The sequence below is a fragment of the Myotis daubentonii genome, chromosome 1, assembly GCF_963259705.1.
Source record: "Myotis daubentonii chromosome 1, mMyoDau2.1, whole genome shotgun sequence".
Classification (NCBI taxonomy): domain Eukaryota; kingdom Metazoa; phylum Chordata; class Mammalia; order Chiroptera; family Vespertilionidae; genus Myotis; species Myotis daubentonii.
The window spans coordinates 15694675-15838853 of NC_081840.1; positions in this window are offsets into that span (position 1 = coordinate 15694675).

The following is a 144179-nucleotide window of genomic DNA, read 5'->3' on the forward strand; positions in this document are numbered from 1 at the left end:
ACTGTACTAGAAGAAACTAAAGGGGAAAGGAGGTACTATGCTAAAAATACAATTATTATTATTTTCCTAGCTTGTGGAATATAAAAAAAATACTGTGGAAATTCACGGATACCGTTAGGAGGCAAGAGCATTATTCAAAAGTATCACCTAGATTAGGAGAGCATGGTGGCATTTTTTAAAAAAATGTATTTATGTTGTCAAAATTCATTACCAGGATAATTATTTCTTCCCAGTCCACCATTAGCAGTAGTGTTCATACACAAGTAACATCGCTGGGACTCTCTATAACTATGATGTAAACATTATAGATATCTGCCTTATAGGATATATTACTATAAATGTTATTTGTTGAATATAGTATTTCTTTGTACATGTGTGTTCAGAGACAAAATATTGCCAAATGACTGGACAGAAAAGAATGCTAGATGTACTATGAATTATTATTAATAGATTCCTTCATTCTACACATGTGTACCAACTGATTGTTACATCAAGCACTCTTCTATACTATAGATGCAGAGAAATAAAAGTGTAAGGACCTCACTCTTATCTAAGGGAGGTAGATAATAAATAAAAACAGATACATGTGAAAGTTAAATTTTTATTATATGTATATCAAAACACATAAGGCATAGAAAAGTATTACAAAGTGTGTTTGAAAGTGAGGTGCTATTTTAAATGGGGTGGAGTCCATATTTGGAAGAGCCATACATGAAATGAGAAAATGAAAACAGCTGGGAGGCCTCCTAAGTTGGTAACAAGCTTGATTTGATAGAAGGCCAGCAAAGAGACCCTGATGGTTGAAGCATAGTATGCATGGTCCTGGAGGTGAGGTCTGAGAGGTAGTCAGGGCCAGTCCAGAGAGGGCGGTTTGATGTCCTACTAAATGTGCTAGAAAAATCTGATGGCATATGTAGAGTATATATCCAGAAATGTGAAAATTCCTATTAGAAAATAGGTTTATACTGTTTCCAAGCCATTATAATATGCATAGTACTAGAAATACTCTTGTATATCATCTCCTTTGATCCTTGGAACCCCCTGTTAGGTAGTCATTATCTCTATTTTATACTTGAAGAAACTAAGATTCAAAAACACTGCTCAACTCTCAAAGTCAGTGGTGAAGCCCTTCATTGCCTGAGTCTGTGTGATTCCAACATATGCCTTTTTTTTTTTTCTGTGTGTTGATTGCACACTGGCCTCCAGAGTTACATGTTCCCAGAAATGTAAGCACATGAAACTGGGTTAAACTGGGGAATCAAAGGAACTAATATTATGATGCATAGTATGATGCCAGGGTTTCTGTATTTGTCCTTAATTTAATTCTCACTACAATTCTGTACAGTGAAGATATAATTCCATATCATGGACAGGGGAAGCACAGGATCATAGATTGTATGTAATCTAATGAAGGTCCCATAGCTGGTAGAGTGTACTCGGAAGGGGAATGTCTGTTTACCTGACTTCTGTGCTAACATTGTCTTCACAGGAGCAGAACACTTGCGAAATTACAGGAAACAGGACACTCTACCTCTTAGTTATGCCTGCTGTCTGACACAAATCATTGTGACACAGGAAAAGTAAGTATCTTGCTAAATTAGGAAACTGTCAGATTTATGTTAAACTCTAAGCTTCACTGAAGTGAAAGAAAAAAAAAGTGTTTTGCGGTATCATTTACCTGGTTGCTCAGAATTCCCTCAAAGGGCACGAAGACATTTTGTCACTTTTTAACAATAAAGTTTTTATGGGCTGGAAGCAGACAGGGGGGGGTTGGGGGAAGCAAGGGTGTGTAAAAGCTCTTTTGAGAACCTTGACATCATAAATATTTGTCTGAAGTACTGGTTTGACCCTTATAGATATTAGAGATTAGAAAAGGCTCTTACTAGATGGATAGTCAGGAAAGAATGATCATATTTTTGTCCTGGGTAAATCAAAGGGGATGAAGTATTTTTATGAGATAATCTCTGGTTCTGTGTGAAAAGTTTCATTACATCTGAATAAAGCAAAAATTCTGAGTGATTTCTAATATTTCATATATTTTAGTAAGAAGTTCTCATTTTACATGTAAGCAGAGGTGGGATTTTATCGCCACTATCAGCACCACCGAAGATTACTTTCCTGCTTCAGATCTTGTTTTTGTTTACCATATACTTCATTCTGTCTCTGATATTTATCACTTGCAGTTCCCAGAAAGAACAAAGAAACACTATTATCTGACATCTTCACACTAAAAGCCCTGTGTTTTTTTCCCTTTTATTTCAAATTCTGCTGAAGCATTCTTCAGTTCTCATGTTTTCTTTCTAAAAATGCTACAGCTAAAGTGAAACAGGAGACTTCATTTCAGAAGTCATTAAAGCAGTTTCTACAGCAAACTGGAGAATCACAAAGACATAAATCCTGTTATTTTGAAAACAGGAAGGAAGTGAAAGTCACTGAGAAGCCTTAATATTTGCCTAATTTTGGAATTAGACTTAAAGGATACAATTGCAAATGTAATTCTGAAGCCTCTCACTCCCCAAGAACAAACACTGAAAAAATACTTTAATTTCTAGATGACGTTAGTTTGTAAACTGTAAAAGGTAATATTTGGAGAGATACATAGTTCCTCTGAATTTAAGTAACATTGTGGTTAAATGGAGCCAATTGGCGGGATTACATACTAGTATAAGGGGTTTAAATTCCCAAACTGTCAGACCTTATCTACTTTTTTATACCATGCCTTATTCTAAGAGTCTCATGCTCTACTGACTGAGCTAGCCGGGCACTTCCAATATACCATGCCTTATTCTAAAGCAGTGGTTCTCAACCTTCCTAATGCCGCGACCCCTTAATACAGTTCCTCATGTTGTGGTGAACCCCAACCATAAAGTTATTTTTGTTGCTACTTCATAATTGTAATTTTGCTACTGTTATGAATCGTAATGTAAATATCTGATATGCTAGATGTATTTTCCCATGGTCGTGACCCACAGGTTGAGAACCACTGTTCAAAAGTATTTTTTTTTTTTATTGATTTCAGAGAGGAAGAGAGAAGGAGAGAAAGATAGAAACATCAATGATGAGAGAGAATCATTGATCAGCTGCCTCCTGCAGGACCCCTACTGGGGATCAAGGCCGCAACTGGGTCTTGCGCCCTGACTAGGAATCAAACCGTGACCTCCTGGTTCATAGGTCTATGCTCAACCACTGATCCATGCCAGCCGGGCACCATGCCTTAGTCTAGAAAGGATCTGTGATATGAGACTGTTTATAAAATACAAATAGACAAGGTTGTCATTGCTAAAGGAAAGGAGAGGTACAGATGGTAGCTCTCCTTTGTTGCACATTTAACCTGTCCCTCAGTCCCAACTCCAGAAGGGCTTTCCTTGGCACGCCCTTCTGGATGTGATGAAGGGAAATTCACAAAGGAAAGTTTTTTCTTTGGACAAGAAGCTGGAATTCACGACCAGGTAGAGATGAAAGAAAAGCAGATATAGAAAAGTTAAAGACGGGAAGCTTGCAGAACAAAGGGTGGGAGGCAAGCAGAACGTACCAAAAATAATGTGCTGTTGACATTGAATTTCCCCCATCAGGATGGAAATAACTGAACCGCTGAAATCTTGCAAAACCTATCTGATCCCATGGGGAGAATATGTTGAGCTTGTTTTCTCTCCTTAACCAGAATGTGTTGAAGCTATGATTTTAAGCAACAATATGGTGACGCTCCTCCAACAGAGCTCCAGCGGAGCAGGCATGAATAGCGAGAGTAAAACGAAACAAGGGGACATGTGTCATGTTTATAATGTGGGTGCGTTACTTGTATTTGTCCCAGTATATTTGCCATGTGAGCATTACGATAATAGGAATTTGGTACAGACTGGATCATGAAATTACATTAGCAACATAATTGTCATGCAGAAAGTTCTTGTATTTTTCTTTTAATGGACTGAACCCTCCCATAACTTCTTTCCATTTTAAACAGGCCCTAATTTGCACAGTAAGTGAGCAAATGCTCCTGGACCACCAATCTGTCTGTTTCTGATCAATACCGCCTGCTGCAGCCAAATTGATTAGACAACAATTCTTTAGACAACCAAAATTAACAGACTACAAGGTATGTTTTTCCAACTATATGCATAAATGTCACTTAATGTGATAAATATATATGCATAACTGCCACTTAATGTGTTAAATTGATCAATAGGCCATGCCTGTGTCTTTGATTAGCAGACCAATTAAGACCCCTGTGTTCTGTGTTTTTCTCCCTTCTGCCGCTCTATCTTACTTCCCTCCCTTCCTACTTTGGTCCATCTCCTTAGTTTTTCTTTCTTTTCTCATTCTATATTTCCCCTGTGCATGTATGCATGTATAATTTAGTGAATCTAAGAATGCATTTATTGGCCTCCCACCATGCTCTGAGACAGGCAGTTGGCAAAGGAGGCATCAAAAAAACAGACAAATTATTTCTTTAATGCACACAGAGACACAGAACAGAGTTCTTTCATCCAGTCATGGGGTGGGGAGATGTGCACGTGCGCACATGTGTGTGTGTGTGTGTGTGTGTGTGTGTGTGTGTGTGTGTGTAGTGTTAAGGTAAAATGCACTCTGTGCAGTTTCTTTGGCAATATTCAAACTATTGCTGAATTTTGAGTGTTTAATTTCATTGTGCCATTTTGGCCCATATACTAGTAAGCCTAGACAATTTTGCAGTATTTCTTCTATGTAAATAAATAATGCTATATATTTAAAACAGAATCCTCTTGGTGAAGAAATTTGGCAAAATAAAAGAAAAAATTCAGTGATATAACTTTATATTAGATATTTCAAAGACTCTAAAGAAGAACTCTCCTTATAAAAGTAAAACAAAAAATTAATCAAATTTGCATCTGTCTCTCCTCATACTCATTTTGAGCCAGGCTTCAGCTGCCAACTTGACAGTGCAGGGCGACAGAGGAAGAAAACTCTGTCTAGGTTGTTGGAGTGTTGAACATGATGAGTCTACATCTTATCTCTCCAGGTAGAGTCCAGGATATTGCCAGGAGAGGACAGGGGAGAAATTTTGTTTGCTGAGACTAATCTTGCAGTTCATTAGCGCCTCAGTGGCTAGTAGTCACACTTCATTAAATGTGTTTATTTGGTAGTGTCAGCTTTCCTTTTGAAATGTTCTTAAACAATAGCCCTGGACTCTTTCAGGCTGGTGTTTCAGGAAAGTAAAGAATAGATTTGTGCTGCCAGAGGGAATCTATATATATAAAAGGCTAATATGCTAAGTGTCCCTCCTACCATCCGACCTGTCACTATGATGCGCACTGACCACCAGGGGGCAGATGCTCTACACAGGAGCTGCCGAGCTGCAGTGACTTGGCAGCTGCGGTTCTCGGGTGATGCACCCTGAAACAAGAGGATGGAGCCCTATTCCTCATGGGGGTCACACAATTCCACCTTTAACAGTGGGTTACGTTGTTGCTGGGGCACAGTTGGCCCAAATCTGGTTGACTGCACACTTGCATTTGCATGCCACACCCTGTAAGACAGCAACTTTGCAGAGTGCCCTCTTGCACCCTGGGACCCCTCAGGGGATGTCCGAGAGGTGTTTTCGGCCAGATCCCTGCAGGCAAGGCCAAGGAATCCTACCTGCCTGAGGGACCCTGCTCACTCCACAGAAGCATGTCCAGCCAGGGTGCCACCCCTGGTGCCCGCGGGTTGGCTCCAGGGAGGTTGGCTCCAGGGCAAGTCCGGCCCCTCTCGCCCAGTCCTGCCCTGCTGGCCACCTTCTAATTAATTTCCTTTCAAGTGCACAGGGTCACTAGTGGTAACATAAGGGCTGTAATTTACAATGAGAAAGCCAGGGTCATTAGGATATTTCAGATTGAGAGATAAATCACTTATCTCATGCTGTGAAATGTAACACAAAAGTTGCAGTCTAGTTTTTGAGAACTCATTCTTAGAGAATTTTTTTTTGTTTTTTTACTTGCTAAACCTAGGAAAATGTCCTTTACTTTTATTTCTTTTAAATGTAGTAATAGCCGGTGATGTCGACAGTGAGTCTAAGGTGAAAATTAACACATTAAAGGGAAATAAAAGCAATGATTGGGGGTTTCTCCCAGGCATGATATAAATATTTATGTAAGAAAAATAGATATCACTCACACACATGCAGGCACATACCCTCAGCATCTTAGAATATGTGAAATGAGGGCTCATTATTATGATTTCTGTGCCTACTAAGGCATTCTCTGTCTGATAGTGGAAATTCACTGTTTCATGATAATTATTAATTCTTTAGCTATACTCTCAGTCAAATAAAAGGTAATATTCCAATTCAAAAGTGCTTGCTTATGCGAGGAACTCAAAGTTCAAGTTCTTTGGATTTGTGTCAGAGCCTCGTAATAAACATTGCATAAAAATCTCTTTTTATTCTGTTAGTGACTAATATTTCTAGTCAATCTTTAGCCTTGATTTTAGTCACCTCCAGGGGAATCAATTTTATTGGATCTTTCCAAATAAAAGCATTTTTCAGGAGGCAATTTTCCCCTTCTGTTTTCTGTTGCAGTCATTTATTTAGGGAAAATCTATCAAGATAGTTTAATATGAATTATATGCAACTAAATGATTTGTACATTATAATACATTATCCAAGAGAGTATATTCACTGGTATTCTGATTTTACCTTCTCACCTGTATTTACTCAAACATTTTTTTAGGGATATCATCAATCAGTCTGCATAATTTCAGAAAATCTCTTAAATTAAACCTATGTTTAAACAGTTTTTTGCCTTCATTTACATTCTCTTTTTTAGAGTATCAGTAATAAGATAGTGACAGAATACCTTCTTACTAACAAAAAAACACAAAATTGTAAAGAAACTAAACTTGTAATTACCAATAAATGTTAGAACACAACAGTGGCATAAAATATAAACTAGAGTTAACACATTAAAAATAAGATGACATATTTTGATGAACTTATCTATTTTTGTGGAAATATGTTGGTTATTCATTGACTTAGAAGATGTCAATGATGAGTGTCCACTATGTTTAAAAGCCTCTTTAGAATCTGGTAATCAGAGAAAGTGTTAAAGCAGGTAAAATTGCTGATCTCATGGTGGAAAAAAAAATTACTGAGGATAATGTGTAGTGTCTAGTGACAGCAAAACTATGGTTAAGATGAAAAAATGAACTCAAAAATCAATAAAGAGGACTTTAACCCAATAATGGTAATCTTCAAAATAATCTAACATGAATTCTAGAATGGGAATAGGTTTAAATATTTTAAAATTATATTAAATCATGTCTACATATATATGTGTGTATACATATTTCTTAGATATGAGACCAAAATCATGGTACACACACACACCAAAAAATAATAAATTACAATTCATCAAAATGCAGAACTTCTGCTCTTTGAAAAATATCATTGAGGAAACTAAAACAACCCAAAGACTGTGAGAAAATATTTGCAAATCATGTGTCTATCTGGTGAAAGCAGACTCAAGAGACTATGCACTGTATGCTGTCCTTTACACGGCATCGGTGAAGTCAAAATTGTTCAGATATCAAAAGGTCAATGTTTTCCATAGGATGTATGGAGAGATTGATTCTGATGAGGCAAAGAAAAATTGTTTATATTGTATAAATGTACTATATCTTGATTGTGATGTTGTTTATGTAACTATTTGATTTGTCATAACTTGCTGAAGTATGTATAAAAAGAATGTAACCTATTATAGGTAAATTGGACCTTAATTTATAAAATCAAGCCAAATAAACCAGTTATTTTTACCATGTTTATAGAAACACTAGAGGCCTGATGCATGAAATGTGTGCAAGAGTAGGCCTTCCTTCCCCTGGCTGCCGGCACCAGCTTCCCTCTGGCACCTGGGCCCCGGGCTTCCCTCACAGCCATGGCTTCATCCAGAGGTCATCTGGAAGGACATCCAGTCTAATTAGTATATACACTTTTATTATTATAGATGACAATCTTAATAAATGAAATAAAAACATTTTGTACATTTCAGCGTGAAAGATTTTTAAACCCCTCTTAACATACTATAATTAGAAAAGAACTTTCTTAATCTAATAATGAGCATCTACATAAACCTTTAACAAACATCTGACTTAATGGTGAGTTATTGAAATCAGTAAGAGAAAGAAATAAAAAGTTTAATCACTAGAAAATTAGAAATAAATCTGTCACAATTTGCAATATGATGTGTACATAGAAAATCCAAATAAATTATGAGATTTGCCCTAGCCAGTTTGGCTCATTGGATAGAGCATTGGCCTGCAGACTGAATGGTCCAGGTTTGATTCCAGTCAAGGGCACATGCCCTGGTTGTGGGCTGGATCCCTATTTGGGGCATGCAACAGGCAGCTGATCAGATTTCTTTCATGATTAACATTTCTATATCTTTCTCACTCTACCTTCTTCTCTGAAATAAGTAAAAATATATTTTTAAAAAAGAAATATATACACTCTACAATATCATAAAAAAATATCAAATACTTTTGTAAAAGATTGTAAAACCTCCACACTGACTAATTCAAATCACTACAAAAATATAAATATCTAAATAGTTGGAGAAAAATAAAATTTTCAGGTAATGAAATACTCAATATTGCTAAGTTAAATATTCATTCATTGATCTATAGTATCAATATACTCCCATTAAAAAACACACCACACAGCCAATATTTTTTGATGTGAAAATTAGCCAATTATAAACTTTATATAGAAATTTGTAAGGGCCCCATATCCCAAGATAATCTTGGGTATCTGGGAGAATAAACCATGGGAATGATACACAGACGTCATTTTTATTGTAAGTGATGTGTTGTGTTTTTTTTAATTTTTATTGCTTAAAGTATTACAAAGGGTATTACATATGTGTCCATTTTTCCCCCCGCCCTAGACAGTCCCCTAGCCTCGCCTATCCCCCGGTGTCTTATGTCCATTGGTTATGCTTATATGCATGCATACAAGTCCTTTGGTTGATCTCTTACCCCCCTACCTCCTGCACCCCCACCCTCCCCGGCCTTCCCGCTGCAGTTTGACAATCTGTTTGAGGCAGCTCTGCCTCTGTATCTATTATTGTTCAAAAGTTTATAATGGTCTCTATTATCCATGAATGAGTGAGATCATGTGGTATTTTTCCTTCATTGACTGGCTTATTTCACTTAGCATAATGCTCTCCAGTTCCATCCATGCTGTTGCAAATGGTAAGAGTTCCTTCCTTTTTAGAGCAGCATAGTATTCCATCGTGTAGATGTACCACAGTTTTCTAATCCATTCATCTACTGATGGGCACTTAGGCTGTTTCCAGATCTTAGCTATGGTGAATTGTGCTGCTATGAACATAGGGGTGCATATATCCTTTCTGATTGGTGTTTCTGGTTTCTTGGGATATATTCCTAGAAGTGGGATCACAGGGTCAAATGGGAGTTCCATTGCCGGGAGCCGGTCCATCCTTGCTGTTTCAAGGGACCTGGCATATATGGCATACGGTTCTTAATATGTTTGCTCACCTTCTTGGCGCTGTGTTTTAACCAAGGTCACCTCTCCGAGAAAGGTTGAATCCCCAGGTAGGGATTTTCCCCTGAAGTTAGGGAGGGAATAAAACCCCTCAACTAAGTGCCAGGCGGGTAATTAATCCCTTTAACTACGAACAATCATGCTTAAACTACATAATCTTTTCTCCCTGGAATGGAGATAAGAAACGCCCTAACCTTTGTAATAGAGATTGATAGGATTGAATCAACTGGTATAAATACAGTTGTAACAAGACAGAAACACTCAGAACTTAGAACAGAATCAAGAAGACAGAACCTACACGGAGCCTGGAGACAGAAGAACTTCGCTGGAGAGAGCATGCCGGAGGATCCTGGAGAGGGACTGGCCTCGGAGCCTAGAGACAGAGCCTAGCAGGAGAACATGGCAAGGGATCCTGGACTGAACCTGACTACAGAGATTGGCAGGAGAACCTGACTGGAACCTGGACACTGAACCTGACTGGAGAGCCTGGACAGAACCTGGCTGGAAAACCTAGCGAGGGAACATGGCTACAGAACCTCGCTGGAGATCCGAAGCAGAACCTCTCTGGAGATCTTGGCTAGAGATCCTGGCTAGGCTGCTGATCAACTGAACACTGTCTCCGTGTCCTTCCTTCTTTGCCGACTCCGTCCACGCCTTTGGGGACCCCTGGACCCGCTGGGGCTGGACCCCGGCATTCCATTTTTAGTTTTTTGAGGAAACTCCATACTGTCTTCCATAGTGGCTGCACCAGTCTGCATTCCCACCAGCAGTGCACAAGTGTTCCTTTTTCTCCACATCCTCTCCAGCACTTGTCGTTTGTTGATTTGTTGATGATAGCCAGTCTGACAGGTGTGAGATGGTACCTCATTGTTGTTTTATTGTAAGTGATGTTAATTAAGGCAGCAAGAACATAGAGTGAACAATTTAATTGAATAGACTCTGCAAACACTACTTCACACATATATGATACACTGAAACACAATGAAAAATGAATGGACTTTTTGTAAAATGATGCCGGGAAAACTGAATTGCTATGCCAACTGGACATATTATGTAAAAGTCTATTTCAGGTGGATTATAAACATAAATGTGCTAGGTAAAAATATAAAGCTTTTAGACTAAAATAGAAGAAAACAGCCCTGACCGGTTTGGCTCAGTGGATAGAGCGTCAGCCTGCGGACTGAAGGGTCCCGAGTTCAATTCCAGTTGAGGGCATGTACCTTGGTTGCGGGATGCAGCTGATCGATGTTTCTCTCTCATCCAATGTTTCTAACTCTCTATTCCTCTCCCTTCCTCTCTGTAAAAAATCAATAAAATATATTAAAAAAAAATAATAAAATAAAATAAAATAAAATAGAAGAAAACATTTTTATGACTTCAGGTTGTTAAAGACTCCTTGCAAAGAACCTGAAATGCCAACATAGAAGAAAAAATACAAAAACTTTTTTTTTTTATCAGTGGAATCTAAATAAAACTAAGAAATAATTCTCATCAAAAGACAAAATTAAAGAAAATAGAAAGTAAGTCACACATTGGGAGAATATAATTTTACAACAGACAATTTGCATTTCAGATATAAAAAGAAATCCTAGGAATCAATATTTAAAAGACAGAATAACTGATAGATAAATGGGGAACAATTTAATAAGTACTTCACAAAATATGATATATAAATAACCAATGGACACATTAATAAAGAGGTTCTCAACATAATTAATCATGAAATGAAATTCAAATAAAGATGAGGTACTTCAAATTCTAGCCACAATGAAATAATTGAGACAGCTTCTCACTACCACTAATTAGAAATCTGGGGAAATATATAAAACAGCTATTTTCAACCACTGGGCCACACACAGCACAAGAATGTCATCCCTGAGAATGACAGAGAATATTAAGGAGAATATTAAAAAAGAACACTAAGATTTCCTCAGTTTTCCACTGGAAGGCAATTTTCAGACCATATCACTGGACAGGGAGTACCCAAACACGACAGTATAAAGAAACATAAGACAGTATGAGGCATCTGAGATTTATGGGCAGAATACCAGAAAGGAAGAAACTATATATATATATATATATATAGATATAGATATATATATATATATATATATGTTCTAGAAGTCTTCATAATGTACCCTTGACTCTGCAGCTGAATACTAAATTTTGCATGTTTTTAGGTGAAAATGCACAAAGCTGGGCAGAAAGATGAACTATCCCAACACCTAACATAAGCTTGGAAGAGATGCTAATCTCAGAGGGAAAGAGGGATAGGGTAGGTGGGTTGGAAGAGATCAACAAAAAACTTGTATGCATAGATGCATAACACATGGACACAGAAAGCCTGAGGTAGGAATGAGCTAGAAGGGGTTAATGGGGAGTTAAAGGGGACATATGTAATACTTTCAACAATCTAAACTAATAAAAGGGTAATATGCTAATTAGACTGGACATCTTCCAGATGACCTTCTGGATGTCATTCTGGACAAAGCCATGGTGGCGGGGCTGGGGCAGAGGTAGTTAGGGGTGATCAGGCCGGCAGAGGAGAGCAGTTAGGGGGATCAGGCCAGCAGGCAGGTGAGCAGTTAGGAGCCAGCGGTCCCAGATTGTGAGAGGGAAGTCTGAGGGGTCCCAGATTGGAGAGGGTGCGGGCCTGGCTGAGGATCCCCACCCCCACCATGCATGAATTTCATGCGCCAGGCTTCTAGTCCATAATAATAAAAGTATAATATGCTAATTAGACTGGACATCTTTTTGGATGATGCCAGGGCTGGAGGCAAGCCAGCCCGGGTCCCAGGTGCCAGAGGGAAGCCAGTGCCAGCAGCTGGGGGAAGGAAGGCCTACTCTTGTATGAATTTCGTGCATTGGGCCTGTAGTAAAGACATAATTTTTTAAAATATATATTTTATTGATTTTTTAAAGAGAGGAAGGGAGAGAGATAGAGAGTTAGAAACATCGATGAGAGAAAAACATCGATCAGCTGCCTCCTGCACATCTCCCACTGGGGATGTGCCCGCAACCCAGGTACATGCCCTTGACCGGAATCGAACCTGGGACCCTTCAGTCCGCAGGCCGACGCTCTATCCACTGAGCCAAACCGGTTTCAGCAAAGACATAATTTTTAAAAAAAGACCAAATACAAAGACTTTGAGGATCACCTGGGGCATTCAGTATATACCAAGGAAGGGTCATAGCTTAGTAGTAATAGGGAAAACCTAGTCTTGGAGCAGCATTTCTCAACCTTGTCTCTATTGATAAAGATATTTTGAAAAAGAATTTGGCATTGTGTTACAAGGCAGCATAAATATTTACGCTATAACCCAAATATTTTATTTTTATTTCTTTATTTAACTATAAAAAGTAAAATAGATAACACAAATATTTGTATGAGAAGGGTCATAGAAACTTTATTGATAATTGTCCAAACTATAAACAACCCAAATGTTTATCAACAATTAAAGAAATAAACACATTGTAGTATATCTTTACAATGGAATATGGTTCAGCAATAAAAATGAATGAACTACTGTTATACATAAGGATGGATATCAAAAATGTCCTGAATGAAAGATTATACACTTCATGACTTATTCTATATAAACCTTTAGTAAAGACGAATCTGTAGTCACAGAACAGGGTGGTACACTATGACCAAAGGTGAGGGGGTGACTACAAAGAGCATGGGGTAATTGGGGGGATTATATGTTTACATTTTGATTGTGGTGGTGGTTACATAGATAAATATGTCTAAACTGATCAAACTCTACACTTAAAATGAGTGCAATTTGTTTTATGTTAATAATATATCAGGTTAATTAAAAATAGGTGATTACTATCAACCATCAGAAAGGCAAAACTTATGAAAAAAAGAAAATCACAAGCACTGTTGGTAGGAGTATAAATTGATACTTTGTAAATTGTATCAATTGCCCAAACTGAACAGACATATCTCATGCTCCCATCATTCAATTTCTAGGTAGATAGTCAACAAAAAATATCCACATATATAAAAGTCTAAGCGACTGACAGGCCATCCAACTGGTAGCTATGACACGCAACGACCAAAGGGAAGACGCTCTGACTGGTAGTTATGTCGACCACTGACCACCAGGGGGAAGACGCTCAATGCAGGAGCTGCCAAGCTGCGGTGACTTAGTAGCTGTGGTTCTTGGGTGACGCAACCAAAACTGGAGAGGAGGGAGCCTGATTCCAGGGTGCGTCACCCAAGAACCGCCCTCTCGCAATTCGGGACCCCTCGGAGGATGTTGGAGAGCAGGTTTCAGCCTGATCCCCACAGGCCAGGCTGAGGGACTCACCAGTGCATGTATCCCTGCACCAGGCCTCTAGTCTATGTATATTCATGTAAGAGCATTTATAAAAATGCTGATAGCAGCAGTACTTGAAGGAACTCAAATATCCATCAAGACTAGGATGAATAATTAATTGTGATGAAAAGAAATCTACACAGCATATTTGTAGGGACCCAGACCTTATTTTCTCACAGTAGGAGCATAGAAATCCAAGGTCAAGGTGTCAGCAGGGCTGATTTCTTATGCCGTCTCTCTGCTTGGCTTATAAATGGGAGTCTTCTCCTGTGCATGTCTGTGTCCTAATCTCTTATTAAAGGACAGCAGTCATACCGGATTAGGTTGCACTGAAATAACCCCATTTTAACTTAATAATCTCTTTAAAGACTAACTCCAATTACAGTCACATTCTGAGGTACTAAGGGTTATGACTTTAGCATATGGACTTCGGTAGACACACCATAACTCATTGACAAAAAAGGTAGATATCTTTTGGGGGTGAAGCATTGTGTAGACTACAACAGCCTCCATTGTATGTAATGAATTAACCACTCTTCTATGCATCTAGAATGGCACTAGTTATATACCACTCTTGAGAGAATAAAGAAATCAGGTATTCAAATCATGAGTGAAGATGGTCAAAGGTAGCAATTCTAGTTATAAAATAAGTCCTATGGATGCAATGTAAAGTATGGTGACTGTAGCTAATAATACTGTAGTGTATATTTTAAAAATTGCTGAGAGTAGAATTGAAAGTTCTTGTCACAGGGAAAAATGTAACAATGGTTGGTGATTGGTTAAACAAATCATTTTTTGTGTGTGTTCTGTAGGTTCAGATGTGAAACCCTCAACAGCTCCCAATACATAATGAAAAGCCTTACAGATATCATGGCAAAAAGTCATACTTGTAAGAGTGAACACTTGTGGTAAAGAATGCAAACTCTGTGCCAGACACACTTCTAACTGCTTAATGTATAGCAACTTATTTAAACCTCCCAGGGATCCTGGTATCACTCAAACTTTTCACCTGAGAAAAATGAGGCTCCAAGTGGTAAAACTAGTTATGTACAGAAACAACTAATAAATGGCAGAACCAAGATTTAAATCCAGGAAGGCTGGCTCTTAAGCACCATATAGTCGACACCTACACATACCCAAAGTCCCAAAAGATTGATTTGCCCCTTGCAACTGTCTGAAATTGCATTTGACCAAAACTATATTTCCCAAGCAATTCCTGTTTAACTCAAAAAGAACAATTCTATCTGTGTTGATTACATTTCAAAACAAGACAAAGCTGCTGCCTCTTCTGAGGTAACCTGGGAACACAATCCCATTTCAACATGTTCTTAGCATCAGAGATATTGGATCAGATGCATCCTTTACTCTATTAAATATGATTTAAAGTAAGCCAGCATTTGGTTGGAGTTTTGTATTACTTTTTTTTCTTTTACAAAGATTTTATCTTCTCAGTGTTAGTGTATGGGAAAGGGATCTTACTGTAATGGTAGTTTATTACATTTATTTCAATTGAGTTTAAATAACAGGAAATTTAATTTTTGCTCTAGACACTATAATTGATGGATGGTACTACTTTATACTGAGGTCAGTATGATGGCCTGGCCAACTCCCATGGTTTGGATACGAATAAACCACTAGTATATTTGCACAACAGATTATAATATTTAAAGCAAAAGGAACAATTTCTAAAATTCTAAGGGTTAAAAATAAGCCTCATAGAGATTGATTTGGGACAGCTCTGCTTTACCAGAAGCAGAAGTAAAATTACCATTATTGTTCAATGAACATTCTAGACCAGACCACAAAACAGATACAATTTTGGTAATGTGAACAATATTGTCATACATACGGGTTATTATTTAAATAGCTAAATATTTTTATCCTCTGATTCTCCCTTTATATCTATTATAACATTTTCAAGTGTATGACAACCAAATGGCTTCAGGATTTTGTTACTATCTCTTTAATTCAGTTTTACTTTAAGTATAGTTATTTGCTCCAATTTAATGCATAATTTTTGCAATTAGAACTTGAGTAGGGTTAATTTTTTCTTCTCTGCAGCTCTTTATTGCTTTGTTATGTCTAGACATACCACACATCTTCTGCAATAAACATTTGAGTTTGACTTCTAATGCTATTGAGATGTTTATATCATTTACAGTGTCTTAGTAATCCATTCATCATAATAATGCCAAGTAAAATTTATGGTCCTGGTGCTACTTCTGGTGACAACATTATGAAAAGAAAATTAACTACAAGAAATCCTTTGGTAGCAAAGGAGGAAAGACTGTTTTCTGTCTAGAAACTTGTCTGTCACATTTGTAATTGTATTGGAGTCTTTTCTGCCATATCAGAATTTCTCATCTTAAAACTACACAACATCAGAGAAGAGTAACATCTTGATTTCTTTTTTTTCAATAGGGTTGTTTTAAAAATGAAGAATGTGAAAAGAGTTCATAATTAAGAGCTGATTAAATATAACATCTGAAGCTTTATGGAAAATGCATTGGCATTTGGTACTTACAAAGTTGTAACAAACTTATGGTATTAATTTTCAAATCATTTGTAACAAAAGGTCACAAATTTAATTGACAAATTTTTTTTTATTTATTCATTTTTTTTCAATTTACTTAGAATAAAAAAACAGTCCACCCATTACTGGGTAAATTTTTAAAAATTGTTTGAAACCTTTGTTTTTAATCCAGAGATCTATCAGTAACAATATAGTCTGTTTAAAAGGATACAGTCTGTACTTGTCCACACTAAGATTAAATTTCATCTAGAGAGGTAAATGAAAAAGCTACATACTGTCTTATACTGAGTTTTTTGCAAGAATAGAATTATCTCCTACCCCTAGAACCCTACTTTTAAAATAAATAAATAAAAAGAGAGTTGTTGATGCAGTTTCCAACAGTTAGACTTTCCTTTGGCTGTAAATCTCAGAATTCTATTTTAAAATGATGTTCCATTATTCTAAATACCAATATTTGCATTTTAAAAGGATCATTTATTGGTTTGGCAAAGGAAGGGGGTGACCGTGTGAAATGGATTGAAAAGCCCACAGGAAAGGGGATACAGTACAGAGTGGGAGGCCTCTGGGATTCTTGAATATTCTTTCTGGTTTCAAAGTTTCTCATTAAAAGAAAACCATAACAGCATGAATGGAATGGCCTGCTTTCATGTGAGGGGAACACAGTGCTCACTCAGAAGAGATGGGAAGTGTTTGAAAGAAAATGATATTAAGAAACTCTTCATTTGAGCCAGTTTGCTTCCTGATGATTTTAATCCACACCTAGGCATTGGAAAGCATGGGTTGAGCAGAAAAACATGAGGTTACAAACTGTGTGATATTGAGTAGAGTTTGTAAGCAGCACAAGAACAAATATTGAAGCAACGGTACAAGGGAACCTTAAAAATCACATTGATGCCTAGTACATCACACAAACAGCAGGTATATTTTATTCTTGGTATTTGTGTATTGGTTTTCTGTGACAAACTTCCTGTAGTTAAGAAAACACACACAACAGCTTTATTGAAGTAGAGTACCTTGTTTATTAAAAGGCCTTAATTGGCATCTGGGTACTGCACATAGTTATCAACAAATATGCCCTCATCTTGATGTATGAGATACCTTGTGCCAGACATGGTGAACTCAGAGATAAATGATATATGGCCTCTTCTCCTGCTGAACCTGCAGTCCGCTTTGGGCCATGAGTCATAGAAGAAGCCAATAAGTTCCATACCTCCTCTGAGATGTTAGAAAAAAGATTGATCGCCCTGACCTCAGCTGGTGAGAAAGAGCTTGGTGGAGGAAATCAGACTTGACCTAGATTATAGAAGTGAGCAATAAATAAAAATAATAATAACTCATAAGCTATATAATGTGTCACTGGCTTGAAAGCATTTTACTTAGGCATTACCTCATTTATCGCTCACAGTTGAGGAACAGTGAGCAAGCAAATTTGTCACAGGCAAGATGCAATTGCTGTGAGAACAGAGGTGTGTTATCATTAGAAGGGGAAGCTGAAGTGACATACAAAGGGTCTTAAAGCTCAGAAGCTACATTTGGACTGTGTATTTTAAGCGATTGAAGTTTTTGTGCGCGCGCGCGCGCGCGCGCGCGTGTGTGTGTGTGTGTGTGTGTGTTTGTGTGTCTATACATGATAGATGATAGCTAGATAGCTAATTTGAAAATAGGACTGAGTTATTTCTTTAGGTTGATTGGGTTATTCAGATTTCTCTTTAAAGTTCAGAAGAATAACAACTATTCAGAGTGCATTCTTGAACAATTGTCTGACCTATAAAGGCATCTAAACTCTTCTCATAACTGACAATTTCAAACTGAAAGCAACACTTCATCTATATGATTTTACAGTTATTACAAATTCTCCCTCAGACAGGGTTCATGTATATATGAAGTCTTTAGCTGTGGAAAATAAATTATCAAAAATTCTCTTGGGTAAATTGAGTGCATGATAAACAAATACTCAGGTGAAAAGGGTCAAGAAGCTTGAGATTGCTTCATCAAATGAGAAAATTACACAAATTTAATTCAAACACTCTCCTTCAAAATGTATTTTGCTCCTAATATATACACTGAAAAATTTGCCAATGAAGATAGCAGAGTCAGTGAGAAAATGAAAAGACCTCCACTTAGAATAAAATGAAGAAACATAAACGGCACCTGTTAAGAGTCAGACATAATGACCTGAACTTTTCAACACTTGACAAGTATATATGATCCATAGTAACAATGTCTAGTGAAGGAAGGGAAAGCTTTAGTCTTCCATTGAGACACAAGGACTCTGTACTTTTATTATTCTACACTTTCCATTTTTTTTTTCCTTATGGGATATCACTTTACATTGAACAGATGGTAAATACTATTTTGGGCTTATGTGATACAATACCTTTCAGAGACCATACCATGTCTACTCTAATCGCCAACCACGTTATAAATTCTACTTACATCTTCCAAATAATATCTATGTGATCTCAATATAATTTATCATAAATAAGTTTATGAAAGAGTAAAGCACATGAAACCTCATTACAAGAAACTGGCTATAAAAACCCAAGGCAAAAAAAAAAAAAAAAGGTTGATTTTACATAACTGAAAACTTCTGGATGAATTTCAAGTAAAGTCATCAACAGGAGGGTAATTGTTAGAAAACATAGCTATAGCTTTTAGGTATCTATACTCTTTATTGAGGAAAAGGGAACCAAAATGTATTAAGAATGTACTGTGTTCCAGGTTATAGAAAATATTTTAGCATAGTAAACACTCTAGAAACTTTATTTCACTTAAGAGTCAGCTTTGGGGCGTAAAAAGATGTTCATGGCCCTATTTTAAAGATGGGAAATTTAAAATTCAGAGAGGCCCAATGACTTTCTCAAGTTCATATGTCTAATCAATGACACCAAATCAATGTTCTTGTCAGATCACATTGCTTTCTTGCACTTATTTTATAGTCCTCCTTTGTCCTACAATCACCACACATGCAGGATATCCTTATGCTGTTCCCATGATTCCCCATTTCCAAAATTTATCTGGAGAAAAATCTGTTAGGCTTCATTTCAGCAAGTAGTAAATGGCTGCCCACTCTTAGTCACCTGTTAACAAAGGTTTCAATGGTTGCCCAAAAGAAATAAACAGGTACTGGAGAAATAAATACCTCCTGATAGAACGTAAGACATTGATAATATGCCTTCAAAGAGGTTACTCTGATTTATGGAAAGGTTTTACTGATAACACCTTAAATGATATTGAGTAGACAGTTTCAATTATTGAAGAATAGCAATGCGATTTTGCTGCTATATGTGACCACAAAATTGGAGGATTCTTTTTCAGAAGGTATAATAAAAAAAATTTAAAAATAATTTTAAAAACACAAGGCTTTATATAGTGTTTTCTTTATTGAATTCTTTCACTTACATTTTTAGATTTGGAAGTTAGTAAAATCAGGTATTCTTGTTTTCTCCATTTTAGATAAAATAAGCAAACAACCAAATCCCAGGTAGTGAGAAAATGGACCCAGGTACCCAGGTAGTAAGCAACAAGTCAAGCTTTATTACTGCATTTCCCACTCTTTTTCACAAGGGCATTTCTTTTTTTCTTTTTTTAAAATATATTTTATTGAGTTTTTACAGAGAGGAAGGGAGAGAGAGAGTCAGAAACATTGATGAGAGAGAAACATCGATCAGCCGCCTCCTGCACATCCCCCACTGGGGATGTGCCAGCAACCCAGGTACATGCCCTTGACTGGAATCAAACCTGGGACCTTTCAGTCGCAGGCCAACGCTCTATCCACTGAGCCAAACCGGTTTCGGCACAAGGGCATTTCTTAACCCCTCCAAAAATCACTGCCCTTGCTTCTTTGTGTGGAGTTATCAGTAAAATTCAAACTTCTTTGTGGTTACATATGGCCAGGCAAGGGTAGGTTTACAGTTGATAGTACATAAAACATAGTTTATTCTTGCATTATTATTCATTAATTATTGTATTATTTTCCATATGGACAACTGTAAACCTACTGTTGCCCTGCCCTACATATAAAGATTTGCTTTTATTTAATTTCTGCCTAAGATGCTATAAAGACCACTGTAAAATGTATTTAAGATTATTTAAGATCACTACATATGGTTTATAAAGGGTAGTTACTGTTCTCTTTGTCTTCTATTTAAGGACCAATGAGACGAGATGGAGTCCAAATGAAATAATGTAGTTTACATGAATATATAAAATTTGAGAATCAAGAATTTAATTTTAAACAAAACTGTATTATCTTTTCCAGATTTCAGAATAGGATTGTATACAAAATTAATGACATTCTAGGGTCATTGTGTCATCTTTCATAATAGGATTGATGATGACTTATGCTGTGGAATTTAGAATATTTTTGAAGTCTTACTTTTTGTGTCCAGCACTTGGGTCAAGGTTTTATTGGAGGGAATTATTAGCTGATATAGATATTCTCTTTCATTTGAATGATTGGAATGGAGCCATTTGTACAATGTATAATGAGGCTATTTTGTGCATGTGAAACAATGACAGGCCAATGGCTACTTTCTGTACCTATTTTAATCCAGCCATGTCTGCAGTCATTCAAAGCAGCTAAATGCATTGCCCATGGTAAAGTTGCTCCTATTCAATAGCAGGATGTGTGGGTCTGATCTGTGAAAAAGTAAATCTATTAGAGATTGGAATATTTTTTAAAAGGTCAACATTTGTATTATAAAAAACCAAAGCTCACTAACTGGGAAAGGAGAAAGAAATAAAAATGAACTCCCAGAGATAGGTTTGTCCCAAGAGTGAGACTTTTCCACAATCTTTTTCTCTAGAAACTTCATGGAGAAGTGACTGCAAAATTCATCCCTTCAGAAATGTAGTACGTACGTGTTGAATGTTCAGTTCAATAAAGCAAACTAGCATTGTCAGCCATATGCAGCTATACTTCTAGATTTGTAGTTACTATGAGATTTAATTAGTTCTACAGCTTGTCATTAATGATTTTGGGTTTGGTTTTTTTTTCTGATTATAAAGACAATATATAATGCTTTTAAAATTATAAAATAAATATGAGGAAAATAAAACTAATTTACTATCCTACCATCCTATACAATAAAAGCCTATCATGCTAAGTGTCTGGTCATCCAGTCGGCCATTCAACCAATCAAAGCATAATATGCTAATGATATGTTAAGACTGCTCAACTGCTCACTATGATGTGCACTGAGCACCAGGGGGCAGATGCTCTGACTGGTAGGTTAGCTTTCTGCTGGGGTCCAGCCAATCGGGCTGAGCGAGACGGGCCAGACTTGCCCTGGAGCCCTCCTTTGGTCCCTCCCCGCTGACAAACCTCCTGCATCCCTCCCTGGCCCTGATTGTGCACCAGTGGGGTTTCTTGGACTGACCTGTGCCCTCTCGCAATCTGGGACCCCCTTGGGGGATGTCGGAGAGTATTTTCAGCTCAATCCCAAAGGCCAGGCCGAGGGACCCCACTGGTGAACGAATTTATGTACTGGGTCTCAAGTTAATATATAACCACTTCCTTGGTCTCAATTCCCTCATTTATCACATAGAAATTATAATGCCTATCTCACAGAGTTGTTCCCAGCCTCAAATACAAGATGTTCCTTATTAAGTATTTTGCAAACCATAAAAAACAAAACAAATGTGAGTCATTGTTATCACAACTATTTATTATTATTTCTATTTGAAGTCCAAAATGACTGCACATTTTGGCTTGTTTTAGTCAATCTATTTATTTAAATGCATAGCTTTAACTTTGCAATTAAGGAATGTTATGTTTGATTTTGTATACACTTTTTCCTCCTCTTCCTTTTTAAGTTTAGAAGTGACAAAGGTGTTTTTGTTGCCAGACTTAGCACACAAATTTCCAGGAGACACATGTGTACATCAAAGGGTGTTCTTCTGAAAAATTCATCTAATTAAATTAAAGCTGCTTCAGAGCACCTCTCAGAGTCTGGAACTTTTTCGATATTGTGTGAGTTTATTATAATTGAGCCTCCAAAAAGACCTTTTCAAAACACATGGTAAATGGGTGAACCATGGAGTTAGAGTTTATATTTGTTTTATGATATTCAGGAAATAAGTAAAACAAAGAAACTAAACATAGACATGTAGACCTTTTATGAATTATAAAGGAAAGAGCCTCCTTTGTCATTAAAAAAACACATTTGATTATAAACATGAAAAGCAAAAGCAAAACAAACTCCCAGAGCCCCTCCTAGCTGCTGCCCTAGCGTTAGAGGTGGGTCTGATATGCATGCATTGCTTCTCCAAAGGATCAGGAGGAAGGGGGAGAAGTAGGTCAAGAACACAGAGCAAACCCTGATCAGCAAAATGTTGTCTTACTGAACCAGCATTCGCTGAGGATAAATCGGCAAATCCAACTCAAGAAGGCTTATTCTTGAGAATAGAAAATGTACATAATTATTAAACTTCACTCAGTGGTGCTAATCCTAAATATAGTTTCTGAAATATCACTTTAAAAAGATTGATTTGCATTAAATTCCAATAGTAATATAAGAGTTTGGGTGCAATGCCTGTGTACTTAGCAAAACATTATCTTATTCTTTCACCTAAGCTCTTTCTAGAAACCTAATCAAAAAAATATCATGGGCAATTAAATTCCTCTGTGGGCTTTTAAAAGCTACAATTGCAATGGCTTCTCACTACAAATAAATTAATAATGTATTTATTCATTGTTTTGTAGAGACTGGGGATCAAGCCTGCAACATGGGCCTTTTTTTTTTCCTTTCAAACTATTTATTTAAACTATATCAATATTTTTAATAAGAAATAATACATTTTATACCTGTATAAAAACAACAAACAGGTATAAAACTTGAAGCATTTATAGTCTTTAGTCCCCATTGAATAATAACTTTGCTACTAAAATAAAAAGCAACAAAATAAAAAAGATTGCTGAATGGTACAAAAATAGAAATTTTCTATTAATTATTTTCCATGTCAATTGATCTTAAGTTGAGAGAGATGAGAGAGAGAGAGAGAGAGAGAGAGAGAGAGAGAGAGAGAGGTGATAGGTGAGTGAGAATAGAGAGCACCTATTTAGTAATGGAATAAGAGTAGAGTCTGACTAAAAATACATAGTGAATTTATGTTGCCTTAATTTTTCAAGTCAAGATTTATGTGGTACTTAGCGATAAAAAGAATAGAAAAGATAGTGTCCAGAAGCTGTGGAAAGATAGGGGCAGAGAAAAGTATCAGCAAGGTTGGCAAAAGCCTCAAAAAATATGGTGTGATTACTTCAAGATAAATATTACTTTTAATATGGTATTGCTAGGAAAAGCTTAGGTTCTTTTACATTTTGGAAAGTCATGACCTATGCAATATTTTAATAATAGCATTATAATTATGAGCAGAACAATATGTCATTAGTCTCATTAAACATACCTCTGCCTATGCATCCTAATTTACGTGCTCAATAAATGAGTAAGTAGAGTTATTAATACAAATTGTTGTGATTTTTCACTCTAAAAACTTCACAAGCTAGTCAAGAACTGTTTGACCAAATATCCACATTTTAAGGAATTTTTATAGGAGGTTACAAAGCATGTAAAGATGTTCCTTTAAAAAGAATTTGTTTATTCTGTTTCAAAGGATTGAATATGATTCAATTTATTAATCTATATGTAGACCATTATGAACACAAGTAACCTGCTCATCTATTAAAGCAGTTACCATGTGTCATTAAAAGTGCATATTATATGAAGTCAATAGCATTTCCATATTAGACTTTCCATTTATCTTGCAAGCCATACATCTATATTGTCCATGATTTTCTCTAGAGAAGAATAGAATTATTCCATTAAGCCACGGTAAATAAAAGGTGTTTTGACTATAAATAACTATAAAATCATCTATACAAACCCAACTATGGATAATAGAAAACCTTAATGTCTTTATGTTTCATTCCTGTCCATAAAATTTTTACACAGGTCCAGGCAAATAATTTAACAATGTCACAAAGTGGTGGTGGTTCTTATTCAAGGGGATTCTTACAATTAAATGGTTTCTAAGCTTTTCTCTAGCCCAGACATTCTTTTGACACCAATTGGCTTAAACTGGAAATAGTAAAAGTTATAAAGAGGAAAAAAACAACAACAATTAGTTTCAGGAACCACTTTTCTTTCTTTCAGCACTTTGGGCTCAGTTTTCTGGGACTGATTTCATGAGGTAAGGAATCAGGGTTGGGGAAAATGGTATATAAACAATCAAAGTATGGAGGAAGTTAACCTACTAGTACATAGTGGCAGAGGATATGAATACTTATTCATATTAAAGAAATAAACATTATTCAGGCAGATTTTATCATTGAATTGGATGACAGAAAAGTCTTTGGATCTTGTCCCTTCCCTGATGCCTGTAAAAATGGGGACAAAAGAAAGCACCATCACCACCAATTGAGAAAAAGGGCACAAACTCCTGTAATACACTTAAAGAAGATGACCAGGAAAATCATGCATATGAATACAGCAATGAGAGATTCCACAGGAGTCTTACTTCAGAATTAGTATTTATAACATGGTCTAATTTAAGGTTATATCTAGCCAATATATTTTCTATTGGTCTCTTTCTTCTACTTGCCTTTCTAACTGTATATACATATAGATTATGTCTAAAGAAATGTTAACATAATCTAATAATAGTAATTTTCAGAGCTTAAATAATTTTTTACTTTTTTCTTTATTCCTTGGTGTCTTCTTATATTAGACATGTATTATGTTTTACTAAATAATAAAGTGATTATTTTTGAAGAAATATTGAAGCAAAGATGCACACATGACAGATAATAACACTACTTGATTCTTAATGGTAAAACTATGGATGGCTACTATAAGAATATTTTATTTTATTTTTTAAATATATTTCTTTTATTGATTTCAGAGAGAAAGGGAGAAGGATAGAGAGATAGAAACATCAATGATGAGAGAGAATCATTGATTGGCTGCCTCCTGCACGCCCCCCCCCCCCCCTATGGAACCACCCTGCAACCCAGGCATGTGCCCTTGGCCGGAATCGAACCTGGGACCCTTCAGTCCACAGGCTGACGCTTTATCCACTGAGCCAAGCCAGCTAGGGCAGGATATTTTATTTAAAAAATAAAAAGAAAGCTCTTAGACATAGAAATAAAAATATTTCTTGGAGATCATTTTTTTCCTATTTCCTGGAGTTTAGGAAATAACAGAGTTAGCTCAAGTAAAGTGCTTTGTCCAAGGTAAGGGTTTTGGATTCTAATGTAGGTAAAATGGAAAGCTATTGGGAACAGGGTAGTTACATGAGCACTTTCTCCTTTGGAAAGGTCACTGGGGATGATGTGTGCTTGATGAACTCTGGCAGTGGGGAGTGCCAGATGCAAAAGTGGGGATAACAGAACCCGTTAGAGAGTATTGTATGGGTGCCATATGCTTGTCATTTGGAAGATTTAAGATATTTTTGGAGGTATAACCAACTGGATATGGTATGAGAAGAAAAAATAATGAATGAATAAGGAATACATTCTATATTTTTGGCCTGAGCAACGGATGATGTCATTTATTTTTCAAGGAAAACGTTGTGGTGAGTGTATTGGATGGAAGAATGTGTGAACATGTTTTAAATTTGAAAGTATTTTAAACACATTTGGGTATGTGTCTGGATTGTAAGGAGGAAGTAAGAATGGGAGATATAAATTGAGATTCATAAACCTAGAGATTGGTCTTTGAAATCATAGAACTAAATACAATGCCCTAAAGAGTAGGTGTAAAATGAGAAGAGGATTCAGAATAGAGGCCAGGATCACTGCGAGATTTAGAGACCTGGTAGAGGTAAGAAGCCGGAAAAAAAAAAAAATCGTTGGAAGGAGTGCTCTGCAAGGCAGGAGAAAAACATGTGTGCATAGTCATGAAAGGCTAGAGGACAACATCTAAGTGTAATGGGAGTGTTCAATAGCATCAAATTTGGCTGAGAGTTCAGGAAGATGATGGGAAATTTAGCTTTTACAAGCTTTTATTCCTAGTGACAATCCCTTCCTATAGTGCAGTGGGGTAAAAACCCAACTGGAGAGAGATGCGAATGAATAGGAGACATGGTTGACAGCCAGCACTGACAACTCACCGGGGGAGTTTTCACCAGAAATGGGAAGCAAACAGTTTCTGTGGATGACTAGAGGGAACTATAGAGTCAAGATATAATGACAAGGGTAAATGTGACAGAGTTTGAAAGTCAATGTGAATAACCCAGTAGAGAAGGAGAACATGTTGAAGTAGGAGGCACAGGAGCTAATTTTAGAAACAACAGTCTTGAAAATTTGCAAAAAGATGTTAAACAGTAGCACAAGTAAAGGATTGAACTTAGATAAAAGGATATATCCATTGAAGCAAGAGGGAAGTTGAAATATACAGATGAAAGTTTATAATGTTGGGGACATTGTGGCAGTTCTCATATGGATTTTCTTAGAAGATAGCACAATGCCTTCAGCTCCAAATTGTGAGGGAGGGTTGAGAAAGAATAAGAGAGATCTGAGAAGAGAGAAGTTTTAAAAGACCCCTTATGACAATAAGAAAATTAATTTAGTAGGCAAGTATCATAGGACTGTCTGGCAGTGTCGAGGATCCTTTTGAGAGCTATGGTTATAAATTTGAAATGGATTCACTCATCAGAGTATTTTTATTTTTTTCCAGGAATGTTCTGATGCTATATGTGGTTGCAACATAGGTTTGTCATGCAAGAACTTCTTAGGAAAGAAGAGAGAAAATTCAATAAAATTTCAAGCATGTGTACCTAATACTAAAATATGGAATCTGGTTCCAGTAAGGATATAAAGGCCTGGGGAGAAAATTCATGATAGAAAGTAAGTATTCTGGTTAATGTACTGAAAGTCCCAATGAAGTTAGTGTCAGATTGGCAGTAAATGAGCTGGAGGAATTAGAGAAAGTATTTAAAGAGTGGAGTTTTAAACCAATTTTGTAGGCTTTGAAGGCCTGGTGATGACTTCAGATAGAATCTCTGTGAAATGGGTATTATTGTATATAAAGAATATTACTGAATCAAAATAAAATTCAAGGAATGGAGAAGCCATGCTATCAAAAGCCACATAAGTGATAGTTATGTTTTATGAAAAAAGCAAAACAAAACAAAACAAAAAAGAATGGCTGGCTAATCATTTTCTACCCCAACACAACTAAGGGGTACAGCACACCATCATCAATCATACTATACTGATTCTCAGGGAAGGGATGCACCCGAGGCCATGCTCCTTGCAAGATTACTTTGATAACATTGTCAGACATTTAACATTTGGAAAATAAATCTCCCCCAACAGCCTTTCTTTGAATTATATTTAGATAAACATTACTAACCCCTGTATTTGTTATCTTATTTCCTTAATGTTAATCCAAAGTACATAAAATAATATTTCTCTATTGTGGACAGTTAAAAATTACGAGATCTCTACATAGTTTAGTATAATACAGTACAGGATTTTCTGTCTTTCAAATAGGCAATGATCAAGGTAAATATTACTCTAAGCGTGGGCGATAATGATATCTGGATAATTTCCATGGCTGATTTCACATTGAAAGTGCTATATAGAAGATCTATGTAAGAATGGATCTATTACTATAGGGTTTGAGCCTGAGCTCATTTGTCTGGAGTTGAGATTAGATTTGATGCAGAAAGGAGTTAAGTGATTTGATTTGAATAAATGATGCTTTTGATGCCAAACTATCATGCCATTTGAACCTTATGCTCTGAGATACCATTTTCATATATCATCCCAATATTAGAGATGAAGAATCTGAGACTTAAAATAGATAAATGATTTCCTGCTATAATAGTGATGGAGGGGTAGACCTGAAATTGGGACTCATCTTTTATGACTCGTCAACTCACTATGCTCACCATTATATGGCAGATGCCTTGCTGGCCACAAAGGCTATAGTTTCACTCTCTCAGGGTCTGTTTTAGAGATAAGAATATTTTATGATAGAATATGAATTTTTGTTTTTGGACACAGCAGAATTCACTGACACCTCAATAAAGACTATTGACAAGTTGGTAAGCAGGGGAAACACTGTATATCATAACCATGGAATAGAAATTATTTCTATTTATTTTAGTTCATAAAGAAGACCTCCATATTGCTTTTTCTTTACTTTACATAATATTCTTATATACTTCTCAGTCCCTCCACACAATCTCTATCCTCATTCCCCAGGATATTTATTCTCTAACTTAAGAAAAGATCTTATAATATGCCTCATATTATGGCCTTATATTTTCAGAATTATTATATGAATCAACAAGCTTAATGTAAAATAAATGCATAAAGATATAATCATACACAAAATACAAATTTAATTATACATTGTCTAGCCTCCAGCACTGTTTATAGAATATTACAATAAGTTAGATATATATTTATGTTTAAGTTGGTGAATGTTATATGCAAAAAATCACTGGTTTAGTTTTTTTTTAATGTACAAAAAGAAGAAATGAGCCTGGCTGGAGTGGCTCAGTTGGTTGAGAATTGTTCCGTGAACCGAAAAGTTGCTGGTTTGATTCCCAGTTAGGCCACATACCTGTGTTGCAGGTTTAGTTCCCTTGTTGGGGCATGTACGGAAGGCAACCAATTAATGTTTCTCACTCACATCGATGTTTCTCTCTCTCTCTCTCTCTCTCTCTCTCTCTCTCTCTCTCTCTCTCTCTCTCTTCCTCCCTCTAAGCATATCCTCTGGTGAGGATTTTTAAAAAGAGAGAAGAAATGAGTGTGTGTGTTCTTAATAAAACAGAAAAGGAAACCATTTTTAATAAATAGTAGACAGCAACATTATCCAATTGAATGAAGGTTTGCCTGTAATCCATACATCACACCATATGTTGCCATAAATTTCAGATGAATTAGAATTGAACATAAAAAAATCATGATTATAAAAAGCTAAAAAAGATCAGAGTTATTCTGGTACAGGGTGTTGATAGTGGGGGAGACTGTCACTGGGGGAGGGGAGAAGAGGGTGTACATAGGACACTGTACTTTCTGTTCAACTTTGCTGAGAACCTAACACTTCTCTTATAAAACTAAGTTTATCCATTTTAAAAATGCCAGTTAGACATTAAAAGTCAGGAAAAAAAATCCTGGTTCACTAATCAGGTTGTATAACTGCTCAAATTCCTTATCATAAATGCAGTCAGAGAAGCAGCATCCCAAATATATGGTTAATTCCAATACTATTTATAATGTGACATTATCCCTGTGTGGCCAGAGACATACATGTTCATTTGCAATTGGCTATGACATCATGAGGAGAACACGCACCAAGCAGATGATTCTGAGCACATCACTTAATTGAGAGCATTGCACATGTGTACTCCCTGGTACAATTACACATAAGCTGTTGGGCATAGGCTTCGGTTAAAGAAAAGATCAGTGCAGAACTACACTTTTTCGGATCAAGGACACATTTAAAGAGATAAAATAAGTGCATGAAGATGTCAGAAAGAGATTTATTCCAAGGACTATTCAAAAGGTAGTCAACAGCACACATAGTAATGTGGTAGTGACCTATAGGGTGTCAAAAATCAAAACATAACAAGTTTGTAGGTGCCTGTTTTCTTACTACCTGTTAAAAGTCATTTAGAATATACTATATAATAAAAAGGTAATATGTAAACCGACCAAATGGTGGAATGACCAGTCACTATGACATGCACGGGCCACCAGGGGACAGACACTCAACACAGGAGCTGCGTCCGTCCGGGTGGGAGTGCTGCTCAGCAACAAGCCTGGCTTGTGAGTGCAGCAGCGGTGGTGGGAGCCTCTCCTGCCTCTGTGGGAGCCCTAAGGATGTCCTTCAAGGGCTCCTGGACTGCTAAAGGGCACAGGCTGGGCTGAGGGACCCCCCTGCCCTGAGTGTACGAATGTCATGCCCCAGGCCTCTAGTATATTAAATAAATTCAAATCAAATACTTGAGAAACTTCCATTGGGGAGCAGTTTGATTCTTGTTTGATCTGATTCAAGAGTTTTGTGCAATGTATGTTTCAACAAATCTACTTTAATTCTGATACCTTCTTTCACACTCTCTTCCATTGCTGGAAGGAATAAGTTTTTAATGCATAATCCTTAAAAATTAATAAAAACTTAAATATTACCAAAAAAGTGTATTTATGAAGACACCTCAAGGTTAAATTTTAATATATTCAGTTAGGTATAGTGTTCTATGGATGTCATTAGTTATTTTATTAAAAAATAAACTAGTAAAAATTCCATATGCATACATTAGATGTTAGATGTTAGATATCATTTTCACTATGATTGTTAGATGCTAGTCAACCTTTTAACTATGACTACTGTAGTTACCTTGATATAACTCTCTTCAAAAAACTTGTGATACTGAACTTATATTATTGACACTAGGTCTACATCCTGGTTTAGGTAGGGATGGCAGAGAATCTACATATATAAAAAAGGCTAATATGCTAAGTGTCCCACCGTCCGGGTAATGATGTCATGTAGCAACACCCAGCTTCCTCTCCCTAGCAACTAGCCCCTTGCAGTTTCTTCACCCAAGGAACACAGGTGGAAACAGTTTACATTTTAACCAAATGTCTGTGAAGCATTTTCCAGTGGCTCATCTCATTTAATCCTCACGGAAGTCCAGGAGTAGGTAGATAGGAGACCTGGTGAAATCCTATTTTCTTTTCATTAGCTGGAAAAAGAAGATTTAGAAAGCTTAGAAACTTGACCTGACTGAAAAGAAGTAAGAAATGGTGGACCTTGAAAATGACTTCTGGTTTTCTCACTGTGCAGAATATACTAGTAGTCAAACACTTCTTCAGTTAAATATTTTACCCTTTGTTCTCCCTGTGTGATCTACAATAATAATCAGCTTCGTGTTGATATTTACTGCTGTGTCGCTGACAATTACCTGAAAGAGAAGTTGGGGTGCTTCACTGGGCTGGAAAAAGTTTAGCTAAATCAGAAAGCAGGTCTACTTAAGCAAGTTTATTCTATATCTATAAAAGGCCAAGTAGAATAGTGCATGTGTGATTCATATAAAACTCTAGCTGGGGCCAATTGCATGTGTGTGTTTCGATCTGTCATTGTTGATTGTGAATTTGGTTGACACTTCTATTAGAGAGAAAGGGCAAATAGCAATATTAAAATATTTTTTCCAATTAATTTCTTTTCAATGTGCACAAATTTGTGCACTGGGCTACTAGTTAAGATATAAGCAACTTGCTACATCCCAGATATTTTGTATATACAAATTTATTTAATGTCAATAGTAGTCCTAGAAAGGAAAAACAGGCATCCCCATTTTGCAGATAAAAAATAGACGAGAACCAAGATGGCGGCGATATAGGCAGACATGTCCCAGGTCGTGTCCCGGAGCAAATGGAGCGAGCAGCTGAAGCTAGTAACACTCACACTGAATTGGCGATATTGCTCAGCTGGTGAGAGGGTTTGCAGCCAGGAAGAGCAGAACTCCCCTGGAAAGGTAAAAAAAAAAAACCAGGGATTTGGGCAGGAAAGTTTGCCAGACCTCTGAGCCCAGAGAGTCGGAGGGAGACCGCGTGGCAGACAGCCGCGTCCCTTGGGACAGGCACAGCCCCTGACGGGGGAAAGGAGAACTGCGGGATTCCTGGCGCCGCCAGGGAAATTGAGAGCTGGGTTCTGTGATCACGGAGGACTGAGCCTAAAGGGGGCAGCCTGAAGAGCTGACCTGACCATGCAGTCCCGGTAAGAGAAGAAGCTTACAGAAACCAAGCCTTCCCCATTTCCGCGGCCGGCATTTGTTTGTTTACACTGAATCCTGTTCATGGGACATTTCGGATACAGACACTCACCTGTGCTGAAGAGAGGGAGAGTGTGCGGAGGAGTGGAATCTGGGGAGAGACTGGGGAAAGAGGGGGAGCCGGGAGAGGTAGTAGTGAATTGAGTGCTGAGACACCCCTGAGCCCAGGACTGGGGCAGCCACCCTCTCCGGAGAATGAGACTCCTCCCCCCAGCCCCCAGGCAAGGAGCACAGCCACACCCAGATTCCACCCTGTACGAGATCAAGGATTAAGATAACCTGATCAGTCCCTGGGAGTTAACAGGGTCTGGCCTATAGGGGGATTTTCAATCCCAGCAACAACATAGCGCCAGTAACTAACTATTACACAGTCAGCTCTGGGCAGTGAACTTCCACTGGACAGAGAGGCCCTATAGCCTCAGAGGCCAACCCCAGAACACTGCCACCCAGAGGCTGACCCACAAACTGACTCTTTGCTAAACACAAAATAAGGCAGTCTGGGAAATAAATGCGGCATGCTTTAAAATAAGGACTGTGGTTTACAACACAGAGGAACAGTATATCGCAGGGAAACTCAACACTCTCCTGAATACCTGGAAGGTCTAAGGCGAGCCACACTGAAGAATAGAAGAAACGAAGGACATTCACTACTGCAATTTTTTTTCTTTTTTCACTTTTTAACTAAGAAACCAATTTTTTTTCATTCTTTTTTTTCTGTTCTTTTTTTTTTCTTTTCTTCTTTTTCCATCACCTGATTTTACCCTTTTAATTACTACCTTCTTATTTTTAACCAGTATTATTACTGCTACCATTTTACCATTTTTTAAAGTGCCATTTTATTTTTTCTTTATTTTATTTTGGGATTAGTGTTCACCATTCTATTTTCATCATTATATTATTGGTTGTTTCTAGTTTGCATTCATATCCAGGGAGCTGTTGCTGGAATTTGTTGGGATTAATGGCTGTTCTATAGGAGTATTCTCCTCATATAAAAAGTCTCTTCCCCTCTTCCACTTCATTCTCTCTTTTCGCTCTTTTTTTTTTCTTCTTTTTTTTCTTTTCTTTTCTCGCTTTTATTTTCCCCCTTCCTTTTTCCCAATTTCATTTTTGCACTCCCTTTTTTTGGTCCCTACTTTTCTTTTCCTTTCTCTCTTTTATCTTTTTCTCTTCCTTCTTCCTTATCCCCTAATTCTCTTAATTCAGGTGGTCACCTTTAATTGGGGTTATTAATATCGTGAATATATTTGTGTATAGTGCCGGGTACGTGGTGCCTTGTTGTGTTGTATTTTGTGCCTTTAAATTAACGCAGCAGATCCAAGCAAAAGCAACCTCCTGAGCACCACATCCTCTGCTGAGGAACAGCAGCTGTACGTGAAACCTCGCCCCACCAGCCAGAAGAGCCACCACAGCTGTGAACAGCACCCACCAGAGGAGCTGCTGACAACTGAAGAGCAGCTGCTACCGCAACCGCCTGAAGAGCAACCACAGACCAAGGAGTCACTGCCACCAAGGGAGCAACCACTGAACAACTCAACGTCTAGATATGTCAGTGAGATCAAACATGGGTAGACAAAGAAACCCCCAAAGGAAAGAGAAGGAGGACTCTCCAGAAAAGCAGCTAAGTAATACAGAGGCATGCAACATGACAGATAAAGAATTCAGAATAAGGATCCTAGAGTGCATAAACCGGATGGAGGAAAAAATCGACAACCTCTGCAAGAAGCAAGAAGAAACAGATGAAAAAATCGATAACATATGGAAGAAGCTAGAAGAAACAGATGAAAAAATCGATAACATATGGAAGAAGCTAGAAGAAACAGATGAAAAAATCAACAACCTAAGTAAGACCCAAGAAGAAATGAAGAGTGATATAGCTGCAATGAAAAACTCCATTGAAAGTATCAACAGTAGACTAGGAGAAGCGGAGGACCAAATTAGTGAATTAGAAGACAAGGAAGCAAAACACACCCAAAATGTACTGCAATTGGAGAAAAAAATTAAAAGACAGGAGGAGAGCCTAAGGGAGCTTTGGGACAACATGAAACGAAACAACATACGAATAATAGGAGTACCAGAACAACAGAAGGATGAACAAGGATTAGAAAACCTACTTGAAGAAATAATATCAGAAAACTTTCCTGAGGTGGGGAAGAAAAAAGTCACACAAGCCCAGAGAGTCCCAAACAAGGTGAACCCGAAAAGACCCACACCAAGACACATCATAATCACCATGGCAAATGTTCAGGACAAAGAGAGAATCTTACAGGCTGCAAGAGAGAGACGGAAAGTTACATACAAGGGATCTCCCATTAGATTGTCAAATGACTTCTCAACAGAAACACATCAGGCAAGAAAAGAATGGACTGAAATTTACAAAGTGATGCAAAGGACTGAATCCAAGAATACTCTATCCAGCAAGGCTATCATTCAAACTTGAAGGGGAAATAAGAAGCTTCACAGACAAAAAAAGGCTAAGGGAGTTTGTCACCACCAAGCCAGCATTGCAAGGAATGCTAAAGGGACTGGTATAAAAATAAGAAATAAAAAGCTCAGAAAGAAAACAGCCACACACAAAAAGAAATGGCTATAAACAAGTACCTTTCAATAATAACTTTAAACGTAAACGGACTAAATGCTCCAACCAAAAGACATCGAGTGGCTGAATGGATAAAAAAACATGACCCATACATCTGCTGTCTACAAGAAACCCACCTCATTAGAAGGGACTCACACAGACTGAAAGTGAAAGGATGGAAAAATATCTTTCAGGCAAATGGAAAGGAAAAGAAAGCTGGGGTAGCAATACTTATATCGGACAAAATAGACCTCAAAGTGAAGGCCTTAACAAGAGATAAGGAAGGCCACTTCATAATACTAAAGGGATCAATACAACAAGAAGATATAACCCTTGTAAACATATATGCACCCAATGTAGGAGCACCCAAATTCATAAAAAAACTCCTGGAAAATATCAAAGGAGAGATCGACAACAATACAATCATAGTAGGGGACTTTAATACACCATTGACAGCACTGGATAAGTCCTATAGACAAACAACCAGCAAAGATACAGCAATCCTAAATGACTCACTAGATCAGATGGACTTAATAGACATCTTCAGAACACTTCACCCCAAAGCCAGAGAATGTACGTTCTTCTCAGGTGCTCATGGGACATCTTCAAAAATAGACCACATATTGGGTCACAAGCAAAGTATCCCCAAATTCAAGAAGATTTAAATCATAAAAAGCGTCTTCGCAGACCACAATGGCATAATATTAGAAATAAACTACAATAAAAACAACCCAAAATACTCAAACACCTGGAAGCTGAATAGCATGCTATTAAATATTGATTGGGTTACCAATGAGATCAAAGAAGAAATTAAAAACATCCTGGAAACTAATGACAATGAAAACACAACAATCCAAAACCCATGGGACACATTGAAAGCAGTCCTGAGAGGGAAGTTTATAGCTCTACAGGCCTATCTCAAAAAACAAGAAAAAATGGTAGTAAATCATCTAACTCTACAACCCAAAGAATTAGAAAGAGAGCAACAAGAAAACCCCAGAGTGAGCAGAAGGAAGGAGATAATAAAGATTAGAGCAGAAATAAATGACATAGAGACCAAAAAAACAATACAGAATATCAATGAAACCAAGAGCTGGTTCTTTGAAAGGATAAACAAGATTGATAAACCTCTAGCCAGACTCACCAAGAAGCAGAGAGAGAGGACCCAAATAAATAAAATCAGAAACGATAGAGGCGAAATAACAACAGACCCCACAGAAATACAAATGATTGTTAAAAAATACTATGGACAGCTTTACTCCAACAAACTAGACCACCTGGAGGAAATGGACAAATTCCTAGAAAAATACAACATTCCAAAACTCAATCAGGAAGAAACTAAAAATCTCAACAGGCCAATAACTATGGAAGAAATTGAAGCAGTCATCAAAAAGCTTCCATCAAACAAAAGCCCAGGACCAGACGGCTTCACAGGGCAGTTTTACCAAACATTCAAGGAAGAACTAAAACCTATCCTCCTCAGACTACTACAAAAAATTCAAGAGGAAGGAACACTTCCAAGCTCATTCTATCAAGCCAGCATCACCCTAATACCAAAACCAGGTAAAGACAACACAATGAAAGAGAATTACAGGCCAATATCCCTCATGAACATAGATGCCAAAATCCTCAACAAAATCTTAGCAAATCGGATCCAGCAGTACATCAGAAAGATCATACACCATGACCAAGTAGGATTTATCCCAGGGATGCAAGGATGGTACAATATCCGCAAATCAATAAACGTGATACATCACATAAACAAATTGAAAGAAAAAAACCACATGGTCATATCAATTGATGCAGAAAAAGCATTTGACAAAATTCAACACCCATTTTTGATAAAAACTCTCAGCAAGGTGGGAGTAGAAGGATCATACCTCAACATAATAAAAGCCATATATGACAGGCCCACAGCCAACATCATACTCAACGGACAAAAACTAACACCATTTCCCCTAAGAACAGGAACAAGACAGGGATGCCCCCTCTCACCACTCCTGTTCAACATAGTACTGGAAGTGTTAGCCATTGCAATTCGGCAAGAAGAAGAAATAAAAGGCATCCAAATTGGAAAAGAGGAAGTAAAACTGTCCTTATTTGCAGACGACATGATATTATACATACAAAACCCTAGAGATTCCATCAAAAAGCTACTAGACTTAATACATGAATTTGGCAATGTAGCAGGATACAAAATTAACCCCAAGAAATCTGAGGCATTTCTATACACCAATAGTGAACTTTCAGAAAGAGAGATTATAAAAACAATCCCGTTTACCATTGCACCAAAAAAATTAAGCTACCTAGGAATAAACTTAACTAAAGAGGTAAAAGGCCTCTACTCAGAAAACTACAGGACGTTGAAAAAAGACATAGAGGAAGACATAAACAGATGGAAGAACATACCGTGTTCATGGATTGGTAGAATCAACATCATTAAAATGTCCATACTACCCAAAGCAATCTATAAATTCAACGCACTTCCCATTAAAATACCAACAGCATACTTCAGAGATCTAGAATGAACTTTCCAAAAATTCATCTGGAATAAAAGAAGACCCCGAATAGCTTCAGCAATCCTGAAAAAGAACAAAGTAGGTGGGATCTCAATACCAGATATCAAGTTGTATTACAAAGCCACTGTTCTCAAAACTGCCTGGTACTGGCACAAGAATAGGCATATAGATCAATGGAATAGAATAGAGAGCCCAGAAATCGGCCCGAACCAATATGCTCAATTAATATTTGACAAAGGAGGCAAGAACATACAATGGAGCCAAGATAGTCTCTTCAATAAATGGTGTTGGGAAAATTGGACAGATATATGCAAGAAAATGAAACTAGACCACCAACTTACACCATACACAAAAATAAACTCAAAATGGATAAAGGACTTAAATGTACGACAGGATACCATAAAAATTCTAGAAGAATCCAAAGGCAAGAAAATTTCAGACATATGCCGAAGCAATTTCTTCACTGATACAGCTCCTAGGGCACTTGAAACTAAAGAAAAAATGAACAAATGGGACTACATCAAAATAAAAAGCTTCTGCACAGCAAAAGAAACCATCAACAAAACAACGAGAAAACCCACTGTGTGGGAAAACATATTTGCCAATGACATATCTGATAAGGGCCTAATCTCCAAAATTTATAGGGAACTCATACAACTTAACAAAAGGAAGATAAACAATCCAATCAAAAAATGGGCAAAGGACCTAAATAGACACCTTTCAAAAGAGGACATTCAGAAAGCCAAGAGACATATGAAAACATGCTCAAAGTCACTAATCATCCGAGAGATGCAAATCAAAACAGCAATGAGGTACCATCTCACACCTGTCAGACTGGCTATCATCAACAAATCAACAAACGACAAGTGCTGGAGAGGATGTGGAGAAAAAGGAACACTTGTGCACTGCTGGTGGGAATGCAGACTGGTGCAGCCACTATGGAAGACAGTATGGAGTTTCCTTAAAAAACTGAAAATGGAACTCCCATTTGACCCTGTGATCCCACTTCTAGGAATATATCCCAAGAAACCAGAAACACCAATCAGAAAGGATATATGCACCCCTATGTTCATAGCAGCACAATTCACCATAGCTAAGATCTGGAAACAGCCTAAGTGCCCATCAGTAGATGAATGGATTAGAAAACTGTGGTACATCTACACAATGGAATACTATGCTGCTGTAAAAAGGAAGGAACTCTTACCATTTGCAACGTCATGGATGGAACTGGAGAGCATTATGCTAAGTGAAATAAGCCAGTCAATGAAGGAAAAATACCACATGATCTCACTCATTCATGGACAATAGAGACCATTATAAACTTTTGAACAATAATAGATACAGAGGCAGAGCTGCCTCAAACAGATTGTCAAACTGCAGCGGGAAAGCCGGGGAGGGTTGGGGGGCAGGAGGTAGGGGGGTAAGAGATCAACTAAAGGACTTGTATGCATGCATATAAGCATAACCAATGGACATAAGACACTGGGTGATAGGGGAGGCTAGGGGACTGTCTAGGGCGGGGGAATAAAATGGATACATATGTAATACCCTTTGTAATACTTTAAGCAATAAAAAAAAAAGAATAGAAAAAAAAATAGAAAACTCGGGGATACAGTTATCAGTGTTGCAGTCAAATTTCAGTAACCCTCCTCCCTGCTCCCTGAGGACCAGCCCCACACATACTGTGACCTTTCAAAACTCTTCAGATTTCAACATCAGTGGATAATTCATGCACCCTGATCCCCACAAGTCCCACATCTTTCCAATTACCTCATCATGGTTTCTTATTTCCAGTGATGTCCATTCACCTTTATGCAAATTCCTAAATGTAAGAAGTTGTGTATTTTACTTCTGATAAAATTCTTGCCATACAGGTCAATCATGCTACTAATAGTCATATAATGACGAGTATTAACATAAATGTTCTCTTTTTGCACATATGGATCAAACTTTCTGCAGCCTCGTTTTCACATTCCATCTGAGTTCATATCACAGAAATAACCCACTGACATAATGTGGAATGCCAATTCATCAATGTGGAAAGATGGAGAGCCCCTCAAGACAACTGTGCAAACATTAAAAAGTTACATAAAATAAATTCAATGTCATATATGAACACTGAAATCAGTATATTTTGTGAAGTGGTGAGTGAAAGGGAAGTTCAAAAAGATGGAAATTTATGTATTTGGGCAGAGGAAGAAAGGAGTAGTATAGACATGGGACACTGATCTGTGTTTCAATTAATCATTGACTAGTTGGGGAATGGAATGGGATTCTAGAAGCTAGCTATATAAAGGACAGTAACCTTGTGGTATGGTTTTGGGTAAAGGCTAACAAAAGAGGAAAGGGAATGATGTTTTAATAACACCTATAACAAAAAAAAACAATTGTGTATAAAATAGATTGGGAATTAGAGAGAAATGGGGAGAGGTGCTCTAGTACCTTCTGGTGTCTACAACATAGAATGTAGAATGAAGGGGTTGAGAAATAAAAAGAAGAATAGCAGAATTGTAAATGCTGACACAGTTCCCTCACTCTGTGTCTGCAACAAGAACCACTTATTAATTATTTAACTATCATTTTAGCAAGACAAATGGAAAAACTATATTGTAGAACATGGAAACAGAAATAGAAACATATCTTCTCTCCATGTTGCATTGGCCCCTATAGAAGGTATTTTCACCTTGTCCAATACTGGAAGTTCCAGTATTGACTCTACACCGGAAATGAAGGATTCTTGAACCTAGACATCAACATATGGAGAAAGGTATGAAGACACCATAATGAAATGTGAGTAAAATTATAGACCTCTTTTATTGTTGTAAGTGTTCCATTGCACTTTGAATAAAATTCACACTTTATTTCCCCCCTATGGCCTCTTAGATGCTGCTTTATCTAGTCTCCATTGACCTTTAAAAATCCATCCCCTCTAGCTTTCTTTTATGTTATGTCTTCTGTCAACCTCTAAAATATATCAAATGAGTTCATGAAAGGGGGACGTTCTACTTACAATCAAGAAAGGAAGAAGTCAAAGAAAAATAAGTGTCCATGGTCCATATATTTCCAATACTGTTCAGTACAGAAACTACTACCTTCATAAATGACCATTGAAATTCTAGTTCTTAAGCAGATGCTGCCTGAAGTGAGCTGAATGGTGATCTCAAAAAGAAGAAGACATGTTTAAGTCCCTGGAATCTGTGAATTTGACTTTTTTTGGGGGGAAAAGGTTTTTGCAGGTCTTGTTGTTAAGAATCTTGAGATTATATTATTGTGAATTACCCATGTTGGCCCTAAAGCCCAATGATGACTGCTCTTAAGAAGAGATGACAGTAACAGAGGAAAATGCAATAAGGAGACAGAGGGTGAGATGGGAGTTATATGGTAACAAACCAAGGAAGCCAAGGAATGCCTAAAGACATCATCAGCATTTTGAAGAGAGAAGGAGGGATTCTCCCCAAAAGTCTGCAGAAGGAGAGTGGTCCTGCCAACACCTAGATTTCAGACTTCTGTCCCCCAGAGCTGGGAGAGAATAAATTCCTGTGGTTTTAAGCCACACAGTTTGTGGTAACTTTTTTATAGCAGTCTGAAGAAAATAATATATTACATAATGATAGAGATAGATGCATTAGGACTTTAGTCATCAAGATTATTTAGCTAATGTTCTCTGCTATAAAATTATGTTCAATAAACATTTGTTATACTTTGTATTTATTAATTAAGTCATTTTTCTTAGAGGTCTGTAAGATTCCAACCTCGACTGGCTCCCTTCCATTCCCCTTTTGTAAGGAGGAAAAGCAATAAATTTAGTAATCCACAAGTTAAAAGTAAGTGGTTGCTTATGCCATGGATGTATTCTTTTACTCCAAATTGCCCCCTTTGCCATCCCACTATGGAGGCCCACATAGCCATTTCTAGGAATAGTCCTTAGAATTACAGAGCAGTTTTTCAGAATGTCCTACTAAAATATAACTAATTTACTCTAAAAATGTTTATTTTTAACTCATGTGTTCCAATCACCATGTTTCTTTATGAGGAAAAGAAAATGCAGGGCAAGTTAATTGATGTGGAGACAAAAGAAAAATGGGGGGTATTATTGGTAAATCAGGCCCATATTCTCCCCCAAGTAAACTGTCTTGTAGCCCTTGAATACAAATAAGATGTCATTTATAAAAAACTGATTTTGTGCCCTAGCCGGTTTGGCTCAGTGGATAGAGCATCAACCTGTGGACCAAAAGGTCCCAGGTTTGATTCTGGTCAAGGGCACATGCCCGGGATTTGGGCTCGATCCCCAGTATGGGGTATGCAGGAGGCAACTGATCCATGATTCTCTCTCATCATTGATGTTTCAGTCTCTCTCTCCCTCTCCCTTCCTCTCTGAAATCAATAAAAATATATTTAAACAAACAAACAAAAACACACACAAAAAAAAACCTGATTTTGTTGTTGTTAATCCTCACCTAAAGATATTTTTTCCATTGATTTCTAGAGAGAGTTGAAGGGAGAGAGGAGAGAGAGGGAGAGAGAGAGAGAGGGGGGGAGAGAGGGGGGAGAGAGGGGGAGAGAGAGAGAGAGAGAAAAATAGAGTGAGAGAGAGAGAGAGAGAAGCATCAATGTATCAATGTGAGAGAGACATATCAATTGGTTGGCTGGGGTCAACTGGAGTCAACTGTGGTCAACTGCGGCCAGGGATGAAACCTGTCTCCCAGGTGTCTGCCCATGACTTGGAATGGAACCCCTGACCCTTTGGTGCACAGGCCAACACTCTAACCACTGAGAAACACTGGCCAGGGCTGAAAACTATTTTTTCTTAATAATATATTACTAATTCGGATGTTGGTATGCTTGAAATTGTCCCAGAGGCTCCTTACACTATCTTCATATTTTTGGATACTTTTTCCTTTTAGCTTTTCCAGTTGGGTATTTTTTTGCTTCTTCGTATTTCAAATCTTTGACTTGATTCTTGGGATCCTCTTGTCTGCTGTTAGATCTCTGTATATTATTCTTTATTTCAGTCAATGTATGCTTAATTTCTAGTTGGTCCTTTTTCATATCCTCGAGGGTCTCACTAAATTTATTGGCAGTTTCTAGAAAATTCTTGAAAAACCTTATAACCGTGGTCTTGAACTCTATATCCAGTAGTTTGCTTTCCTCCATTTCCGTCATTTGTGATCTGTTTCTTTATCTCCCAAACATCCGAATTATAGGGGTGCCAGAAGAAGAGAGAGAGCAAGATATTGAAAACCTATTGGAAGAAATCATGACAGAAAACTTCCCCTACCTGGTGAAAGAAATAGATTTACAAGTCCAGGAAGTGCAGAGAACCCCCAAAAAAAGGAATCCAAAGAGGACCACACCAAGACATATCATAATTAAAATGCCAAGGGCAAAAGACAAAGAGAGAATCTTAAAAGCAGCAAGAGAAAAACAGTTAGTTACCTACAAGGGAGTACCCATATGATTGTCAGCTGATTTCCCAACAGAAACTATTCAGGCCAGAAGGGAGTGGCAAGAAATATTCAAAGTGATGAATACCAAGAACCTACAACCAAGATTACTTTACCCAGCAAAGATATCATTCAGCATTGAAGGTCAGATAAAGAGCTTCACTGATAAGAAAAAGCTAAAGGAGTTCATCACCACCAAAACAGTATTATATGAAATGCTGAAAGGTATTCTTTAAGAGGAAGAAGAAGAAAAAGGTAAAGATAAAAATTATGAACAACAATTACATATCTATCAACAAGTGAATCTAAAAATCAAGTGAATAAAAAATCTGATGAACAGAGTAAATTGGTTCATATAATAGAATCAGGGGCATAGAAAGGGAGTGGACTGACAATTTTCGGGGGGGAAAGGGGTGTGGGGGGTGTGGGAAGAGACTGGACAAAAATCGTACACCTATGGATGAGGACAGTGGGGTGGGGGGGGTAAGGGCAGAGGGTGGGGTGGGAACTGGATGGAGGGGAGCTATGGGGGGAAAAAAGAGGAACTGTAATAATCTGAACAATAAAGATTTATTAAAAAATAATATATTATTAAAAATACTTCAGTCTTCCTTAAGAGATTTTTTTTTTAAAGAAGTAGACTATGGTTCAATAAAACAAAAGTGAATTAGATAAAGACTATGGAAGGGACCCTACCAATTTTGTGAAAGATCTACCCCATATTAGCAATAGAATGGAGATGTTACCTAGTTAAAAAGGTCTTTTCCAGGGACTTAGAGAAGGTACACTTTTGCTAATAGCAGTCTCCTCTCTGTAAGTACAACCAAACTTATTTGGAGAGAGAAACAGGTGGCATAAATATAGTACCAAGAGGTAATTTATCTAAGAGATTGAAATCTTGGTGTTTGTCATCAACTTTTTCTATTAACTCCAAATCAATCTCTTTATAACCATGTCATCATGAATTACTTTCTCTCACAGCATTCTCTTCATCTGTGAGATGGAGACACTAATAACATTATTATAAAGTGTAATTCAGCAGTATGTATAAATCATTTATCACAGAATGAGGTACATATAGGACTCATTAAATGGTTGGCTTTATTATCATTTTCATCGTAATCACTGTCATTCATTTTTTGTCTACAAGATTTTGCAAATCAATATGGGAAGGTATGAAGTTGCCTATCCTTAATAAAAGACCCTGGTGATTAATTACACGAGATCTGAATTTTCTGAGTGAAGTCATGGAGATTAAAAGGTTTCAAGCGAGGTGGTTCCTTCTGCCAGCTTTCCCCAAAAAGATCAATCCACTGCATTTGATGATCCTGCACAACTCTTATTGGCCTCAATGGCACACATTCATGCTGTACATGTCATATTGATTGGAAATCAATAAAGCACTCCAACTAGATTTTTTGGAAATCAGTGAAGCACTCCAACTAGATTTTTTGCACTAAATCAAGTTATATACTGCTTCAAATTCAGAGCTCTGATTCTTGTTAACTTTCTCACCTTTAATGTATTCTATGATTCCATCTCCTTGGAGGCAGAATATATTGTCTTAAAAAAATACATTTATCCCTTAGCATAGAGGCCAAATATCTTAAAACTTGTTATAACAAAAATATTTAGTGTTTCTTTCATGATAATTTGGAAATGTAGCTTTTTCAAGCTAGTTTGTACAAAAGGATGAATATCTTTAGGCACAGTAATTGCCACTATTGACTACTACTATACTTTATACCCACCGTAAAATTTTGTCAACAACAACATAAAATTGTACATGTCTGTGCTCTATCCAACATTCTCTCCTTCACTTTCTCATGATCAGACTCTTTGGGCCTAGAAGTGTGATGATTTTACCGCTATTAGTTAGGGTTCCTGCAATATCTCCATTGTTCCTCTTGACTAGGTTATTTTTTTTTAATTATAAATGACAATTTAGTTCCATCTGTTCTCTTTCTTCTAAAGAAGCAACACTCTCTCTGCTTATGTCTATAATATTTTCTTTCATTTTCAATGAGCAGCTGCCTAATGTCCCCAGTGGCTCAAGATCTGAGCTTTGTGTCAGTCAGACATGCAGAAAAGTACCTAATGTTTCCCACTCCCTTTTCCTCTTATAATTTGTTTCGTAAATGATACCTGTGGCAGCCAGATTGTACCTTATGGGTAGTAGACATTCCTCAAATATTCCAGAGTTCACTGTCCGGAAAGAATTGCTTTTAGTTTGTATATGTGTTTTAGAGGGAAACTAAGGAAGTTTTAGTAAAAACTTCAGTATTGACTTTGAAATTAGGTAAAAATAGACTTAACTAATAATAATCATAAGAACCACACTAACAGTACAATTTCTTACAGAGAGAACAGGGAGGACAGACATTAGTTATATTAATTATAAAATTAAGAGGCTGGTAATAAAAGGTATGTATTATACAACCAAAAAAGGTATCAGATTCAAGAGCTAATTAATTAAAATAACAAATGTGAATGGGTTATATTTTACTATTAGAAGATGGATTGGATTAAAACAAAGTCCAAATGTATGGTATTTTCAAGAGATGGTCTAAAACAGGTGACCCAGAGAAATGAAAATGAGATGATGATCACAATATGCCAGAAAAGCAGTTAAATCAATAAAATAAGATTAATACAGTGGGGCCTTGACTTACGAGTTTAATTCGTTCCGTGACGGAGCTCATAACTCAAATTACTCGTATGTCAAATCAATTTTCACCATTACAATGACACGTGATGCTGAGCTGATGTTGTGGCTTTCACTGTGATGTTCGCTGCACCAACTAGCGATGGGGTGTCTGAAGCTGGCTTGTAACACCAATTTTAGCTCGCAACTCAAAGCAAAAAATCGTCTGAGAGACAGCTCGTATCTCGAAAAACTCGTTAGTCAGGACACTCATAAGTCAAGTATTAAAAAGTATGTATAAACAAAAAGTATGAGACAGATGTTCTCAACTCATATTTAAATATAAGCCAAAAAACTGGTTGACTTTTTTGCAATAAATAACACAAATTAAACATTATCATTTATAAAATATTAAAACTTTAAAAATGTGTCTTAAAGAAGAAATTCAGAAAGAAAAAGCAATTCTAAAAATAGAAAACTTTTTACAGCAGCATAGTATTCCATCGTGTAAATGTACCACAGTTTTTTAATCCACTCATCTGCTGATGGGCACTTAGGCTGTTTCCAAATCGTAGCTATTGTAAACTGTGCTGCTATGAACATAGGGGTACATATATCCTTGCTGATTGGTGTTTCTAGTTTCTTGGGATATAATCCTAGAAGTGGGATCACTGAGTCAAATGGGAGTTCCATTTTTAGTTTTTTGAGGAAACTCCATACTGTTCTCCACAGTGGCTGCACCAGTCTGCATTCCCACCAGCAGTGCACAAGAGTTCCTTTTTCTCTGCATCCTTGCCAGCACTTGTCATTTATTGATTTGTTGATGATAGCCATTCTGACAGGTGTGAGATGGTACCACATTGTCATTTTGATTTGCATCTCTCGGATGATTAGTGACTTTGAGCATGTTTTCATGTGTCTCTTGGCCTTCCCTATGTCCTCTTTCAGAAAGTATCTATTTAGGTCTATTGCCCATTTTTTTGATTGGGTTGTTTATCTCCCTTTAGTTAAGTTGTATGAGTTCCCTGTAAATGTTGGAGATTAAACCCATATCTGAGATAAAATTGGCAAATATGTTCTCCCATGCAATGGGCTTTCTTGTTGTTTTGTGGATGGTTTCTTTTGCTGTGCAGAAGCTTTATATTTTGATGTAGTCCCATTTGTTTATTTTCTCTTTAATTTCTATTGCCTTAGGAATTGTATGGGTGAAAATATTGCTTCAGCATATGTCTGAGATTTTGATGCCTGTGGATTCCTCTAATATTTTTATGGTTTCCTATCTTATGTTTAAGTCCTTTATCCATTTTGGAGCTGGAGAGCATTATGCTAAGTGAAATAAGTCAGTCAGAGAAAGATAAATATCACATGATCTCACTCATTTGTGGATTATAATGAACAACTTAAACTAATGAAAAAAACAGATCCAGAGACAGAGAAGCATAGATCAGATGCTCAAACCTTAGAGGGAAGGTATGGGAGGGAGGGAGTAGGGGGAGAGATCAACCAAAGGACTTGTATACATGCATATAAGCATAACCAATGGACACAATCACAAGGGTGGTGAGAACATGAATGGGAGTCAGGGGGAGGGGTAATGGGGTGATAAGGACACATATGTAATAACTTAATAAAGAAAAAAAGACTTCATTAACCAATAAAAAATAAATATTTGTTTTTGCTACCAATAAAATACATTCTACTTAATTATGGGGTATCTTAATGCTTATTAAGTTGTCTCTCCCATGCTGACAGATGGTAGTATAAATTTTATAATGTTTCTGGAAGGCAATTTTGCAGTATATATCAAAATCACAAATCATTTGACTATGATATTCTTAGAAAGATTTATACTCAAATTTGTTAAGCATATCATTATTGAAAAGGCCATAAAGTTAAAAATGATCCAAATGTCTAACCCTATAGGATAATAAAAATAAATAACATCTACTATTTATATAATATATGGCATATTCTAGACATTGTTTTCTTTTGCTCTATGTCCATAAAACAAACTATTTGGAAGAACAACCCTATGAAGTAGGTATGCTTTTTATTCCTGGTTTTCATATGTGTAAAGTGAGGCAGTGAAAGGTTAAGGAACTTGGTCAAGTTTACATATTAATAATGGTCAAGTGGAGATTAAAGCTCAGGCAATCTGGCTCTTGAGCTCATGTTCATAATCCCTGTGCTGCAGAGTTTATCAAATGAGAACATCATTGTTATAGAGTACTTTGCATCCATAAAACATTATGCTTTATGAGTTTTTTTACAATAGAGGAAATGTCTGTGTTATTTATAAGTGGAATAAAATTTTACTTTGTAAGATACATGAATACATAAAACCAAGACAGGAATGATTTATACAAGAGGAATTACCAGAGAGGAAAGAATCAATTACACTTAATGCTTTTATTATATCCTATGATTTCCCCAACATTTCTAGCATAAACTTATTTAATAAAATAAATATAATAATTATGGCAGTAAATAATCAGTATTTGTAATGTAAACTGTCTATTCTGCCCTCCTCTTGTTTATTTTTTCAATGTAGAAATTAGAGGAAGGGGAATAAAAAATTTGCTAGATATCCTCAAACTTCTTGGCATCCCAGGACATGTTGGTTTTATTCAGTAAACATAAGAACCTAATTTTGTTTCTGAACTTCAAAACCAATACAAGAACAGCAAGTAAATGAGTGGCAGCAGAAACAAGCCCTATAATTGAAGAGCAGAGAGATACACCACATCTTAAGCTGGAATGGCTTGGTAAATAAATATTTAAGATTTGGGATATGTCCATGAGACTGCAGATTTCCAAATTCACATTTTTAAAGGGAATTAAAATTGAGGTGAGTTGGGAAATAATAGGAGTATATTCTTTTTCTCTACAGATGAAATGCATTTTTAATTTGGCACTCTGCCCATATTTGTACGATAGTCTAATTTTCAACCTGGAAAGGGTTCATTGGCAGGGTTATTGTTCAAAATGTAAAACGGATCATGTCATTCTCTGGTAAGAACCTGAGATACTTCTTCCATGTTCTTCTGATGACATTTACACCTACGATCATGGCATCTGAAATAATTTATAAGCCACACTCAACTGCACTTACTACACCCTTTCCTGGCTCCCTTCTAAGTACCAATTCCTCTTGCTAGCTAGAAAAATTTTCTCAACATTCCTAAAGAGCCAAACTCTTTCAAACTTCTGTCTTTGTATGTGCTGCTCTATCTGCTTTGTTCCTTCTCCTTACCCGGTCCTCAGATTTTCCTGTTTTGTTTATTTTTCCCCCTCTGTTTACAGCCTTGGCTCTACTTATTATACATGAAAAATATTTATAGCTGGGCATTCCCCAAGGAAAAAGACCCAAACTTTTTCATAGCCATATTCTTAGCACCCAGCTCAGTGTCAGGCCAAAACAATTAATAGATGTCGATGGAATTAAAGATTAAATGCTGCTTGCATTTGTTGACAAACGATGCGGAAATGAAGCATGCGCATTGGCAAAATCTACATTTCATTTCTAAGTTGCTCAGAAATGAATACGTTATTCTTCTTAAATGTTTAGAAAGGCAAGTTAAAAGAAAACACCTCAACATCAAATTTTGTATGCATGAATCACTGATTTAACTGAGATAATTCACAACCTAAAAGGATCTCAGAGGGAGCAGACATACAGCCTGGAACCCCTTGATCCTATGTCAATAGGGGATCAGTTTGGAGCATGGCTGAAGCTAATCAGGTATGCCCTAACCGGTTTGGCTCAGTGGATAGAGCATCGGCCTGCGGACTGAATGGTCCTAGGTTCGATTCCGGCCAAGGCCATGTACCCTGGTTGCAGGCACATCCCCGGTAGGGGGTGTGCAGGAGGCAGCTGATCAATGTTTCTCTCTCATCGATGTTTCTAACTCTCTATTTCTCTCCCTTCCTCTCTGTAAAAAATCAATAAAATATATTTTTTAAAAAAGTTAATCAGGTAAGGTGATCTGCAGCTCTTTTTGTGTTCAGTTGTGTCTGATTTTGCTTTTGCTTTCAGAAAAAAAGGTGCCTTCCCATTGCATTCCGATAGCATTATGTATGTAATAGTAAGTCCGTACCTGTCTCTTGTCTGGGCTCTAGTGTTGTGCATTTCCATGTGCTCAGCCTTCAGAGCTTCTAAGGATGACATTGCAGCACCCATACTCTGACCACATCCTCTCTGATCAGAGCCCTTGAGTAATGTTCTATTTGCTACAATAAGACAGGATAAATCATCTTAGCTTCTATGTATTTATTTATTGGTTCTGAAGTGTATAAGCCTGAGCTACTATTAATCCTTAGTTGATAAAATACTGTCATCAATGGCTTGCATTAAGCTCCTCTCATTCCATGTATTCATTTGCTCTTTTGTAAAACACATATTCCTCCTGTTATCCTCTCCTATATGTAATCATTCTCGTGTGCACAGTGTGTTTCATTTTATTTATATGTGTTCTGGTAAATGCATATTATGTAATTGGTGTGGTTTTCTTCTACAAATCAATTCAGTTCATGTTTGTTTCACTCAGTACTAGGCTTTTTCCAATTAGCAGACATTTGGTGCTATCCAAAACAGCCACGGAGACATTTGGTTCATGCCAAAGAACCTTGAATTTGATCCTGTCCAAAGGTTCATGCATAGAAAATGTACCTGGGTTAAAATAACTCATCACAATTATTTGTACTTTTAGTCTGCAGGATTAATACATTAAAATACTATCATATTTTATTGGTTTAAAAATTGTGTGCGGCTATATTAACAATAATAGCCATTCTTGCTTTGGTAGCCAAGCTGGTAAATGGGTGAGGGCCCGGATCTTGTAGAAGAGAATAATTTTTATTAAATATGGACCAAAGGTCTCCATGGACATTAAAGCAAGGAAGATATTGTATGTTCTTTAAAAGCTACAGACAAAAGGTGTCATGAGATACCACTATCGAAAAGTGGTTATGAGGACAGTAGAAATCTACTACAAAATATGTCTTTGGAATAACACATTCAAAATTGATATATTTAGAAATAAAAGACATTATTTGATAAAACAATTCCAATGAGTTTATTACATTATCTAGTCATAAACTACAATCACATATTTAAAAAAAATACTTGGTAAATGATACAAGACAAATTATAAAAGCTTGGATTGAACTTCTCTTTCTGTAACTCAACTAGGCAGAATAAGGTTGAGATGGTGATTATATATATATATTAGAGGCCTGGTGCACAAAATTCGTGCACTGGGGGGAGGAGTGTGTCCCTCGCCAGCCTGCACCCTCTCTAATCTGGGACCACTCAGGGAATGTCTAACTGTCAGTTTAGGCCCTAAACCGGCAGTTGGACATCCCTCTCACAATCCGGGACTGCTGGCTCCTAACCGCTTCTGCCTGCCAGCCTGATCACCCCCTAACCACTCCCCTGCTGGCCTGCCTAACTGCTCCTCTGCCAGCTTGACTGTCCCCAACTGCCCTCCCCTGTGGGCCTGATCTCTCCCCCAATTGCCCTCCCATGCTGGCCTGATCTCACCCCCAACTGCCCTCCCCTGATGGCCTTGTCACCCCCAAGTACCCTCCCCTGTCCACCTGGTCCTGCCCAACTGCCTTCCCCTGCTGGCTAGGTTGCCCCCAACGGCCCTTCCCTGTTGACCTGATCTCACCCCCAAATGCCCTTCCCTGCAGGCCTGATCTCACTCCCAACTGCCCTCCTCTGCTGGCCAATTTGGTTCTGATTGGTTGGTTTCTATGCCAGTCAGCATCAAAAGCTCCACCTCCTAGGCAGCCATTGGCTCCTCACAGTTCACCCAGATTTGGTTCTGATTGGTCAGTTCCTATGCCAGTCAGCCTCAAAGGCTCTGCCTCCTAGGCAGTTATTGGCTCCTCACACTTCACCCAGATTTGGTTCTGATTGGTCGGTTTCTATGCCAGTCAGCGTCTCTAGGCCTATCAATGGGGCCTGATCAGAAAGGTGGGCCTGATCAGGAGCAGTCCGGTGGAGGCCTGGAGAGAAATGGAGGCACAGCTGCTGGAGAGAAAGAGAGAGTCAAGTGTTGATCAACAGATGCCACAGAGGCATAGGATCGGACCCTGCTTCTCTCTTCAGGCCTCTCTCCTGGCCTGATTCGCAGCCCGCTCAGCATTCAGCGCTGGGTCACCACAGCAACCCAGCGCTAACTGCAGGACTGACTTCCAGTTGGTCGAACCTCTGGTCATGAGGGACCCAGGGTTTTATATATAAGGACATAGATATTTTATAATAAGGACATAGATATTTTATAATAACAAGCTAAAATATATTGTATGCCCAACTTTTCAGACCTTTAATTTTTAGCCTTTTATATGCAAAATATTTTAGCTTATGTTTAAAATGTAAAGAAAAGATTTTTTTGCTCTCACTATGGTTATTCATGTAAATAATGTTTTTTTGGGTTTTTTTTTTAGAGGCAATTTACCTATAATTCCCAGAATATACAATAGCAAGAATGTAGGAACTGAAAATTGGGGGTCACTTGTTTAAAATACACATCAGAATTTGTCACAATGCATAACACATTTTGTCTGTAGCTTTTTTAGATGGATGTAGTATCTCACTTGCTTTAAAGATTTTATTCTTTAAAAATATCCTGAGGCAACAATTCACTTTATAAACGAATGGTAACAATTGTGTGAGAATGTTGGCCAGGATTCCCCTTTTAAAAAATCTACATGGGAACCATTTGAAAAATGGTGCTTCTAATGAAATAGATGTAGGTCTTATAACATGAAGTTATATTCTCTGTCCTTTCAAAAGAAAAGTTTTTTTTGTACCCTGAACATTCAAAAGCACTTGGAAATCTCTTGATGGACTCAGGCATTTATTTGACTCTGCATCAAACAAATAGCCAATCGAAAGCACCCAGGCTTTCTGGGCTGCCAATCTTTGCCTCTAAGGTGAAATCTCAGTCAATAAAAGGCTCATGTTAGAAAATGTGAGTGACATTTAACTAAAGGGTGCAAAGTATATGGCTGTATTTTTGACACCATTTCTCCCACACAACTGTCAACAAGTCTAAATTAACACTGGAAGTCATAGGTTTCAGTGATAGATGAAGATATTTTAGCCACATCACAGAACCACAGAGGATCCAGGCTTTATTCAGATTCTTATGTATTGGTGTTATCTCGTTTGATTTTCCTTAACTGTATTCCTATGTCACTATAGACACTGAGTTATAAAATTCATACCCATTCCTCACATTTAATATGCTACACATCCCCCTAAGAAAAGGTTTCAAGTTGTTGCTATCATAAAATATATATCCATTGTGTTAAATCAGCAATGTTTATAAACAAAAAGAAAATGTAACTGATATAAGAGAAGAGCCTGGGAGGCTTCTCTCCATTGCTAGTGGGAGAGGGGTTCTTGGGGTAGTAGTGGAATAAGTATTTCTAGAAGCCCTCACAGGAAGATGGATATGGTAGAAAGTTTTATTGTCATGAAATTCCATTCCTGGGTCTCTAAAGTCACATTTCACTTAATCCATCCTGGGAGTAGTGTAGCTGGGGTTTCAGTAGAGTTTCCACTCCATGTTGCATTCGGGTCCAGATCATCATCAGGCTGGTTACAGTCCACTAGTCCATTGTGTGTGGGGGTCCATATGGTTTTGGGCCATGTGGGCAAATTTCAGGAAGCAGGAGCGAGAGAACCCCACAAGCCAGGAGTCAAGTGAGATACACCAAGAGGAACCAAGAGCACACAAGTGATAAGAGAGTAAGTTCCTTTGTTTAGGAAATGAAGTATCCCAAATTTCACATTCTTGTAGTGGCCTTGCCCACTGTGGCTAACAACCTTTGTTCTCAGGTGTGACTGACTGACACATACCTTCCCAATGTCACCCCAACTTTACTAGGCATGCATCTATCTTCCCTTTGCTCTCTTTTTATTATTAATAACCAGGTTAATTACAAAGGTATCACAACCACCTGAAATGTGTTGATTCTTTTATATTATTAGTATGATATTTGTATTTTTTTTCTGTGACTCATTATAGATACAATCTATAGGACTTTATTTCCTTTCATGTCCTCTACCCGTTTATTTTTCCTCCAGGATTCAGAAATTGAAGATGTGAGGAATTTATTACCAGGTTGGACCGGGCTTATTACCAGGTTAATGTTGTTAAGACTCAACAAGAAGCAGTTATGTAAAATGCAAACTCATTCTTAATTATATCATCATGGGTACACAGTGCCATGCATATTACACTAGTCTTAGAAAACATATTTTCACTGAACCTTTTTTTTTTCTGAATGAAAAATGCACTAACTTCCACTATGCTTTAGATGAGAAGTCAACAAATTTTTTTCAGAAAGGGTCAAAAATTAAGAATTTTAGATTTTGGGGGCCATATAGTGTCTGTCACAACTCAACTCTACCATTCTTTTTAAAAGATATATTGTTATTGATTTCAGAGAGAAAGGGAGAAGCAGAGAGAGATAGAAATATCAATGATGAGAGAGAATCATTGACGCGCTGCTTCCCCACCGGGGCATGTGCCCTGACCCCAGGGATTGAACCATGACCTGCTGGTTCACAGGTCAGTGCTCAACCACTGAGCCACACAAGCCAGGCTCAACTCTGCTATTCTTATGCAAAAGATGACATAGATGATATGTAAATAAATGAGTATAGCTATATTTTAATAAAGCTTTAAAAAACCTTGAATTTCATATAATTCTTATGTGTCATGAAATATTATTTTTTTGTTTTAATAAAAAAAAATGTAAAAAAATATTTTAGCTCTTGACATATACAAAAACAGGTAGATTATTGGATTTGGTCCAGGAACTATAGTTTGCTGACCTCTTTTTAAGATAATTATATAAACTGTCCAATTATAAACTGTCCTGTTATTACTCATTTCTATTTAATAATTTGTTAAGCCCTGTATTACTTGTTAGCCATTGCAAAAAAATAATGAGAGGATGGTATAATGTTCTTAATATTATTTAAATACACTGAAATTCATATGACAGGTGCAGTCATCAGCTTTCTGACTTAATTTATTAGACATAATAGGGAAGAATGATGGTTGGAATTTTTCTGTGCTTTTGTGAAGTCTTAGAAAATAAGAAAGGCCAAAATGACCTTCAGGTTTAGTCCTTTCAAAAGTCTCCTTTCAGTTGTCAGTAACAATGTGCTTGGTCTGCTCTGAAGGGCCTTGCATTATATCAGTGATGAATGTTCTATTATAAAATAATTTCTGTTCATGATGAAGCATTTTCTGTTCCTCTAGAATGAAATAAACCAAGTAAAATTTGCACATATATTTGACTCTGATAACTGGTATTCCTGTAGGTGCAGTAGCTTGCCTGTTTATTTTTTGTCCTTCAGAATTTTTAGAGGTTAAAGTTTTGAACAGTCTTTAGTCTTTTTATACTTCACATTCATTGAAATGTACTGTAAAATAAGTATTTCTACCTACCTACATAGACAACAGCAAGCTGATGTAAAGAAATGCATGCCAAAAATTTATTTAAGATCAGAAAATTGTAAAAGCAATTCTAAAGAAATTTTTTGAGCATTAGGAAATTAAACACAATGCTTTCTTTTGGTTGATTCATTATTATCTTCTACTGTAAAAATATGACTGTAAGAGGAAACCTGTTTAATTCTGTGGTTAAGCAAGCAGATGTTTAGTTGGTCATTTATTAGACATTGGGGAAAAATAAAAACCTCTGATATTGTAGAAGCTTACCTCAGTAATTTTGAGTCAAACTTCTTAAAAACTCTCTAATTCCTGATTCATTTTCAGACCCTAACTCCAACTTCTAAATCTTAATTCTAGAATATTTATTGAATGATCATTGTCTCTTCTGGGCATAGTTGAAATTTTCATTGGTCAAAAAACCTAAATCATTATTATGCATTTTATATGGAAAATATCCAGTATATCTATAAAAAAAGTTTATTAAATCTAATAGGATCAAGAATTGATAATTTATCAGTTATAATTCTTAAACCTGATGTTTTTTCTGACATATATAATGAACAACATAAACTGATGAACAAAAACAGATCCAGAGACAGAGAAGCATTGATCAGACCATCAAACCTCAGAGGGAAAGTAGGGGAGGATGTGGGTAAGGGGGAGAGATCAACCAAAGGACTTCTATGCAAGCATATTGGCCTAACCAATGGACACAGATAACAGGGGGGTGAGGGTATGAGTGGGAGGGATGGGGGGTAATGTCAGGATAAGGACACATATGTAATAACTTAATCAATAATTTTTTTTTTAAAAAAGTATGTTTGTATTATAAATGAGATGAAAATGTATTTGATGAGGCTGTATTGTTGATGTTTCCATTGAAAGGGACTTCTATCATGTTTGTTTGTTTTTTTAAACAGTGATCCTGTTTTCATGATGAACATTGATATACACTAGTAAGAAAAAGGTAGCAATTCAGAAGTTCTAATCTAACATATTCACTCTAATAAGTTGTTGAATTAGTTAAAGGAAGTGATTAACTTTTTTAATTCTTAAGAAAAATTAAATTCTTATGCTGAGGGAGAGGTAGAAATAGGTCAAAGTTTCCTAGATAACATTATCACAAATGTAATTAAAAATTATAAGTCATAGATAAAGTTGGCAATTATACTAGTCATTATTGCACACTCCTACAAAGTTAATATGCTAACAAGCACAAGACCCATATCATAAGTGAGGCTCTTCCCTAAACTATAAAGCAGCCATAGAGACTCTTAAAGACCCAAATTCTGGTACTGTTCTGTAGACCTACTCCAGTGCTGTGAAATATTGGGATTACACATCAATGCAATTCACAGTTTACTAGGAAAGTTAATGGTCACTGGAAGGATGAGAGGCTAGTATGATTTAATCTTAAAAAAAAATTCCTAACTTGTTATGGAAGGGACTAGGTAGTGATTCATCACATCCATTTCTCTTTTCTATTGAGAATACACTTAATCTCATGTTTTAAGCCTTCTTTTATTTAGGTCTGACCATATGACTTATTTTTTAAGGTTTTTATTTATTTCAGAAAGAGAGGAAAGGAGAGAGAGAAACATCAGTTGTTTGCTTCCCATTGAATCCACAACCTGGGCATGTGCTCTGATAGGGGATTTAACTGGTGACCTTTTGGTGCATGGGATAATGCTCAACCAACTGAGCCACACCAGCCAGGGCCATATGACTAAATTCTGGCCAAGGGAATGTGAAAGAGTTTGACATGCATCACCCAGGCCTTGCCCATAAAACCTCTCTATTTCTCTCCCCTTCTCTCTTATCTCCTTTTGCCAACTGATAATGATGTCCTGGTTGACCTTATAGCCATGTATTAAATACAGATCCCCCTATTTAGGGATCTTGTATGACTACATGGAGCAAGGCATTCTCTTTCTCTGCCCTACTCCATGTGTAAGACAAATGTAATTACAGTATATATGCATAGTGTCAAAGCATCAAGATTTGGGAGTTATTGTTACGACAGCTTGTAATGCTATCTTCACCAATACACATAGAGTTTGAGATTCAAGTACTGAGCTGCCCTATGCTGATTGTCTGGACAAGATAGAAAATCTCCCAGAGCTATAGTTTCTTCAACAGCAAAAGAAAAATAACAATACCTTTTCACATGATGGTTCTGGAGCAGTGGTTCTCAACCTTGGCTGCACATTAGAATCACCTGGGAATCTTTTTAAAATCCTGATTTCTGGGTCTCATCCTCCGGAAATTCTGTTTCTTTGTTATGGGGTGAGGCCACAACATTCGTAACAAAGAAACAGAATTTCTGGAGGACGAGGCCCAGAAATCAGGATTTTAAAAAGATTCCCAGGTGATTCTAATGTGCAGCCAAGGTTGAGAACCACTGTTCTGGAGAGTAAATGAAGTACCATGTGTGAAAATACTAAACGATGTCTAGTAAAATGTGCTTAAATAATATTAATTCCCTTTCACTAAAGAAACAAATCTAATAGTTATTTTATAACCTAGAATAAATCATTCCTACTTTTTGTTCTAATTCTATTGTTGCTAATTTATAATATTGTTATTTTAGCATTACTAATCCATTTGCAACATCATCAACCAGATAAATGACATAATCAGTTTTTCTCACCTAGAACTTCCAGAAACAATGAAAGCTCTTTGTCTAAATTTAGATGTACAATGAGAGTTTGACTAATAATCAATGTAAATACAATTTTCTTCTCTATTTCTACATCAATCATTCTCATCAAATATTAGCAATATTTGATTGTTGACAGAAATGTTGCATTGGAATAAATTATTCTTTTTTCAAATACAACATTTTTTTTTCCTTTAAAAAGGGAATTCAGAATTCTGAGAAACAAAGGAATCTCAGTCTATATAACCAATAATTTAAATTAGATGGGGAAATGGCTTTTAAATGAATAAAATGATGGATAACTACTTCTTTCTTCATAAATACATAAAGATCTGAGTTTTTGGAGGGTGATAGAAGAGAATAAGAACAGTCAAAGGACAGACTGCAAAAAGTGAGGGGAATGATGATGTGGTTTCTCCATAACGTCTACCTTATATGGCAGAATATAAAAGTAACCATTTTTTCACAATATTTTCCTGAGAGAAGTGTGAACTGCCTTATAAATGAATTCTTACAAAGTTTCTCATACAAAACAAAGCAACTGAGGACATACCCTCAATTCTGAACACCAAAGAACTGTCGGACAAACCACATTAGTAATTTAACACAGCTTAGTAATTACCGTGAATATAAACGCACAGTCATTAATTTGGAAAGAGACTGCATATCAGTAGGGTTCTGGCAAAAAATAGATGGCTCCACCGAGTGGGTAATTTAAGGAAAGTTTAATGAAGGGACTATTAAAAATTTGGGAAGGGTTTAGGAAAATCACAACGACTTGTGTGTAAGTAAATAATAAATATTAGTTCCTTCCCACAAGTACAATTACAGCTCTTTTTCCATCAGATTCAGTTTAGTTCACCTGATGTTTACCTAGAATGATCTTACTTTATTTTAGCTCAGTCCTACTAGTCAAAGCCTTAAATGGCAATCTAGCGGAGACACAGACATGCAGAGTGTGGCCTCATTGTTTTGTAAAACGTAGTAACAGAAGCCCCTTTGGAAATATGAGGATATCTGGTCTGACAGCTTCTAAAAGACATCATACCTATGCTGTACATTAATGGATAAAAGGATATTTTATTGGGAAAAAAACCAGGAAGAGCATAATTTAGCAGGAGGAAGAGTGTCTCTGGCATAGAGGCATGAAACAACACAACAGGAATAAAAGCATTTTCCATATGTTTACACACCACTTGTATTTTGTTGCCTTGGAACCACATCTGTATGTCCTTTTCCCATTTTTTAAATTGTTTTTTGGGCCTTGTTTTTTGTAACATGCTTTGATATATTTAAAACATTAGCCTTCTTTGAAACGTTACAAATACGTGTGTTGTTGTTGTTTTATAAGTCAAAGCTCTCTGCAAAGTTAAAAAAAGTAGCACACACAAACTTTTCCTTTATGATTTCTAGGTTCTGTGTTTTGCGTAAATGGGAATTTCCCACTTCAATATAATTATTAATAAAATTTCCCAAGTACTTTTTTAGCTCTGCAGACAAATATAATTAAAGATACACAATAAGCCTGAAAGGTTCTGATTTTGCAGTCAAGAACCCGAGAGTGAGAGAGGTCCAAGAGCCTGATTTTGGTCACAGAGCTATTAAGTTATTGTGTCCAGTTTGAAACCAAACTGACTCAGAGAGTTCTGCATATCTGGGAATTTAACTTGAGCCTGAAGACAACCCAAAATAATTCCTTCGAAAAATTCCTCCCTTTCCCTTCTGAGAAGGCTGTTAGAAGTCCTCCAGTAGCATGGGCTGTTTTTCATGGAAAACATCATTCATTACAGAAAGGAAGCTACAAAAGTTCCAACCAAGTAACCAAAGGAGACTATTTGGCTATTGTTTTAATAGGAAATTATTTCCATTAACTTAAAAAGGAGCGTAGGAATACCTAATGCCTTAATTATGTTGCCCAATAAGCTTGGACCACTTTTGTGGCAGGCGATTTTCAAATACTCTTAAGTGGTAAACTAGATAGAAGGCGCTTCCATTGTGACATTCCTTTTCACTACACCATGCTGCATTTTCTTCTCTTCCCTTATCTTTTTTTTTTTTTTTAAGGAAGCATCATGTCCTGACTTTATGTGTTTTACTGGCATGTGTACTAGTTTCCTGAGTAAAATCAAAGGAAGAGTTTTGTAATTATCTTTTCCAATAATATAAAATTCTCTGTTGTGGATGCTGTGATGTGTGGCCCAGATTCTCTGCCAAAATTGAGTCATTGCCTTCGCTCGTGGTGGCATGGGCTGAGAAAGGTCTTTCAGCGGAGGCCTTCATTCTTATCCCCAGCCAAACCCACCATAATGCCCCTTTGCAGAAACAGTCTTGATCTCAGGACTGCTTCACCCAGCTGTATCAGGGCCTGGCCCCTTGGCCTGAAAGTGGGACAACTTTTGAAGGTTCTTGCCTGATCCATGACTCCCCGTGTGGTTACCTGAGCCCTCTTTTTCAACAGCTTTGCACTTCACCTTCCTCCTGCCCAATCTTGCTTTCTTTCATCCTCCTTGTTTCCTGAGTACCTCCCCCAATAAACCTGCCACACACAACTCTTAGATGGATGTTTCCCTCGACCTGACCTATTACACTTTTATTGCCAGTTCTCCTGCAGAAGTGTTCCTATTTTGTTCAATTCCTTTTATCTTCTGTTTCCAGTCATTGCCTCAACAGCCCTATATCTGCCATTTTTAATGTCTGGTTTTGAAAACAAAGTCCTATGGATTGACTTTTAGAAGTTTTATTGGAAGGAGGAAAGTCACTTTTTCTTTAAAAATGAAATAATTTAATTTCTTTTTTCCCCCACTGATTCTTTTCTAGCAAAACCTAATTCAAACTGTCCACAACTCTTAAATCTCACAAAATGAATGATAAACTTTGCAATATTAGGCCTTCCTGCAAAATGTTGGTTATAAATGTTGAGATTTTTGTCCGGAGCCTAAAGTTGACTATTAAAAATGAGGGAAATAAAAACAACAATAATCTTAAAAATTTAAATCACCCAAAAGATGTTTAAGCAAACAGACCTTAAGTTTTTTTTATCTGAAAGTAATTTTTCTAAAGGTCAGTGATTAAAACTCAGGTCAAACACAAGTAAATATACTACTGCTTTAATTCCATGATGTTTTTAATATCTATCTTATAATTAGAGAGTGTTATATAATTAGTTTATTAGAGCCTTTTTCTCTAAACCAGCAAGAGGTTTCCAAAACAAAATTTGCAAAATTGTACAGTCTGAATGACGAATGTTTTTATTAATTTGAACAATATTGAGTCCATCAATGTGTCAGGTAATCTTTTGAGCACTGTGAAACAGTGTTCAATAGATTGGCAAAGTCCCTTAATATAAGTGGGTGGTCTATATAAGACACTACACTGAGTGGCCAGATTATTATGACCACCTGACATTTTAGGCAAATTAGCTATAATCTCCAACTGAAGTTGCTAGAGGGCCAGACCATAATAAATAGGGAAGCAGGTTGTTTACCATGACAGTAGAAGTGATTTTTTTTTCCTGAAGATATGGGTAAACAACACGATTTAACAGCCTTTGAATGTGGGATATATATAGTATAAATTCTATAGATTAGGGGTTGCATTGTAATGAATCTTGAGGTACTAAAATTAAATGCATTAAAGATTGTTTGCAAAGGCCAGAGCAATTGAACAAATGGTATTACCACCTGGCAATTGTAAGGCACTCTATACCTTTTGAAATTAGAGATGGTAAAGCCCCTTATGCCTTTAATAAGCACCTACTATTGGACCATGTTTTCAGTTCCTCTTTTATATTATTACTAGAGGACCAATGCATGAAATTCATGCAAGAGTAGGTCTTCCTTCCCCTGGATGCTGGCTCTGGCTTCCCTCTGGCACCCAGGACCCGGGCTTCCCTTGCAGCCCTGGCTTCATCTGGAATGACGTCTGGTCTAATTAGCATATTGCCCTTTTATTATTATAGAGGATCATTACTGAATTCCCTGACCATTTTGCCTTTCTCATTCTGCCCTCCTCTGTATCCACCCACCCAAAACATCCAAAATCAGTGCCTGCCCAGAACTCTGCCTGTTATTTCAAGGCCTAGTTCACTGTTGTCCAAGGAAAATTCTATTTTAACTCTTGTGGAACTTTCCCTTTTCAAAACCTCCATTGCACTGAGTCACTATCTTAATCACATTCTCTTAGCTAACATTTATTTTTTATAGAGAAAGAGAGTTCTTTCTCATAGTAGTCTACATTCCAATAGGTAGCTCAGTAAATACTTGTTACTTTAGGAACTGTTTGATCAACAAAACTAGTGTAAACTATATTATAGTACACATCATGCAGTACTTCAGGCTTCAATGGTGCTACTCCTCCACCTTTCTTGCTATCTAAAAATAATATGTTGGCCAAACCTGACCTGGCCCCCACAGCAGGTACTCACAAACTTTGTCAAAAGGCTGAGGTGTATAAACCTCCAATGAGATATTAAAAAAATAATGATGGAAATATAGGAGTCCTAAGAGGAAAAAAGAAAATGTTTTTGAAGACAGAGATATATTTTACTTCCCTTCATTTAATAGCATTCCTTGCTCTCAGTACCAATCCAGAGTAACACTTTGTTGCAATGGCTTATAATTCCTTCTTTGGATGGAACCTCAAGGATGCTCCTGGCAAAGCAGTGAATACTATGTCATCGATACCATAAGGTAATGTAATAAACAAAAGGAGAAACCAACAACATGAAAGCTGAATCAAAGAAATGAGTGGACTCTGCCTGCATTCTGGTATAAGGGGCTGTCAGACTGAATTCAGTTTTTCAAGGGATTTTGTGTATCCTTCTCAGTCATTAACATTCTTCGAGGAGTTTTTGATATCTTCCTTCTTCCTTGCTTGGTGTCCCAATGCCTGCTAATATGTGGATTTCTTCTTTTCTTTTCTTTCACATTTTTTTTTTTAGCTTGACTCTGCCTTAAGTGAATGTAATTAGTTAAGTAAATCTGCAAGGGGCTGAGGATAGCAGAGAAGGACCGTGTGCAGGGTTCAAGGAATCTGATTCTAGTTGATTCCCAGCTTTTTCCTTCTGCACAATGAACTCCTTATGCTTCTTAAATAACTGCCGGGAGCCGGTCCATCCTTGCTGTTTCAAGGGACCTGGCATATATGGCATACGGTTCTTAATATGTTTGCTCACCTTCTTGGCGCTGTGTTTTAACCAAAGTCACCTCTCCGAGAAAGGTTGAATCCCCAGGTAGGGATTTTCCCCTGAAGTTAGGGAGGGAATAAAACCCCTCAACTAAGTGCCAGGCGGGTAATTAATCCCTTTAACTACGAACAATCATGCTTAAACTACATAATCTTTTCTCCCTGGAATGGAGATAAGAAACGCCCTAACCTTTGTAATAGAGATTGATAGGATTGAATCAACTGGTATAAATACAGTTGTAACAAGACAGAAAGACTCAGAACTCAGGAGACAGAATTCAGAAGACAGAACCTACACGGAGCCTAGAGACAGAAGAACTTCGCTGGCGAGAGCATGCCAGAGGATCCTGGACCGGGACTGGCCTCGGAGCCTAGAGACAGAGCCTAGCGGGAGAACATGGCAAGGGATCCTGGACTGAACCTGACTACAGAGATTGGCAGGAGAACCTGACTGGAACCTGGACACTGAACCTGACTGGAACCTGGACACTGAACCTGACTGGAGAGCCTGGACAGAACCTGGCTGGAGAACCTAGCGAGGGAACATGGCTACAGAACCTCGCTGGAGATCCGAAGCAGAACCTCTCTGGAGATCCAGACCAAAACTTGGCTGGAGATCCGGGCTGGAGATCCTGGCTAGGGTGCTGATCAACTGAACACTGTCTCCGTGTCCTTCCTTCTTCGTCGACTCCGTCCACGCCTTTGGGGACCCCTGGACCCGCTGGGGTTGGACCCCGGCAAATAACAGGAGGGCAAGGGAATAAAAATATCCTCACAAGGAGCAGTCTAGAGGCTGAACAATAGAAAATGTCCTCATCCTCTCTGGCAATATTCTGGGTGGGAATCTTCATCACCTAATGAAAAAAGCACTTTGGTGGATTAATGTAGTGGGTTTAAGAGAAATATTCTGATCATTGCAAAATCAGTGAAGATGAAAAATGTGAGCAGGTAATTGAATAGGAAACATTTATATGGCATTGAAGCTGTGCTGGCAAAAAAATTATTATTAGAGTAACCTTTTATTTAATATATCATTACCTCTGAGATATGCTTTGTAAAATTTCAGCTTGGAAGGACTTGCTTTTGAATTGTGTAAAGTTTTGGCAACTCTTTGTATGCAAGAATTTTGTAACTGACACTGTGCATAGTTTAGGGTATATAAATTAAAATGAACTTCAGAGACCATCTAGACAAGCATTTTGTAATATAAAAACTTCCCAATTAATCACAGATCTAGTCCTTACATAATCTTTCTTAATAATTTTTATATCTTCTGTTTTATGAAGTATCATTGCAAACAAAGGAAATGCTGAAATATCAACAGAACACTCTATATAAAGTTATATCACAGTCATAAACTAAGAATCTTTAATCCCTTAAAATGGAACAATCATTTTTTAATATTTATGTATTTTTATTTCTACTCATGCCAGGGAAGCAGTAGTATCTTATTACTACCACACAGTTCCAGAATCTTCTGTTCCACTCTTAATCATTAATTTCAGAAGTTGATTGCATTGTCATACCCTTATTTAGTTGCTAGTAGTTATTATATTTATTGCTGATTTTTAAAATTTGTCTCAGGAACTTGAGGGTATGGAAATTCTGCCTTGCTATCTCAATTTACTCGGCTCTTGGCTATTTTCAGTAAGTCTGATTGTCAGAAAGAAGAGGCCCTTGGTTTATTGACACCGCACCATTCCATGCTAATCTCCATTATTATCAAACAGAGAACAGTTCTCAGACCTGCAACATTGTCTGAAGAGACCAATCACATAACATTTCTCTTCACTGAATTTCATTCCTTAGTTACCTTTTGTTTTTCTTGTTAATCCTCATCTGAAGATATATTCCATTGATTTCTAGAGTGAGTAGAAGGGTGGGGGAGAACAGAGAGAGAGCAATATGGATGTGAGAGAGACATCTATTGGTGGCCTGCTGGACATGCAATCCAGGTACATGTCCTTGACTGGAATCAAACGTATGACCCTTTAGTCCTCGGGAAGATACTCTGTCCACTGAACCAAACTGGCTAGGGTTATTTTTTATTTATTTATTTTTTTTTTTAGGATGAGAGATTATTATTTTCCATGTAGGAGATGAATATTAGGTTTGTTTTTCAAACCAAATGAGTTTTCAGAAATAAGTAAAAAATAATGTGAGTTCATTTCATTGATAGCACTTAAAACAAGGGACTCAGGCACATAGAAAATAATAGAGAAAATGACTCAACTGGACAGGACTCTGAAGCAGAAAAATCACAAAGGAGGTGGCAGCAGGAGCACAAGACTAGAAACATAATTGAAGAGTTGCTGAACCCAAGGGAGTTGGGCTTCTGTAGCAAATCTATCCAACTCAAGGTCAAGTTTAGAGAGTGGAGCTCTGAGTCTGTTGGTGAGGTCAAGAGAGGCTGTGGATGAGGCCCAGAGGATTCTATGGCCTGTAATTAAAAAATGAACTCAAAGGGATGAAGTCCAAAGTTTAAAACCAAGTACATGACAAGAAGGAGAATCAGCTACCAAACAAAGCAAAACAAAACAAATCACAGAGGAAAATGTCACTCTATTTTGTTTTCCTTTTTTTTAATCACAGCAATATATATATAGCAATATTTTCTCTCTTTGTTTCTGTAATTTTCATGCAATGCTACTCCATCATAATATAGTTTTAAAATGCTAGTTTAAGAACTGTTCTCGAAGTACCAATTTAGAATATAATTATAGGTCAAGAATTGTCTAAATGAACATTACAAATGATATAGCTGTGAAATATTTCTGAAAGAAAATGATATTTACATTAATACCAGTTTGCATAGAATTTCTTTAATTTTGTTAGTCACTCATGGAAGTTTATTTAGATTTCTGTGCAACACTTCTTAACATAATCATTCCAAGCCTCTGAGGAGATGACAAATATCTTTATTTTGTCAAATGTTTAATATTCTTTGTTAATGATGCTATAATATCTAGTAAGTGGTCCTTAGTGCTAACATGTCTCCAAACACATTATAGCTCCCTTAATGCATAGTTAATCATTTGTTGATTCTTATTAATACTGTGGAAATCATAAAAATCTTTAAAAGTCTCTTAATTAAAAATCTATTTACCTGTGTAGATTATAACATGTGACTAGCAAACTAATGATAAAAGGCATGTAGTCTGGCATACATTTTCACCTATCTTATCACATTCTCCCCGAAATATGGTTGGGAAATACCGATTGTCTTTTCTTTGTAGATGTGTGACTTTGGGTCAGAGTCCATGGAGAAAAGCATTTTCAAGGCTGACCTTTGGTATCATTCAAAATGTTTTCCTTGGTATGGATTTCCTCTGTGGATTTGAAAGGTAAACACATAGAGGCTCTTGTCTATATGGGACCCTCCTCTATACTGGTACATACAATCTTGACCACCCTTAATCTTTACTGATGTAGTGTGTGTATGTGTTTGTGTCACTAACATATGGATTCTATTCTGCAGAGCTAGTCTGTTAATTAATTCAATTTTTACATGATTTTATTATGTAAATACTATATTTATCATTACTTTCTCAGGTCATTAATGAATGACATTTTATTCATCCTTATACCTTCTATTCAGAGCATAGATTTGGGCATGTAATAGTATTATAAATAAATATATAATCAAGAAAATATAAAGATAAAAATCACATGATCTCACTCATTTGTGGACTATAATGAACAACATAAACTTATAAAAAAACAAACAAACAAAAAAAAAAAAACAAAAACAAAACAGATCCAGAGAAGCATCAATCAGATCATCAAACCTGAGAGGGAAGGCAGGGGAGGGTGGCAGTAAGGGAGAGAGAGCAACCAAGGGACTTGTATGCATGTATATAAGCCTAACCAATGGACACAGACACCAGGGCGGTGAGGACATGAGTGGGGGGCATGGGAGGATATGGGGGGATAAGGACACATATGTAATTCCTTAATCAATAAAGAAAAAAGAAAATAATGCTCTGTATTTTAAACTAAAGATAGCTAAACTGAAAAACAGAGACTTGAGCAACTGACTTAAGAACATGCTGTCTAGCTGGACCCAGACATAGAGCAAGGTCTTTGTTTTTCAACTACCACCCCTGGTTCAGTTTGGCTTTGGCATCTCATGAGCCTGGACTCAAATCCTCACATGTTCATTTTCTATCCTTTAGAGTTCTTTGACCTAATTATTTATTTTTTAAAAGTTTATTTTATAGCCTGTAAGTGGAAATCAAAGCTGTAACAAATGTATTTGATAATTGTGAGAATTAAATGAGATAATACATGTCAAGCACTTATTCCAATGTCATTACAAACTAAAAAAAAATCCTCACATATATTAACTATTGTTTTTCCACCATATCAGAGTACCTCCTTATAAAATAAACTGACCTTGAACTGTAAGAAAGAAAACCAAACAAGAAAAGTTTGAAATAAATTATAAGAAGCAAAGATGAAACATAATGTTAAGTGACAACATGTTAACACTGAAGTAGAAATAATATGTTTCTATAGAGATTGTTTGGGGAACAAGAAAAAGGAAACGCAAAGATAAGAACAGTATGAGCCAGTGGCAGTTCATACATTATAGAATGAGGATATTCAGTCAAAACAAGAGAGGGTCCTAGAAATGAAGGTGAGATTCTTAATTACATTGAACAAATTTTCACATTTCTGAGACCAACATTTCTTGTTCACACTGGAATCAGGGGTAGCATTGCCTGATAAAATTTAATGATTCAGACACCATACTCTGGAATCAGAAGGCCTGGTTTTGAATCTTTGGCCCTACTACTTACTAGCTGTGTGACCTTAGGTAAGTTACTTCATCTCTCTGTGTTTAAGTCTCCTCTCTATATAAGGGGATAATAATAATACCTATGTAACATATTTGCTATGAAGATAAAATACATTTATATTTAGAAGGTAGAAAATTGTTGCTACTACTTACTAGCAGATAGTAAGCAATAATGAACATTTACCAAATAAATAAGAGCATTTATTCAATTCTCTTTCTTTTTTTAACAAAAAGCTCCAGAGCAAGGTTCTTTGATGACTAAACAAAAATATACAATTTACTTTAGTGGAAGTGAATTGATCATAGTCAACTAGGAAGAGCACTTTGGAAAAGTTTTGAAATAGAATGTAAACTCCATGAGAACATGAGTTTACAGTGTAATGTATATGGTTTTTTACTAGATGTTTGCTTATTTGGCTAATGCATTGCCATTGCTCAACAATTATGTGTTGGATAAATGACTAAAGAAAGAGAATTTGATTAAATATGTGCCAAATTCCTTGTACAGCACCTGTCCCATTCTATAGACATAAAGACTTTCAAGATCCTTTTCTCCCTTTAACATTTGTTCTTAGCTCATTTTCTATCAGAAATAGATGATAATGGAACTTATAAAGACGCATAACTGATAACAACTGAAGTTTCATATTCCTAGTTGCATCTACATGGAAATCAGATATAGTCCCTCTAAACAAAGGAATTTTTCTGCATGAACAATTGTTCAATGAGAAACATATATTTATCAGTAAAAATTTCCCCAATCTCTCTCAGATAGAATTATACACAGTTTGGTAAATAGATTAGCCATACTTTAATAAATAATGGCTAAATTTATAAACCACTTAATTTACATCAAGCATTATTCTATGCGTGGTTCCTTTATTATCTCATCTAATTCTCTCAAAATTGACACAACTAAAGCAGAGGATTTATGTCATTTTCCAAGATGAAGGAGCTAGTAGTAGTGACAATACAGAGATACCAATCCCCAGACCTCCAGAGCTCTGAATAACATGATGGGACAACATCAAGTGTTTGCCTAATGAAACACAATATTAGAGGGGGCCATTCTTCATATTAAGACAAGTTATTGAAACTACCTAAGAATGAATCAACCCAAACTTTAAGAAGGATCTGATATGTCACCAGAGCTAAACTCCCATATCCTCATATGATTGCCACCAAATGTATGATATAATTATTATTCCTTCCCCTTGAATCAAATATTTTTTTTCTGGTTGGTATGTGCATTTTTTAAAAGCATGATAGCAGGTATACTGCCATGTTAAGTACCTATCCCACTGAGACTTGTCATCACACAACAACCTAAACATAGGTTTACTGGACCATTGAAGCTGGTCTCATAGATTCCTGCTTCGGCTGTTGTGCCTTAGGCCATGATACACATATAGTTTGTTGATGCCCTCAGGGAAGATGTGAAATGCCAATAATTGTCACTGCTACTGTGACCTGTTTTAATTTTTTTTAAAAGCAAAACTGTGAAATGTTCAATCTTGGCCATAAGAGTAACCTGTAGTAATTTTCTTACAATCTGAAATTATAGGATGGCCATGACTTTGCTTCATTTTCAGGGCCAGTACATACTGTGGAACTATATTCAAAATAAAAAGTGTGGTGGAGAAACAAAGATGCCGGCATAGGTAAAAACCTGAAATTGCTGCCTCCCACAACAACTTCAAAAATACAACGAAAAGACAAAACAGACATCTTCCAGAACTACAGGAAGGCTGGCTGAGTGGAAATTCTACAAGTAGAAGGAAAAAGAAAAGCACACGTAGACTCAGAGGAGGTGCGGAAGTAAAGTGCAGAGGTACGGAGGCTCGAGCATGCAGAAAGGGGCGGGCACCTGAGGGCACGGCTGTCTTTTTGAATCGGAAGGGAGTCACAAGCTCCTGACTGCTCTGAACTCCAGTTCCGGGAAGTCTCTGGGGACCCAGGACTCATACGGGGAGAAACTGGACTGTCTGGCAGCAGGCAAAACTGGGAACCTGAGGGCTGCTTTCCCTCAGAGGTGCTTGCAGCAATTACGGGACACTGAGATGCGCGGCCCCTTAGGGCAGGGCTGAGGATCAGCTATAGCTGCTGGCTCCGCCCTTTGATTCCCTGAGACGCCGCCCCACCCAGGCTCTGGCAGAGGCTTTTGCATATGAATGCCCTGGCCCTTTGCAACCTGAAAATTACCTAACAAATTGCAGCTGGGTCAGAGAGACCCAGAACTTCCAATAGAAGGCCCAAGGCCCCACAGCAGCTTGCACTGCTTCACAGCTGGGCCTCATCTGGGCACCTCCAAACTCCAAAAAAGGAAGGGGAATCTGCAGTTCTCTTCATAGCTCCTGCTGTGTAACCTCAGGCAGAGGCTAAATTAGCACCTCCTTAGATCCAAGAGCCACTGTACCCAGTGGTCAGAGTGGGACCATCCAGATTACAACTCCTCAGATCCGTAAGGGACACACTCAGGGGGCAGACTCAGTGAGGACCAAAGCCCCACTGAAGCAAGTCTTGCCCCAGAAGGGTGTCTTCAGCACAGAAGTTCTCCCACTGCAGACACAGCTGATTCTCACTGCCAATTGGCCTGGAGGTCAATTCCTCCCAGTGATCCTACAACAATCAAGGCATAACTACAACAAGACTGTGCACAAAGCCCACAAGGGGGTGCACCAAGAGTTTCCACCTCAGGTAACTGGGGAGGCTGAGCCACTGGGCCCTACAGGACACCTAGCACACAAAGCCACTCTGCCAACATAGGGAAGCATAAAAAATGCAGAGACAAAGAAACAGGTCACAAATGACAGAAATGGAGGAGAGCAAATGACTGGATATAGAGTTTAAGGCCATGTTTATGAGGTTTTTCAAGAATTTTATGGAAACCGCCAATAAATTTAGTGAGGCCCTGGAGGATATGAAAAAAGACCAACTAGAAATTAAGCATACACTGACTGAAATAAAGAATAATATAAAGAGATCCAGAAGCAGACAAGAGGATCCCAAGAATCAAGTCAAAGATTTGAAATACGAAGAAACAAAAAATACCCAATGGAAAAAGAAAAAAGAAAAAAGAATCCAAAAAAATGAAGATAGTGTAAGGAGCCTCTGGGACAACTTCAAGCATACCAACATCAGAATTATAGGGGTACCAGAAGAAGAGAGAGGGCAAGATATTGAAAACCTATTTGAAGAAATAATGACAGAAAACTTCCCCTACCTGGTGAAAGAAATAGACTTACAAGTCCAGGAAGTGCAGAGAACCCCAAACAAAAGGAATCCAAAGAGGACCACACCAAGACACATCATAATTAAAATGCCAAGAGCAAAAGACAAAGAGAGAATCTTAAAAGCAGCAAGAGAAAGATAGTCAGTTACCTACAAGGGAGTACCCATACGACTGTCAGCTGATTTCTCAACAGAAACCATGCAGGCCAGAAGAGAGTGGCAAGAAATATTCAAAGTGATGAACAGCAAGAACCTACAACCAAGATTACTTTATCCAGCAAAGCTATCATTCAGAATTGAAGGTCAGATAAAGAGCTTCACAGATAAGAAAAAGCTAAAGGAGTTCATCACCACCAAACCAGCATTATATGATATGCTGAAAGGTATTCTTTAAGAAGAGGAAGAAGAAAAAGGAACTCTTACCATTTACCACAGCATGGATGGAACTGGAGAGCATTATGCTAAGTGAAATAAGCCAGTCAGAGAAGGATAAACACCACATGATCTCACTCATTTGTGGAATGTAATGAACAACATAAACTGATGAACAAGGACTGATCCAGAGACGGAGAGGCATTGATTGGGCTGTCAGGCCTTGGAGGGAAGGTAGGGGAGGGTGGGGGTAAGGGGGAAAGATCAACCAAAGGACTTATATGCAAGCATATAGGCCTAACCAATGGACACGGACAACAGGGGGGTGAGGGCATGAGCGGGGGGGGGGGGTGGTAGGGGGTAACGTGGGGATAAGGACACATATGTAATATCTTAATCAATAATATATATATATAATATATAATATATATTAAATATATTTATAAATATAAAATTTAATATATATATTAAATTGTGAAAATTTGGTATGTAACATGCATACAATTGAACAGTCTGAATTAGAAACTCACAATTTATTTCCCTGAGGATATTTATCCAACAAAAGTTTTATAGTTGAACACTGCATTTCTTTTCATGCATTGGTCCTCCTAGAAGATCATGGAGCTTGTAATATAAAAAATATTGTAAAGGGCAAATAATTTTTTAGCTGTCTCACAACCTAACCCATTGGGCTTTAATTAAAAAGGACAGAGTGGCCTGGAGACCACCAGCAGGACATTTCAATTGCTAAAAAGGACAAAGATTTTACCTGGCCGGCGTGACTCAGTGGTTGAACATCGACCTATGAATCAGGTGGTCAAGGTTCCGTTCCCTGTCAGGGCACATGGCCAGGTTTCGGGCTTAATCCCAATTAGGGTGCATGCAGGAGGCAGCCAATCAATGATTCTCTCTCATCACTGAGGTTTCTCTCTCTCTCTCCCTCTTCCTTTCACTCTGAAATAAATAAAATATATATTTTAAAAAGTGCAAAGATTTTTAATTCATTTTTATAAGTAACTATCTCTTTGTCTTCTGAAACGTGGTATTATATAACAATGATAATTTGTTTTATATATATTTTCTGCAGAGAATGAAAATTAGGCTAAAATATGTATTGATATCTGTTTCCTATCATCAAAAGTATTATGACTGTTATGAGTCATTATAGAGGTAGCTGGTATTGATTGCTGAGATACCCTCTTCTCACCACATCCTGATTTGGCAAAATGATGACAGAAAAATTTCACTATGATCTAGAGGCCAGTGCAGGTGACACTATAGGCTCCTTAGTGGGACGGTGACATGATTCACAAAGGTTTTGTACTTAGTCTTGCGATAAAAACCTCAGAGAGCCTGTCTACCATCTCACATGAAAAGTATCTGCTCTTTCAAGTAAATGCCTTGCAGGTCTGACATAGGCCTGTAAATGTTAATTTCCCACACTCTGAGCGAGCAGTTCTGTTCTATAAGACAAGGAAATGGCAAAAATGCAAGAGCAAAAGGTATTGTGCTGGGCCTTTCAGTGGTCAACTGTCTCTCCCGTTTTGTGACCTCCAGAATCTTCTGTTAAACTATGAAGATTAATAGCCCTACGTGACAAGTGGATCATTTAAAGTGTTAAGCATCAGTGATAAGCTAACCATCTGAGATTAGAGCAAGCTCAGGGGGGAGTAACAGCCTCTCTGTCACAGGCCAGTCTTCCAGTAGATATGTAGATCATCTGGTTTTAGCTATGTTAGCTCCTTCACCTGTTCACTAGAGCTGCCTCAGGGAAGAAAAAAAAGGGCAGCAATAAGAGTATGTGTTCAAAGTATTTGGCATCTAGTTAAAGATAGAAAGACAGGCGAAATAGCTTTAACAATTATTGTTGGATGGAGAGAACACCGACTTTTATAAAATTCTTTTAAAACCTATTCACAAAAATGAACTTGGGAAGGTATTACCTTCTTTGCTGCCCCTGGTTGCCATTCTTGAAGAATTGAGCTCTGGTTCTTCAATAACAGTGGTTCTTTAAGCACAATCTCAGAACAGCAATAACAGCATAAAAATGCATCTGTCAGAATCCACCCCAGATTACTGAACTGAAGACTCTGGGACCCAGCAGTGTATGCTGCAAAAGACCTCCAGGTGATTTTGAAAGATACAAAAATTTAGGAACCATTGTCTAAGAATATTCATGATCCACTAGTGGAAGTCAGCATCCAGTCTATTGTCCATTTATTGGTAAACTCTAATCTGAAATTATACAGGAAAAATGACTGTTGGACACAGTTCCCTGCTAGAGACAGGAACAACTTGTGAGTTGACATCACAGCAGAGGAGCCAGCAAAAGGGTGGGCAGAAAGAGGTTTACTGTTGTGAGCAAGAGAAACACAGAGTTTATTATTGTATTATTATTTATTTGTATTATAAATGTAAAGCTACTTTTGCCTACCCCTGTATGTACTGATGGGATGGATGTCTGCATTAGTAACTAACAAACAATTCAGCTTTGCTTGTAAAATACTCATTAATAATGTTGGTTCAATATTAAAGAATTCCCTTTTTAGTAATCACCAGAGTTGAGTGTTCCATCTCATGGAGTTTTAGGTGCCCAGGTTACTTATATCTTATGAGCTTGCCCTGAAGAAAACACAGAACATTTTCATTTATATTTTGTTGGGCACACCTAGCTAAAAAGGACAGGCTGGGAACCATAGTCCCTGAATGATATATCAAGGGATTACAACTCCATTACAATGAAAATAAAGGGGAAGGGGGGGGGGGGGGTAATGGATTTAGGGATATAAAAAACAATACCAACTAAAGTTTTAAAAAGCAAATGATTGATACTAGAAAACTGTTCAACTCCATGAAAATGATTAAAATTAGGGGCTTAGCTGAATAATATTTAATACTAGAGGCCCGGACACTTAGCATATTAGGCTTTTATTATATAGAATACCCATATGAGGGAACCATATGTAGAGTATTAAACACATGTTTATAAATACTTTTTATATAAAACATATCAATATGTTCAGCAAAAGATGTTGGGGTGGACATACATTCATGAATATAGAACAATTCAAACTATCTAAAATATGCAGAAAGGAGCAAGGGAATGAATTCTAATATTTTCTACTCAAAATATATTTTGAGTTCTTACTATGCATCAAAAACTGTGGCTATGCTTGAGACAAGATAATCAACAAGATAAAAGTCTAGACGCTCAAAGAGTAAGATGTCAGTTAATAGTGGGGGTGACACAAAAGTTTTTGAAACTGTTAGGTCCAGATGCACAGGTTGAAGGTGATTCTTTATTTCTTATGTAATCTTTTGTAGTTGTCATATTTTCTACTAAAAGCATACCTGACTTTTATAGTCAACAATATAGTAACTGATTTTCCCCTTATAAAAGAAAAATGCAAATAGAGTTTCATAAAATTAAACTACTGCACTAAAAAATGGGAGAGAGAAAATGAAGATTATATGAAAGAGTCTTTTAAACAAAGACCTAAAATAACTTCTTAAGATATGGCCTTGAGCCAATATAGATTTACCAAAGGCTTTTTTACCTTATATATCTACAATCTTAAATAATCATAACTGAGTATTTTGTCAGGCCCCTCAAAATTCATTCTGAAAATCAAATAAAGATGTGCGTATGTTCCTAACATTGTATCTATTCAAAGACAGACAAATAAATGACTTCTTCAAAGGAAATCTTTAAACCTAAGTGAGTTCAACATAGCAAGACCCTCACTTAGAAGTCAAATGACCTGGATAGTACTTTTGTTTCCTGGTTAGCCAGTTGATCGTTTTCTTCATCACAGTTGTTGCTAATTTGTGTAAACCTTAATGATTTTGAGCTTAAATATTCCCATCTAAAAATTCAAAAGAATAAACGAGAAATTCTCATCAGACTATGAATATTCTAAAACCAACCAATATTTAAGCCTGTTACCCAGATAATAGTTGAATTACCTATGCTTCAATAATTTAATAATAATAATTTTAATAATTACATTAATAAATAAGTAGTTGGAAGAGGTGCCACACTTTATTAACTTAAATTCATGATATATCAGTTCATTGTCCCATTTAATAAATTTAGAGTCCCTTACCCTAACTTTTGAATAAAGCCAAAACATCACTAAGGAATATAGTTCTGTTACTCAAATAAGATACTAACGACTATCTAAATATCAAATCTACACAGTCAAATCAGAAAATAATAATAATTGAAAAAGGAAATCTTGTGAATATTTTAAGTAGCCTGACTGTTTCTACTGAGAAACTTTGGTCAGCCCATTTGCTCTTATGATTAAAGACAAGCTCTTGTAGGTCCTTGACTTTATTGTAATGCTCCAATCTATTTAAAAGCTTCTTCTCACTTTCCTTCCTATCCCTTCCCTGAGTCTAGATTTCTAGTACTACATTTGAATCTTGATTTAATCAGTTCCTTGCTAGGTTGTTTTCACAAAGACAAAAAGTAATATATGTAAAGGTACCAAACTTTAGCAGCAATTTAATTAATGCTAGCTAATAGTAATAGAGCTCAGTTTTTTGGTCACTATGTTTCTTTTCTTAAACTGCTTTTTCTTTGTAAAATTCCATAACCATATCTGCCTTATCAAAAAGCAATTAGATCCCAGTTGGTGTGGCTCAGTGGTTGAGTGTCCACCTGTAAACGGAGGTCATGGTTCAATTCTTTGTCAGGTTACACATGCCTGGGTTGTGGGCTCAAACCCATATGTGGGGCATGCAGGAGGCAGCTGAACAATTATTCTCTTTCATTGATGTTTCTCTCTCTCTCTCTCTCTCTCTCTCTCTCTCTCTCTCTCTCTCTCTCTCTCCCTCCATCCTCCCTTCCTCTCTCTTCCTCTCTGAAATCAGTAAAAATATATGTTAAAAAATTTGGATAATGTCTATACCCAGTACAAGCCCAACTCATATGACACTTTTCTAAACAAGTTGTTCCTGTTTTCTTTGCACACATAATTATACCTCTCATATATCAATCACAATAACATCCTTATATTCACATTTTAATACATTCTTCCAAGTCCTATACCAGGCCCCAGGATCTCAGGTGTAGAAAATATACCTGAATGATTGTTATTGCTCAGGCCTAACCTCTGGTTATCTATTCTCATACAACAAACTATCCAAAAACCTGATGGCAAGGTCAAACTATCATTTCCCCTCATGATTTTGTAGGTTGACTCAGTTTGCCTGTGCATTTTCTTACTTGGGTTTCATTTAGTTCACTCAGGTAGATGCTATTGTTGGAGTCCTCTGGTGTGAACATTCAGGATGGCACACCTGACTGACCACTGATACTGGGTATTAGCTAGAATCTCATTTGAAGATCCTGATTAAAAAATCTACATGTGGTCACTTCATTTGGTTTAACAGTATGGTAACTGAGTACCAAGAATGACATTTCCAAATGGGACTATCAAGTGGGGGAAGCAGAAACTGCCAGAATAGATATCTGCCACAGTCTACATGGGCCTAGTCTCAGTTTTGATAGGATTGAATATATCTACATACTTATTTTCTCCCTCAGATTACAGTTTCCAGGAGCTCAGTTAATCATTTTCATGATATCTGAAAGCATATAGCTCAGTATGAGTACATATGCATGTGCATTTGTGATACTGAGTTGAAGAATAATAACACATCATCAACTAGAATGATAAAGATGATTAATGCTTTTGATTGGAGCAAAAAATCTATCTGGTATCATGACCATAATGAACCTAAGAAGTGAATAGAAACAGAATGAAAAGTAAGATGTTATTAAACTGGTGTTCAGTCTGCTATTTCTTACCAAAGAAACATTGGTTGTCCTTTGGGAAATTATAAAGTGTGCCTAATATCAGAAGTAAAATATCTTTAGGTCAACATTAGGTAAATATTGCTCAGATGCTCTATTTGACAGCATGTGGGCAAAAAGGACACATTCTTTTCAAACAAGACATCTAAGAACCAGAGGAACTCTATATCTCCTTTTTTGTCCTGCCACCTGGATGCAGGCAATGAATAAGCCAAGTCTCTGATAAAAGCAAAGCAGAATGGAGGGAGGAAGTTCCTTCCCCTACAGGACAATCATCTCCTGACCTGACCAGAAGATTCACCTCAGTCTACTGTGTCAAGAACAAGTAAATGTCTCTCGAGCCATTGTACGTTTGGGGGTCTATTTTTCCCACAGCCTATCCTACCCTACATTGGATTGGCTGTCAGTGTTGAGGGTGCCTTTGATAATTATGATCATATCTTTAAAGTGAGTCCACACTAGTTGTGGGATAATATGATTCTCCCAAGAATCTTAATGCAGAGGATAATTTGACATTGGTTATAGCAATAATGAATTCCACATGTTTGAAAAATTGTTAAACTGGGAATACTGGAGAGAGCGGATAGGGTAAGTAAGATGTAAGGATAGGAGGTAATAGTTTGGAAATGTGATTTTATTGATTACAAAGTCTAGACTGCAGGGGTGGGCAAACTTTTTGACTCGAGGACCACAATGGGTTCTTAAACTGGACCGGAGGGCCGGAACAAAAGCATGGATGGAGTGTTTGTGTGAACTAATATAAATTCAAAGTAAACATCATTACATAAAAGGGTACGGTCTTTTTTTTTTTTTTTAGTTTTAGTCATTTCAAATGGGCCGGATCCGGCCTGCGGGCCGTAGTTTGCCCACGGCTGGTCTAGACTAAGATCATAGGAGTAAGTAGCTAGGTGGGGGTGCAGGTAAATATCATGAGAGTCCAGAAGATAATGGATCTGAAATCCCTGCACTTGGATAAAAGAAAAAACAAATGGAAATACTGCAAGATGAGTGGAGACACTCTGACTTTGTTATGCCCAAATGATTTAAAGTGTGATCAGACACAAACATTTATCTTCATTCTGCTCCTCAGTCACCCATCCCATAGCCATTTCCTTTACAGGACATTTTCAACTTGGTGACTCAGAAGGAAAAATCATTGACTCACTCTTCAAAGCTGCTCAATTTGCATTTTGCTCCCATTGTTCTTAATGATTTTGCTGAAAAGATCTAAACTGTCAGATTATAACAGAAATGCACAACAATGTAGTCAGACAATACTGTTTTTCTTTGCCTGGAAAATAAAACCTTTATTTCACATTTGCATTTTCCCTGAGTCTGTTTGCTGTAAAAATCTGAAGCTGAACACAAATCCAGACTGTTACTTCTTCCTGCGAACATTAATTGTCTCCAATCATTGTTAGAGCACCTGTTTCCCATTTTGACAAGTGCACTTATCTTCTTTTTTCCTCTTCATATTCCTCTGGTAAAAATAATGAATAAATTACAGGGGGATGACAAATGTGTTGATGATCAAGATGAAACTCAAATGAAGTGGAAGAGGCTGTATTTCTTTGCAGAGTTGTAAATTGCTTTTCTTCCTTGCGTATTGACATGCCTGACTTAGAAACTAAAAATACCACCACATGGGAAAATTAACAGAATTGCTCAAACAGAAATTATTTGTCACTGATGAGATATATAAACAGATTTTCTTTTTGACATCGTGTGTCATATTTGCTCACAATCTGAATACTCCAGGAAAGAGTATCTAGATTCTTATAGTTCTAAGGAGCTTAGAGCAGTGATGGCGAACCTTTTGAGCTCTGCGTGTCAGCATTTTGAAAACCCCTAACTTAACTCTGGTGCCATGTCACATATAGAAATTTTTTGATATTTGCCACCATAGTAAAACAAAGACTTATACTTTTGATATTTATTTTATATATTTAAATGCCATTTAACAAAGAAAAATCAACCAAAAAAATGAGTTTGCGTGTCACCTCTGACATGCGTGTCATAGGTTCGCCCTCACTGGATTAGAGGGTAGTGTATCTAATACAGTAGTCCCCTCTCATCTGTGGTTTTACTTTCTGCAGCTACGGTTACTCATGGTCGACTGTGGTCTGAATATATTAAATGGAAAATTCCTGAAATAAAAAATTCATAAGTTTTACATTATATGACATTCTGAATAGCATGGTAAAAATCTCACGCTGTCCTGCTCCATCCTGCCAGAAACATAAGGCATCCTTTTGTCCAGAGTATCCACACTGTATATGCTACCTACCCATCACTCATTTAGTAGCCATCTAAGTTATCAGATTGATTGTTGAAGCATTGCAGTGCTCGCTTTCAAGTCACTTATTTCACTTAAGGCATGCTCACATTACTTTTAGTACAGCATATTGATATAATTGTTGTTTTATTATTAGTTATTGTTGTCAATATATTACTGTACCTAAGTTATAAATTAAACTTTGTCATAGGTATATGTATATTGGAAAAACAGTATGGGCAAGTTTTGTTGCTACCCCAGTTTCAGCTATCCCCTGGGGTCCTGGGACATATCCCCTAAGGGCAGGCTACTGTTTATCATAGCTGCATTTGAAAGTAATTGTTAACTTGCAAATGGAATTTGCAAATGTCTAGTTGAAGAGAGAAAACTTTATTTAATACCAAAGGTATCAACCCCCGAGAGAAAGACCTCCATATTGTGTGTCTGGAAACTTCAGTTCCATCTTCAGAACAAATTCCCTATGAAAATATCCATTTTCAATATTGTAGGCTCTGCAATCACTATACTCAGAAATCTCATCAACAAACTTGCAAGGGTCACCAATGGCAGCCCACTGACAAAGACTAGCAGAAGTATGTGTTTGCTTGTTTTTTCTTTGCATTTTAAAGGACAAACTCTGCCCAATTTTTTACAAATGCCTAACACATCTTATTTTCTGACACCTGGACAGGGTCATCTATCTGGAGTTTAGAGGCATTTGGTGTGTAGAGACCTAGATTAGATGAACTATATGTGCCCTTTGAGCTCAAAATTTAATGTCTATTATTTTTATTATAATAGACATTTTTTATTCAGATCGTTAATATCCTGATCATTGTTATTTCACCACCACCATTACACCTCTAAATATGAAACCAGAGAAACAAGTTCAGAACCCATAGAGTCAACATGATTCATTCAAGCAAGTTCAAATTAGTTGGGAATTTATTTCTTAATTATGAAAAAAGTTGAACAATACATATGACAAAAAAGGGGGCAATTCTCTTTTTAAAACAATATTTGTATTGATTTCAGAGAGGAAGGGAGAGGGAGAGAGAGATAGAAACATCAATGATGAGAGAGAAACATTGCTGGGCTGCCTCCTGCAATGCCCCACACTGGGGATCGGGCCCACAACACTGGCCTGTGCCCTGACCAGGAAATAAACTGTGACCTCCTGGTTCATAGGTTAGCACTCAACCACTGAGCCATGCTGGCCAAGCAAGGGATGATTCTTTTTACACATTGAAGCATAATAAAACTATGGCATATGCCATACTTTGTATGGATTATTTCTGTATAGTAACCTTTGCCAAGTATCTTACTAATCTCTACAGATACCCTAAAGAAAAATAAACTCTTGCCATGTACCTGCAATTTCACATCAATGTACATGAAACTTGCTTTATCAATGGATTTGCATGAGACTACCAAGCAAACTCTAAAAAGCATTGCGGGCAAACATGAGTTCCAATTTACATATGCAAATATGTGTTAAAGCTTAGAGTTGCCTGGCATGAAAAAATTGTGTCCCAGAAGACATGAATTGCAAAGGAAGTTTCTAAAGTAGTGAGTAGGAGCAACCATAGTAATTAAGAAATTTCTCTTTTCATAGAAAATTGCCACATTTTGTATGTGGAAAATTGCCACTTCATAAATACATTATGCATTCACCACCATATGGGCTGTTTTGCTTCCACTATTAAGATGCAATTAAGTAAAGATTTAACATGAAGCAATGAATATGATCATTGACCCAAAACATAAATTGAATCTTATTTTTGAATTTATATGAAAAGTTGGCTAACTTTTTAAAAATATGTTATCTTTCTTTATAAATAAAATATAAAAATATTAGATTGATTCAAATGTGAAAATATTTTATATATTTCATATTAGATTGCTTAAAATTTCCAAATTTATTTCAAAAATGAACTTGTTTGTGAATAGTAATATTTTCTCCTTAAATGAAGTTCTGCTTAGTCAATATTTATGATTTGATTGTTATTATTAGATGTAAGCTTTATTAATATATCATATATCCTAGTACTAACATTAAAATAAAATATAAAAAGTCCTTATTCTGAGTTTTTGTAGAAAAATGTTTAATCTGGTTATTTTATATGAAGCATTGCTTATGGAATTTTAAAAATTATTTCAAAGTGTCTGGACTACATGACAATTTGTATCATTGATGGCGTTCTAGTGTGTCACAATTTGGACTGTCCTATTAGCACTCTCCCAAAGAGTTTATTGCTCAGGAAGTTTATTAGGAAGTGATACTGAAATCATTACTAAAAAGGGAGGGGAGGAAGTAGGATAGGGTAGAGACGATCCAATGAGAGAGACCCAATGGTTTCCCCCAACCCAATGGGAAGATCAGGAGCTGAAATGTTTCTTCACAGGTATCCTGCAGGGATCCAAACTGGCCAGGTCTTTTTAGTTCTGCTTATATGAAATACAGGCTTCTGGCTGATGAGTGTGGCCTTGCTATTGGAAAGTCTGCAGTTCAGGCTATCCCTAATGAGGTGACAGCTGAAAATATTTGCTGGCTACAGTGGGGCCTTGACTTACGAGTGTCCCAACTAACGCGTTTTTTGAGATACCAGCTGTCTCTCCGCCGAGTTGACAAGAGTAATTTGAGTTAACGAGCTCCATCTCAGAACGAATTAAACTCGTAAGTCAAGGCCCCACTGTATATTCCTAGAAGCTGATCAGTGGTTCTCCAGGTTTATTACAGTCCACCTCTTCTGCTGTTCAAATCTATGTGTCCACCAGATTTAAGACATAGTCATAGCAGTTACAATCATTGGTGAATCAATGAATGGTAAATGATATAAGATATTGAATGATATAATTTGAATGATACAATTTCAGCCAGTGTTTCTTAGCATGATCCACATGCACTTGGACTATGATAAACAAGACGCATTCCTACCCTAGGTATGCCAACAATCCAGTAGTTTACACAGGTATGGGAAGACAAAGTACAACTATAGTGTGAAAATTAATTGAAAAGATGTGCTGTTAGTGGAATTACTAATGCTCAGAGGTTGAAGGGCTGAACTTGCTTAATGGAATTCATAGAAAGTTCAGCAAAAAGCAGCAGCCAATGCAAATGGAAGATGGAAAAGGTTAAGAAGTATAGGATAAAGGAGTTAACCTCTGAAATAAAACCCTGCTTAGAATATGAGCTCCCTGAGGCTGCTGCAGTTTTTGTTTTGTTCACTGTTATATCTCAAACAATTGAAAGGATTACTAGAACCTCATGAATAGGTCAGTAACTATTTGCATAATAAAGGGCTCCTTGCAGGTAAGGGCTCCCCTAACAATAGTCCTGCAAGACACTAACAACCTTACTTGTAGAATTAGAGAAAGAGTTAACTGCTGTAACAAGAGATCTGAAACTACAAGGATTTCAATAATGTTTTTTTTTTCTTCTTCTATATAGCAGGCCATATGTGGGCAGTCCAGAGCTGGTGCCATGGTGCCACTTACTCAACATGAAGATTTCATCTTGGTGCCAGGCTGCACCAGCTGTTATGAAGGAAGAAAGGGAGTGCAGAACAGGCACTTCATTCCTCAAGCGTCTGAGCCAGACACTGCACACATCACCACATCACTGTGGTCACAGCTCACTGGCCAGGACTTAGTTCCATGGCTTCTCTTAGGTAGAAGAAAAGACTAGGACATGTGTTTTCTTGCTAAGTGATCATACTCTCAGCTGACATGATGTGGGTCTGACACTATTAACGAAAATTGAGAGGAATAGATACTGGGAGAAAATGTCAAACTCAGAAAGTTATTTCTTTTTATTTTACTCCCTATTGTCACTTTTTTCTTTGTTTGTTTGTTTATTTTTGTTGTTTTTCACTGGCCCCACCAGTGAAAATCTTAAATATTATATAAACAGAACTTCTTCTTGTCAATCTCCTTTAAAGAATTTCTCTCTATATTTAAAGGTTGGAATCTCCCAGGATCAGGTCCTTGGCCCTCTTTTTTTTTTTTTTTTTTTTTTAAATCATATCAACATACTAGTGTACTCTATGCTGGAAAAGTATATATCACCTATACTCAGGACCTAGTCCCTTTCTCTGCTGCTTAGACCTATCTCTAAATACCTAACCACCAACTCAACATCTCCAATTAGATGCCTAATAGGTATTTCACACTTAACACTATAAAAATATAACTATGGATTCCTACCCATCTAAAAACCTGCTCTTTTTTTTTCTTTTTTTTTATTGCTTAAAGTATTACAAAGAGTATTACATATGTCTCCTTTTTTCCTCCCATAAACTCAAAATGGATAAAGGACTTAAATGGAAACCATAAAAATACTAGAAGAATCCAAAGGCAACAAAATCTCAGACATATGCCGAAGCAATTTCTTCACCGATACAGATCCTAGGTCATTGGAAACTAAAGAGAAAATAAACAAATGGGACTACATCAAAATAAAGAGTTTCTGCACAGCAAAAGAAACCATCACCAAAACAACAAGAAAGCCCACTACATGGGAGAACATATTTGCCAATGCTATCACTGATAAGGGTTTAACCTCCAACATTTATAGGGAACTCATACAACTCAACAAAAGGAAGATAAACAATCCAATCAAAAAATGGGCAAAGGACCTAAAAACCTGCTCTTAACTCACCATGCTTTATTTCAAACCCAGTAAAATGCATCACTATAGACCCTGGTGCTCAGATTAATAAATTAAGATCATTGTTGATCTTTGTCTTCCCTATCCAATATCCCAAACATTAATTTTAAAAATAAGCAGCTTTATCTCTAAATCATACCTTGAATCTGACCATTTGTTATCTCTATTGCTTCAACTCCAGTCTCAGTCACCATTACTTCTCATCTATAAATAATCCACCTTTGCTGGGGCTCTCATTTCTAGTTCTTCCTCCTGGCTGAAGACCCTACATATAGCAGCCAAAGTAATGCTTTTAAAGTTTAAATCAGGTCGTTGTTCTCTTTATTTGAAAAAGTCCAATAGCTTTCCATTGCCCTTTGAATAAAATCTACATATATCTCTCTCCCTTGCCCAAATCAGCAGTGATATTCAAAATATTTATCATGTGGTGCAGCAGGAATATGAATGAGCAGACTATGCACAGGTCAGAGCTGGAGCAAGGCCCTGGAGGCTGCCTGCTGTAGATCTCATTTACTCTTTAGTTGCTGAATCTTAAGGAGGACTGTACGGGTCCCAGAAATGGGCTGAGTTCACTGAAGTAGACATTCTGAGGGCTTTGGTCAGTGCCTATTTGTCAAGCAATACAGAAATAGCTCAATCTTTTAACAACCAGTACTTGTCAGTATGTGCCAGTGAATAGTAGTCCTGCATGTGAAATTCCCTAAGATCTGCTATAAACCTTCCTCTTCAACTTGATTTCTACCTACTCTACCCCTTATTCAACAAACACATCCATATTGGCATCTTTTTCCCTGTCTCTTGAGCATATGAAGCTTCTTTCAATATCAGAACTTTCCACTTGCCGTCCCCCTGTTTCAAAAACCCTTTCAGTGTCTTCCTATATCTGCTTCCTTCTCATCATTCAGACCTCCAATCACATGTCACCTCTTCAGAGAACACTCCTCAGACCACACTAGCTATGAGGTCTCTATGCTGCAGTACCTTCTGTTGTCCCCTTCATAGCATTTATCAGCATCTAATTTCCTTGTGTATTTATGTACTGTCAAGATGTTAATGCTTTATATTTCCCCTATAGAGGTATATATTTTAATCATTGCCTTCCTTAATACTCTTTCTATCCTTTGCGAATTTCCAAATCCAGAACATTTGGTGTCACACATTAATCAGGAATAAATGCTTGCATTAATAGATGTTGATGCCCAGCCAGCATGGCTCAGTGGTTGATCATCGACCTATGAACCAGGAGGTCATGGTTCAATTCCTGGGGAGGGCACATGACAGGGTTGTGGGCTTGGTCCCCAATGTAGGGTGTGCAGGAGGCAGCTGATCAATGATTCCCTCTCATCACTGATCTCTCTATCTCTGTCTTCTTCTCTGAAATCAATAAAAATCTATATATATAAAAGCCTAAACAACCATTCGACTGGTAGCTATGACGTGCACTGACCACTAGGGGGCAGACACTCAACGCAGGAGCTTCCCCCTGGTGGTCAGTGTGCTCCCACAATGGGAGCGCCGCTCAGCTGACCAATGAGCTCCAGATGCCAGGCTCATGGCAGGCGAGTGCAGCTGTGGCAGTGTGAACCTCTCCCGCAGACAGTCTCCCTGTGTGCCCCTCCCCCATCTGGACCAGGACCAGGATCAGGACCAGAATCAGGACTGACTGGGCACAAGCCCGAGGCCGCTTCTTGGTCATGGGCACACCGGTATCGCCCTACGATGGGCTCTCAGAGACCGCAGTGGAGCAGGAGCGAGCCTACCGAGCAGTGGTGGTGGCAGGCGCAGGGGGGCCGGGATGAACAGGGCTGGGTGGCTCACTACTATATCCCTTGGGGGATGTAGGACTGCCGGTTTTGGCCAATTCCCACAGGCCAAAATCTGTGCACTGCGCCTCTAGTAAAATAACAAAGTAATAGATGTTGGTGTCAAAATACCTCTTTATCTTCTAACATTGCCCTTTAGGTCTCACTATTAATCTCATCTCCTCAATTTTCTTGATCTTAACCACCAAACCAACAAGTTTGTCAAAATTTGTGTTGCAAATCAGCTATTCCTTGGCTAATTAGAAGATATGCGACAACATACTATAGTCTACTCTCAATTTACAATTTCAGCTATTTTTTACTGTTGTTGACACTATTACAGATGTCCTCCTTTTTTCCACTTTTTGTCCACCTTCACTGAGCCCTCAGCCTTGTCCCCTGCCCTTCACCACACTGTTATCTGAGTCCATGGTCTATGCATATATGTTCTTTGCCTAATCTTTTCAACTTCCTTTATTCAGTGTCCCACCCCCTTTCCCTCTGACTGCTGTCAGTCTGTTCCATGTATCCATGCCTGTGGTTCTATTTTGTTTGTTAGTTTATTTGTTCATTAGATTACACATATTAGTGAGATCATATGGTATTTGTCTTTCTCTGACTGGCTTATTTCACTTAGCATAATGCTCTCCAGGTCCATCCATGCTGTGTCAAAGGGTAAGGGAAACTTTATTGAACTCCACTTGGAGCCAGTATTTTGCTAGATGCTAGAAATACAGAGCCAAATGGAGTAAATTTGCCCTTAAGGAACTCACAGTGCGGTGGAAGTAAATGCATTCAGTTCCATGTGGAAATAAACACAAGCAGTTCCATGGTCCATGTATGCATGGAGCAGCAAGGGGTGAACGAAGTCAATAAAGGTTCATTGATTCTCACAGGTCAAGGGTCACCCTAAGTACAGGGGCTGTCAAAGCACCAAAGAAACATGCCTCGTCAGACCTCTCCCGGAATCAGACAGGGTTATAATTGGAACCTTGTAATGCTTTCTGACAAGCTCTCAAAGATTCTTCTGTTAGATTTTAAATAAAAATAAAAATAAAAAGCTATGCAAACTGAACCTTTCAATCTCTGAAGGTATTCCCTTTATGGTCATCTCTGTAAGAGGAGTTCATTGCTGTAATTTGGGATTTCCCCCTTAAAATATTTCTATCTCTTTCTTCTATCATACATATAATTACTGACCTCGTGTTACCACCATTCAGTCCAGTAGTATAATTTGAAAGACATATGTCTTTTAAATTAATGTAAAGACAGAACATAAGAATGAACTCAATGCTTCGGACTCCAATTTCCTCTTTGAGATCAGAATTCCACTGTCAGGCAATGAGGGTTCAGTGCCAGAGAGAAACAGTAACTGTAAGAATTGGGCCCCTTAGCACTATCCTCTCAGATAATGTATTATTCTGCCTTCTCAGAATTGTGATATCCCTTTGAACTGTCACTGTTCCTTTGTTACTTTTGTTTTCTATGTCTTTGCAGATTTCCACATGATCACAGACCTACTGCAACCTTCAAATATGCCAATTAGGAAAAACATCTAAATCTGCATGGGAATGGGTGTCATAAATTAAGTTGGGGAACAAAACACCAGTTTGATGGATTATATTGGTTTTATTTAAGTTCACAGTTATCACTTTTTTGTAAAGGTTGCTTTTTATTGGTCTATTTTTGTTTTCCTGTCCAGTGCATGTAATGCATTTGAAAGTTGCCAAAATATCAGCCCAGACTTACATTCTTTATTTAGGTCATGAGCAGATACGGCATTGGTAGCAACAGGAAATTATGCCAGTCACTTAAATAATTGTTTATTGACCAGGGGTTCCTATTAGGAACAGAGCATGATCCTTCACAAATATTCTAATTGCTGTATTATAATATACTACAACCAAATAGCAGATCCATAAGTAAGATAAATCTGAAAGAGGAAAGATCAATGGAAGAAAGAAAAGAAAGAGAAAGAATATATATTGAGCCTCACTGATTTCACCAATGAAAAATTTTCATCTGATATGCTAATTAGCATAATATAGTTATTGTGTGCTTATATAAATGGAGTCACACATATATCTCCTTTTGGATCCAGCTTTCTGTTCAATTTTATGTCTGTAAGAATCCTTCCATATTGTGGAGTATAGTTTCAGTGTTTATTTTCATTGCTATACAGTATTCTATTGTGAGAATATAACAGAAAATTTATTATTTATTTATCCATTCTACTACTGGGTAGATATAGAGGTAATTCCTGGTTTTGGCTATTAGTTAAAACTACAGAGCTCTTCTCATTTGCAGACCCTTATTTCTGGCTATGAAGTAGGATTTTTTCACAATAAAAGTGTTTTATAACATAGAATAAAAGTAGGATGTCATTTCATAATTTTCTGCTTACATATTTTTCATACATATTTGTAGTACATGATGTCAAAAATCCACAACAGTCCAAATAAGTGACTTTTAAGGAAGACCTTCCCCTACCTACATAAATTGCTTTGAGGTATCATGATTTCTAATCACTGGACACAAATACCTATATGTTTATTCAGGATTTATTTGCATTGGTTTTAGACAAAAGGTGCCCCAAATTAGGAATTATCTGTTATGCTTTACATCATCTTATAGTTTTGTTTATTAATCATAGCTCTCTGTAGCTAAGATGGTAGAACAAAGAAATGTCCCCTTGCTCAGTTGGCATAGCTCAGTGTTTGAGCATCGACCAATGAACCAGGAGGTCACGGTTTGATTCCCAGTCAGGGCACATGCCCAGGTTGCGGGCTTGATCCCTAGTGTGGGGTGTACAGGAGGCAGCCAGTCAATGATTCTCTCTCATCATTGATGTTTCTATCTCTTTCTCCCTCTCCCTTACTCTCTGAAATAAATAAAAATCTATTTTTTTAAAAAAGAAAGAAATGTCCCCTTGAAGAACCTTAGAATAATGTATTGCGAGTCCAGGTTCTAATAAGTATGACCTCAAAACTTTCGGGAAAATTATAACCCTTGAAAAATAAATTTAAGAAAAAGGCACTAGTCAGTTGTAGAGAAAAATAAACTCTCTTACTCACTCAAAAAATAGAGTAGCAACAATTTATTTCAAACTGACTGAGAGCAATGTAGCCTGAAAGCAAATGACAGTGGATCTTCTATTCCTTTGCATGGGATCACTCCCTTGCTTATATGAATGGTTCAAGAAAAATAAAATAAGGCAAAACATGAATTGTTTTAAATTTGAAAGTTCAGGTTAAGTATGAGAGTAGAACAATAGTTTGTTTCTGGAGTAGCTATCAATAACTAAATTGCTCTAAATGGTGTGACATGTTCCTTAAATGGATTTTAGGGAAATATGCTCTATACATCTTCACTCATTGTTTTGACATCTGGTAGCTGTTTCTCTGGATTCTTCACTTTTTCATTTTATTATTTATACATTTTCATTGCAAAAGGTTGATCATGACTTCCTTCTTTCTCTTCCATCAGCTTTGCACTTGTGGTCAAGTATATGAAATCTAAGGTTGATCCCTTATTCATATTACATCCTCACTGACATTTCTCTGACCACATGTCAAAAAGAAAAAGAAGAAAGAATTGGTTTTAAGACTCTTACAGAATATGTTCCCATGCCTCTTTAATAAATCAAGGCTAGATGGGGGAAAATTGTAAAGGAGGAAATAATCAAAAACTTTTATATATCGCAGTACATTGACAAAAATATGAAAGTTAAATTCGTTTTTAAAGGACCTCAGTTATTTTGTTTGTTGTTTATACTTGTTAGTTGTTTCCTAAAGGCTCTTAAAGCTGTCTTTATCACAATAATTGTGACTGATTTTTATCACTGTCATACATTGAATATTGGCAGTTAAATTGTGCCTGATTTGCTCTTCTTTGTTGGAAACTGGGCCAACAGTCCTTGTGAGAGTGAGTACTTTATAAAAACAAGTGTAATTTTCCCCCTGCAATCAGGAGACTTCTGCCTATAGTTTATGTTGACTGCACTTCTTTAGTACATCTATTTCTTAGTTAAATCCAAAGAGTAAATTACAAGGATCACAAATGATGTAGAAAAGACAAACCATGGGAGAGAGGTTCCATGGAGCAAAATGGCTGGACTGCAGCCAGGCCAATCACTCATGGTCTTCCCTGTACGTGGGAGTAACTGAAGTCAAGTAGGAAAATTATGATGGTTCATTACCTTCATCTGGACATGTCATTCTTTAGGGCAAGTTCCCACGGTGAGGCTAGAATTTCCAAAACGTCAGAGACAAATCTTTTGCAATAAATCTCATTAAAATAAAAGAAGCTCCTCATTAAAAAGATGTTTTTATGTAATAAATGCCACATCATAAATCCTATAGCAACCAATAGTAACAAATTCATGGTTGAGCTCAGCGATCCTCTGAAAAACATTTGAGTTTTACCCTTAGCCTGATGGCTGTTGGATTTCTGAGAGCAGGATCATAGAAAGAATTACCAGAAATATGTGTGTCTGTGTGTGTGTGTGTGTGCATGTGCGTGTTTATAATCTTTTCAGACATATTTCAGAGGCTCTGACAAGTCGAAAAAATTTGCTGTTTACCCTGCATGCCTCATCGTTATTCAAAATAAAAAATATCGGAAGCCCAAGATTCTCTATTCTCTTAGCACAATAAATTGAACCCCCTTCCCCATATTCTCATAATTTTTTGTTCAGTTTATCAGTCCATCCCACAGTTTTGCAAATTTAGAAGGTAGTAATGTTAAAGCAAAGAAGCCACTTACAATGACCAATTATTTTTAGAAGATAAATTGCAACAGAATAAAATTAACTTGTGTTAACGTTACAACTTTTTACTTTTTGCCATTTATTAAACAAATTATAGCCTATATTCCGCTCCTTCTACCCACATAATAAACATATATATTATTGGAAATTTCTTTATATATGGTGATAAGGGCAAAGTTTCTGGAAAGACGTAGATTAGGGACAAAATCCATTTCTGACACTTAAAAGGTATTTGCCCTTGAGCAATTTTCTTAACCCCTTTAAGTCATAGTGTTCCTCACTGTGGAACAAGAATATGAAATCCTTATAGATAGTGCTCAGAAAGCTACCAAAAGAAATGTGTAGAAAAAATCTCCTAGAAGAAGGATTATTAGCACCCATCTATAGTAGCCACTTTGTGCCAGGTAAAATTTTGCCCCAAATCACTTCTTCATTGATGAGCCTAGCAAATACCATATCCATTTTTAAAAACTCCTCTCCAGCATCACTGCCTCTAGAAAGTTTCTTAACCTCAATCCATTCCTGTAGAATAGACAGCTCTCTGTTCTGCATTTTTACCTTATGAGAGCACCTTCAAATTTTATCAACTTCTGTTGGTTCTTACAACCCATCTTCCCTCCAACTTTTTTTTTTCCTCCAACTTTTTAGATGACCTTAGAAATGTTCCTATTCTTATGAAGTTCCTACCATGGTGTTCAACTTCTGGTTCTTAACAAATATTTGAAAGAATGAAGGATGGAATGATGCCTGAAATCATGGTTCAAGCTGCAAAATAGAAGCCTGGAAGAATGTGTGACTAAGGGAAGCACAGGGCAGACAGGGCCAGCTTCTCAACCGTTCTACAGACCATTAGTCAAATGTGGCTACGCTTACATGATTTCAGGGGAAAAAAATTGGTAATATCTAAAAACGTATTTCTATTTTGTTGGCTGTGCTTGAGTGTATGTGTGCATGCACGTGTGTGTAAAAAAATAAGGCAACAGTATTAACCAAATTCAATAAACTTCCCATTCTCAGGAAATAAATCAGATAAAACATTAATAGGAATTTCTGGTAGGATTATTTTAATGACTTCTCCCAATGATTAGATTTTAGATTTGTGGTCAATAAAATGCTGTGAGCAGTTTAGTTTTCACGAATGTTTCCTTGGAGGAAATTATGGTCCTACTTACCATACAAAAAGAACAAGAGTTTTTTTCTGAAGATACAAGTGGATGACAATGTTGATGTGCAATTAGATGTGGCCATTAGGACTAAGTTATAGTCAGTGGAATATGGAATGAAGTGATGAGTCAAACTTCCAGAGCAGACCCATGGAAAGCATCCTGTATGAGCCGTGGTCTCTCCTGTCTCCGCATACCAGCTGTAAAAGATCCTGGGGAATGGGGGGTATTCAGGGCCCTGGGGTATCCCATGCAGGTCATCTGCTCAAGAGCTCTTTCAGACAAGTAATCCAGTTTGAATTGAAACCCATTTTAAATTGTTATATGATTGAGATGTAGTGATTTTGAATTATAGCAATTAGCTTACCCTAATAGAATGACGTTTTGTTTCATAATTTTTAACTGATTAACTTTTTAAAAATTTACTTTGCACATTTTTATTATAGAACTTTTCTCCCTTTATTAAGAATAACCTATAAATATATGCTAAAAACAAAAGATTTTTTTCAATGAAACCACATACCATCACCTAGTTTCAATAATGATTATGTCATATTTGCTTTATAATTTTCTGTCTATAGGGGCATAGAGATATCTTCTTATATTTTCTTCTATTTGAATGCAAGATACAGAAATCATAATGCTTTGTCTCAAAATACTCCAGCTGCATCTCTTAAGATAGAAAAATAATGATAATGACTTTGATATTGTCATCTAATCTACACTCAAATTCTTAGTCATTTCAAATTTGATAATATCTAAAAGTGTGTAATATCAAATTTGGTAATATCTAAATCATGATTCTAGTCTGTATTCTGACACTGCAGTGAGTTGTTATTCTCTCTTTAATCTCTTACACCACAAGAGCACCACCTGCCCTTGTCTCTTTATCATTATTATTTTCCTTCTGGATGTATTAGTTTCTTGCTCCACTGTAAGAAATTACCACAAATTCAGTTGTTTAAACCAACACAAATATATTCTTTTCCAGTTCTGGAGAAAAGTCCAAAATGAGTCTTAAGAGGCTAAAATATAGGTGTTATCAGGGCTGGTTCCACAAAAGAATCCATGAACTATGTCACTCATCACATGTTCTGCTTCTAGCGGCTACCAGCCAGCATGCCGGTGGCTCCAGGCTACATCCCTCCCAGCTCTGCCCCTTTGGACACATCACCTTTTTCTCTACTGCAGTCAAACCTCCCTCTGCATTCCTCTTATAAAGCATTTGTTGCATGTATTGCCCACCTAGACAAACCAGGAAAATCCCTCCATCTCAAGATCCTAAATCACACATCTAGTCTATTTTGCCATATTAAGTAGTATTCAAAGTTTGTAAGAATTAAGAGTTCTTAATTCCTGGACACCTTGGTGTGCCATTTTTCAGCCTACCACAGTGTGTGATATGGATTCTTTCAAGAGACCAGGCCAGTAGTCTTACAGAATGTCCCGTGTTCAGGATTTGCCTAATTATTATTTCACTGTGCCATTTAACTGGTTCTTCTATGTCCTGAATATTTTTCAAAGATTTTAAAAATTGATTTTTAGAGAGAAAGGAAGAGAGATGGTGAGAGAAAGAAACATCGAGATGTGAAAGTGAAACATGGATCAATTTGGATGCATGGGACAACGACCAACCAACTAAGCCATGCCGGCTAGAGCTATGTCCTATATTTTTTATATAATGGAGATTAGGTCTTAAGGCTTGATGGGATCTAGGCCAAAGACTTTTAGTAAAACTAATTTATAGGAGATGATGTGAACTTCAGGTTATACCACATGGGAGGATATAGACTGCCAGAATGGTCTGTATCAGTGATACTAACTTTGTTAAGGTGGTCACTCTCAGATGTCTCTGGTATAATTTTTCTTTTGAAACCGTCAAGACATAAATGGGGTTATATTTTGACACTGTGCCCATACTATTTCCTAATATTTTACCTAATAATTTTAGCAAACTTTGCTGATCCTGTTCTTTTACTTCATTTTTACTTCCATCTCTTTTGCAAATCTCTTAAAACTTTGCTAATCCCTTCCTCTTCCATTACAGATATGGTTCAATGAGTATAATTTAATCTTTCTTTGATACAAAGAATTTCATAGTCTCTGGAGTCATCTTTTGAACATTTATTGTCTTCAAAAGCTAATAGAGTAACAAAGAAGAAAATTCAGGTGATTCAGAGATCCTGTTACAAGAATCCTGTTTTTAGGAGCTTGGAAACAATGACTCTTTCCTATCTCTTACAATGATTTCAAAACAACGGTCTTTGGATCAGACCCATGAATGGTAATGACATCATAGGCATATCAAAAGAGATGCTGACCTATTGTCTTCTCATCTTTACATTACAGTAAGAGGTTATCACGTTTTTAAAGTTGGAGTATTTTAATATCAGGTTTTAAGTTGGCTGGAATGAAATCGCCTTGATGTGGTAGTTTCTCTCAGTGGAGCTTATCAGACACATTTCCCTCAAAGGAAACGCTGATGGCCAGATGGAGCTCACTGAGAGAATGCGGTCATCATCACCTTTCCATTTGATTCTCATTTTCAAACAATTATAATCATTTTGCCAGCAAGGAACTGATCAACATTTCACTGGAAATTTTATTTTATTGAGATCTGGTGTCATATTCTACAGTGTCCATACCCCAAACCTCCCTATAGCTGATGATTAAACAACTCTGCTGCCAAAAGTAAGTCACAATGCCTAGGGCAATTGCATATAAGATGTTGACCAGCTGTTTCCTTTCTCCACTGAGTACTGACTATGTAGATAGAGGGAAAAATGGTTAGGATCAGAGCTTTAGATTAAATCAGATTATCTTCCTGCCTGAAATGTATAACCAAGGCAAGCTCTATGATTTTATTTCCTGACTAAAGTCAGGAGAAAGTGATAAGCCAGATCTTCACATACACCAAAATAAGATGGAAGAAAAGATTGATCCTTTTGAGTTCAAATATTTTAAGTTGTATTTTTTCTACAAGAAAATTACCCCACACCAGGGATTAAGTATATGTGTAATTTTGTTTGTTTGGTTTTGGTTCATCTTCTTGTACTACAAAAGACCAGCTACTTAACTGTATAGGACTGACAGGGAAATATTATTATTTTGAAATCCCTGAAAGGAGTTGAAGAGGAGGTATTTTTCAGAAAGAGAGACAATGTGACAATATATTTGGGTTTATGACATTGAAATAAAGAAGTTGTTGTACCTCAGAAGGAAGAGGATCTTTGTGGAGACAAGAAACATAGTGTTCATCAGTCCTCAATGTCCCAGGTGCAGGAATAAATCCTGAGCCAATGCTCCCCGGCACCAGCCAACTTGATCCCTGGCAAGCCTGTGTCCACATGTGATACTAATTAATGATCTCTCCTCAAGGCTAGTCTAAGAAGTGAGTCCTTCTGTTATGGTCGGGGTAGAAGCAGAGCACCCAACCGCTATCATTGGGCTCTGATCCAGAAGCCCTGTGTGGGCAGAGGGCAGCAACACTTCACTGCCCTCTAGCCCACTGGTCCTCAAACTCAGCCCTTTTTAGAATTGCCTGGGGGAGCTTGTTGAAACACACTGCTGGACCACAGAGTCATGGATGCATTTTTTAACAAATTCCACACTTTCACATTTGCTAGAGCTTTTTTTTTTTCTATCAGACTTAGTATTGGCTCATTGGCTCTTTCAGTGAATATCCTCCCCCACCCTGCCCCCAACAAACAGAACATTTACCCTTCTTAAGGCAGCATTTGTACCAACAGTACTAACCCTCCCCAGCCAGGAGGGCCTCCAAGCCTCCCTCACTGTGACCACAGAAAAGGAATGTGTCATAACTCAGAGTCCTGGCAAACTACAAACCGTTCTACTTGGTGTAGCACAAGGTTGGGACACAATTTGTTCCTGGATAATTAGTCATTCTATAGGATGGCACATCCCTGGCACCAATGTTCAGCTCATGGATCAGGGAACACACTTCCTTGCCTCAGATCTGACTTGCTAAGGCTAGCATCTAAAGAGTGCGTGTTCAGCTTCTACTCCATGGTCAGTTATCTTTCATTAGGGTTCAGGACAGTGAAACAAGTCCAATCCAAACCTCCCTCCCCTACCGAGGTACTCAATGCATAAGAAAGACCTGAGTATGACATACAGGCAGGGCTGGAGCCCAAAAGAGGAATCACCTATACGTGTGTGTGCCTGCAAGTCCCTGATCTGGCTTAGGTATTTCTACGGCACATAATAGCTGCACTCAGAATTGTGTACCATGATGATACCTGATTTCATAGGAATATACCAGTCCTTACTTTTTTTCACTCATTAAGACAACATATTCTTGAAGTGAATAAGGTTAAGAAGTAGGGAAAGGTACCAGAAACAGATGGCCTTTTGTTGTCAGAGTTCCATACAATTAGGTGGAGGAAGCAGCTATTAACTATTACTAATGGAAGTAATTACTAATTACACTTTATAAATGATATGGAAAAATACAGTAGGCAAAAAGAGTGTGTTACATAGGATGGGTTCTAGTCTAATCTCTGGGGAGGTGAAGTTTGAGCAGGTACACATTACACTTATTAAACACCCATCCAACCGATCCATCAATCCCCTGCTCTGTGAAAGGCACATTAACCACCTCCCAGGCCTTCCTGAACAGTGCTGTCCAAAAGATCTTTCTGCAGTGAGAGAAGTTGTCTATAGTTTCTGCCCAAGTCCACTATGGGGCTTCTAAGCACATGTGGCCACTGAGCACTAGAAATGCTATTACTGAGACTAAGGAACTCTTTTTATTTGCTTATAACAAATTTTAAAAGTCACATGTGGCTAGGAATTGGACAGCCCTTGCATTCCCTATGGTAACCCAAGAAAAGTACATACTTTTGTAGGAAAAAGAAGTCATGATTTAGGGTTTATTGAGAACCTGCAAAGTTTGGACAACAGATGGAACCTGATAAGGCAGGAAGCCAAACATTTAGTTCATACTCAACACATTTCCAACTTTGCTTATTGTAACCTTCTGTTTCCTAGCTATGTTGTTCACTTTTTACACATCCAGCATATTTCTGCCAAGATCCTGCTCTTTCTTGCCAATTTGTCTGTCTCTCTGATTTCTTTCTGATTTCTTGCCCCAGGATCTTATTCATCATTTTTTCCCCCTAAATGTTAAGTACACATCTTTTTTTTTTTCCTTTGAAACTATTCATACTATATTGGTCCTCTTTTGGCTTTGACATACAGAGTGGGGCAAAAGTAGGTTTATAGTTGTTCCTATGGAAAATAATACAATAATCTCTCTATAGAAAAGCCTAGGTGACCAGCTGACTGGCTGACCAGCAGTAGCTATGATGTTCACTGACCACCAGGGGGTAGACACTCAACACAGGAGCTCCCTAGCTACAGCAACTTTGCAGAGTGCCCCCTCGCACTCCGGGACCCCTCGGGGGATGTCAGACTGCCAGTTTCGGCCTGATCCCAACAGGCCAGGCTGAGGGACCCCACAGATGCATGAATCCGTGCAATGGGCCTCTAGTTAATAAATAACAATACAAGAATAAACTCTGTGTTTCACATACTTATGACTATAAACCACTTTTTCCCCACCCTGTATACTCTGAAATTCATATTCATTCTAAATTTTCTTCTCAAGTTCTTATATGAGCAAAATCTCATGTTAATACATTTGATTCAGTACTGACCACACTAACAGTATTTTACATCATTTCATTATACATTTTTTTTAATTTTCAAAGCATCCCCATATTTACTATGTAAACATTATGTGAAGTTTATAGAGTGAGTTAGCCAACATTATACATAGCCTATTTTTATTTATTTGTATTATTGCTTATTGTGTGTGTCCTTCATGAGAATGTATTAAGGGCAAAATCTTTGTCTATTCATTAACATCTTCTCACTGTCTAGCAGTGTCTGGCCCAGAGTAGATGCTCAATGACTATTTGTTGGAGAAGTAAATCACTCAAGGTCTGGCCTCTTGTTTTGTAATACAGACCATCATCAATTGTATTTTCTAAGTTTTTGTGAAGGGGGTTTGTTTTAACTTTCTGCTTATTATTTTGAATTTCATGTAAATTATTACACAAAGATGCAAGCATTAAACTCCTTTCCCAATAAAGGAACAACAGTGGTGTGTCAGGCACATAATCAATTACTCATTCCTATTTATGGGATGCACTTGAAAATTTCCTATTGCTAGTCACATTGGAGCAATAATAGAGGGAAGATATAGAATGCAAGATTAGGGTGCCAACCAACACAAGCACTGAGTACTTTCTGTCTTGTTAGATTGTGTTTGAATCAAAATGAAATTAAAGTTGGGTGTTTGTGGGTGGCTTTTTTTTGTAATCTTTAGAAATTTTTGGAAGGGGATTCTTTCAGAATAATTTTAGTTGCATTTATTCCAAACTAAGGCATGAAAACAACAACAACAATTTTTTTTTTAATAAAAGCGAGAGCTAACTTGATGTTTGCAAGATTGAGTCATGAGCAGTGTTAGCGATGCTAGTGTTAAGGCAAGCCTGAGTGTACAGATATGTCTCTCTCCATAAATTAAATCCAGAAAACCAAATCAGGTCTTCTTTCATCGTATTAAAATTTGTTATCACTTTGTGATAATGATTTATTCAAGCATGTGTGAGATGGAGCATCCAAAAAAGATCATGAGCCTCAGAAAACCAAAGCAAAGCAGAGGGGAGGGTGAAAAATCTCTGTATGCTGGGCCCTGCTATCCATCACCACCATTGCCGGAGAGGAGATGGCCCTTTAATAGAAACTGGCTAATTTCCTTAGAAATTTCTCATTAGGCCGGCCCTTCTGAGCGGCTTCTCCATTAAAATGTGATAAATGAATTCTGCCATGGCCAATTCCAGCCTGTCCTTCTTTCCCTTAATGAAATGAAAAGGTGTCATGCTGGCAAGCTCTCAGGACAGAGATAATTATTCATGGGATGCTAGAAGTCCCGCAGTCACCCAACCCTTCAGGGCCCCAGCGATACTAGAGATGGGACCTTCAGAAGCCTGAAAGGGGTTTGAATAGGGATTTATTTTCATTTTTCTCAGGAAAAATATTCCATGAATTTGCACTCTCTCATGACTTTTTATCCTTACACATTTTTTCTATCTCAAATAATCGTATATGTGTGAGTGAGTGTACATAAGTATGATAGTTGTACTTATTGATTTTAAATATAAATCAGTTTGAATTGAATATTGTTTTTTTCATCATGTGTGTTTATTTTATTTTCCCTTTTTTATTGAATTTATTGGGGTGACACTGGTCAACAAAATTATACAAGTTTTAGATGTATAATTCTATAAAACATCATCAGTACAGTGCATTATTTGTTCATTACCCCAAGTCAAGTCTCCGCCATCACTATTTCCCCTATACCCTCTCCCACCTCACTCCAAGTCCCCTGTCCCCAGAAATCGCCACCCTGTAATTCATTTCCTTAACTTTTTTTCTTTTTTGCTCAGTCCCTCTATCCCCCTGACTCCTCCCCAACAGCTATAGCCTGCTCTCTGTCTATGAGTCTGTCACCATTTCGCTTGTTAGTTCATTTTGTTCATTAGATTCCACATATGAGTGACACTTTCTGCGGAAAACAGTATGGAATTACCTTAAAAAAATTAAAAATGGAACTGCCTTATGGCTCAGCTATTCCACTTCTAGAAATTTATCCAAAGAAACCCAAAACAGTAATTTGAAAGATATCATGCATCCCTATGTTCATTGCAGCATCATTTACAATAGCCAAGATTTGAAAGCAGCCCAAGTGCCCGTCTGTAGATGAGTAGATAAAAAAGCTGTGTTATATTTACACAATGGAATAATATGCAGCTATAAAAAAAAAGGAAATCTTGCCCTTTACAAGAGCATGAATGGACCTGGAGAATATTATGCTAAGTAAAATAAGCCAGTCAGAGAAAGACAATAATACTATTGTTTTAAAGTATAGGTTTAAAAAAGATAGAGATAGATATAGATATAGAGATAGAGATAGAGACAGAGATAGAGATATATGTATATACATATACATAGATATAGATGATAGAGAGAGATAGAGATAGAGACAGTGATGGAGAGATTGAGATACAGATATACAGATAGAGATAGAGATAGAGATAGAGATGATAGAGATAGAGATAGAGATAGAGATAGAGATAGAGATAGAGATACATAGATGGTGCTATATTTTAAATGTTGGTTTTACTTTTAAAATAGATTTGAGACCTGGACAGATGAAGCATGTGGCCTCAAACAATGTCATTCATTACTTCAAAATTTCTAATATTTCTGACTTGCCTTAGCTACCATTTACTGGTATTTTTCCTTTGATTGAAAATTACATTTTCTATTACTTGATATGTCTCTGCCATTGGGTCAAGGTAAGTGGTTTGTTCTCCTTGTTTGGAAGTATTTAGTCTTTCACAAGTTTCCTCATTTCTCCTTTCTTCAGAAAAATACACAACCCAACCTACTATTGGAAAAGGACCTGAAACTCACTTATTCTCAAATGTAAATAGATGTCATTTCAAAATGCTCCCTCTTAAAAAAAAATTTGCTATTTGCCAGAGAACCAATGTTTAATTGTTTTGAAGATCAAGAAAATATATAAATATATGAAAATATTTCTATTTGTATTGCTTATTCTGATTTATTTCTTTGCAGGGCTTCCCAGGCAGTGATCTCCTCTACATAAACCATACAGTGGTCTCACATGCTGCTTTTATCCCACACAATAGCATTAACATTTATAGATACCAGAATAGCATCTGGAGAAATCAAACACTCCAAATTTTAGGAAGTGTGTCACAGAGCAAAAGCATCAATTTACAAAGTACTATTTCTATTGCCTTCTATATGCCAGTTATTTACTAATGAGGTTACCATCTTCATAGACATTTTGCTTTTATTTCTGAAGATAAACCACTCATTTTTTGATAAGGCATCCAAGCCCAGTTTTAGGTTTTTAGATTAATAAAACTCTCTATTTGTTTAGCAACATTTCAGATTTACTGTCATTTTTAATCTCATCTTAAAAGTTGTCATTTTTCTATCTACCTCCATTGGAGATAGGCAGGGAATGTTATTTCTGGACTATATATACAGAGATTGAAAAATGGAGAAGTCAGTTTTCACCCTGCTGATGAGGTACAAGTTAGAGGAGACCCCAAACCACTCTCTCAGTTTCCTCAAGATTAGCAAGAAACTTATTGCTAATACACAGGTCTTGACTTCTCTGCACATTATTTCCAAATCTAAAAATCACTAAATAGTGCTAAAAACAAACTAAGAATGGATGGGAGATTAAGCGATTAGATGAAAATTGATAGCACAGTAAACATCTTTTTCTAGATCATTTCTGGTGCTTCAGTTAGAAAATTAAACACATACACAAAAAATCTTTCCTTATGGATAATCAAAATGCCACATGAAGACCTCAAGCCATCATTTTTCTTGTCACTCGGTACTTTAATAACAGTAATCATCATAATTAACATTAAGGACAATGTTAGTGCAATAAAATTATTGAGTAATTACTACTGACCTACCAGAATGCTGACAATTTGACACGCATTATCTCCTTTCATTTTCCTCAGAATGAGGCTGCTTACAAGGAAGCAACTTGCCCAAAGTCACACACCACTCAACTCTGGGAGAGCCAGGCCTCCCTGACTCCTGAAATTGACTTCAGAACCACTTGACAATATGTGCATGTGGAGTTCTGGCTGATTATGCATTGTTTCATTTGTCTTTCATCTCTTAACCGCCTGCCTGAGGACCCTGTGTTCCTCCAGCCACCCTCTAATAAATGAAGGAGATTCACTCTCAATATTTCCCAGCAAGAGAGTGCTATTTAAGACAAAATATGTCAGAATTTAAAAGATTCTTGTAGGAGTACTCTGCTCTTTAAAACCAGGAGTGCCCCTGCCTGTGTTTGCCATACTCCACAAGTAGCTTAGCTGGGAGTCAATGATGCTCAAACTGCAGGACAAATAGCACTCTCAGTTTTGTGCAGAAAGGCAGCATCAGCTGGATGATCAACAGGTCTGAAAGAAAAATAGGACAAGAAAGAAAGAAAAGGAAAAATGACTTTTTTTTAATGATCAGCAAGTCAGACATAAGATAAATGACAAGGTCCAAGAACAAAGGGCAGGTGCCAAAATTAGAATGCACAGAGCCCACTGGAAAACTCCCATAGACTGTGGTAAAAGTGCTTTGCATGGAAATAGTCATCATCCCCGCTCGCTTCGAAAATGAGCACCATTGACTGCGCATTGAGTGTTTGAGATTTAATAGCACGAAAAGAGCAGTGAATCAGGTCTGCATGATTGTGTGCCTCTGTGATGTCCAAATCTTTCACATAATGTAGAAAAGACATTTTGCCTATGCCTGAAAGTCTGGGGGGAAGGGATGCAGATTTGGGGCATTTCTCAATGAATTTGAGCCACCAAGAGCCCAAAGTGAACCATTCAGGCCTGGAACGCCTTCCTCTTGCCCTCTTCCCTCCCTCAGAAGCCTTTGAGCTACATTCTGACCTCTGACCTCTTTTTTATTTATCTCCATCTGACTTTCCTCTTCCATCTCTGCATCAAATCCTGGGGTTTAGATAGTCTCCTGGAAATTCCTTTCCCTGGTGGCAGGTAATCCCTGAAGATGAGTCTCTATGGGAGGTGGGGTTACTGCCTCCTTTTCCTTTTGTTCCATCCCGGCAGTGTGTACAGCGGTCCATGTGCCCTGTCTCCAGTCCAGCTTCTACCACTTTTCTCTCCCCTGCTATTTCCTTTGTCACCCATTCCATATCAGTCCACTGTTGTTCTTTCATAGGCTTCATCACAATTTGTTTAATCCTTTATAGTCTGTTTGTTCCACAGAAACATCACATCTCTGACATTTCCTGGTTTCTTTACTAATATATTTCAACATCTAGCATATTATCTGATGCATAGTAGGCTCCATAAATTTCTGTAGAATATATCTTCTCATTATTTATTAGTTGACAATGAGTCAGAGACTGAATCCTCTGAGACCTGCCTATTCTTTATTGCAAACTAGAGATACTATACGGTAGGGATTTTGTGAGGGATAAATGTTAGGAATTTTGTTTATTGCACAGCATGACATAAGCACTTGGTAAACAGCAGTTACAAGATCATTAATTTTTAAATAATCCCTAAATTTTCTTATGCTGATCCTTACCAAACCAGAATCTGGCTTCTGAAAAACACATTCTCAGCATAGCCTGGGGTGGGAGAGAAACTAACATGGGATAACAACCAACATTTACAAGCACTCATTTTCACAGCTGTACTGTAAGGTAACTAATCTTACCCAAGTTTTAAGGTTTAAGATAGGAAAGCTGAGATTCTGGGAGTTAATTGACTTGTAGATCACACAAATACAAATGGCAAACCTGAATTTTAACCCCATTTGGACTATGGGACTCTAAAGTGTTCATCCTTCCTGTTGCACTTTATTACCTGTATTGGTTCAAAAAAGGAGGCTTCTTTATATATAAGGTATCAGAGATATTGGGTGATAGCTGGGAAGAACAAGAATGTGTTGGCACCTCCATTTAGGGCTCATTTATGTGCTGGCATTTATGGCCACCTCATTCTTGAGTAAGAATATGAATTGACTCAATGCATCAGCCAGACGCAGGTCTCCTTCAGCAGCTGATTACATGATTGGTCACATTTTCAAACTCCTCTGGGTATCATGGAAAGAGATGATGGGCACTTTATTTAAAATATGAAGAAGGTTGCTCCTTCTGCTACATCACAAGATTATAGTTTACCAGCAGGTAATACCGACTCTCCTTAAGATTATACAACATGGAACTGACTGCCTTTATCCATTTAGGAAATTGAAGTGGCTAAGACTTACACTTAGGGGGAATAATTTGGCTTGCGAGGAGGAATAGTAGTGAATCATTTTGGAGACACATCACAGCTATTAACCTCATGAGAAATGGCCATCACCACAATCACAAACACATTTAGGCCATTAGTATGAGGAGGGAAATGGGACATTTTTCTTCACTACTGCTTTTAACTCTGACTCACCATGTCCACCCTTTTTCACTCCCAGGTCACCCTCCAAAGGATGTCTGACTACTACACTCTATTCCCACTTATGGAAAGAAAACAGTATCCTCATGATTATTATTTATTCCTTTAAGGTATGATTTCTTTCTTTAAGGAAGTAATATAAATAGTGCCAAAGTGTGTTGATAATTGTTACTTGTGAAAACAATAAAGAACTATCCCCAAAATGAGCATTAAATAAAATAAAACTTAATTTTAGGAGTTGAATGGAAAGAAAAATTGAGAACCATGAATTAAACTCTTTGTTCCCTCTAATATCATGTACATTTTTAAATGAATATTTTATTTCTTACTGAAATTATAGCACAATCTTAGATGACTTCAAATTCTAAGAACTAAGAAGACAGCAGACACCTCTAATATGTTCCACCATGAGAGTCTATAAAAATGACATGTTAACCTGATACTGGTTATTAAATAAAGGGCTGACTTTCTGCCTCAGTAGTTTAGGGCTGCATAGTTTGCTAAGGCCAAACATTTGGATTCTAATTCCATCTCAGTCTCTTACAAACCTTATGACTTTGGACGAATCATCTACTACCTCTCAGACTTAGCTCTGTTATCTGCATAACCAGGGAACAAAGTAAAATGATCAAAGTCTCCTTCTTGCCATCAAATAGTAAGTTATCATTTGACAGTTACTAATATAAGTTTACTTTTTAGAAATTGAAAATATGAAAAAATTACTTCAATAAATATGTTTGCCAAATACTATGAAAAGTTCAGAGATAAAAATAGTGAATATTTCTATTTCATTAGCAGTTTCCCGTTCCCAGTCTCTAAACTAAGACATTTTCACTGTGGTATCTGAAACCTAGGATGTGGGAATATATAAATTTTCTTTCTTTCTTCATACTATGACCACTAGTTACTAAAGCCACAATGCAACCTACAGCTGATCACAGGGTTACTATATTTTTTTTCTGTGAATAATATTGCATAGCCCATTTTACACCTTCTATTTTTATTCCTTGAATTGATTGGGAATGTTATATAGTTGCACATTAGGTTTTAGAAGAGTTCCTTAAGTGAAAAACAAAGACTAGTTCCTGGGATTCAGAATAGCAAGACGTTCACAACATTGCTGTTTGTACTAAAGAGATTGGCAATCCTAAATTTTCCACCTAAACTGAATTCCTTTTAAAACTCCAAAACCTTTTAAAAGGGAGAAAATGTATTAACTGCCAATCTTCTGCATTTGCATCTATCAAATCAAATTACCTTGTTCGAGATAACATCATAATAGACTATTGTCAGAGGATTCATGTCTCCTGCCTGAAAAATAAATGGATCCCCTGCTAGGCAGCAACGGGAAACAGCCCCTGATGAGGCTCCAATCTACTGACATTATGTCTAGGGTGAAACTACTGGGGATTGGAGGGCCTTCATCTTGCTGAAGTTTTCTCCAGTAAGGCTATGGGGAGTTTAGGTGTGTAACCTACGGTGTGCAGTGCCGAATCTCACAGCACAAGTAAATGACTTGCACAAAACATTACACATACGGGATGGGGTAAACACTGCTATAAAATCCCCATCCAAGCTATGAACACAGGCAGCCAAGGCAGCCTACTGATAACAAAGGGAAAACATGATGTATTATGCTGTCATCCAAGTCTCTGAATTAAACTTCTGCGGATGCTGTTGTCTCTCCTTTGAAAAAAACAAAACACATCAAATTGGACCTTATTGCACACATTTTCTGTTTAACTGAGACCTTTCACTGAGTATTTCCTTTTCTACATTTCAAGGCTGAGGCAGAGCCACATAACAAAAGGTGCATCCTTGCCATGTCTCAGCTCTGGTGCTTGTTAACTCAGTGACATTTGGTAGAGGTTCTTCATGACCTTGAGATTCCTTACCTGTAGCATGGGGATAACCAGGTAATCATTGCATTAACTGCTTCAGCTAGTAGTTAACTGAAAAAAATATATAGTTATGTATGTGGAAATTCTTTGTAAGCTGTAAAGCAATAACTAAATGTTACTAGCTAAAAGGTGACTCTCATTTAAAAGGATGGCAAGGTTTTAGGGGTTTTTTTGTTTGTTTTTATTTTAAGTGTCAAGCAGAATAGTTAGTACCAGATTGATGTTTTCTCAATTAATTAATTTTTTGGTGACATCCTAAAAAGAATTGAGGCATGAAGGGATGGAGGAGGGATGGGAATAGTTGAGTATCTGGGTGGTGCTAAAAGCCAGATTAAAAAAATACTCATAGTTTAATATTTTCTATGTATCTGGATAATTGAGCTTTGGTTGGAAAAGCTTAAAGGGAAAATTTGGGTTGAGGAATTCAGAAGTACCAAGGAAAGATGGAGATTCTGAAGAGTTTTGGGTGGTTGAAGGAATAACAGGAAGCTAAAGGTGAATGGAGATTTTGGAAAGAGGGAGAGGGACTTTCCCAGTTCCTTTAAGACTCTAGTAACAGTGATTCTCAACCTTTCTTAATGCCGTGACCCTTTAATACAGTTCCTCATGTTGTGGTGACCCTCAATTTCATTGTTACAAATTGAACATAATTAAAGCATAGTGATTAATCACAAAAACAATATGTAATTATATATGTGTTTTCCGATGGTCTTAGGCGACCCCTGTGAAATGGTCGTTCGACCCCCAAAGGGGTCGCGACCCACAGGTTGAAAACCGAGGCTCTAGAACAATACTGGGAGGAAAGAGTTATATGGCTGATGCAAGGTTTAGGGAAGTCAGGGAATCTATACACTACAACAATGATAATGGTAGAGAAGACCTAAAGGGCTCTGATGAAACCCTAGTTCTCATCCATGTCAACAAAATGTATCCCATACCTACAACAATATTGAGACAACAGTGAAGAGAATTCTAGGAACTCAGAGCATATATGCAAATATCATTTTACAAAAGGAAGAATGAGCCATATACAACCCATCCCCAACCATATATCTATCTCTGAAGACAGCCCACCACCTGAGATTCAAGCTTAGCAGTAGCAATGACAGTGACCAGAGTTAAGAAGACCCATAGTGCTGGTAGCCCTGAGGCACTAAGGGCTCAACAAGATAATTGTAATACTATTTTCTTTCTTTTTAAAAAAATATATTTTTATTGATTTTAGAGAGAAAGGTAGAAGGGGAGAGAGTTAGAAACATCAATGATGAAAGAGAATCACTGATTGGCTGCTTCCTGCAGGCCTCTACTGGGGATCCAGCCCGCATCTGGGGCATGTGCCCTGGCCAGGAATCAAACTGATGACCTCTTGATTCATGGGTTGATGTTCAATCTCTGAGCCACACCGGCCAGGCTGTAGCACTATTTTCATTGTCCAATGCAAGTTATTGAAAGTGTATTGGCAGGCAAAGTAAGAATGAGAACATTTTGGAAAGCCTGAGTTTCCTATAAATAAGATGATCACAACATAAAAAAATGACTGCTGTATTTTTATTTAAGGCACAGAGCCAATTGCATAATATCTAAACTGCTATATTTCTCCTTCATACATCCTCTATCCTGATCAGAAAACAAAATAAAACACACTACCAAACAGACTCATAAACATTGCATCTTACTCAGCATGTTCAAACAAAACTTATCACTTCCTTTTTTCCAGCACAACCAAAACTAGTTTGTTCCACTTCTTATCACCCTCTGCTATGTCTTAGTCTCAGCTCCCTAGCAGGTGTTCTACCTATCTCTGTCCTTCATCATGACAAAATTCCTTATGATCCCTCCTGAACAACCCATTGTCCAAATTCCTTGGAGTTGTTCACGCTGCTGTAAATGTCCTTACTAGCCCAAACCTTCACCTAGTTACACTACTCATCTCCATTCAACCACTTCCTTACTAATTTTATGACCTTTAAAAAGTTACTTTACCACCATGAGCCTAAGTTTGTTCATAAATAAATTGAAGATCCATTCTTTTATTAAATTCATGAATCTAAAAATTTGTCTCCTACAGCCGTGAACAAAACAGATAATCCTCCTAGCCCTCATAAAGTTTTCATCACAGTGGAAGATACAAACACTTAGCAATATAAATAAAAATAGACTGGGCAGTATTAAGCACAACAAAATAAAATGGTGCAGTGCATGCTAGAAGTATCAGGGAGGAGCATTGGGGAAGGTCTTCATTTACTCTTTCAAGTAAAGATTTGAAGGAGGTGGGATTGTGATTACATAGCTGATATCTTGGGGAAAACATCTCAGGCTGAGAATAACAAGTGCACACACCCTGAGGGAGAAATCTACTACAGTAGATGCAAAATGAATAAGGCAGGAAAGCAATTGGAGGTGAGAACAGAGAGATAACAGGAGCCAGATCATGGAGGACCTTAGAGCTCACAGTGAGGACTCTGGATTTTACTGAGTGAGGTGAGATTCTGTTAGAAGACTTTGCATAACAAATTACCACCAATTCCGCAACTTGAAACAATATCCATTATTTACCTCATAGTTTTGTAGGTCAGGAGTTTAGGTGTGTTCAACTGGGCCTTTCTGCTTTGGGCCTTACAAAGCTGAAATCAAGGTTGTTGACTGGAATAAGCTCTTATCTAATCTAATGGATTTGGGGGGAAAGCCACCTAGAAGTTTCTCCAGTTGTTGACATAATCCAGTTTTTAAAAATTATTTTGTTATTGTTGTTTATAATTTTAGGAATGAGCACCCCATTTCCATGCAGCAGTCAGCCTTGAACTACTCACTGCTCCAAAAGGCCACCAGTATCCCTTGTCATGTGGCTCCCTCTATATTCAAAGCCAGCAACTGTGCACCATATCCCCTCAGTATTTTGAATCTCTAACTGTACCTTCTGCCACCAGCTATAGAACCACTCTGCTTTTAAAGTGTTCATGTTATTAATTTAGGTTCATACCTTTACTGTATGTGAAAATATAATTGAGGGAATGATACATTTCCACAGGTTTCACCTGCACTCAAATGGCAAGGGTACTGAGGGTAATTCTTGGAATTCTGCCCACCATATCAGCCCTTTGGAGTGAAGAATAAGCCCTATATTAAAATTTGCAGAGAGTTTTAGGAGAGATGATGCCAAGGCCAAACAAGGAAGAGAGGAAGAACGGGAGCTAAATGGGAGTGGACAGGGGTATTCTTAGAACAAGTATGAAATGACCATCTTGCCTTCCATGAACCAGCTTTCCCCTTTCTGCTTCCAGGTGGCCAGGGTTCTAATGTCCTTCACTCCTGCCCTCTCAAAGAAGTTAAGCAAAGAACTATTACAATTACATGTGTCAAATTATAATGGTAAGCCAAGGTGGTATTTCTGCATCTATTTGCAACCTCAAATCTTGACATGGAAAGTTTTTTCCCATATTTTATTTCTGGAATTTTGGAATAAATTAGAGGAGCTTTTTGGGGACAGGGTACTTGCAGTTGCCACTAAAAGTTAATCAAGTAAGGGGTCACCAAGCTGCTTATACATAAGGTTAGCTCTAAATATGAATTGATACCAAAGCCTTCTTCTTGAATTTGGCAAACCACTTGGGCTTTCTGTAGATATGTATTAAGTTGGAACATTTAGATGGGTATCCAAGTGTACTCTTAATTGCTTCTCAGAGCTCTCAACCAATCAGACACAAATGTCAGGTTGTACTTGGAGAGGCATGGAATGAAAGCCATAGGGCTAAAGTTTAGGAAAAATGGACTTTTTGTGACTCCCTGACTCACTATTCGGGACAATGAGCTCATTTCAACATTAGTGAGTCCTAGAATTCATCACCTTCCAAATGCTAAAATGAAATCAGGGAAATGTCATCAAGTTGTTAACCATTATTATCTATTAAAGTAGCACTACTATAGATGGAGAAATCACCTAATAAAGCCAATCTTTCTTCTTTATATCACCTAGAACTGTCAGGACTCCAATAAATTATAATGGACCCAACTTAAAACCAGTGACCTGTATATTACACATTGAAAATCCTTCTTCTCTCAGCAAGTAACCAACACCAGGCTTGTCAATTAGGTTGGGAGAATGTCAAGGTTAAAAATTTCTTAAAGCTTCTGAAGTCCACCTTTCAAGTTTAAACCACTTGAGTTGTCTGTTTATTGACTCTTGGCAAATGCACTTTCCTATTTCTTAAAAAAAAATGGAAAAAAAGAAAGAAAAGATGAATTTTACAAAGAACTCTTACAGAGAGTATACCAACACAATGATATTAGGCAAAATTAGTTATAAAAAGAATTATATTGGAGGAAAATAAATAAAACCTTTACCAAGCTTCCGCAGTGTCCCCATGTGAAACAGTGAAATCTCTGGCAAGTTTCTTCTTTGTCTCAGTTTCTTTACCTAAAACTATGGATAATAATAATTCTCACAAATTATTATACTGAAAACTAAGTTAAAATGAGATAATATATTTAAAGGATCTGGCAGTAACAAATGGTGAATAAATCAAAGATATTATACAAACTTCCTTAACTTATTCCACAAATATTTAGTGAGAAGTTACTTTTTATAGGTAGACACTGAGAATTAAAGACAAATTGTCTTTACTATAAGGCATTTGCAGTAGAGACAGTTAAACAAGCAACTATAACACAGAGTCATTTGATAGGAGAAATATGACACCTAATACATGCATAAAATAGAGATACCTAATATGCAATGTTCTGATAGGCATATAAATTCAGAGAAGGCTACACATCAAAACTAAAGTCTGAATAAAAAAAAATAAGCTAGGTTAAGTGGTGATGGAAAATGCTCAAGGCAGAAGGCACAGGGTATGCAAAATCTTGGGGAGAAAAGTACGGTTCACGCTGCTGCTTGAGAACAATGCAGAATGGATAGAACTCGGATTTGCAGGATGCTCAGTGAGAACAGCCTTTCCTGCCTTTATCTAAGCAGAATCCTTGCAGGCTTTGGTAGGGAAATCTGAGCAGAAGCAGAATAGCACCTTAATGCCTTTTATGCTCATGCTATTTCCAGAAAATGATATGTCAGGGACATCAGCATTGATGACGCAGCATGACAGTATCTTTGGCTATTTGAAACATGTAGAGGCACTGAGAAATCTGAACAAAAGATTGGATGAAAGGAAAACAACAATTTTTGGATTGTAGTAAAGAGTGAAAATGTGGGATGTGAATAGCAGAAACTGAATATCACTCAACGTTTCAAACAGAAGACCCATCTTTGCTGTCTTTGCTCATGCCCAGGATAGTCTGCCCCCCTGACTCCTTCCTCCCAGTAGAATCACATTTATACTTGGACACTTAGCTTATATGACTTCTCCTCTCTAGCGCTTTCCTCAGCCCCATCAGGCAGAACTATTCCCCCACTGAGTAAATTCTCATAGCAAACTGTACTTGGTTGAGGATTTTCCTTTTCTTCTACTATTGTCTATTGAAAAAAGTTTCTCCCCCAAAAAATGAGCTCTTTGAAGACAGAGCTAAAATCTTTATTCATCCATATATTTCCTGCATGGTTACAAAATTAGTCTTTGGTAATATTTAACTAAAGAATAATTATTTGAACTTCCGCCCTGTATACATTTAGAGTACATATATGACATTAGTGTGTATGGTTTCAACACAAGAAGGAGACACAGAAAAGATTGGGGGGTTCTTAGAAGCAGCCTATAGTCAATGACTGGGCTACCTTCCAAATGGTGTTTGATAAGTTACTGCTTGGAATTTAAAACACATTTGCTCTTAGAAATAATGGCATAGGAGAAATTAGTTAACTAAAATAATTTAACTAAACCCTAACACCCGAATTAACTAAAAGTAATTTCATTTTAATTTTCATGGCAAAATGCATCCCAGGTTCCAAAAGGGAATGCCAGGGATAATTCTCATGGACCCTTATCTTCCCTCCACTAACAAGAAAGGCTCAGACTTTCCACAGCACAATATAAATAGATTTCCCCCTTCATTCATACTGACTGGATTCCAGAGGTGGAATGAGCACATTTTCTGAATCAGAAGTCAGGATACATGGTGTTCCCCTGACATGATAAATGGATGGTGTGTTTGAAATTCAATGGTTTCTGTTTGCAGCAAAACCTCAGAGGAGGAGCAGGCATAGGGCATGAGACAGAGAAAGATAATAGCGGTAAGAAGGAGCAGCAAGGACCACTCTCCGTGGGATAAGAAAGTTTGGTGAGTCAGAGCTTCGAACTAGTGCTATTGGAGTTGGATAAAGTTTGGTCCCTAGGCTGGAAATGCTGGCCATAGGTCCCAGCAGAGGGAGCAATCCCTGAGGTGCTGGTTCCCGGGCCTCAAATCCATTGGCTTCCTTGGGAAGGCAGCATCATTCCATTAGCTCTCTTTGCCCCTTGATAGCAGGGGTTGGTGCTCCTCTAAAAGACACCTGGGAACATCTATGTAAGGCACAGAAATTGGGTAGAGCTGACTCAACAAGTAGCTGTCTGCTTATTTAAATTGAAAGCTAACAATCAAGTATTATTAAGTAAGAGAATATCTAGCATTTATTTTTATATCTTCCTATTTTCTCTCTTAAATTTCCTCTTTCCACCCCCCCCCCCCCAGTAGCTTAAGAAGTGCTTACTCTGTGGTGGAACATTTTGGAGGAAAACTCGTGTTATAGGCTTTGTAACAAAAAATGCGTATGAAAGTGTTAATCATCATATAACAAAAGACCACAACTAGACAGTTCATGTTGGGTCAAAAGGGACAAAAATAGTCTGACAAGAAATTCAAATGGTGATCACTTAATGTAGGGATTGATTTTCAAACCCACACATTTTAGCTTTGTCAAAAGTCTAAAAGTGCAACACAGTGCATATTAAAACAGACAAACATCGCTTTCCTTAGCTTACACTGCCAAGCATTTCTGTGATGCATACTTGGTTGGCTAAAAAGTTGCTGAAATTGAAAGAAAGGTAAATGTAAATGCTGTGCAAACCTCCACAGACTTCTCTCTAAAAACCGAATTTATAGCTAAGCAAAAGAGTATGCTAGGATGTGCAATGGCTACAAAGGCACCAAATAGGGCAGTTGCTCCCAACTACAACTTACTAGGAGCCAAGGTAAATACATCAATAAATCAATTATTTTTCTTGATGCATTAGGATTTATCTAAATAAGCATTTTGTCTGTAGACTCATTTGACCACTATTTATTGAAAACTCACCTATGTCATTGGTTGCATCATTATAACCTAGATTTTCTCCATATTCTCTAACAGCACAAATAATTTTATTTAAAATTCGTTTTTGAGAACTTTTTAAAAAGAGGCAGGAATGAGAAAAGCTTCTCTAGCTTTACAGACCTCCACCCTTGGTTTTAAGTGCACAGGGTTAAAGTGCATTGTGAGTTTGCTTTCTAAGATGTCCCAGTCTGCTCCTCTCCATCATTTTGGTCTAAACTGCTTCCTGCCTTCATCTCTGTTGTCCCTGGATGGCTTGATTTTGATTCCACTCCTAGAACAGTTCTCCTCAGTGTAGGGCCGTCATAGGAAGGAACCTAACAAGTCAACTGAGAGGGACTAGAATGTTCTAGCCATTCTCATTGTAGACCCGTGTACTCATCCAGTAGTACAGAGAGAAAACCCCTTCATCCAGAGCTACTGTTCTAAAATCAACCTACCTTGTTGCTTCCCTCCACTCCCTTCTGTAAACACATGCTACCAGTGGGTGTGTGGGTTGTCTTTACTCCTTTATATTTGGAGGTGCTTGGGGACAACTTATCATCTAATATTGTTTTAAATATTGTTCATGGTTTTTTGTTTTGTTTTGGGATCTAGTTGCTCTATCTTTTTTTATGAGGCAATTTGGCAAGACTGGAAACCCTGTTCTCACACTGTTGTCATCTTCCCAGAATCCTCTCCCCTCCTTGCCCTTTCATCTCCTATCATCATTCTTTCCAGAACAGTGAGATGTCTTAAAATAAATAAAATTTGTTATGTTATTCTCCTACTTCTCTAATAGTTTCTTGTCACATACACAAGGTAAAGCAAAAGTATGTTTACAGTTGTATGTGAAACAGTTTATTCTTGTATTATTATTTATTCTTGTATTATTTTCCATAGGAACAACTGTAAAGATACTTTTGCCACACCCTTTAGATAAATACATACATACCTACGAACCCAAATTTCTTTCTATAGATTATAAAGTCACCCATAATCTGGCCCCTTCCTATATTGCAAACCCCATTCACTGAATTTCTTTTCAAACATGTCAGGGTAGCCCTTGATTCAGAGACTTTGAACTCACTATTTCTCTCTCTTAGGAATGTTCCCCTGTTGTAAGGGAGAAAAAAATTCTTCATCTACTCTCTTAAGTTCCGTATTTAGGAACTGGGAGTTAAGCAAACAAGCTACAATTTAATAGGAGAAAAGGCACACACATATTTTAATACATTTTTATTAATTTCAGAGAGGAAGGGAGAAGGAGAGAGAGATAGAAACTTCAATGATGAGAGAGAATCATAGATCATGTGCCTCCTGCCTGCCCCTCACTGGGGATCGAGCCTGTAACCCGGGCATGTGCCCTGACTGGGAATGGAACCGTAACCTCCTGGTTCATAGGTTGACGCTCAACCACTGAGCAATACTGACTGGGCAGAAAACACACACATATGTAATTGATATTTTTAATTTTATATACAGAGAGGCCTCACAGAAAAGAAATTAAAACTTTAAGAAGCGGTTAGAAGCAAAAGCTTATGTAACACTTTAACAAATGGCAATACATTGTGTAAAAGTGACTTGACAAAGCTAAAGAAAGAGTGTGGGCTCCCAGGGAGGTAAGTTGTGAAAAGGTGACAGGAGGTGTATGGTAGATTAGGATTGCTTAGTGAGGTGCGTTATGCAGAGATGACCGGTGCCATCCCCTGTGATTAGTCTAAGAGTCTTCTCCGGAGATTACAAGGCTTTTTCCTCTCCTGATATGAAACAGGAAAACACCTTGACAGATGGAAATGGACGTCGCCTTTATAAAGGCGAATTGGTGTCCTGCTTTTATGCACAAAGGAGAAGGTGGGGACTTCTCCCTTTTCTGCTGTTTCTCAATTGCCTTCGATTCAAAAGAATCCTTATGCCAAAGTGGCATACTTTGGAGCAACATATCCCGGTCCCCTTTGCCTGCCCCAGCACTTGCAGGGCTGGCTCCTTCCTATTCAGAACTCACTTTAAATGTTGTTTCTGGGTCCCCTGAAGGGACATCACTTGTTCTCTTTATCGTGGCGGCTTCTCTTACACTCTTCAGAGCAATTTCCGCTCTCAGGGATAATCATGCCTATATACTACTTTACTTTTTAATCGTCTAGCCGCTCCATGAGAGTAGAGAAATTATATGTCTTATTCACATCCCTCCCTACCTAGAAAAACACCTCACACAATATAGAGGTTCAATAAATATAGTTGAATTAGTAAGTGAATAGCTTGCTGTTAAATATCCCAATCTTGCATTAAAATGCTGGGGGCAAACACTGCTTCTGTTCAGCCTTTTTAAAAATGATTTCAGAGAGGAAGGGAGAGGGAGAGAGAGAGAGACATCAATGATGAGAGAGAATCATTGATTGGCTGCCTCCTGCAAACCCCCTAATGGGGATCGAGTCTGCAACCCAGGCATGTGCCCATGTCTGGAATCAAACGTGGGACCCTTCAGTCCACAGGCCGACACTCTATCCACTGAGCCAAACCAGCCAGGGCTGTTTAGCCAGATCTGATCTCTCCCCTTGTCTCTCTCCTTTTAGTTTCTTAAGCCAAACGTGCTTAGACTATAACAAGAGACCAACAGAAGGCCAAAGGACAAATTTGGTGATGACTTTAGTTCCAAAGGGGACAAAATAAAAACGGACTGTCTGCAGAATTTGCCAAACAGATGTCAACTCCATTTGCTACTTCACAAATCATGGCAAAGGATAATTGCATTTCATTGCTCCTCAAACAAGGTGACACAAAGAAAGATGAAACTACTCTCCAAAGAGGGGCTTTTGTTATAGGCAAATAGCTGAAAATTGCTATGTGGGAGGTCAGGAGATATTTGGGACATTTCCATGTCCTGGCCAGCACATGAACTAAGCATGAGCCCTAAAATCTTTCTGTTAACTTTAGGAATCCGTTTTTTCAGAAGCATTAGTCATGTGTTCTCTTATGTTCAAGAAATCGGTGTATGGAATAAATCCTCTAATACTTGTGTTCTCATCCCAGCGCAAAGTCTAAAGACATTTTTAAGGTTGCGATTACGGGGAAAGGGTTCTAGCAGCTAATGGGCATTGGCCAGAGATGCCTCTAAACACCCTTAAATGTGCAGCTCTGTCCTTCACAACAAAGAATCATCTGTTCCAAAATGTTAATAGTATCCAGGTTGCGAAACCCTGCTCTAGACTTAAGGAGACCGGTAGATGATGATGATGATGATGGTGATGATGATGATGATAGATGATAGATAGATAATATTTTGTCCAAAAATGAAAACAAAACTTTTTAAAATCCTCAGAATGCCAATTAATATAGTATTAGAATATTAACACTGTCAATTTAAAAGAAATAAAGACTCAGAAATGTACAACTTGGCATAATTTTACTCCAGAGAAGTTTTCCACATTCATATGCCAAAAGCAATTATCATATTCCTGATTGCTAATTAGACTGGCACTGGTTTCAATGTATTCACAGATGGCAACTTAAATGATAGTTAATTTTCAAGCTAAGTTTCATAGTTTTCAATTTAAATATTCAAAATTATGACATCCTCTGTTAATCTAGTCACTATAATATGGGCCCAACTCTGTCATATATCAGGGATGGACAAAAGGAAAGAACAAGAAAGGTTTCCCAAACCACTTGGGAAAATCAATCACATTTCTGGAAAGCCTATCCTACAGAGAAAGTCATGTTGAGTTGGGGCAAGAACATGTCTGAGGACTGTTTCGCCATCCCCCTTCACACACACATACACACTCACACACCCAGACAAAGGTATGCATCAAGTGGCAAGAGCCTTGGACTGGAAGCCAGATGTGCTTCATTTTGATCCTGACACCAGCCTTCTAAATAGTTACGTGATCATGATCATTCCTATAAGCACTAGTGCCACAGTTTGTCTGTCTATAGAGTGAATGCATAGATGTTTTGTATTATCGTTTAGCAAGGCTCCCCTTCAGAATGTTATCAAAGCTCAACCCTCTTCCTCTTCCACCTATTCAATGCATTTTCAGGGTGCCCCCCAAATTGTATATACACTTTAACAGCTGATAGCTCAATTTTGAAAACTATGTGTATCTTAATGAACACTGCCTTTATAACTATTCAAAGTGTGTGCATACATTTTTGGGGGACACCCTATATTTTCAAGACAGTTCTTCAAAACCATTTATGAATTTATAAGGAATCAGCTGACCACTAGTTAATAGTCTCTGTATTAAGCTAGGTTTAATGTAATTTTCAACCCTAAAGAAAAAAGTTTTACCTAGAGGATATGTAGAAGTAGAAAAGTAGGTCACTCTCACACACATGTGCCATCTTGACGCTGAGAATTGTCAAAAATAAGGCCACTTTTAAGCATCAGGAAAGGACATTCTACCAGAAATGGAGATAGGCTATATATTCCAAAGAGCAATAAACAGAATCCATCTTCATAATTCTATTGTTTAAAATATCCCCATTCAAATAAAAAAAATGCTATTAGTCCCAAAATAAAACAAATGGAAACATTTGAGATTTGTATGTGATTTTTAAAATATTCTCCTGAAAAGAATATAAAATGAAATGAAGCAGGTATGACAGCCAAATATTTCATTTCTCAGTATTCCGACAATTATCTTAATAAGGGAAAAGCTACACAGGAAAGTCCTTAGATTTTAATTATCAAAGAGTTAATTACCCTTTTCCAATGTAAGGAGATAAAAAGATGATCTGATCCAATAAGGATGATTCTAAATTTAAGAATATAAATCACACTGTATGTGACCCACCACCAGCTGCAACAGAAAGTCAGCTCTCTCAACAAGTTACAGATTCTAAGATTTCAAAATTTCCCTCCTTCCTCTGAACAAAGAAAAGAAGGAAGGAAGGAAGGAAGGAAGGAAGGAAGGAAGGAAGGAAGGAAGGAAGGAAGGAAGGAAAACTATTTCACAGGCTAAGCAGAGAAAATCATTCAACTTATCAGGCACGTATACCTTTATTTAATGTCCATGGAAGGTAAGTCCTTTCCTTCACTCTTGGCCAATTTAGGACACAAGTTATCCCTGGACCAGGAAAGGCTTGCTGGTTTAAGTTAATCAATTATAGCAGATGGATACAGGGAAATCATCGACAACATGTACTAGAAAACTATTAGCTCCTTATATTCAGTCACTATTGTTAAGATTAATTAAAGGCGACATTTTTATTTTTAACAAAATTCTTTATCATTTGTGCTCCTTATATGCTGGGGTCCAACCCCAGCAGGTCCAGGGGTCCCCAAAGGTGTGGACGGAGTCGGCGAAGAGGGAATGACATGGAGACAGTGTTCCGTTGATCAGCAGCCTAGCCAGGATCTCTAGCCCGGATCTCCAGCCAAGTTCTGGTCTGGATCTCCAGAGAGGTTCTGCTTAGGATCTCCAGCCAGGTTCTGTAGCCATGTTCCCTCGCTAGGTTCTCCAGCCAGGTTCAGTCACCAGGTTCTAGTCAGGTTCTCTTGCCATATTTCTGTAGTCAGGTTCAGTACAGGATCTTTTGCCATGTTCTCTCCAGCGAAGTTCTTCTGACTGTAGGTTCTGTGTAGGTTCTGTCTTCTTGGCTCTCTTCTAAGTTCTGTGTTCTAAGTTCTGTGTTCTAAGTTCTGTGTTCTAAGTTCTGTCTCTTTCTGTCTTGTTACATCTGTATTTATACCAGTTGATTCAATCCTATCAATCTCTATTACAAAGGTTAGGGCGTTTCTTATCTCCATTCCAGGGAGTAAAGATTATGTAGCTTAAGCATGATTTTTCATAGTTAAAGTGATTAATTACCAGCCTGGCACTTAGTTAAGAGGTTTTATTCCCTCCCTAACTTCAGGGGAAAATCCCTACCTGGGGAAACAACCTTTCTCAGAGAGGAGACCTTGGTTAAAACACATAGTGCCAAGAAGGTGAGCAAACATCTTAAGAACAGTATGCCATATATGCCAGGTCCTTTGAAACAGCAAGGATGGACCGGCTCCCGGCATATTTCCCCTTTTTTATTTTTTAAAAGCAAGCATTAAAGCGGGCACTTATACATTGCTTATCTTTCCCTCCAGAACACTGAAAATATTAATAATTAAAGGACTGATGAGAGTCATATATGGAATCTGATTTCAATAATCAAAGGTCACTATATTCTTCTTGCATCTCATTAGAAAAATGGACTTGGGTTGAGCATCCCAAACCCTGTTGTTGCACAACAAAGGAAGACATGCTTGATCTGTGGTTCAGCAAACTTTTTTCTGTGAAGGGCCACAGAGTGAATGTTTGTGGCTCTGTAGGCCACATGTAGTCTGTCATATACTCACATTTTTAACAACTCTTTATTAATATAAGAAATATTTTTAAGTCATGGCTGTACAAAAACAGGCTCCAGGCTGAATTTGACTAATGGGCTATTGTTTATCTACCTGATAGAAGACACAACTTTGAGTTCAATTAAAAGACTGAATGCAGCCAAGCCAGCTTGCTTCAGTGGTTGAGCATTGACCTATGAACCAGTAGGTCATGGTTAGATTCTCCATCAGGGCACATATCTGGGTTGTAGACTCAGTCCTCAGCAAGGGACATGCAGGAGGCAGCTGATCAATGATTCTCTTTCATCATTGATGTTTCCATTCCCCTTTCCCTCTCCCTTCCTCTATCTGAAATCAATTTTAAAAATATATTTTAAAAGACTGAATGCAGCCCAGTATGACATAACATTCACTTCACTTCATGTTCTCCTGCTAATGAATCAGAAGTAGGTTGAACAACCATCTCTGTGTACCCAGGACATGGGACTATTCATGTTAAGTCTGGGAAATTCTCTGGCCAACCTGGAAGATTGGTCACTCTAATACATTCCTCAACTGGGGGAGTGAAATTTTTAAAGAAGGTCAAAAGAAAGCTGTCACTTCATTGTTGGTCTTCTTATTGAAAGGGGATGGGAGGATGAGAGGGAAGAGGTGGTAGTTAGAAGGCTGATAAAGTTGGATACTTGTGATCAATTGTACTAGGATTGATCCACCTACTACAATCCATGGTTGTTGTAGTCATTCACTTTCTGTGCTTACTATACTTGGGGAAATATGGGATAGAGAAGTCATACACCAAGTGATAAGGGTCAAGAGAAATGAAACAGGCCATGTGAAGGCTGGAATACAGAGACATGGACAGTTACTTAGAAAAGCAGCTTGAGATTTTCATTTAAATTTGTCAACAAACGACAAAGCTTGTACAAGCACATTCACATTGTCAGGGGCTCTTGTTCCATTTTGTTCTTCAGTCTCTTTTGTTATTTTTTTTCTCCTTCTTTAGTATAACTAGCAACACATCAAAAATAACCTATTCCGGGTACCTCTCGCTGAAGCAAATAAAAGCAGATGGTATCAGAAGCTAATGCAACATGGAACTACAGATCACACACAGCTCAATCTGTGTGAGCCTTGAAAAAAAGATGTATTTAAAAGCATGTTGTGTTGAAAGTGAAAGATAGGGAGGGCAGGGTGCCAGATAGAGACAGAGGGAAAGGTGTTAGGAACCTATAATGCCTCATTCCAAGGAGGAGATCATTGAAGACTGATATACATTTCCTTAATATACAACACTCTAACAAGCTCAACAGACTAAAAACGATCAAAATCAACACTAACTGGCAGAACAGAAGTCTCACCCAGTGAAAGAGCAGCAAATGTCCTAACAGAAGTGGTCAAGAGAGGCAGCAAGGTGGATTGCCCATTAAGAATTTCAAGCCCAGCTGGTATGGTTCAGCAGTTGAGCATCAATCCAGAAACCAAGAGGTCACTGGTTCAATTCCTGGTCAGGGCACATGCCCAGGTTTCAGGCTCCATCTCTAGTAGGGGATATGCAGGAGGCAGCCAATGGGCGATGTTTCTCTTTCATCATTTTTTCTACCTCTCTATCTCACTTCCTCTCTCTCTAAAAAATCAATAAAACTAAAAAAAAAAAATGGTGCTAGATTCACTGATATTGTACAAAACCCTACCTACTGTCCATAAATCCCAGGAAGTAAATGAATACCTAAGTAAAAAAGGAACCATGAGTGACAAAGGGGACTTGCATGAATTTCAGAAACAGCATTCCTGCATTTCCAACCTATGCATTCTATTCCTCAAGAAGTATAAACCATCTCACACGGTCTCACTTATTTGCACAATTTTCTCAAGAGATCTATGGAAAGAAATGTTGACACCCATTTCACAGACAGCAGGATTCAATTATTTCCCCAAAGCCACATTTTAGAAAAGTTCTGACATTGGAGACACAATCTGTTTCCCTGAACTCCCAAACAATCCACACTAGAGGGGCATAGAAAAGAAATACAAGCACACATCAGTGATCAGTCGGGGAAACATCAAAGTTTCTTTCTCTCCCTTCCTCTCTCTCTTCCTTTCTCCCCTCCCCCCCTAAAAAATATCCTCAGATGAGGATTAAAATAAATAATTAAGGAAATATATATAGTTGTTAAGTAAATGAATGTAATGGCATATCCATGAGTAAAATTTTAATGTTCTGTTGTTTATTAGATTGTTATTATCTCTACTTCTACTTCTTTCACAGTAGAAGTTAAGATTATGTGGACAATAATTGAAAATAAACTGAAAACAAACAAACATATCAATTTTTAAAACCATCCATTCATACTTAAAAAGATGCTATTTATTTTCAGCTGATTAGTCTCATTCAGAAAATGACAGTCTTTTGTAAAAATCAGGGTGAGTGTCTCCTAGTACATTTTTTTTCCTGAAAGTTTATCCTAGGTACTTACTCTCACTTTTCAAGAGCTCTGAGAGAATTTACCATCCAGAAGCCATTACAAAGACATATTCTCCAAAGGAATCTATAAGCTTTAAGTGGACTTGAAAGCAATTTAGGATTTTTATGAAAGCTAAATAAATAAAGCAGAATATTTATACCAAACAAAGACTCCCAACAACTAAACTTATTGTAGTTCATCTTATCTATTGTATGCTGAGCAAAGTAAAAAATAAAAAAATAAGATAAATTTCAGTCAAGGTCTTACCTCATTTTTCAATCAAATAATATTTCCATATAGTACTAAAATACTTAGCTAATTTAAAAAATTACTTATTTGGAGTACAAACACTTCATGAAAGTGTATCTTATTATTTCATTTGATAGAGATGCACACTCTCTATTACATTTTTTTCTTACCAAGTAACTTAGAATGTGTCCTTCAGCATTTTTAGATAATTTTAGCAGTTTACTGGATCTATCATATGTATAGGCCAGAAATAGAAAAAGAATAGAATAGTTTCATTTCTCCCCGACTCACAATTATTTTCATTTAAAATTTAATTTTTTGTAATATTGAGTTTTGTTTAATTTAGTCCTCTTAAAAAGATACTTTGTAGAGACATCCTTTAGAATTATATAAACTCAGGAATTTGTATCTATCCAAAAAAAAAGAAAGAAAAATGATTTAGCTTTACATAGCTTCCTAAATAATTTCAAAAGTGAGTTTTCTAACTCATTGAGGGAATTTAAGAATCTTTTAGAGAAATGGATGAGAAATCTTAGGGACCCTTTAGAAAATAATAAATAGATGCTACTTTATTTTTATGGACACAAAGCCTGGACTGCTAATGGGCTTTGGGTGTGAATCACTAAGTAAATCTTTGCTAAGTAATTACATATGTGGCCGACTTAAAGAAAAACTTCCGAATACTGTAACATAGATTCTGAGCTGACTTGTTTTTAGTTCTATATTTGAAAATCACCTAAACCCAGAGATGGAAAGAACTTTACAGTGTTATCCAAGCCTCACTCTGCTTCCCAACAATCCAGAACATTTTCTAAGAGATGCACACATTTGTCAATGAAAGACCAGCTCAGCAGATGCTTGAGAAGAAAAGGGTGTGTGGTGAAGGAAGCCAAAGATCCAGAGTGCGAAACTCTTAGGACCTTGAAAAATTAAATATCCTGACTCTCTATTGGAAATATATAAAAATGTGACCACATTTGCCTAGCAGAATTACTAGTACTATGAGAATTAAATAAGATGCAAGAATTCTGTGGATACATAGTTAAGATCAATAAAGAATAGTCCCTTCCCTTTCCTTTGAGCAAGATCTAATTTAGGAGAAAACAGCTAAGGGATGAAGAGCTCACCTCTTACCCTGGAGTAAAGTCACCCCCAGGACCACTGTAAGGAAGTGCTTCCTCACAGGCCAGCTTTATGGGCAACCATGCTTGAGTTCATGATCTGCTGTCACTATTTCAAGATCTCTAATAATTTTGAACAAGGGATCCCTCACTTTCATCTTTCACTGAACTCCACAAGTTATGTAGCCAGTCCTGCTTCCCCAGTGCTGGGATATAAGTGGCTAGTGTTCTCTGTCTTGACCATGCACACAGGGCCCCAGCTGAGCACTGCTCTGGAAAAGGACCTCACACTGAGAACTAAAACAGGGTGTAGGGTCACCTCGATTTCCCCTTCATTTCTTCTCCTTCTGCTGCGCTGATGGTCCCATTGATTTCCATTGAGTATTCTTAATTTAATATTAGGGGAAATTTTAGTTTAAAATTTTGTATTAACTGATAATGATCACTATCTGGTTTAAGTCCTGATGGGAAAAAAAGAAATAAATGAAGAGTTAAACCATTCCAGAAACAGTGCTCTGAATTCTGTAGAAGACTTCTGAATCAATTCTTACCCTTAATTTCTTATTCTTGGTCTAAAGTTAGAGACAAATGACTTTCAGTAGAGCACTGACTTTCCAGGAGCTAAAAAATAAATACCCAAGTAAAATAAACAAATTCTTAGCTATCATAATATCTACAGTTTAATAGCATTCATTTGAAAACCAGCTATCTTACAACCTTACTCAAAATTCTCACCAGTAGATAAAGAAGTGAAGTAAAAATGACCCTTAACTACTAAAGTAAGTGTGGGTCATTTAGAGCTTAATGACTTTCATTAGAGTCTAATGACTTTACTCAGAGGTCTTATTCTCATGTCATCATTTAATGACTTTTTATTTACTCTTATTCTAAACACAATACTGCTAAGGGGACTTTAGTTTCCAGACTTTCAGGAGAGACTGCTTAAGAGACTACTAACATCCAGGAGATATTATTACCAACAGCAAATGTGGTAATTTGCTGTTGGTTATTACCAAACACACATACATACTACATATATTTAACATTATCTATAGGTATGGACATAAATATACATGTTTATACACACACATAAATATATCACTTAAAGTCATGATAAAGTAAAAACATGATTTATCGCGGTGAAAAACAGCCCAGACTTTTTATAGTTTTCAAGTGCAAAATCTTCCTAGCTGTCATTTATAGCATCTATAAGTAGTCTGCCATCTGCCATGATTTTAAGTATTTCATAGGTATCACAAGTACTTCTAATCCACATATCATCTGTGTTTGGTAGGTATTATTGTCTCCATTTGACAGAAGAAAGACAGGAGATTCCATAAAGATTGTTTTTCCCAGATTCCATGGCTATCAGCCATAGAATAAAGGTGCTCTCACAGTGCTGGCTGTCTCCCAAGAAGGTGAAGTAAAGACCACTAATTGATTTCCATAATAATGAGTCATTAAGGGAGTTGTAAGTATTTATCCACTAAATTCCATTTAAGAAAAAAGGTAAATAAAATATTTTTAGAAAGATAATATTCAAAAGAGAGATTATCATGATTTTTCCTTTCATGATATTTGGAGTTTTAAACTTCAACTATTTTTTTAAAAATCCAATTCATAGAATTCACTTCCAAAGAGTTTCAGATAAATAAAAAACGAATCTATCATCTTTCCTGGTAGTGCTATGGCATAAATGAATCAACCAAATTAAAGGTAGAAGTAGATAATAGTATAGAACTCAAATTATCATCAAAAAAGAACCTAGTAGTTCTTTCACAGGGAAATTCCTAATTAATCTGTTCTTACTAATAAATGTGAAATATGGGCAATGATTTATGTGTAAAGACAATTATTACATGCAATTTACAATACTAAAATTTTGAAACAAATTAAATTTAAGAGAAAATTGGTTAAATAAATCACTGCTGATACTAAAGCAATAAAATATTCACAAATAGTAGAATGGATACATTGAGGTATATATCAATTTTATATTGTACAATAATTTTAAAAAGAATAACCTGCAATACACAAAAACACAGGTGCAATTTCTGCCACTTATAGGCATTATGTTGAACAAAATAAGCCAGACAAAAGCTTACATATAACCCATCTTAATATATATGAATTTCAAGAACAGGCATAAACAACTTATAGCAATAGAAGTTAAAACAATGGTTCCTTTAGGGAACATTGATAAGGAGTATAAGCATCCTTTTTAGGTGCCAGAAATATCATACATCTTGATCTTGCATCTAGTAAAATGTGTATGTACATATTTAAACATTCACTGAACCAAACATTTGAAATTATTGCACTTTATGTTCATTACTAATGTAAATTTTCTCATTAAATGATGATGTATTTCAGAATTGTACATCCCAAACCTATATAATTTTAATAACCAATGTCACCCCCAATAAGTGTAATAAAAAATAAGAGAGAAAAACGAAAGTAAAGATATAAATAATCTGACCATTTGCAGCTAGAATTTTCTACATTTCTAATGTCAATTCTTTTACAGATGGTTGCTTTGCTAACAGAACCTCTTCTGTGTCATCCTGTGTGGTTAAGTATCTGTGACCCTCTAAGCACAATTACACTAGCACAAATGTAATATTTGCATTGTCTACCAACTGCTTCACCACTATTAACTCAGTGGAAAATGTCACCAGCTTCCACTACAGACCTTTATTTTCCTAGTGCTATGGCCTCATAAGTGTAGATTGTCATGAGACAGCCATATGCATATAGTTCTAGAAGTCAAAAATTCATTCAGAGCCCTTTGCCTTTTTTAGTCAGAATATTTTTGCACAACTTAAACATACATATAGAATGGTGTCTATATTAGGAAACCGTTGGTCTATTTCTATGTCTCATTTCTCAGCTCAAATACTTTTGGGAAACCCCAGATTTAACATATGAAGGGTGACAGAAGTTGTTTACCTTAAGATAATTGTATATAATTTCAATAATTATTGCCTACATAATGAAGCCTCTATACAAATCCCTGATGTATGGGGTTCAGACAGCTTCCAGGTTGGTGATCATGTGGAGATGATGAGAGGGTGTGATACCCAGAGAAGATATGAACACTCTACCCCCTTCTCACATACCTTGCCCTATGTATCTATTTTGCCTGCCTATTCATGAGTGGTAAACCAATAATTTAGTAAGTAAACTGTTTTTTTTTTAATTTTTTATGTGTTATTCTAGCAAATTACCGCAGGAGAGGGTCATAGGACTCTCCCATTTATAGCCAGTCAGAAACCCAAGTGACAACCTGTACTTTGGATTGGTGTCTGACATGGAGGCAGAGTGGGGTTATTGAGCCCTTAACCTGTGGGATCTGATGCTATATCCAGGTCTAATGTCAGAACAGAGTTAAATTTAGGACATCCAGTTGCATGGGAGGATTGTTGGGTATGACGGGGGAAACAAACAGTAACACACATTTGGTGACCAAAACTATTGTGAGCATAGTGTTTTGAAAGAAGAAACATGAATGTGTATTAGCATAGTCCTTCCCAAAATATTCTCCCTCAACAGAGCTCAGCAAAGGGCAAGATTGTAATTATATTCAATCTGCAATCTCTATCACAACTCTTTAATTATGCCATTGTGGCATCATGGACAACACATAAAGGAATGGATATAAATGCGTTTCAGTAAGACTTTATGGCCTCACAAAAATGAGCAGCAGAAAGGATTTAGTTCATGGGACATATTTTGCTGATGACCCCTTTAAAATAAAAAATCAAACTTTAAAATGTAATGTTAAAATATGTTAAATTTATGAGAATCATTGCTTTTGATCTGGAACGTATTTGCATATGGGTTTCATAGCTGTTCAGTCTTAATCAGCAGCTGTTTATTTCCTATTATTAACACATTTACACTTATTCCCAGACTTCTTCACTGTAGTCCAATGTTTGTAAATTATATTGTATTATAAGTAATATTTTACAAATTTCAGTATTAAAACCAAGACTAATTCTCTCCTGTGGTCTAACTTCCTAACCAACAATTAAAAGGCCCTAAAATACTGTAAAAATACCTGTGTGTAAAGAAGCAAATACCATTATGGTACTCAGCAGCCAGAAAAACAAACCAAAACTAAAACCAAAACAAAAGAAAACAGAAAAAAGAAAACGTACACACAGCAGGTCTAATTATTTATAAAGTGATCAGAGAGAGAGAATTTTGATTGCATTGTTTTGTTTTGTTTTTAATTCTGGAGCCAATAGAACTGACTGCTTTATTGAAATACCCTGATATTAGCACCCTGAAATCATTCTCTCACTCTCTCCCTCCAATGTGAAAGAGGTAAGATTTTACTAGTGGATCAATTAAAACACACACACACACAACAGCAGCAGCAACAACAACAACAACAAAAAAAAAATTCAGATGTTTATAAATGAAATATTTATAAATCTAAAATTGGACAAAAATTTGCAGATAAATTAATAATTCATGATATGATTTATCACATGTGTGTTTGCCATTCCAAGGGAAAAGAGGAAGAAAGACTCTACGTGGCAGATGCTACCCACCCACACCCCACTCTGCTGGCATCAGGGCACTGTGCTATGCCCAACTTCCAACAACTCCACCTGCTTTTCAGTGCCTGGGGGCTTTGTCATGCTTCTGGAGCCAGCTCTGCTACCTGCTTGACAGGCTGCCAGAGTCCATTCATTGTCTTCACTAACTGAGTTTAGACAGAGACACCCCAAAAGCTAGTAACCTTTGAAGTTCTAGCAAAGATCAGAACTGTGCACCACCCAGTTAATTTAGGTAATAATAGTTGAAGCATCCCCACCTTAGTTCCCTTAATTCCTTAGATACTTATGTAGATCCTTGTTGATTATTGTTAATCAGATACTCTGCCTACTCCCGGAAATCTATTGATGAGCTAATCAGATACTTTGTCTATTCCTGGAAATTGTTTGCTGATCTGTGTGTCATTGATACCTAAGGGTACCCTAAGGGCTACTCCAGATCAATAAAAGATTGGAGCAGGCTGAGAAGTGGAGGAAGTCCTTTGGGACTTGCCCGCCTGGTCCCCCAATATTGCAAAATTATCTCGTGTCTTTTTCTCTCATTTGTTGTGCGGCTCCTATTTCAGATACCGAACCCTACTCCACGCAGAATGTGGAGGGAGTGTTACTCGACAACAGGCTACAAGGGCAAGAAATTAATGACTCCAGAACAGCCTACAAAAAATGGCTTACAGGAGTTCATGTGCCTATATCTGCTCCCTTGCCCGTCCTTTTGAGTCCATTTTACACAAACCTCCACAATTCCCCCAGCAGGATTAAGCTTTAGCCTCCCATAGTGGTAACTAGGTGACATTTCTCCATTCATTGGTTGCCTTTCCTTCCCATTCCTGTCCCACTTCTTTGCTCCCTGACAGGTTCCTTCACTTCCCATATCCCAAAGCAGATATTATTTGTCAGTAGGCCCATTTCACAGATCAGAAAACTGGAGCTTGGAAACTGTAAACCACCACCATCTATGAGCACAGATCTCCCTGGCAGTACAGCCCTTGCTATTGAATACGTTTAATCTTTCACTGTAATTATTTTGCAGTTTATTCTTAATGAGGTTACAGGACACAGAACCCAGCAGTATTAATAATGAACTGTTACTGTGCTTACTCTATGTCAAGTTTAGGTATCACCTCACTTAATCTCTATAAAATTCCACACGGTAGGTACTATTATTAAACATCTTTATATTTAAAAAAAAAGTTGAGGCATAGCAAAGTTAAATTATTTAGGCTGGTGGTATCAGGACTTGGATCAGCCCGTCTGACTCAAAAGGATAAACTTATCATTAATTGTTTTACTTTTCAAAGTATGTTTTTTATTTATTTTAGAGAGGGAGGGAGGGAGAGGAGGATGGATAGAAGGAAACATCGATGAGAGAAACGTCCATCGGCTGCCTCCTTCATTCTGCCAGCTCTCAGCAGAGCAGAGCTTCAACATTCACTCTTCAAATAAAACCATCAGTTATTATTTGGCTGTGCTCTACTTGGCAGAACACAGCAGAAGCACTGCTGGAAGTCCATGGACCTTCTCTAATGATTTTTTTTTGTCTGACAAGGAGGATGATGACGATGATGTCAACAACAATTAAATTAGGCCTATTTCTTCCTGTGCTAAATGCTTTTGATATTATTACAATAAACATTCTCATGATCCAGATAGTATTATGTCTATGTTAAAGATAAGAAAACTGAAAACTAGATCATTTAGCAATCAGGTTCAGGGTCACACACATAGTAAGTAGAGGCATCTAGGTTTAAATCGAGTTTTGCCTAACTCTCAAGCCACAGAATTTTCTTGATACCTCACTGCTTCTAGGGCCACTCATTTAATGATGCCAAACAAAATGGTTCACAAGGCTAGCTTTCGGCAAGTTTCACTTTTTTTTTTAAATCCTCACTTGAGGATATTTTTCCATTGATATTTAGAGAGAGTGGAAGAGAGAGGGAAAGACAAAGAGAAACATCAATGTGAGAGAAGCACATTGATTGGTGATTGGTTGCCCCCTGCATGTGCCTTGACCAGGGCCCGGGCTGGGGAGGAGCCTGCAATGGAGGTACATGCCCTTGACCGGAATCAAACCCGGGACCCTTCGGTCTACAGGATGACACTATCCACTGAGCAAAACTGGCTAGGGTGGGAAGTTTCACTTTGGAATGAGACAGATTGCTTTCTTTGGAATTGTCCCCATCTTGTATATTACTATTGTAACTCAATGATCTCACCTTGACCTCTTTGTAAACTTTGTTGACACCAAATTACTATCAATTATCCCCCCCCCAAAAAAAAGGGGAATATTAAAGACCTCCCATTGGCGGGATGGTGGTGATGACGTGGATAGGTACCCACACTGCCAACAGCTTCATTTGTCCACAGAATCTTCCTTTTTCTCCACAAAACCCCATCTCCAATGTAGGTTTCTTATATATTTATTTTTGTATTTTTAGTTATTACCTCTCTTTATATGCAAAATGGCCCAGGACACCTGTCCAACAACTCTATTTACCCAAAAAGCTTCAAATCTTCAAGGCTTCTCAGATTCATAATTAGGTGTTAGTCTTTTCTCCCAGGAGACCCTTCCTCACCTTTCACCTTTCTACTCTTGCAACTTGGTCTCTCTCTCTCTCTCTCTCTCTCTCTCTCTCTCTCTCTCTCTCTCTCTCTCTCTCTCTCTCTCTCTCTCCTTCCTTCTGTTCTCTGTCTTCTTTCTTTTCCTCTCTCATATCCAGACAAACATACAAGAATCCACAGTCCTTACACACATTAAAATTTTTTTGCTCTTAAAATATAAGATTTCAGTAAACTTACAGGCAAGTATTAAAATGAAAAGCTTATCTCCATAGGGCTATTTGCATTTTGAGCCTCAGCTACAGCTTGCAGAATAAAAAGTTTATCTCACTTAAAGGAATTTCATACATCAGTGACCAGCCATTACAGGGAACAAGGTGCCTTTCTTAAAATCCTATATAAACAGATACAGCCCGGCCTGGCTTATGAATAAAGAAGGTGTGAGGGGCATCGCTAGGCATACTTTAATAGGCATTTGGCCACAATGATTATTTCCTGGTGGTGTGTGTATTAAATATGCACCACTCGGGACCCACTGTGAAACACAGGCGAGAAACATCGACTTGCAATAAGCAGAAGCTGCACAATAACCGTATCCCTTTCACTTTCTAAACACATTTGTCAAGATCTGGCAAGACATCGCCCCCCAATTGAATAAACACAACTAAGATCAGTGTCTTTTCCTCAGGGTGGTCTGTCTCTGCCAGCAAGAAAATGTCAAGGCTGACACCATTTATTCCCAGCACTGATAACTCAGCCACTTCATTCAGCATCTCTGTGGCTGCCCTGGGAACAGTCATCTTCTCACAGCCCAGGGCCCAGTTATTTCCTCCCCCCCCCCCCCCCGCCCATCCTTAGAGGGTTCCACCAGCTGTAGGTGTGGTGTGGCCGCAGGTTTACTGAGATCCAGCCAAGTTACAAACCAACCCCTGTTGCTTCTTTTTTCCACAGGAATTTGCTTGTATAATTGCCTCAGGGAGAAGCAAAGCTCCAAAAAGAAAAGAGGTAGCACTTCCATTTGTGAAGATTCTATTGAGAAGTTTAAACATAATCTCCTCACTGAGGATTTCATCTGATTTTACCTGGCTCATTCCCATGGAAGCTTTCAGACTCAGCTGAGTGGTCACCTCTCCTGGAAAGACACCTGACTCCCAGGCTTTGTTAGCATGCTCTTCTCCATGGATCTGAATTCTTCATTGTTGTTCTTATCCCCTTGGATTTCATTTTTTTAATTGTCTGCCCTTGGAATTGTCTCCATTGGATATGAGGTTTTGAGAACCGGTCTGTATCAGATAGTATATCCCTGCAGCCTTAGTATCTAACTCAGTTCAGCTAAGTTAGACATTAAAAAAAAAAAAAAGACATTTCTGTCCTTCAATGGAATTCAGGTGTGGTTTAGTGAAGTAAGTTTATTCTTATTTTCCCCCTAAAGCCTTTGAAGTCATTTGTGGATTAATTTGGCAATCTCAATAATTTTGCAAAAAAAAAAAATAATTGCAGCCAATGTCTCAAGCTTAATTCTGATTGGAGAATTTCTTATCCTACCCAGAAGCTCTGGCCCTGCAAGTAATATACTAAATCTGAGTATAACTGTGACCCAGAGTCACAGAGGAAAGAAATAATGGATAGTGTGCTCCTGCTGTTTTTGTTTTTAATTATCCTACCACTGTTATTATAAAACTCAAGCATTTATAGATGTGAGTTGAGGACAGGAAGAAAAAAGAGAAAACCTCAAAAGTTTTACAACTCTTTCTCTCTTGTGGTTAGTGCTGCAGAACAGTGGGCCTAATCAGGCAGGCACCACCGGAGGAAGACTTGGATGTTAACAGGTATGAAAACAAAAGCCACCTTCCCCCCTCAAAGTGTGTGGACTGTTTCCAGCTGTAACACTCAATTGTCTGCAGCGCCCTAAAGCCACCTGCAAAGAATAGATGAAGGCAAACCTCGTGTGTTAGATGAGACCTCCTGACAGAAGGAGGCCTTGGATGGGATGGTAATGAACCAGGGAGCTCAGCACGGGTGGGGGATTAATAATCGCCCTGGAGGGCAGACAGAGATGGAGCCCTGAGGAAGTACTGGGAGTTGACATTAGTGACAATGCAAGATTTGGTGTGAAGTTAGAGAAAGAATGAATGAAAGAGTGAATCCTAATGTCTGCATGCGCCTGCCTCTGTCTACTGCAGCTGCCAAAGATGAACCCCTTGCTGGGTCTCTGGGAGACAGACCTGCGAGGGCAGGAAGAGTGAGTGCACTCTCACCACCCAGCAGAGCCTCAAATAAGTGATAGACACTACTTTTTTTGGTATTCAATCTCTACCTTAGATATAAAGTTTCTTAAATAAATGTATTATGTATCAAAGTGTGCATATTCACCAGACAAAGTACACGAGCAATGCAAATTTTTCAAAGACGAACAAAGCAAGCTTGCCAATGACAATAATTTTTAAGTCTGTTAAATTGTTTACAGTTGGAGAACATCATTCCAGATGTGTTTTCTTGTAAAAAAGGCAAGTAGAAATATTAACAATCAGAAACATTGCATAATATTGTAATTATATTTCTTAAGCTATTATTATAAAAGTATCAAATTTAATTTCACTAACCAAAGAAACAAGTTAAAGAGAAACTGAAGAAAACATTGGCCTCCTTATAGAAAATGTCTTGAGAAAAATGGATATTGAAAGGAGTTTTAGGGGGTAAAATAGGCAGGTTTAGGGAGTTTTAGAAATAAAAAGGGTCTATAGGGGAGGAAGGTTTGGAGCCCATAGGTGGAGGCTTGGAGCTGCCAAAAGGCATACGTTCACAGAGAAAAAAGAAAAAGAAAGAAAAAAAAAAGAGGTGCCATAGGATAAGGGGAGAGGAAGATATCCATTCACATAAGATAGGAAAAAGCCACAGGGAATAGGGAGAAAGAGGAAACAAACTTTCACAGAGGATAGAGAAATGCTGACAAGTGGGAGAAAGAGGAAAACAGATTTTCACAGGAGATAGAGAATTCTGCCCCTGAAGGAGGAGAGAAAGAGGGGGACATCATGTGGGTTTTGAGCTTTGAAGTTGATATTCTACAAATTCGAAGGCAACATCAAGATACAAAGAACTTTAGCCTTTATAAACCTTAGGAAAAGGGGTTTAGTGGGTTACCCCTTTTGGGAGCCCCTCCCTACGTGGGAGTCTGTATTTGCTTCCAATAAATTTCCACCCTTTTTCATCTAGCACCTTTTGTCTGTGGCTTCATTCTTCAAATCCACCTGGACAAGAACCCAGGAAAGAAACCACCCTTGCATCCTGCTCAGGAAAAACCACCGACTCAATATTAAATGGTGAGTATTAACATATCTATACTAATAATAGCCTAGGTCAGTGGTCGGCAAACTGCGGCTCGAGAGCCACATGCAGCTCTTTGGCCCCTTGAGTGTGGCTCTTCCACAAAATACCACGTGTGGGGACGCATGTACAGTGAGATTGAAACTTCATGGCCCATGTGCAGAAGTCGGTATTTTGTGGAAGAGCCACACTCAAGGGGCCAAAGAGCTGCATGTGGCTCGTGAGCCGCAGTTTGCTGACCACTAGTAGGTGGTAGTCATGCCCTCACGCCGTGATGCCCTCACGCCGTCACAATCCATCACCAGAGTGGGCAAGGCTTGACACTGCATGCGCACCACTGGGGCAGGTCCTGGTGGCTGCTCCACATGGCTCCTGCCAGGGGACTTCCGACTCTAGCCTACCTCCATGGGGCAATCCATCAAGGAGTCCCAGATGGGTGGGTGGGGCCTACCTCTTTGGGGTGATTGATTGATCACAGGGTTCCGCACTGAGAGGGCACAAGCCAGGCTGGGGGACCCCCCCAAGTGCACGGATTTTTTGCATCTGAGCCACTAGTAAGTTTATAAAAAGAAGGATTAATAAAAATTAAGTGATTGCTTCACATTATAATTTTTAAACTCATATTTTATATTTAGTATTTAGTGATTCATTGCTATGAAAAATAAAGAAAGGTATTCTTCTTTCTACCTTAAGGCTTTCTATAATCTTCAAGTTTTATTAATGATATTGTTATTATTACATTTTTAAGGTTTATATTTGCATAGAGTGATGGCAACCTAACAACCTGAACACAGGCGCAAATTTAAGATCCAAATTAATGACTTCTAATACTTACTTGGTGTTGTTAACAGAATTTTCAGCAAAATATTTATTTAATTATTTATTTATTTAATTGATTAAGTTATTACATGTGTCCTTATCCCCACATTACCCTCCATCCCCCCCACTCATGCCCTCACCCCCCTGTTGTCTTTATTTAGAAACTATGTAGTATAGACACTTTATTCTATTTTTGAATCCTTACTTAGTATGTCAACCAAATCGCTCAGTTTCAAAATGGTTCTATCACTTTAAAGTTGTATGAATTTGAGTATATCACTCAGTTTTAATGAGCAGTGGTTTCCCCTTCTGTAATATAAATAATAAAGTATCTATTTGTTGGGTCATTATAAGGATTAAATGAAATAACTTATGTATACCTAGTACTTAGAATAGTGCCTTAGAGTAGTAACTGATCCATCAATGATAGTCATGTCCTTGTTATTATTGGTCTTATAATTTTTACTTTCTTGCTCCCTACCTACCTCAATCTAACTTCACAAGACAACCTTTCTCAAAATATGATCCTGTGATACTAAATGTATTGGATTTCAGAATGTCTCATGTTCTCCATACTCCATATTTGGCAACTGTCATTCTTTCTGATTGAAGGCACTTACCCAATTTTACAAGGACTTAGAGTCTCTCCACCTGCCAAATTGCTGGTCTGTTTAAGAATCTCATTAATGTACCCTCAATATGAGAGGCAGTTACTGATTTCGCTAGGTAACTATATGTACCCTTCTCTCAGGCTTCCATTTTACTTGCAAATTCCTGTATTATAGCTTATCACATTGTACTTTTTTTTTTTGAGGTCTCCATTTTGGTCTTACCTCCAGATAGTAAATTTCTTTAAAATAAAAAAAGGACAATTTAGTCTATATGTACTCAGTCCCTGATATCATCATCACACATCATCATGGTCACAGAAGAGTAACTTTATTGTGTTTTATCATGTAAGAGATATTCAGTTCTATCAACCTCACATAGTGTATCAATAATGAGCCTTCCTATTGGTTCTTAAAAGTATTAAATTGCCCCCATGTTAGAGCATGTGAAATGGAGGGAATAGGTTATTTAGAAACTTGTCCAAGGTCATGCAACTAAAAATGACAGAACCATTATCTGTAATTCCAGAATCCAACTCCTTAATTCTACACTAAAAACAATAAATATTGAAATGTTTTATGAATGAGTACATGATCCCTAAGGTAACTTTTAGTCTGAACACCAGTATACTTCCAAGCAGTCATTAAGCAATTTTTAAGTCATGCATTATGCTAAGTACTGTGAAAAATGGAAAAGAAATACTATGTAAGTCACAGATTCTACTTTCAAGCATCTTATAATTTGGTTGAGTAAAAAAGGGTAGCATATATGTAAACAAAAATTAAATGACATACACTAAAATGGATTTCATTGGAATTAAGTAATGTTAAAATTCAGTGAGGGCCAGATTCTGGAGAAGAATGTTAGTATGAGACATTTTAAAGAGCCGCTAATGTATTATACTCTACTTTAAAATTCTTTCCTGATTCTTCTAGTTTGCAAATGCAGTACTCTTGAATTTCTGTGAGTCTATTTGTTAAACAATTAATTGACACAGTTAATAAAAACTCACTGTTTTCTAATAAAAAGAATGAATATGAGTTATTTTGTGTATATTGGAACTTTAAGCACATATGAGGAAAGTAAATATATTCATTATCTTTAAAATATTATCCTAAGTATAAAAATGTAAATGTATAAATACTTTATATTTGAAATTTGAACACTTGCCTTTATTTGTGATCTGTTGTATGGTTCATTACCCACTAGTCTAATGTCATATGGAGACATAAATTGTGTCCATAAGTGTTTCGCTATGTAAGTGAGTATCTGTACCATTATTTCCCTTAACAATCTATACAATGATTAATATACAAAAGTATATTAAAGATCTAGTAAAACTCTTTCCAGAGGAAAAAAGACATTTCTTCAAAAAATGTCCATGCCAGGAGGTCCAAAATTACCTGAGGTCAATTAATTAATAATGTATTACATGTATACTTTATGCAAATCACTCTCAAGGAAAGTCCAGTAAAAATGTGATTTTGGAAATAATAGGCTGGAAATACCGACCTAGGTGAAGAAAAAAAGCTCCCACCTTTCAGAAAATTTGCATCATATACTTTTAGTAGAATTGAAGATGTGAATAGTGAATCCCAAATCCCAAAACATTGTATATTTGTTAAATCTAAATTTAACAAATTTAAAAATTAAATTTATTTTTCCTAAACTAATCTGAGTAATTAAAAGTTCAAAACTCTATCCTGGCAAACTAATTTTTACTGAATTATACATTTCCTAAAATAGTCACCAAATTCTCTAATTAAACTTGAAGAAACTCAGTATCTTCCTCAGGCTATGGTTTCTGACAATGTGATAGACCCATGATTTAACCTCACTATATTTAGAAGGCTCACGATGTCGCATGCCTATGTGTTTGCGTGTGTTTGAATTCTTCTCATCATCTGGCTGATGTCTCATGTTCACTGGCTTAAGTTTTTAAAAATTATTCACAGAGTTATATTGGTCAACTAGATGCAGAGTGTGAAAATCTTATTGACGAATTGAACACTTTCTTTAAAATTTAATATATATTTAAATACTTACCTTTCTGCATTTTTCTTTCATGAATAAAAGTAGCAACAGACATATTCATGGGCTTTTCAAACTGCAGAAAGAATTCTCATGTGGAGGGAATGACAGATGTATTCCTAAACTTTGTCAGAAGGGTGCTTAAATCAATAATGAGTAAAGGATTAAACATGGAAATAGAAAAAAAATCTATATTTTGTCATTTTTTATTCCGTTTTTCATAACTGCATTTTCTATTGAAGAGTAAATTCATCGGTGTCAATCTTTCACAGAGATTTTTGGATACAAAAATAATAAAGAAAAAAAAAGGAAAAAACAACAAAACATTTTTTTAAAGATTTTTAAAAACAATGATCATAAGAAGAATATGAGTGACCAGAGGTAAAATGAGATCTGAAGTCTGGAGACCCAGATGCCACTACTGATGGTTCTGCAGTCAGCAACAACCGTGATCTTGAGTTAGTCACAACAGTACTCTGGATGAAATTTTAAATTTTAAAATAAAAAGGTTGGGCCAGATAGTGTTGAATGACACTTCCACATCTCAAAATTGATAACTGTATATTTTTTCAAGAGCATAGGATGAAAGAGAAACAAGGACTTATAACCATAAAAAAATAAAAAGTAAGGAGGCAAAGGAATGGGCAATTTAGCAAAATAATGTAACCATAGGAAAAATTATTAATGATAAATGAGTGAACTGAGGGGACATTTTTACCTGGCTCTTGCCATATTTCCTTTGTTGTAGTTAATGCTAATCAATTCAACATTTTTGGTCTTTATTAATTTATTTATAATTTTTATTTAGTAAAATGGTAGAGACTCCAGGAAAATAATAAAGTCAGAAATATAAAACAAACATTAGAAGTATCTGCCAATTAAAAAGTGAGCAGCAGAAAAATTAGTTTGAGTTTACCCACCTGAAATCAATGGCTCTGCAAATAAATAATTTGAGCATATTTTCAAGGGAAATAAAGGAATTTGAAAAACAATTTGGTCCAAATAGTGTTTATCAGTGATCAGATCTCTTGAAATTAATATATCAATTCTTCATTTTTTTTAAGTAACCCAAAGACCTAGGGCTTTGAACCAAGTATGTATCCCAGCATTATCATTGAGAATAAACTCTTTTTTTCTCCATTTGAAAAGAAATTTCAAAATACTTAAAATTTTTAGAACTACTAGTCATACTAATTAGTTTAAATGTAGCATGACAGTGACTTCATCTTTATTCCCGAAGTACTACTGAAATGATGGCTCTATCTATCCTACAATAAAAGTCATTACTCATTAAAGATAAAACTAAATAGCAAACACATATACTAGGCATTTTTCTAAGCACTTTGTTTATGCTGTCACTTAATCTTCAAAATACTTACTATTATCATAGTGATTTGTAGATGAGAAAACTGAGGCAAAGAGATTTTCATAACTTCCTTAATTTCAAAGGCTTTAGAAATAGAGGAGCCAGGATTGAAATCTACATGGTCAAATTCCAGATATATTGTTCTTAAAACAGTAACATTATAGTGATATAAATATGAAATAAATAAAATTGTAAGAAGCAATTTTTAAAAATGTGTCAGAAACTATGAAGATTGTGAGTGCCCAGCCTGGCCAAACACACTATGTAAATGAATATCCACAATGAATTTAACAAGAAAATAGAAGGTCAGTGCTATTAAATACAATTATAATAACCCCTTCTTTTAAATCAGTTCAAATGATCTAAAGATTCATTATCTAAACTATTTTAGAAACACCAAGAGGTTAAATACAGAAGGATTTAGAATATATGAGTGATGCCTGTATGGCACTGGGACACAGATGAATCATTTCATGTATTTATGTATGACCTATGTTACTCCTCATGTAATGCTAGAACACAGAATCTTATCTTCCCTCCTATAATCTTTTTACATCCCTATTTTACAGATTAAAATAAAAACAAAACAAAAGCTAAAGCACAAAGAGATAGAGTAACTTGCCTAGGGACACAGTAATTAAGTGGTGAGTCCTAGGTCTTTTGGCACCAGATTCAATAGAGCCTCTCAATTTAAAGCACAGCCAAACTGGTTATCTGTAGGTACGCTGACCCAGGGGAGGTTAGAAAAGAGAACACATCTATACTCATAAATTGTTGGCTCATCATGATTGCAGCTAGACTGTCCCTAATTGTCAACAGTACCTGGCACAGAATTAGGAGCAGCCATTGATTCTTTTTATCTGAGCATTCCCTGGAGTTTTTCTCTAGATGTAGAATGTCTTCTCCAATCTATAATAATAAAAGTGTAATATGCTAATTAGACCAGATGTCCTTCCTACTGGACAAAGCCACTTCGGGCGGGTGCCCTGGCAGAGGCCCCGGTAACAGCAGCAGCAGCGAGCAGAGCCAGGGCCAAGGCCCTTGCACGAATTTCATGCATCGGGCCTCTAGGAGGATAATAAACTGGTGGGAGCTTTAAAATGCTGAGGAAAAAAAATGTTTACATAATAGTAAACAAACAGAAGTTTGTTATGGAAATGAGCTATGCTGAACTAATGAGTTATTCTGAACTAAATCAACCAGCATCATTAGGAAGGCGGGGGAAAGAAATGATAATAATAGAGCTCATCTGTCTGAGACACATACAGTCTCTTTCCCTTCTTTAGCTACTGATTAAAGAGTTAAAAGATAATGTCCACTTCTCAAGTCAATTTGGAAAGAACCCTTTTTACTTAGTCATTGCTGGTCTTAATCATTTGCAACACAGATTATGGAAAAGAAAGTGGATATCAGCAGCAACTAGAAAAAATAATCTCCTGTTTGAAAAGAGTTGAAGCAAGTCCCCAGACTCCATTTAGACTAACTTGAGTGCTTTATTCATAAAGTTGGCTTTCGAATTCCACAGAGGCTGCTTTTTGTTTTCAGATCTTCGGGGAGCCTTGTCATTCCCAGTGTCAAGGGCACACCATTATCTGTGATCTGCAAGCAACTCAGCGCATCAGTATTAATTATTGCTCCACCAGGCTTGTAAAAGAATCTAATCAGGTGCCTTCTGCAGAGGCCCCTGGAGGATGCCACCTTCCTCTCTGCCCGCTCACTTCCAGTCTCCTTCCCCTCTCTCATTAACTTTTCATTTTCCATGCTTTTGATTTCCCTTCTTCTTTTTTTTTTTTTTTTTTTTTCACTGTCTCCTGGGTGGACACATCTGCCTTCTTGGCTTTTGCTAAAATTTCTATTATGATGACTTCTAATTGTACATTTCTGGCATCAGCCTTTCTCAGAAGTTTCCCACTTGTACTTTTAGCTCTCTACAGAAATACAACTGAAACCACTAAATTTAAAACAAGCTATTCTTCTGCCCTTGAACCCATGTCTGTTTTTTCCTCTGGGTTCACACTCAGAGCCCATGTCTCCACACTCTGCACAGCCAATGTTGCATAAACAAACAAACAAACAAACAAATCCTAAAAAACAACAACTCAACAACTCATTCCCTCCTTTAACTTCCACATTGCCCCACTACAGCCAGGCAGTCATCCAATCACCTCAATCATATCGCAGGACCATCTGCAGAATTATTCCTACTTGGCAACAATTGCCTGTTATCAGTTTCTCCTTATTTCGTAACTGGATGATTGCCAGACTCTGTCAGTCTGACTTGAGGCTCTCATCATGCATATCTCCTTCCAACTCAACATGTTACTTTTCTAAATATCAAATATTTCGATCATCTATTTTTAAAGTTTTGGTGATCAGTGTATTTACTTTTCTCATGGCAAAATATACTTTGCAAAGTAAAATTCAATGAAGTACATTAAAAAAAATCCAGCTTTAATTTAATCTCAACTTACTTCCTAAAATGCGTGTTTGCTTCATGCTGTTCTCAGTATAAATCAAAACTCATTACCCTGGTGTTCATGTCAAAAAACTGTCACCTAGCTATCATTTCCTACCATTTCCCCCATGGACTTTATCATCTGGACACAGTGAAATTTGTGCACTGCTCACTGCTGAGGCCTTTAACAGTTCCTGGAACATAGTAAACACTGCATAAAGGGTAGCTGACTGGATGAATAAGTTGTTCGCTTGAATCCCATCCTTGCAATAAAATTGATATATTCCTTGTTTACCTTTGCATATGCTATTCTCTATTTGAAAATCACTTTCTATTTTCTGGACCAGGCTAATCTTTTCTATCCTTTCTGTAAAATCTAGCTGATGGTTGACCCTTTGATTCACTTATCATTAGTTTATTCAACAAATGTTTATTATGCATATACCAAGAACCTGATACATGGGATACAAGAGTCACAGTCTAGTGTGGAAAATACATGTTTTAATAAAGCATTGCATATGTTCTCGCAACCTTTCCTACATACTCACACAGGTGTAGTTGCCTCCTATCACCACAGAACCTGATGCAAAAAGAACATTTTATTTCACTCAGAACTATCATATCTATGTATAAAAATTTCTCTCCAAATTAGAATATGATATACTTCCCGACTACATCATACTACCCTGTCCTCTCCCTGGATTCCCCCAAAATGAGCACACTTTCTGACAATGAGTAAGCCTCCAATAAATAGTAGTTTTCTATATAATTATGCTGACAGTACAATAGTAGAATGAGCCTATACTTTCTGAGAAGATTGTGGAGTTGAAATTCGGACTATCTGACTCACGCAATTAGGCTCTGGAACAGATCTATTAACTTTCCTGGCCTCGTTAGCATCTTTGTAAATCAAGTGGGACACCTACTTCTTGAAGTTTTGTATCTTGCAAGAAATAAAATAGACTATGAAACTAGGATATGTTAAATGCTTGTCAGCTGTTTGCCTAATTTAGAAGTACAAAGCATGATATTGGTAATGAAAGATCGATAGATTGGATAAGTAGAAGAATGTTGACAAGTAAAATTGTTAGTAACTCAATTTTTCCTAGACTGAGAAATTCTCAGAGGGCAGCAATTGAAAAAAATATATACAGAAGTGGTAAAGCCATACTTTAGTCAAACTGGAAAATTTAATAGTTTCTTACTTAAAAGGAGCAAGAAGGTAGTATCAAAATATATGTGGATTTACATTATTGTATGATTTTTTTAAAATTTCAAAGTATGTTTATTGATTTTAAAAATATATATATTTGTTGTTAATTTGAGCCTTAATTTAAAAGAAAACTGGAAGATATAATGCTTAGCCTACTAGGACCACAAAAATCAATATTCTTGGGCTCAGAAAAGGCAAAACCAGGTAGAAACTTCCCCATACAGTCTGCCTCAACATTACTCATTTTTATACTTAATCTGATGGCCTCTTGATTACTTTTGGATCTCTTTGTGGGTGTTTCACTGATGACAGGAAGTATACAGAGCATCTTCATTAGGTCAGGATTGCAGAACTTGCTGAAGCTGAGATTGCAACAGGCTTTACAAGGGCATTTTATAGACAGGCAGCTCAAATCAGAGAATGCCTCTCTCCCGGAGAGGGTTTTGACTTTGCTCTATTGCAAGATGAACTCCTTTTCACATATGAACTCAGAAAAATAATGACTGACATAAAACTGTTCAATATTCCCCAAAACATATATTTTAACTACGGGGTCTGTTTAGAAGACAGAGTTCTGTTTCAATCGATTTTCTGCAATTCGATATGGTTTTTATTTGCCATCTCTACTTTTTCCTTTCCTTCTTTCAAAGGCACCCACTCTTTTGACCTGAGAAGCTAGAAATAATGAGCAAATTCTAAAAGCAAGTTATGTACTTAAGCAAAGGAAAAAATTATAAAATCCTACAAAATTTAAATAAAACCACAATGAAACACAAGAAATAAAATTTGAAGAGAACTACCCCAAAATAAATAGGGAAGAAAATTGAACATTTTTTGAATGGCTATTCAACATAACATGCTCAATATTTTATAAATGTGTCCTTATCTTATTCTTTCACACAATACCTTGGAGAAATTATAAGAAGGAGGATACGTTTAATTTCTTCACGATTAAATATGCTAAGATGAAGATACAGTGTTTGAACAATATCTATTTACTTCTAAAATATATACTCTTTCTACAATGTTTTATGGTCCACAGAGTATACTACTGTTAAACTCAAGAACCGACTTGACTTTGTGAGAAAAATAAATTAGAGTTTTATTTTTAAGGAGAGGTTTAAAAATATGTGAAGTTTTATTTCTTTTTTAAAATTGAATCATGTACTGGTGAGTCAATTTACAATTTTTTGTGGTTCATGATTTTGTAAATAAACATAGCATTGCTTTTGGCTGTGTGTCAATCTGACTTGTTTTCAGAGCAGAAACTGAATGAAGTCATGGAGTACCTTTTTTGGCCAAATCATAACAATATAATTTACAGAATATTAACCTTTTCATATCGTATTGATTTTTCATGCTGAAAGGTTTCTAAAATCACAATAGAAGCTAATTCTGTGCTTTGGAACAACAATGTCAATTTAAATTAAATGTTAAGGCATATGCCAATTCAGATATTGAGTAGATATTACAGAATAAACATTTGTTTCTTCTTAAAAATATTGGATTCACCCATGACTAGAGTCATATGTGATAAAGGAATCTAAAATACAAAGATAAAAACCAAGTCATTACTTGCTAGGGCCCAGAGTAAGAGCTCTCATCAAATATTGAACTTGAATGTTATCAGTGTGAGGAAAAAATAACCACTTGAATAATTTTAAAAAATTGATCATATGAAATGTCAGAAAAAAAAAACAGCCAAGATTCAGGAAATATTTACTAATTATTTCTCTTCTAGATTGTGGAAAACTTTCTTCACAGAATGTTTTCAATGCTAAGTCTCATATAAAGATACTTGTCTAGCACTTTAAATAGTGTTTGAGAAGTCCTGAATTTCTTATTAGATAAAGTTTTAGAGTAGAAACTTCTCAGTATCAATCCCTAATTTCATCAACCCAATCTCTTAGTTTTTAAATAAATAATACTTGGAAGCCACAATAAACTAAAAAGCCTTTAATCTGCTTTGTTATTCTTTTTTCGAATATATATATATATATATTCGAATGATATATATATCATTTTTTTTTTTTTGAGAGAGAGAGAGAGAGAGAGAGGAAGGGAGAAGGATCATCAATGAGAGAGGAAGTCATTGATTGGCTGCCTCTACACGGCCCCCACTGGGGATCAAACCTGCCACCCAGGCATGTGCCCTGACCTGGAATCGAACTGGTGACCTCTTAGTTCCTGAGTCGATGCTCAACCTCTGAGCCACCAGCCAGGCTCAACCTCATTTTTTTTTAGTTGGTATATACTTTATATTTTATTTTCTCTCTTATCTTTATTGTTGAGAGTATCACAGATGTTCCCCTAAGGAACAAAT